The 133,775-nt window shown below is 42.3% G+C and overlaps 2 protein-coding genes and 1 pseudogene across 19 annotated transcripts; 1 reads left to right on the forward strand and 2 right to left on the reverse strand.

Annotated features, from left to right (window-relative positions):
* Nucleotides 1–325: 325 nt before the first annotated feature.
* On the reverse strand, nt 326–7,289 carry LOC106563323 (uncharacterized; annotated as a pseudogene).
* Nucleotides 7,290–7,389: 100 nt separating this feature from the next.
* Nucleotides 7,390–57,268, forward strand: LOC106564592 (lysine-specific demethylase 2B). Of its 13 annotated transcripts, XM_014130782.2 has the most exons (22): nt 8,631–8,702; nt 9,087–9,153; nt 9,817–9,961; nt 10,226–10,304; nt 10,724–10,770; nt 11,676–11,854; nt 11,949–12,055; nt 17,167–17,260; nt 17,640–17,793; nt 17,980–18,095; nt 26,225–26,351; nt 26,656–27,077; nt 27,188–27,274; nt 48,604–48,867; nt 48,981–49,124; nt 49,365–49,451; nt 49,607–49,954; nt 50,214–51,286; nt 51,534–51,697; nt 52,409–52,570; nt 53,028–53,246; nt 54,913–57,268. In XM_014130782.2, exons 2-22 carry the CDS (start codon nt 9,121–9,123, stop codon nt 55,092–55,094), a joined length of 4,233 nt encoding a protein of 1,410 aa, XP_013986257.2. In that variant the 5' UTR covers nt 8,631–8,702; nt 9,087–9,120; the 3' UTR covers nt 55,095–57,268. The 13 variants fall into 13 exon arrangements, with proteins under 13 accessions (XP_013986229.2, XP_013986216.2, XP_045545979.1 ...); XM_014130754.2 differs by lacking the exons at nt 8,631–8,702; nt 9,087–9,153 and adding an exon at nt 7,390–7,701 and having other exon boundaries at nt 49,616–49,954; XM_014130741.2 differs by lacking the exons at nt 8,631–8,702; nt 9,087–9,153 and adding an exon at nt 7,391–7,701.
* Nucleotides 57,269–57,436: 168 nt separating this feature from the next.
* LOC106564650 (E3 ubiquitin-protein ligase RNF34) lies at nt 57,437–82,644 on the reverse strand. 6 transcript variants are annotated; one of them, XM_014130830.2, is made up of 9 exons: nt 82,501–82,644; nt 82,262–82,297; nt 67,270–67,488; nt 63,361–63,804; nt 61,530–61,595; nt 61,134–61,335; nt 60,875–60,910; nt 60,632–60,673; nt 57,437–59,469 (listed from the first exon to the last, which is right to left on the reverse strand). In XM_014130830.2, exons 2-9 carry the CDS (start codon nt 82,268–82,270, stop codon nt 59,285–59,287), a joined length of 1,203 nt encoding a protein of 400 aa, XP_013986305.2. In that variant the 5' UTR covers nt 82,271–82,297; nt 82,501–82,644; the 3' UTR covers nt 57,437–59,284. The 6 variants fall into 6 exon arrangements, with proteins under 6 accessions (XP_013986305.2, XP_045545997.1, XP_045545991.1 ...); XM_045690041.1 differs by having other exon boundaries at nt 63,361–63,750; nt 82,496–82,622; XM_045690035.1 differs by having other exon boundaries at nt 61,530–61,592; nt 82,496–82,619.
* Between the last annotated feature and the right edge of the window lie 51,131 nt (nt 82,645–133,775).

Below are 133,775 nucleotides of genomic sequence, written 5' to 3' on the forward strand. Positions count from 1 at the left end.
GTGTTAATAGTGAAACACTCTCGAGTGTTAAGATATGGTGTTGCTGTTCAAATGACCCATCTGTGTTTTTTCAACACCCTCAGTATTAAGCAGCAACACCTTTCAGTGTTGAGGATCAGCTCTAGAGAATGCATCCTGTAGTTGAATTGACACAATGAAGTGCTAAATATTCACACTAGGAAATAACATTTTTTTTGTATGGTTCTCACTCACTCATAATCAAGCCTGCAAGTTGTAGGTGAGTTAAACAGAAGCAATAAAGGATTCGTTACAAGAGTAGTGACTCTGCTTTGTTTCATTTATTTAGGCCACAAAGAGAGGGTGCATCAGAATATAATCAGTGCATCACAGGCACATAAAAATGAAATCAGTGCATCACAGGGGCATCACAGTGAAAACAGTGCATCACAGGCACATCACAATGAAATCAGTGCATCACAGGGGCATCACAGTGAAATCAGTGCATCACAGGCACATAAAAATGAAATCAGTGCATCACAAGCGCATCAGTACATGTACTATATGAGAGCAAGAGTATTTGCAGAGTTGCTATTTAACACAAGTGGAAGTTCTCCTAAGACTAGGTATGCAATTTTCTTTACAAATTTACCAATAATCTGACTATTACTCAATCATGTCAAACAAAGGAACATAAAGGCTCTCATCAGCACTTTGAAGGACAAAAGGCTTATACAATTTCAGATCATCAACTTTGTCATCAAAACCATCAAACACAGTGAATGCATGGTAATGTTCACTGAAATTATCAGTATGCACCCTGTCCAGCAATAAGTGTACAATATTGTCAACAATAATGATCTTAGTTATTTTACACAAGACTGGCATTTCATGCTCCATCTTATTGCAAACTAACAGTCCCTCTCTGTACTCCATGCCATCCATCTTAACTCAGCTGGTAGAGTAAATGGCTTTCTGCATAGTGACCTGAAGTGACGCTGTCAACTCCTCACCACCAGTAAAATCCCTCAGGGAAAATGCTTTCATCGGTCCATTCTCCATATGTCGCAATGGTGATGTCTCCCAGTGATGACCTATAGCAAATTGGTTTTTTTGGCAAGGGACTTAGTAATGTTCTTGAAGTTTTTGAGGGTGTTCTAAAGAGTTTGTGCTTTGCCTCAAACCTCATATGTAATAAAGGACTGCTTTGTCTTATGCATGCTGGGTAATGTATCATAAAGTGATGTGTGGGTATTACGTTATGTGGGTACAACTGTTTGAAAAGTGTGTGATGTTCAGTTATCAAATGCTTCAAATACTGTCATGCCCTGGCTAAGAAAAGTAAAAAAAAAAAGATTATTGCAGTAAGATGAGCAGCAAATTCAAGTTCTAATTTCCTGGTGGAACAACATGTCCCAAAATCAAGGGAACGTTCCTCACAAGACAGAGTTTGAAAATAATTAAGTGCTATGCTATTTCCACTGTTCTCTAGGTTGACTTTAGTTGAATGGTTTTTGCGTTCCATGTACCCATAGTCAAATGAGTAGATTCTAGAGAGAAGTGCACGTTTCTAAAGAGCATTTTCAGAGACATATTCAAACAACAATTTTAACTCAAACTGAGCCACCCCTACAAGAATGTCATGCATTATGTCCAACGAAAAATGACTACAAACATGGAAGTGCTGCAAACTGTTCAGTTTAGGGTCTGACTGCAACTGATTCAAATGCATTTCAAATTGATCTTTACCACACAAAGGTCATCCTCACTGTAAACTGTCTGAGCATTAGACTTTTCTATGAAACAGAACCGGCAAGCATCCCCAAATTGTCTCCAGTTATTTGGCAGATAGAGTTTATGTCACTTATCAGTTGAAAGTCATTTACACCATCACTCCAATTTAACATCATTAACCAAGGGCTCTAGAATGGCATAAAATACATATATCTTTAGATCTTGATAATGAAATAATGAAAATAAATTAATATTCATCACAGCAGAGTTAAACTTGGGTGGCAGATTCCCGAGGACAAAATAAATGGCGCCTATCTTGTGAACACCACGCTTGGATCCAAGCAGGTTGGCAGTTTCAAAGTCATCATAGTACAAAATAATGTCAAGGTTTTGAGAACAAGGGATGAGTCTTAAAGTAACTTCCAACACAAAAGTCATATGTGTCTTCCACAGATCTATCCCTAGGTGCATTTTCCAATAACTTACAGATTTCAGAATTGTCGACACATGAACGGCAATATTTCCAGTATAGGAATACAAAAGTATCTTTCACTGGGACTTCATACATGCCTGTTTGTTTATTTCGCCTGCTATCATATCTAACTCCCAACACTACTTCTACTGGCTCCACAACATCTCTTGGTTTCTGTGTTAAAACTGGCAAATGGGTTTTGAAGTTCTCAAAACTATCCTTTACAGCAGATGAAGAGGGGTTATCCATAGGCATAACTGACAGAACATCTTGTTTAATTTGGGAGTGCAGCCCAGTAGTAAGCTCTTCTAAATCACAAACTACTGTTGACACAACACTATTTGCAACACCACTAGCTTGCAACTTGGCAATGAAGGAGGCACACATATCTTTATCAAGACTGTCCATTCTTCTCAAAACAATCACTGAGTGTTATCATGTGGGACACCAATGTTGCCACCCATTTGTGGAGCTTCTGACTGGACTGGAGAATCAGCAACATGAGAGGGCACTTTTAAGATGAATGCATCAACTACTTTACCAATATCCTTATGAATACTATTCAAATGTTTTCTGAAACCGGAGTATGTTGAAAACTGCCATCTACCACCATCTTGAGCACTGACCAATCTAAACTTGGTGGAGGGATAGAAACTATGCTCATTTCTCAAATTATATGTCAATGACTGGCTGTTTCTGTGCAACGCTTGACAACAACAGCACCTTAACATACATTTATCTAGTTAAGAAGTTTTGTCCTCAACTCTATCACGCTAGGGACCTCTCTTGTTTTGTCTACATCAATGTTGTAGATGGTTGTCTGCACAAATGTGTAGAAGTTGACAAGAGTATCGTCATACTTCAGGTTAAAGACAAAGTGGGCTTTGAACAGTTCATCAAACGCACACAGACCACTAGTTGCCTGGCAGGGAACAAGCCTCTTGTCCACCATGATGTAGTAGTTGTCAATCTTGCTCTGTCTTCTTCCAACGGCAAGGAGGTATGGCTGTCGACCATGGCTCCCATCAAGATGGTCTTCGATGCTGCAGCATGACTGTAACACACAAAGGGTCTTTTTAAGTCACTCTCCACGTGTTAAGACAATAAAGAGACAACTCAAAAAAAGAAATTACACAACAATTACTGTATCATCTTACCTTATGAAAGTGCACTAGTCTGCCCACAGCATCACTGGCACTAATCTTGGTCCTCTTCCATCCTGCTGGTGGTGGGAAGAGATGAAGCAGCAGCAGGGAGGACATATCATTGTCCCAGTCTGAGAGCAAGAAAAGGCAAACACCCGAAATCACATAAAACAATATCGCTGAGTTTGAAACATTGCACTACCCACGAGAGAATCCACTTACTGGTTTCGCTGTCATTTTCTGGCAGTTTTTCTGCAGACTTCAGGAGGCAACGTTAATTGGTGGTCGTAGTCAGGGATTTTGCCAGTTTGATGACTTTAGGCTTCAATACAGTGTCCCCCTTTTCAAGGAGCTTAGAGGATGTTTCATTGTCGAACATCAGCAAAAAAATCCTGATTCACCTAAAACAAAGTGGATCAACTCAACTTCATGACCAACACAAAATGATGTTCTCAATCAGACAACTAGCCTGTAGTTCTAATTCCAAGACATACTACATCACTCACCAATCCTTTGATGTCCAGAAACCTGGGAAAGACTGAGGACATCTGTGCTTCTGTCTGGACTATAAACTTGCTCCTGACGATACTGGAAGACCTCCGTCTTCTGATAGATTTGATTTTCATCGGCAGAGTGGACAAGGAATGATATATGAATATACAGTGCCTTGCGAAAGTATTCGGCCCCCTTGAACTTTTCGACCTTTTGCCACATTTCAGGCTTCAAACATAAAGATATAAAACTGTAATTTTTTGTGAAGAATCAACAACAAGTGGGACACAATCATGAAGTGGAACGAAATTTATTGGATATTTCAAACTTTTTTAACAAATAAAAAACTGAAAAATTGGGCGTGCAAAATTATTCAGCCCCTTTACTTTCAGTGCAGCAAACTCTCTCCAGAAGTTCAGTGAGGATCTCTGAATGATCCAATGTTGACCTAAATGACTAATGATGATAAATAGAATCCACCTGTGTGTAATAAAGTCTCCATATAAATGCACCTGCTCTGTGATAGTCTCAGAGGTCTGTTTAAAGCGCAGAGAGCATCATGAAGAACAAGGAACACACCAGGCAGGTCCGAGATACTGTTGTCGAGAAGTTTAATGCCGGATTTGGATACAAAAAGATTTCCCAAGCTTTAAACATCCAAAGGAGCACTGTGCAAGCGATAATATTGAAATGGAAGGAGTATCAGACCACTGCAAATCTATGAAGACCCGGCCGTCCCTCTAAACTTTCAGCTCATACAAGGAGAAGACTGATCAGAGATGCAGCCAAGAGGCCCATGATCACTCTGGATGAACTGCAGAGATCTACAGCTGAGGTGGGAGACTCTGTCCATAGGACAACAATCAGTCGTATACTGCACAAATCTGGCCTTTATGGAAGAGTGGCAAGAAGAAAGCCATTTCTTAAAGATATCCATAAAAAGTGTTGTTTAAAGTTTGCCACTAGCCACCTGGGAGACACACCAAACATGTGGAAGAAGGTGCTCTGGTCAGATGAAACCAAAATCGACCTTTTTGGCAACAATGCAAAACGTTATGTTTGGCGTGAAAGCAACACAGCTCATCACCCTGAACACACCATCCCCACTGTCAAACATGGTGGCAGCATCATGGTTTGGGCCTGCTTTTCTTCAGCAGGGGCAGGGAAGATGGTTAAAATTGATGGGAAGATGGATGGAGCCAAATACAGGACCATTCTGGAAGAAAACCTGATGGAGTCTGCAAAAGACCTGAGACTGTGACGGAGATTTGTCTTCCAACAAGACAATGATCCAAAACATAAAGCAAAATCTACAATGGAATGGTTCACAAATAAACATATCCAGGTGTTAGAATGGCCAAGTCAAAGTCCAGACCTGAATCCAATCCTAGAATCTGTGGAAAGAATTGAAAACTGCTGTTCACAAACGCTCTCCATCCAACCTCACTGTGCTCCAGCTGTTTTGCAAGGAGGAAAGGGCAAAAATTTCTCTCGAAGTGCAAAACTGATAGAGACATACCCCAAGCGACTTACAGCTGTAATCGCAGCAAAAGGTGGCGCTACAAAGTATTAACTTAAGGGGGCTGAATAATTTTGCACGGCCAATTTTTCCGTTTTTTTATTTGTTAAAAAATTTTGAAATATCCAATAAATTTCGTTACACTTCATGATTGTGTCCCACTTGTTGTTGATTCTTCACAAAAAAGTACAGTTTTATATCTTTATGTTTGAAGCCTGAAATGTGGCAAAAGGTCGAAAAGTTCAAGGGGGCCAAATACTTTCGCAAAGCACTGTATATGTGAACATCCTTATCTCAGCTCACCGGTCACCATAGCAGCACCCACCCGTAGCACACGCTCCAGCAGGTATATCTCACTAGTCACCCCAAAAGCCAATTCTTCCTTTGGCTGCCTTTCCTTCCAGTTCTCTGCTGCCAATGACTGGAACGAACTGCAAAAATCACTAAAGCTGGAGACTCATATTTCCCTCACTAGCTTTAAGCACCAGCTGTCAGAACAGATCACTGCACCTGTACATAGCCCATCTGTAAATAGCCCATCTGTAAATAGCCCATCCAACTACCTCATCCCCATACTGTTATTTATTTATCTTTCTCCTTTGCACCCCAGTATCTCTACTTGCACATTCATCTTGGGCACATCAATCACTCCAGTGTTTAATTGGTATATTGTAATTACTTTGCCACAATGGCCTATTTATTGCCTTATCTTACCTCATTTGCACACACTGTATATAGACTTTTCTACTGTATTATTGACTGTATGTTTGTTTATTCCATGTGTAACTCTGTGTTGTTGTATGTGTCGAACTGCTTTGCTTTATTCTTGGCCAGGTCGCAGTTGTAAATGAGAACTTGTTCTCAAGTAGCATACCTGGTTAAATAAAGGTGAAAAAAAATATTTAAAAAATAGCAAGCATCACCAACAAGCTGGTGGTCCAGGACAGTCTTCCGCCTATGGGTTGGGCCTCCCGACTGGGGTGAAATACTCTTCTTGATGGGTCGAAGTGAGATCTTCCTTGATACCGTCTTCAGCCGATAGGCAAAGGATATCTGAATTGTGTCAGGAACATAGAAGTGTTCCTTAGATGTGGGAAAAGGTGACCAACATGGTAGTCAAATTGTTATTTTTAGACTTGATTCTATGACTGTTTGATGCCCCTTTCAGTCCACAGAACATGTGTCAACATATTAAAGCAAGCATGCTCTACCTACCGGCACTTACATAGCCTTTGGGGAGAAAAGGATCTCTCAATGAAGGGAAAGGGGTCATAATTCCAAGAGCATAACGTTCTCTCTGTTGACGAGTGGGAAGCCTCCTTCTCAAAAACAGTAAAGCATACACACGCCAAATATGTTTAAGCAAAGTCTTGTTGATGAAGGTACTGTATCTTTCTAGTCTCATTATGAGGCCAAATAACATTAATTTATAATTTGATTGTTTTGATCCACTGTTTGTGTCTAGATTGGCTAATGAGAAGCTTACCCACGCATCTCTTTCATTAGAGTTTTATATTTTTAATTGAACCTTTATTTAACTTGGCAAGTCAGTTAAGAACAAATTCTTATTTACAATGACGGCCTACTCCGGTCAAACCCGGACGACACTGGGCCAATTGTGCGCCACCCTATGGGACTCCCAATCACGGCCGAATGTGATAAAGCCTGGATGTGGCTGACTAAAATGGCAATCATCTCTCCTGGTTCTGTGGTCCAATGTTTTGGTTGTCTGGTACTCTTCTAATACGTCTTGCCCACCAGGTCTACTACTCAGGGCATCTCGGACCATCTATTAAGACGAGATAAAAGTTTAACAATTTAGGGTTGTAGGCAGCTGTAGCGTCTGCTGCCTCAATATACCCGTGATATCAAATACATTTTTGATAAGGCGCGAGAATTAAATAAACGGTTTGGTATAATTGTTTATGTGGAAGATTGAGTAAGTGTGTGTCACACTGTTTGCTTGGAATGATTTCTAGCTATCCCTACCTGGGCATCCAACTCATTTTCCCTACCAGAAAACACGAACAAACGTAAATTGTGTTGTATTTGCGCACCCAAATTCAGGAGGACACGGACGTGGGGATGGCTTGACTTTTGTGAGTGTCGGCTCACTTAACGTCAGTCTGCGAGACCGTACGTACAGAAGCCGCTACATTGTTACAATTTAAAAAAAAGTTGTCACACGTTTGTCGAAGGAATAAATGTCGTAATTGAAGAGTCAGATGAAGCACGTTGCTGTAATTGTGATGCGTATGACGTTCCGGAGTTCCCGCAGTAGCTAGGATCAGGGCTATCCAGGCAGTGAACATAGCTGAATGAACGAGTGGAGACGAGATGGTAGTGGATGCCCCACAGGAGAAACACTAACAGTGAAGAAGGTGGACTTTGTTGCATTCATTGCGCACGAGATAAATTGCACAAGACAAACTTATAAAACATCTAAGATGCTAGACATAGTTGTATAGACGGCAAAAATACTTATGTATCTCCAGGACTTAAGTTGACATGTTAGTGGGAATACTTAATAAATAGGTTCACCCCTCCCAGGTTCATGAGCAGGGATTTGAATAGTCATTTGAATCCGACTGAAGGAGTACATGTTTTGGGGGGGTTTACTTTTGAATATAAGAAATATTGTTTCGCCCTTCCCTTCTCCCTATTACTTTGCGTTAAAGTGATCACTTTTCACCCCATCCACTAGGTAGCGGCACACACCACAAACGTTTACGGACCGCCATAATACCATAGATGGTTTCTTGTGAAATTTAGCGCCAACTACATCGATTCGCCAAAGATCAATACTTCTAAACATGTAAATTGTTAAAATCTTACCCCGTACCAATGTTTAACCTCTGTAGTTGTTTCCTCAAATCCATACTTTTTAACAAAACGTTCGTCAAATACAACCTCCGTTTCCTCGTTTCTGTTGCTCCAAAATGGCATATCAGGAATACGCTAATTCAATCGCAGATTACGTTAAGTAAAGTCATTTTAGAGCAACAGAAAATGAGTCAACGGTCGGTGGTTGTATTTGATTAACGTTTTGTTAAAAAGTTTGTATTTCAGCAAACAAATACAGACAATACAGAGGACAAACAGGTACAACGATTTTTTTGAACGAAAATCGTTTACCATTTTAAGAACAAAATGGAAGCAAATGAGTTTATATTAGACAAATTAAGGTAGGTTCATCCCGGTTTCGTTCCGTTTAAGAAACGTTTTGCAGCGGGATCGTTCTAGTGAATATGTCCCTGCTCTGCTCTGTTGCAGTTCATCAGAAACTTCCCTCACCATGTGGGGTTGAGTTTAGTTTGCTAATCTGAAACATATGCTGGAGAATGCGCACCAAGCCAATTGCAAACGATTTGAATGATAGCGGGTGATTATAACGAAGCCATTCGTGTCACACGTTGTAGTTACAAACGAACAAATTGTTATAATAGATTGTCTAAATAATTAAATGTCTCCGCTGCGGATATCGCGCATGTATGCCATGCCGTTCATGAAATTTCCGATCTGTGACGGACAGTGGAATAGTCGCAGAAAGAAATGGAAGTGTTTTTATAGACGTTTACAACTATTTGAGTTGACATGAATAAGTAGTGTTGGAAATCAGCCACTACGGATGACGTTGTCCAACAATGTTTTGATTCAATCGGTGACGTAATCCAGAACACAACAAATATGGTTCCCACTTAGTTTTGTGTCGAAACGTAAAGTGATAATTACTTTCAATGTGATTATTTGTTTTCTTAAAATTAAGGTTTAAACGGATATACTAGGCAAGGGCTCAGATCATGGAAGCGAGTGCAGAATCTGGACGCAAACTGGTGTGTAGCATTACCCTATTATAGCTAGCCTAGTTTGACTACTGTGTACGCGTTAGCTGAGCTATCAGTAGGCTACCATCAATAGCTAGCTAGCGTTCAGTGATCCTCATTAGTCAGAAGAAGTGCCGTGTCAATTTCGTTAAAATGTTTACAAAGTTCAGCTTTATGTCGTTACTTACATTTTACTTGTTTGGTAAATTATATAGCTAGGTAGTTGGCTACATTACATTATTCACAAGCCCACTCAGCGCAACGTTATGGCAAGTGCAGCAGTTCCAACGTTGTTATTGTTTTGTATCTATCTTAGCACGTTATGTCAATGTTGATCCGGGACATGATATCAGCGATTTGATGTTATTAACGAACACTGTTTAATCATCTGTAAAGGTGTTTGGAGCAGAAGGCCCATCTACAACCACACATTCAGAGGTTTAGCCTAGCCATGTGCACGTGCACCACTGTTTTATTGTGAATTATTTCGAGCCTCCACAACAATGCACTGACTGGCCTACTATTTTCTCATTTGAAACGACAGCTATTATTCAAAGATATGCGTACATGTTCATTATATGCATTAAAAAAAAAACACTGTTAGTGAGATGTGATAAATTAATATTTATATTGATATATATACTTTTATAACAGTTATTTTCATTCCTCTAGCGCTCCATCTGCCGGACAATGTATGACGAAAACGAGGACTTCTCTGACGTTGAAGAAATTGCAAATGTCAGGGGTTTCAATCTGGAGGAGAAACTTGTTAGCGACTCATACAACACACATTTCGTTCAGTTGATGGATGGCAAAGGTACACACCTGTTTCATTCATAAAATATTACCACACACTCACAGTCCCCCATGCAGACTCATAACTGGCTGGACATGCACAGTTTCTACCCTTTTATGGATTCACACATGATAAGGGAAAAGTTCCTGTTGGTTAATTCGTTTTTGTGCAGGATGTCCTTACAAATCCATGATATTCACACACATCACACATCACACATTGCTCTACCTGAATATATATGCAGAAGTTATGGGCCACTGACTACTTACACTTTTTTCTTCTCAGATTTCACTTATGAGTATGTTCAGAGAGAGGCACTTCAGACCCCTCTTATTTTCAAAGCCAAAGATGGACTGGGAATCAGGTGAGACATGAGTCAAATATGATGACCTGTGACCAATACAGTCAATTTGTTTTTACACTACTGCTACTCACTGTTTATTATCTATGCATAGTCACTTTACCCCTACCTACATGTACAAAATAACTTCACTAACCTGGACCTCCACACATTGCCTCTTACAGTTACTTTTTACTTTAGTTTATTAAGTAAATATTTTCTTAACTCCTTCTTGAACTGCATTGTTGGTTAAGGGCTTGTAAGTAAGCATTTCACTGTAAGGTCTACACCTGTTGTATTCGGAGCATGTGACAAATAACATTTGATTTGATCATGTTTAGCCTATTACATGCTCTTTTTCTGCCTTGGTTAAATAGTAGGCTTTATGGAATGGTTTGATGTTAATATGCTTATCTTGACTATATTCTTTAAAAACAAAACAGAATGCCAGACCCGGAGTTCACCGTCAGTGAGATTAAAGGTTTGGTTGGTAAGTCTATTTGTTTTTAAATAGCAGGCAAAAAAGTTGCTAAATGCTTCCTTTCCCTCCATCAATTCTTATCTTAGACAGCAGTGCTGACGTACTCCACAATACCCTGCATTTCTTGATGAATGAAAAACATGCTACTGGAAAAGGTGTTATGTCAAAAAGTATGTGGGTGTTAAAGTAAACTTCTATAAGCCTGTAATGCAAAAATGAGATGACTCACTGTCCCAAGACAATTTCTATACATTTGCATTGCAGACCCAATAGATATAGGCCTATTCATATAGATTCTATATTTTAATCAGACTGACATCAGTTAAATGGCACTTTTTACTTAGGTTAAATGACCATTTATTAGATCATGGCAGGGTTCTTCAGTGCGACCATTTTACTTGCATATGCGCTTAAATATTTTTCTGTGCGACCTAGAATTTTAATTAAGGATTACCAGTGCCTAGACAAATGTAGGATTCTAGCTTTACTACCTCAAAGATTTTTAATTGTGCTCCTACATTTCTTTGTAAGAGCCTACATTTTCAACTGAGTGCACATGTATTTTATTAAGATCCCCATTAGCTGTTTCAAAAGCAGCAGCTATTCCTCCTGGGGTCCACACAAAACACAAAACATAATACAGAATGACATAATACAGAACATCATTAGACAAGAACAGCTCAAGGACAGAGCTATATACATTTAGTTTATTTGCTCGGCGTAGGCTAGCCCTGCTCTCATGTCAGATGATGAAAGGGTTCAGGACAGAGTGTACTTTTTTTTATTATGGTACATAATGTATGTGCGCTGTGGTTCAGCATCTCCACCTGTTGGTAAAGGTTATGAACAACATGCATACAAATTGTACAGTTGTACCCAGGTTTACCGTAAGACTGCTGTGTTGGTGTTTGCAGGTAGCCGTCGTGCCGTTGATGTGATGGATGTGAGCACCCAGAAAGGCTCGGAGATGAGCATGGCCCAGTTTGTCCGCTACTATGAGACACCTGAGGAAGAGAGGGACAAACTCTTCAATGTTATCAGCCTGGAGTTCAGCCACACCAAACTGGAGAACCTCATCAAGAGGCCCACTGTGGTGAGATGACGCTGGCAGTTTTTATTTCATGTGTTCATTATGAACGAGGGCAGATTTGATAGTGAATGCCAGCCAACTGTCAACTCTCTTATAGGTGGATTTAGTGGACTGGGTGGACAACATGTGGCCCCTAAAACTGAAACGAAGACAAACCGAAGCCACTAATGTCATCTCAGAGATGAAGTACCCCAAAGTACAGAAGTAAGTATTTTAGAAATGTCCTTAGTTTTGCATAGTATTTCCCATGCAATGTCAGAAAGTTTATTTGGATGTTTTAACCTGTTTGCAAAACGTAGTGGATTGTACCTAACAGGAACATGCTCAAGCACAGGCCACATTTTATTTTAAAAAGCTGCTTTGCTGGGAGGAAATATTAGCCTACTCCTCCTCCTTTTTCCAAAGTCCCTCTGCCCGCTGCGTACTGCTGTTGTTCACTTCCTCTTATGGCTCTAGATGGTTGCTAGGCAGCGGGGCTCTTTCATGGTGGAGGGCGGTTCTTCACAGGGTGCAGAAGTGACTATGGATCCTCCTCAGCCAATCAGTTGCCAGCATTAGGGCATAACCCGCACTCCAGAGCCAATTGTGCCCTCCCTTTTATCCTCATTCTTCCCCTCTCTCACACTCTCTATCTTGCTCTCTCTCTTTCACTATAATATTCTCTCTCCTCACAGTTTCTCACTCTCTCTTTACTAAATGAAGCCCTCTGCAGATGGAGAGGCAGGGAAATAAAAGCCAGAAATAAAATCTATAGCAGTTCTCTCCTGTCCGGTCGGTGACCAGCGCATGGGGGGGGGGCTGGTCCTGAGCGAACCGGCTCAGAGAGAGAGGAGTAGCTATCGGGTACGTCTCTGTCTTTCATTGGGAAAAGCTGCTGGGGTTTAGAGATGTCGGGAGTACTCTACCATGTGATTTGACTTCGATTTATTTACCCCCTCTTTTATGGAGACGCTTATGGGCTGCTGAGATTGATTGTGAGTGGTGTTTGTAGTGGGATGTTGGGCTCTTAGCCCAGGGTCTGGTCACTCTCTGTCCATAGGGGAAACTGCTGTGCAGCCAATAGGATGGGGATCTATGTGTGCGATTATGTTGTGTCTCACAGGTTCAGCAGATGGGCCCTCAGTTTATGATAATTGCAACAGACGTGGGTGAAGATAGTTCTATCATAAACATCTGTGAATGTGTAGGAGGCCTATATGTGCCTTTGTTTGCAAGTATTGTATTCATAATGTAAAGAGAGTGAATGTGAAGTATGTAAGCCATACATTTTTATGCGTCTCTACATGTTCCGTTGAGTGTAGGTGATATTTGTGTCTATTTATACAACGGGTGGGTCTAATCCTGGACACTGATTGTTTAAAACCGCATTCCAATTGGTGTCTATTCAACAAGTTACCACCGGCTAAAGCTATGACGTTGAAATGCCTATTTACTCTGATCCATCTCACTGCGCAATTCACTGTCTCATCAACCCAGCCAGGCAATTTATAAACTTGATCTCCACTATAAAAAGCATCTAGACATTATATACCATTTCTTTTAGGCAAGCAATTGGTTTTCCACAGCTGAGATTTGTATAAACCTCGCTGTCTCTCTGACATTTGCAACATTATTTCAATATTGACATTCGTTCTCCAGCTGTCCCATAGTAATGAATGTGTCAGGGCGAGACAGACCACTTTTCTCAGCCAGTTAAATTCATGAATCAGCTGACATAATTTTTATGGATATATACAAAGAAATGTCAATAGAAAACAGGTAAAACAAAACAAAATGCAGCTTGTTTTCAATCTTTCCAGCTTCAGTTTGAAGTGATTGTGTTAGCTGTGCTGTTGGCTAGCTCCTCTGAACAACAGTGTCCTGATGAGAGAACACATTTTCTATGCCAGACGAACATCCGGCCCTTCATTAGCTCATTGTTATGGATGTATCCAAATAAATGTCACTAGAAAACAGCTTAAACAAACGCAAATGCAGCTACTTTGCTGTTATTCTTGCTGCACTGTTTGACGTGACTGTAATTTAGCCATAGCTGGCAAGCAAGCAAGGGATAAGAACGTTGCCAGCCAGTATGGTAATGGCACATTTACAATGAACGACTGGGTCGCATCCATAGATGGAGAACAAAAATAACGGATGGGTCACGTCTCTTGCAACCGAACCGATAGAACGAATGACCAGTCGGCTTGGCTAGCAACCTTAGATTTGTGTCAGGACTCTATCTCGTGGAAGGATGAAATGGTATGAATAAATTCATAAAAAATATTTTTTAGGAAAATATGTCAATTATTATTTGAATATGTTGGTAACCCGTTGTATAAAAATGACAATGGCCTCGGTTACCAGTGTTTGGAGGATATATTGGCACGGTTTGCCGGCCCTCTACGACACTCGTGGCAATATATCCTCCAAACACCGGCTTCTTGGGCATTATCACTTAAACTGATGAGGTGTCCTTCTCCCTCTGAGTATTTATCTGCTTAAACTGGCAGTTTAACCCATTACCTCAGTCAAGGTCATACTCCTGTAAACCCTTTCCTCAGGTCTCTCTGTGGGAGGGAGCAGATACACTGCTGTAGGATGGATGACAACCCTGTTTCTCTCTGACTAGCGTCATACAGTAGGAGCCAGTAGAGGCTGGAGAACTATATCTTAGCCCTCGACTTATGTAATAGACCAAATTAAATATGTATGGCTGAAATTAGCCGTGTTGACAGGATGGGAAGTGGTCTGTATTTTATGAGCTCTTGCAACTGACTGGATCAGAGGAGGCAAACAAGCTTGTATTGATCAGCTGGTGTTATGGAGGCTCCCTGGTGGACTTGTGCTGCCAAGAGAGGTTATTTGTCCTACAACAGGGACAGGGGTTGTGTCGATCAGAGTTTGGTATAGAATTGGTGTATTGTTTGTTCATCACTCATGATGGATGTCCCATGGCTTGAATAGTGGAATTACAACCCTGTGAAAGGCTTTGAATTAGAAATGTCACAACCTTTTTTATCAAACACTCAGTGTATGGATGGACCTGTAGTTAGCAAAAAATATTCCCTGATGCACTGTAGGGTATAGATCTACCAGGAGAATGGATGCACCATTTTGCAGTAGCCTACATAAAAATCAAACCATCTTACAACAATCATGACTGTGGCTTTAACCATAATGTGCATTGTTTCCCCTATATTAATTTAGCAGCTGCGGCCTGCTGCTGCTAAATAGTTTCCACCACTCCAAAATATAAGATTTTTTATTTAAGTACATTTTTATTTTGTTTTGAGAGAGGGAAGATATTGGGATTGTAAACGTATTCAGTGTAAACTTAAAGCTTCAATATGCAACTTTTTGGGTGACCCGACCAAATTCACATACAAGTGTGTGTTTTATAGATATGTCATTCTCATTGAAAGCATGTCTAAGAAGCGGTAGATCTGTTCTATGTGCACTATTTCTATGCTTCCCGTTCTTAAGTTTAGTTTTTGCGTCTTTTTCTTTCGATTTTGTACACCAGCATCAAACAGCTGAAAATACAAAGACTTGTTTTTGGTTATGGATAAGATATTTCACAGCAGTTTCGATAATACAATGATTCTCTATACTATATTTGCTTGTTTTGTCACAAACTGAAATTTGGGGAACTATTAGAATTGTAGCAATTTTAGGGATTTCTGCATAGTGCATCTTTAAATTACTAAAACCAGATATAAAGTATGTAGAAAAGATGGAGTTATATATTTGTTTAAGATCATCTTTGAGAACTGACAATCACAAAAAGAAAAACTAGACTGTGGAGAATATTTTGTTATAATGTTTGATTCACTCCGATACATAAGAACACGGCATAAGCCTCGTCAAAATGTGTAGAATTGCAAGAAATGAGCTTAAAACTTTAACATTTGCAGGAAATCTCTGCGGCCAAGAGGACGGCATTTAAAAATGTACCGTCAGAGACTGCGCCATTGGCCACGGCCACAGATTTCTAAGTAGATTTAAGTCAAAACTCCCAGTGTCTGGAGGAATGCGGACTTAACCAGGTTTTACTTTTGCCTGTGCTTAGCTCCATTTTATTTTTTTATCCTGAAAAACTCCCCAGTCCTTAATGATTACAAGCATACCCATAACATGATGCAGCCACTACTATGCTTGAAAATATGGAGAGTAGTACTCCATAATGTGTTGTGTTGGATCTGTCCCAAACATAAGACTTTATATTCAGGACAAAACTTTTGCATTTGTACTTTAGTGCCTTCTTGCAAACAGGATGCATGTTTTGGAATATTTTCATTCTGTACAGGCTTCCTTTTCACTCTGTCAATTAGTTTAGTATTGTGGAGTAACTACAATGTTGTTGATCCATCCTCAGTTTTCTCCTTTCACAGCCATTAAACTCTGTAACTGTTTTAAAGTCACCATTGTCCTCATGGTGAAACCCCTGAGCGGTTTCTTTCCTCTCCGGCAACTGAGTTAGGAAGGACACTTGTTTTCTTGTAGTGACTGGGTGTATTGATACACCATCCAAAGTATAATTAATAACTTCACCATGCTCAAAGGGATATTAAATGTCTGCTTTAAAAAAATATATATTTACCAATAGGCGCCCTTCTTTGCGAGGGCCCTTCTTTGTGAGGCATTGGAAACCCTCCCTGGTCTTTGTGGTTGAATCTGTGTTTGAAATTCACTGCTCAACTGAGGGACCTTACAGATAATTGTCCATTGCAACTTATATTACTTGCTAAGCAACATATTTACTCCTGAACTTTAGGCTTTCCATAAGTAAGGAGTTGAATACTTATTGACTCAAGACATTTCATATTTTCTTTCTTAATTAATAATAATTAGTAAAAATTGCAAATAACATTCCACTTTGACATTATGGTGTATTGTGTGTGTTCCCTGTAGCACATTTGTCGTTATTGATTTTTTTTTAATATGTTGGTTGGAATAGAGTATTGGTAGATGTAGAAGATTTCAACCAGGTATTGGGGCTGTTCCAAATTGGTTGAACTGCTTGTTTCGAAGGAATTAATAGACATTTTCGGCCAAATAGCTTCCATATTCAAGCTCCATTCCATGTACTGGAATGTTGCAATGCTACACTTTCTGTATAGTTTCTGGGGTAAGAACAGTGAACAAAAATTTGCTCACTGAATGCTTCTTTGACAAAGTTGGTGATCATACTGCACATGTTTTATTTACCCATTTCTGTTCTTGATGTTCATTCAGCTCAGCATCTAGCCCACGGTCTTTATACGATCCCTCAGGGTAATCATAACTGCAGATGCAGGGTCTCATCATCCATCCCTCTCGTCCCTCCTCTGTAGGTACTGTTTGATGAGCGTGAAGGGCTGCTATACTGACTTCCACATTGATTTCGGGGGCACGTCTGTGTGGTATCACGTTTTCAAAGGAGGGAAGGTAAGTTCATGTATTTTTATTATTATTTTTTAACAGTATGTGGATAACAGCAGTGCATCCACCTGAGGCTCTGATGTACCCTCCCCCAATGCTGGTACTGTATATGTATCAGATTTCTGCAGAGGCGCTACAAATTAACCTGTCACCTGTTTTTCTCAGCGACGGCTGCAGAAATCACAGGACTGTTGCTAGGTAGTCCGTTGAGGGATCTCATTATATAAACGTGCAAATTTCAAGCTAGAGGAAGAGAAATGTTGTGATAGGATAGTCAAATCTAAGAAATGTCCTGACTTCTCTAATATAAGATGTAACATTGAGTGCTGTTATCACCCTTGTTTTAGATGACTACCAAAGCTACATTCACCCTTTTCATACCCAGGTGTTCTGGCTGGTGCCTCCGACACCTCATAACCTTGCCCTGTATGAGGACTGGGTTCTGTCAGGCAAGCAGAGTGACATCTTCCTGGGAGACCGTGCAGATGGCTGCCAGAGGGTGGAGCTGAAACAGGGCTACACCTTCTTCATCCCCTCTGGTGAACTGCCTAGCATTTAATTTTTATGTATTCCTATCATATTAACGTTAATATTATTGTAACAAACCATACATTACATGCTCTGCTTTATTCAAGCATGTGTTTGAGGACATGTTTGGGCATGCTATGTCTGTTTTGAGTGGGTCAGCCGGTTCTCATGATGTTTGGCTGGCTGTCCTGTTTCAGGCTGGATTCATGCAGTCTACACACCTGAGGACACGCTGGTGTTCGGAGGCAACATTCTGCACAGCTTTAACATTCCCATGCAACTCTCCATCTATGAGATAGAGAATAGGACTAAGGTAGGCTGTCATACAGGTGTCCCACTACTGACGCTTCACTCCACCTATGACCATTAGTTAAACTAAACTGTGTCTCTACAATGAAGATGGATGGGGAAACAGCCTCACCTTATACAAACTTAGTTTGCTGCGTCAATGAGTGTGAGAACGTCAAACCAACCTTGTCACGTCATCAGAGTGCGCAGCTGAACACTGTATGCTGGAAACACTCGGTTTGTTATTTTATATTAAAACAACTAATATTCGTTAAATATAAATACCAAACTTGTTTTTGCGTCGATTCCGTGACGTGGTTAGCTTTTAATAGCTAGGACCGCTATTTCTTGAATGTTTACCTTTTCCATGCCAGTGGCTGGACGGCGTTCGCGCTTGTTGGATGCATCTCCGCCTTGTCTTTTGTCATTATGCGACTGGCCGGTGTTGCCTGGAGCTCCCCCATCTGATAGCAGAGTCGAAGGGGCACAGCAAGAGGAGCAAGGCAATCAACGATGGTCGCATGTCATGACAGCGGCCTCCCGCGAAGCAGTCTACACTCCCAAAGAGAGGCCCGGAGCAGATACAAACAACGAATAGTTTTGGCATCCTGGAGCCTGATCTTCCTGCACCTTCGTCGCAGGGGGTACCTATGTCTGCAGCCGCAGTGCCTACTCCTACGATTTCGAAGTCGACGTCGGGAACCTTCCGTCCCTGCTCTGGATCGAGCGGGGATTCTCCATCTGTCGGAGGCCTGCATCGAGAACAATGGGTTCAAGTTATCCTGCCTCTCGCCCGTCCATAAAGTGTTCTCCGAGGCATGGGAGTGGGTGTGTGTCCTCGTCCTTCTCGCCAGCTGTGATTTTGGGTTGCTCCATGGTATGAAATGTGACTGTTTTTGCATTAGGAACAATGTCCTATCCCAGAGCTCGAGTAAATGACATTACTAAACTGCTACCGAATGTACTACTTCAGGACATGGAAATCGATTCTACTGTAGTTCATGTGGGTTTTAATGACATTATGAAGGGCAACTCTGAACTGTTGAAACTGGATTTTAAAGAGCTCATTTACTCTCTGCTAGACGCTAATAAAATACCCATCATATCTGGCCCTGTGCCCTCTCTGAATCGTGGCATTGAACGCTTTAGCAGGATTCTTTCTCTTCACAACTGGCTACGTGATTATTGCAGCTCAATGGGTGTAACTTTTGTTCACAATTTCGATACCTTATTGGAAATGTTATAAGGAGGATGGGATCCACCCAAATCATTTGGGTTCCTGGATCCTTTCACAACACTGTAAGGCTGCGTTGAGACAATGACTTATCAATGACTCAAGCCCAGCTCAGCTAATCCCTACCATTGTGACGCTGAGTTGTCATAATTCTTCAGCAATTGTACGTTATACCAGGGGAGTTGGTAGACACAATGTAAGTAACCTGATGTTCTGAAAGAACTGCAAAATCTGGATCCCTACAAATCAGCTGGGCTAGACAATCTGGACCCTCTCTTTCTAAAATTATCCGCCAAAATTGTTGCAATCCCTATTACTAGCCTATTCAACCGCTGTTTCATATCGTCTGAGATCCCCAAAGATTGGAAAGCTGCCGCGGTCATCCCCCAAAACAGACCTCTCTGTATATATCAATGATGTCGCTCTTGCTGCTGGTGATTCTCTGATCCACTTCTACGCAGACGACACCATTCTGTATACTTCTGGCCCTTCTTTGGACACTGTGCTAACAAACCTCCAAACGAGCTTCAACGCCATACATCACTCCTTCCGTGGCCTCCAACTGCTTTTAAATGCTAGTAAAACTAAGTGCATGCTCTTCAACCGATTGCTGCCTGCACCCTCCCGCCCGACAAGCATCACTACTCTGGACGGTTCTGACCTAGAATATGTGGACAACTACAATTACCTAGGTGTCTGGTTAGACCGTAAACTCTCCTTCCAGACTCACATTAAGCATCTCCAATCCAAAATTAAATCTAGAATCGGCTTCCTATTTCGCAACAAAGCCGCCTCCACTCATGCCGCCAAACTTACCCTCAAAAAAAGGGACTATCCTACCGATCCTTGACTTTGGCGATGTCATTTACAAAATAGCCTCCAACACTCTACTCAGCAAACTGGATGTAGTCTATCACAGTGCCGTCCGTTTTATCACCAAAGCCCCATATACTACCCACCACTGTGACCTGTATGCTCTCGTTGGCTGGCCCTCACTACATATCCATCGCCAAACCCACTGGCTCCAGGTCATCTATAAGTCTTTGCTAGGTAAAGCCCTGCCTTATCTCAGCTCACTGGTCACCATAGCTACACCAACCCGTAGCACGCACTCCAGCAGGTATATTGCACTGGCCAATGACTGGAACGAATTGCAAAAATCTGAAGCTAGAGACTTATCTCCCTCACTAACTTTAAGTGTCAGCTGTCTGAGCAGCTTACCCATCACTGTACCTGTACACTTGTACACTTTGGGGATCCCAATCTGTAAATAGCACACCCGACTACCTCATCCCCATATTATTACTTACCCTCTTGCTCTTTTGCACCCTAGTATCTCTACTTGCACATCTATCACTCCAGTATTAATGTTAAATTGTAATTATTTTCACCTCTAGGGCTTATTTATTGCCTACCTCCCTACTCTTCTACATTTGCACACACTGTACATAAATAGCAAAATCTTTATTTTGTGTTATTATTTATTGTTTGTGTTATTGTTATTGTTACACATTGTTTATGTGTAACTCTGTGTTGTTGTTTTTGTCGCACTGTTTTGCTTTATCTTGGCCAGGTCGCAGTTGTAAATGAGAACTACCTGGTTAAATAAAGGTGAAATAATAAATAAAAAACGGCGTAATTTATGTCCCTCCAGCTGCCCTGAATGCCTCTGCTGATCCTTCAGCTATTGTATGCAGTAATCATGTGCATATGAACCAGATTTATACTGTTAGCACTGAGGCGGTATGCCCTAGTAGGAAGTCCACTGTGTGCAGCTCACCCTGCACTAACATAAATAACATGAGCATATCTACTTCTGCTATGCTTCACCGTAAAGCAATGAAAACAAGTAAGCATCCCAGAAGAAAAGTGCTCAAAATAGCCAACGTTAACATATTTTTCAACCTCTCCCTGTCCGAGTCTGTAATACCTTTTATTTTTTACCCCATTTTTCTCCACAATTTCGTGGTATCCAATTGGTAGTAGTTACAGTCTTGTCTCATCGCTGCAACTCCCGCACGGACTCGGGAGAGGCGAAGGTCGAGAGCACAACCCAACCTAGCCGACCAATCAGCCTGGTGCCAACCCTTAGTAAACTTATGGAAAGAATTGTGTTAGATCAGATACAATGCTATTTTACAGTAAACAAATTGACAACAGACTTTCAGCACGCTTATAGGGAAGGACATTCAACAAGCACAGCACTTACACAGCCAGAAGAGGACTGCCCACCCCTCGTAGCCTGGTTCCTTTCTACATTTCTTCCTAGGTTCTGGCCTTTCTAGGTAGTTTTTCCTAGCCACCTTGCTTCTACACCTGCATTGTTTGGTGTTTTAGGCTGGGTTTCTGTAGAGCACTTTGTGACACCAGCTCATGTAAGAATGGCTTTATAAATACATTTGATTGATTGATTACACAAATTACTTATGATTGGCTGAGAGAAATTGAGCATAAAAAAGATTGGGGGGGCTGTTTTGTTGAGACTTCAGTGCGGCTTTTGACATTATCGATCATATTCTTCTGCTGGAAAAACATGTGTAATGGCTTTACACCCACTGCTATATTGTGTATAGAGTTACCTGTCTAACAGAACTCGGGGTGTCCTTTAATGGAAGCCTTTCCAACATAATCTATGTAGAGTCAGGAATTCCCCAGGGCATCTGTCTAGGCCCCTTACTTATTTCAATCTTTACTAATGAATTGCCACTGGCTTTGAGTAAAGCCAGTGTGTCTATGTATGCGGATGACTTATCACTATACACGTCAGCTACTACAGTGACTGAAATGAATGCAACACTCAACAAAGAGCTGCAGTTAGTTTCAGAGTAGATGGCAAGGAATAACTTAGTACTAAATATTTCTAAAATTGAAAGCATTGTATTTGGGACAAATCATTCACTAAACCTCAACTAAATCTTGTAGTAAATAATGTGGAATTTGAGCAAGTTGACTAAACTGCTTGGAGTAACTCTGGATGTTAACTGTCATGGTCAAAACATATTGATACAACAGTAGCTAAGATGGGGAGAAGTCTGTCCATAATAAAGCGCTGCTCTACCTTCTTAACAGCACTATCAACAAGGCAGGTCCTACAGGCCCTAGTTGTTGCAACTGGGCTGCTGTTCAGTTGTGTGGTCAGGTGCCACAAAATAGCAATTGGCTCTGAACAGGGCAGCACAGCTGGCCCTTGGTTGTACACAGAGAGGTAACATTAATAATATATGTCAATCTTTCCTGGCTCAAAGTGGAGGAGAGATTGACTTCATCACTACTTGTATTTATGAGAGGTATTGACATGTTGAATGCACCGAGCTGTCTGTCTGAACTACTGGCGCACAACTCGGACACCCATGCATACCCCACAAGACATGCCACGAGGTCTCTTCACAGTCCCCAAACCCAGAACAGACTATGGGAGGCACACAGTACTACATAGAGCCATGACAACATGGAACTCTATTCCACATCAAGTAACTGATGCAAGCAGTAAAATTAGATTTAAAAACATAAAAATACACCTTATGGAACAGCGGGCACTGTTAAGAGACACAAACACATGCACACACACATACACACACACACACACAATAACATACTCACTATACACACACGTACACATGGATTTTATATTGTAGATGTGGGGGAGTAGGGGCCTGAGTGCACACAGTGTGTTGTGAAATCTGTCAATGTATTGTAAGGTTTTAAAAATTGTATAACTGCATTTAATTTTGCTGGACCCCAGGAAGAGTAGCTGCTGCCTTGTCAGCAGATAATGGGGATCCGTAATAAATAGAAATACAATTAATCAAATGTATTTATATAGCCCTTCTTACATCAGCTGATATCTCAAGTACTGTACAGAAACCCAGCCTAAAACCCCAAACAGCAAGCAATGCAGGTGTAGAAGCACGGTGGCTAGGAAAAACTCCCTAGAAAGGCCAAAACCTAGAGAGGAACCAGGCTATGAGGAGTGGCCAGTCCTCTTCTGGCTGTGCCAGGTGGAGATTATAACAGAACATGGCCAAGATGTTCAAATGTTCATAGATGACCAGCATGGTCAAATAATAGTAATCGCAGTGGTTGTCGAGGGTGCAACAGGTCAGCACGGCCAGATGGACTGGGGACAGCAAGGAGTCATCATGCCAGGTAGTCCTGAGGCATGGTCCTAGGGCTCAGGTCCTCCGAGAGAGAGAAAGTATAGAAAGAGAGAGAGTTAGAGGGAGCATACTTAAATTCACACAGGACACCGGATAAGACAGGAGAAATACTCCAGATATAGCAGACTAACCCTAGCCCCCCGACACATAAACTACTGCAGCATAAATACTGGAGGCTGAGACAGGAGGGGTCGGGAGACACTGTGGCCCCATCCAATGATACCCCTGGACAGGGCCAAACAAGCAGGATATAACCCCATCCACTTTTCCAAAGCATAGCCCCCACACCACTAGAGGGATATCTTCAACCACCAACTTAACATCCTGAAACAAGGCCGAGTATAGCCCACAAAGATCTCCGCCACGGCACAACCCAAGGGGGGGCGCCAACCCAAACAGGAAGACCACGTCAGTTACTCAACCCACTCAAGTGACGCACCCCTCCTAGGGACGGAATGGAAGAGCACCAGTAAGCCAGTGACTCAGCTCCTGTAATAGGGTTAGAGGCAGAGAATCCCAGTGGAGAGAGGAGAGCCGGCCAGGCAGAGACAGCAAGGGTGGTTTGTTGCTCCAATTAGGCCCTTCCTCAGCCAGGCCTCCTTGGTTTTCACAGATCTGAACAGGATAGGTTTAAGTAATATGAAATAAGCTGTTGGGAAGCTAGGGATTTGAATGGAACTGTGCAGGAATGTGACACCGTAAGGCACACAAGTGCTGAAAGTGCAGTAATTTCCATTACCGTCCAATTCAGAAGCAGACTGATACTAATGGTGGTGCAGATGAGGATGAGGGCTTTGCCCCCCTGCTTTTATAAAAAATGCCATCCATATTCATGTAGAAATGGAGTCTGTGACAGGAGTGCATGTTGAATCAGAATACAGCTTTACAAAGGCTGAAATTAATCATGGCGCTTGTTTCATATTAGCAGCCAGAGACGGACTTCTAGGAAAGAGGGTCAAGCCTGTAGGCCTATTTGTTTATCTCTTCTTTTCACACAAACTCCCAAGGGCTTCTTATGGTGATCAGATATTGTGTAAGATTGGTTTTGTGTGTATGTGTTTGTTTGTACCGTATGACCTATATAGAGGGATTCCTAGACAGATTTCACTCTTCTTATTCGGATATTCTTTACAATAATATGATCAGAGTAGTTATTGTAATGATATGGATGCAAGTCCTGCAGGCTTTGCGATTTATATGGATACGTGGCTAAATGTGGCTTTCTCAGAAATGATGGATAGATTGTAGGAAGAGTCAGCTTTGCAGGAAGTACAGTACTATTTTTGTTTCTGCTGGAAAAGAGGCATGAGCGTAACAACGGCGACAGTTTCATATGCTCCCCAGGGCTCGGCACGTTGTGCTCGCTCTATTTTTACACCTCGAGATAGAAATGTAGCTAAAGAAAGGAAAGGATCATCACTTTGACAAGTGTTGATCTGTGTGAAATTGTCTTTGGGAGATAAATATAGCTGTGTTTCTAAGAGGAGAGTGGGAATCAGATCATGCTGCTGTGTCTATGAGAGGGCAAGCTCTGTCTGGATAAGTGAATGAATGGAAGAGCTTGGGCTACAGAAGAGCCTCTGGCTTGCCAGTGTGTTACATTTGTGTCACTTAACTTAAAGGTCCTGAACAGTCATTTTGAAAAGTACTTTTTCTCAAATGGCTAACTACTGGGAAGTTTGAAAAGACTGGCTGAGTGGGCGGGGTGCTTATATTCAGGAGCTCGCCTTGACTGACCAGTCATTGAAACACCTATGTCAAAAGCAACTTGGATGCAGTGTCGCAGTAAAATCATCTCAAGCAAATTTGGTGATACACAAAGCAACTCAAACAGCATTGAAATTGCATCAATTATATAACATTTTTCATAACATCTCTAGGTTTGTATGTATCTTGTGATGTGGTTCACAGCAGCACTTACCGATGTGTTGACAGCTGCATCTTAGTTTAGGACCCCCCCCATTTGTTCCATGCTGGCTGAAGACCTAGCTAGCCAGTAACTAGCTAATACCAGACACAGATGAAAGGGGAAACATATAAGTATCTTTGCCATAGAGGAATAGGGTACACTTTTTTTATTATATTTGCTGACACCCTACAGTCACATTTTTGGCACCAGAAGAGTAGCTATATAAACTACGCGCCGCTGCAAACACTTCTTCTCCGATGTTGGTTACAAGACGGTACTTATTTAAATTAGTAAGAGAATATCATGCTGTATTAAAATGAGAGTTAAGGTGAAGTCACCTTGTCCCCTTTACAATGAATCCAAGTGGTTGACAAGGGGGAGGGGACCAGTAACTTTATGATCAAACTTTCAATCAATGTACAAGCAAGTCAGTTTTCATACTTGGGTCATACTTTGATCTGGTTTCCTTAAAATATCATCCAATTTCATGAAAAACATGATTTTTACTGTTCATAACCTTTAACCTTTGTCTTTTATCCATGTTGTTATTAAGTTGGATTTTTTAACTAGTTCTCATTTTCATAAAATACCCAGCCCCTGAAAATATCACTACTGTCTAAATGTATATATTTTTTTTTTATTTTTTTACAACACTTGACAGTCACAGTAGATCAACTGTCTGGGTATTAACACAGTTAATGCGTCACTAGACTCACAGTAAAGATGAGGTATCAACTCTTGTTAATCATTTAAAAAAAATGGTAGTAGGTTAAACATGGTAATGAAACCCCCATTGTCTTTTTTTAAGCTTTTTGGTCTCTCAGATTGTGAAAGTTTCTCCAAACTCGTTTCAGGTTAATTCCAAGTTCCGCTACCCATTCTACCATGAGATGTGCTGGTATGTCCTGGAGAGGTACGTGCACTGCCTGACCAAGCGCTCCCATCTCACTCTGGAGTTCCGCAGAGAGCCTCTGCTAATCGGTGAGTGAGCCCAGCTAATGCCGCTATTAAACCAATACCCAGAGTGTGTCTATGAATACTGGTTCTATCCCGAGAACTCTTATGCGGAGCCTTGCCTTGCACTCTTGTTGTAATTACCACTCACAAGTGGGTAATGCTTTGGAAAGAGCCAATGATATAACTAATCTGTTTAATCAGTTAGTTTGCCTTCTCACATAAATGATAGCATGATGAAACTGACTGTAATTATAATCTGACCGGAATGGTTACACATGGAGCACAGCAGATTGGTCCACTCGTCATCTCTCATCCTTGTCTTCCTCAGACTTGGAAACTAAGCTGAGCACAGAGAGCCCCTCCTCTGACTCCCGGAGTCAGGACATGGACGAGGAGGACTCCTGCGAGACGCAACAGGGACGAGATGAACAGGGTGACAGGTCAGCATTTGATGATCCCTGCTCTCCTGATAACAGGAAGGGTAAATCCAGCGGCCTTCGGCACCTCAAAGCTGCCTTGTCCAATGATTCTGAGGACAGCTGCATCCCCACCTCCACCCAGCCTCCAGAGTTCCCCAAAACCCCCTTTGGCTCGCCAGTCTCAGAGTCTCAGAGTAAATGGACTCATCTGACTGAGTTTGAACTGAAGGGCCTCAAGGCCCTTGTGGAGAAACTGGAAGCCCTCCCTGAAAATAAGAAGGGTGTTCCAGATGGCATCAAGGACCCCCAGGCCCTGCTGGAGGACATGAAGGTATGTGCCTCATCCTGCTTAGTTCTCATGCATTTTTTGTCTTGTGTATATATCTGGATGAACCATTACAAAACACAGGAACATACTTTACTCTTCTACCCTTTCCCCAGGTTGTCTTGAAGGAACATGAAGACGATGATCCCAAAATGGCTGCCACTGGAGTACCTGTGGTGTTCTGGCCCAAGAAGTCTGCCAAGGTGAGAATGCATGTTTGTTTCCTCAGTATTGTTATTCATTTTTCATTTTTCATCTGATATCCTGCCCATCCTCATTCTCTCTGTCTTGAACCAGTGAAGTAGGGAGCATGTCCTAGGGGAGAGTGGGGTGTCCTAGGGTCTCACTAAGCTTCAATATGAGGTCCTAAACCTAGCATGAAAGCGCATCCTTTTTTTTGCCTCGGGTTAAGTTGAGCCAATGGCAAGTTGAGCAAATTTGAATTTTCTTCTCAGGTATAATGCAAGGCATTATCGCTGGGATATGAGGTAACAGCAAGGCCTGGCCTATATTAAAGTACAAAGTGTTTGTTAGGTGTTAAGCGCTGTTAAAATATACTTACAATTATTAAAAGACATTGTGATTGTATGGAATTGTGTTTGGGAAATAAAGATGGTTTTGGAAAGGTAGTGGAAATATTTAGTGATGCACCGATATAAAATTTTTGGCCGATACCGATATCCAACATTTTCCTTGCCCCCAAAAAAACTAAACCGATATTTAACATTTTTGTGGCCTTTTAAGCATTGTAGTACAGTTAGAGTTAACACACACATGGACCAAGCGGTCGAAGGCACTGCATCTCAGTGCACGAGGCTTCACTAGAGACCCTGGTTCGAATCCAGGCTGTATCCCATCCGGCCGTGATTGGTAGTCCCATAGGGCGGTGCACAATTAGCCAAGCGTCGTCCGGGTTTGGCCGGGGTAGGCCGTCATTCTAAATAACAATTTGTTCTTAACCGACTTACCTAGTTAAATAAAGATTACACACACACTAGCTATATATAGCTAGGTGTCATCATCTAAAATAACCATATTTTATAAGACAGTTCTTATTTGATTAATAGTGGTTGGACCCATCTATGTGAAGCTAACCAGAATAAGGATTTGCCACAATAGTGGACTTTGCGTTTAGCCTTCAAAATAAAAGTATGTCATTAACAGTGATGTAAATGAATACAAATAGTACAATGCCATACTTTTATTTTGAAGGCTGTCCGCAAGGTCCACTATTGTGGCAAATCCGTATTGTGGCTAGCTTCACATAGATGGGTCCGACCACCATTAATGTGAAGCTAGCCACAATAAGGATTTGCCACAATAGTGGACTTTGCGGTTAGCCATCAAAACAAAAGTCCGCTCGAGCCTCACTAGCCAGATGATGCTATCCGGCTGCTTATAACGTTAGCTTTGGGCAACAGGGTTAAGTAGCTGGCTAGCTATTTATTTTCATGAACTGAAGTTCAATTTCAAGTGGCAACCTAGCTAATACACTCACAAGGATTCCTAAATCATTGCTAATAATAATGAAAATGACTGCCGTTTCTACTGGTCATTGTTTTCAGGCTGGTTGTATTGGTGCTAGCTAGGTACAAAGCTAAAGCTAGCTACCCCAGAAGTTGCGGTTGAAAGATTATGCTTTATTACCAACGCGGTATTGTAAACACATCATTTGTGGCCGGTGTTTGGTTGTTTGCAGACTTTTTTGTACAGCTTTGACAGTGCTACTGTATCTATTTTGACACGCATAGACCCAAACGGTGTTATGTATGTATGTATGTATTTATGTATGTATGTATGTCGTGAAGCTAATAGCAGTGTAGCTATTACTGTGCAACTTCGGTAGGGCAACATCTGAAAAATAGCACACTTGGTAGTGTGTACCGGTGCTCGACCAGTCGGCGAAAGCCAACATCACCCACGACAGAGAACGGTTGATTGTCAAGGGCAATGAATTCCATTATCTTGGCTTTAATGGATTTCGCCTTTGAGTTGTCTCACTGAAATGTTCTTACTCTTTCAAATAACTGCTCGATCCACACAGCTGACATTGTGTGCTAGGTTAGGAATGCTGTGTTGCAGGTGTAGCGCAACATTTTACGTGGCGTCATTATGTCATGTACCTGCCTTCTATAGGTATGCACGTCAGCTTTGACATCGGGACAGATTTTGGCATTTTTAGCTAATATCGTCCGATTCCGATATGTTCACCGATATATCGTGCATCCCTAGTAATATTTCATTCAGTACAGAAATTTGAAAGTGGCAAATTTACCCAGGGTAAGTTGTGCCAAGAGACCATTTTTTAGGACAAGCTATGTTTTCAAAACTAATGTTGACATGAATTCTGATTATTTCCAGGGATACACAACATCCTGAAACATATGCAGATATCTTTGTTAGAAAGAATACTATATTTCTTTGATGGAGTGATGCTGAATGTAAAAAATGGCTCAACTTACCCCTCTCCCCTATTTCTGGTGCTTGTGTATGTGTGTCACTCTCTCACTTCATTGTCTCCTTCCCTAGAGCAGAGGCTATACTTATTTCCATAATTTTGACTTAGCGAGCTGCAGGGTTGCCTAACGAGGAAGACAATGAGATTCTGTATTTGTTGCTCTTCATCTTCATGTCACAGCTGGGTGTCCTCATCAGTGTTTGTTGGATAATTAACACTGTTATGAAGTGTTCTTGTTTACCAAGCAAGAGCTTTGCGCTAAATGATAAATTGTTTTCTCTCAGTCGGTCACTCAGTATAACATACTATGGGGAGTCAACTATTTTTTGATAAAAAAAAATTCACCTTTATTTAACTAGGCTAGTCAGTTAAGAACAAATTCTTATTTACAAACCCGGACGACGCTGGGCCAATTGTGCTCCGCCATATGTGACAATCACGGCCGGATGTGATACAGCATGGATTCGAACCAGGGACTGTAGTGACACCTATTGCACTGAGATGCAGTGCCTTAGAAGTGGCGCAGCGGTCTATCAATCCTGCTCACCTGAAGCAAACTGAAATCACGCCCAACGGGCCAATGGATGGCGCATCCATTTCCTTAATTCTTCGCTCTTCAGGTCGCCTGAAGGAAGAACGTGTCACGCAATTTGCAAACTTTTAAAGCACGTGAAGGCTACGAGATTCGCTTCCGAATAAGGTGTCTGTTAGTGGGGAGAGAGTATTCGTCCCCCTAGATGTTGCAAGTTTTGGGCCTGGGGCCTTGGTATGGCTTTTGTGTTTGCTAAAAGCTAACTACTTTTCTGCTCTTCTTGTGTAGCCAGTGCTTCCTTGCTTGAGTAAGATGGCCAGTGGTGAGAGGAAGTTCAAAAAGGCTAACTAGTTGGGTTTGAACCTCCGACCGTGCTGAAGGGCATGTGGTTTCACAATGAAAATGAAAGATACTCATCACTGAACAATGATGTGATATCATTTAACTGAAGTTTTCTGACGGTTGCTTTTTTGCTTGTGTGCCATTATTGCTGGCTAGACTACCCTAGACCTTACTTAGATGGCAGATGTGTTATGATTAGTCTGTCAGTATTTGTTCAGGCTTGTGATTGCATTGCAGATGGAAACTTATAGCGCCCAGTTCAGATGGGTTTATGCAGATAGAACTTCACAGATATACTGTATGAAGAACCATCTGAAGCTCTGTTATATGTAACTAACTCATTTGACAATGTCAACCTTGTAGTCCCAAGGTTACGATTTGTAGTTGAACAAGTCATTGCATGTGTAGATTTCAAAAAAACAATTATTTTTACTTGAATTGAAAAAACTTGACATGCTCTTAGGATGCATGACTTGGACTGTGTCCATAGTATGACGTGATTGTGTGTGTTATACAGAGTCACCGACTGAAAGGTAACGTACAGTTATGATTATAATTACTGTTCCCTGAAAGAGGGAACAAGGTATATAACATGTTTGGCCCCACGCCGTCAGGGGTTTTGGGCTCGCTGAAGAGCGGTACTGAATTGAGAAAATGGATGCAAGCCCTGGTATTATAGCCAGGAAGGCTGTGTGTGATTTCAGCTTGATTCAGGTGAATAGAATCTTCATGGTATGTTGTACCTTATTCCCTCCTTTAGGGAACATTAGTTATATTCATAACTGTACATTATGGATGACCTAGGCATACTGACCAGCTTGACAAAAAGTCTGATTTATCCTTTTGTTGCAGGTCCAAAAATGCTAAATTGTGTCACTGCATCTGTGCCTTTTGTAAAAAAGAAATATATTCATGTAGTTCTGTCCTTGAGCTGTTCTGTATTATGTCATGTGGCCCAAGAAAGGTTTTTTAATGGATCCTAATAAAATACCAAATAACACATTTCCACTGCTGTGTTAAGACAGAATGGGGAAGGAATGGCAGTATAATAGAACATGGTCTGTGTGGAGCCCTTTGATCTTCTCTAACTTCCTGTATTGCATGTTAAGTTCCAAGCTACTGGAAATATAGTAGATGCCATAGCAGAGCCATCAAATCCAGATCCACTGATACAGCGGGCAGGCAGGAAAGCAACAGACTAGATCAATCACTCACAGAGCAGTGCGATTGAGACACAATAGCAGATCTCTGCATTGTGCTAGAATTTTGAGAATAGAAATCTGTGGTCTACTGCTCCTCCTGTCCGTCGGTCCCTTTAAATGCCAGCCGGTGATTCTGTGTGCACCTTCGGTGATTAAACCCCATCTGTCTCTCTATTGGCTGGACTGGTCTGGTTTTCCTTCCCAGTGATCCTGCTCATGAATATCCCCCAATTGTTTTTGCGTTCTCTCTCCTGACTGGAAGAAGTGGGGCTCCCTTGCACATATTCAAATACATTATCTGCATATGTTCTTCCAATTGGCTGCACTGTCTTCCTGTACTCCCTCCCAGATCTAGCTTTTCCTTACTCATGAGCTAGCCTGCTCTGTGGTGCGGTGCTGTGTGCCTTGCCTTTGCTGGTTATTGTGGAGCAGGAGGGAGGGCCGTGGGGTAGACAGAAGTAGGAGGAGGAGGCTTTAGGCTGGGGCTGCCTTCAGCCATGTCAGTTTGCTGTGAGCTGGTCGGGGTATGAAAACCGGCCATGGCCATGTCGCTGAGCGCTGACGATGAGGATTACGACTCAGAGGCTGAGCAGGTAGGTTAGCGCACTGAACCCAGCCCCTCGGGACAAAGTAAAGGAGAGGAATGTGTATGTGTGTGAGGCACGGTGAATTGAGCTGAGCATTGGTAGATGTTGTGTGGAACTGGAGCCAACTAAAGAGATGCTGGTTTCTCCTTTCTCTCGTTTCTTTTCTCCCCTGTACTTTTCATTGACAGGTTGTGTGCGTGTGTGTACCTGGTAAGTGCAGGAAGAAGGCACTGAGTGTTCAGACAGCAGTGTTAGTCCTCAGGGCAGCTACTGGTTGTTCCAGAACAGGGAAGAAAAACGAGATAAACAACAAGAATGTCGTGTGTGTGTGATCAGACAGAAAGATGCAGATTAGAGATTAATATTTAAATGGTTCGTATGAGCTTGTGTAAGCATGTATGAACAGGGAAGAATAAATCAGATGCATTTTAATAGATTTACTGTGCCTGCGATTGTGTATGGTAATAAGAGAAAATGAAGTTCATGTGTATCGTATGAATTGGGTTTGGCACAGCCTGCAAATTGTGCATGTAAACAGTGAGTGAGGTATTGTGTTTGTGTATAGGCTCTTCAGCCACACAGTCATATCCCTGACTGCATTCCACACCCCCTTCCAATTATACACAGACTGGGTTGTGATATCATTGGATACAGTTGAATTCTTTTCCATCCTTCCACAGATGAGATGGCGGAAGATATCCCCCCCCGTAATTGCTGTAGATATTAACACAACCAGTTTGTATGTGGTGTTCCTGTTCGACAGGGATTTGCAAGTTTGCAGATGTTCAATGTCAGATGAAAACACATCACCATTTCAAGGGTCTGCTTGCAGATGTTTTTACAGTGCTATGAGATATGGATAGATTGATTTGAGATAAATTACAAGAAGTTGTTCAGTCAGTCACTAGTGAATTCCTTGTCCTTTTTGAGTTTTTGTTGTATCAAGAGCAAGTTTCATAGGCTTGTAAATCCCCCAGAAGATTACAATAAAAGTGTCAGTGTAGTCAATGATTGGACAGCAGTTGGCAACAAGCCTTTTTGATCCCCGTTGACATGAATATTCATGAAGTAGCCTAAAATAAATATGGTGACGTGATAACGATTCATCTTTTTCTGACTGTACCCCTGGGCGATCACAGCGCCTCAGGTTCCGAGAGCTCTGCATCTATTAATCCTCGCTCGCGTTTCCTCTTGAGGTTTTCCAGCTGTATTTTATCTAAGATCCAGGCGTCTGTTTGTACTGTATGACTGTGAGTGCGTGGGTATGGCCAATGCACATTGAGTAGGTTCTCCTGTGCTTAGCTGTAGTGCAGTAGATTATTATGCTGTGGCATCTGCTTCTACTCCTCTGCTGAACCTCAGCTTTGCTGAGCTAAGGAATAAGCCTGCTTAGTAACGCTCATCTTCATACCTTACATAAGATACGTCTGTGGTCTGGGAATGCATTACATAGTTTACAGATAACAAGCCTGTTGTCAAACTACTAGGCATTAAAGGCTTTGTTGCTGATGAGATGGAGAGGCTACACTTCTGATGTCATTGCATGTCCTTGCAAGGAGATGGCATGCTCCCTATACAATCTCCATTGGAATATGATGAGGATCATCTGTCACTGAAAGGGATCCTAGCTTCCTGGGACCGTGACTATGGTAACTGAGACTTTCTTCCTCTATGTCGAGGGAGATCTAACCCCTTCTGTCACTGCTCTACAGGAATCACATTGTGCGTTTATCCCTTCAAGGGGTGTTGCATCCAGACATGGTGGGAGACCAAGGTGATTATGGAGACAGTGTGGAGGGCTGTCTGAAATATTTTCTCGTGTAAGGTCTGTGGTCCTTTGGCTTCCTGGCCTGAGGTATGATCTGACAGCGATAGAGCTACATTTTAAGGTTAACTTGAGCATTAATAGGGAGTTGGTCCCACCCTTTGCTGCTATAACAGACTCCACTCTTCTGAGCTTTCTACTAGATGTTTGAACACTTATGCGGGGACTTGCTTCCATTCAGCCACGAGCATTAGTGAGGTCGGGCACTGATGTTGGGCGATTAAACCCGGTTTGCAGCCTGCGTTCCAATTCACCCCAAAGGTGTTCGATGGGGTTGAGTTCAGGGCTCTGTGCAGGCCAGTCAAGTTCTTCAACACCGACCTCGCTTTGTGCACGGGGGCATTGTCATGCTGAAACAGGAAAGGGATTTCCCCAAACTGTTGCCACAAAGTTGGAAGCACAGAATCATCTAAAATGTCATTGTATGCTGTAGAGTTAAGATTTCCCTTCACTGAAACTAAGGGGCCTAGCCCGAACTGTGAAAAACAGCCCCAGACCATTATTCCTCCTCCACCAAACTTTACAGTTGGAACTGTACATTGGGGCAGGTAGTATTCTCCTGGCATCGGCCAAACCCAGATGGTGAATCGTGATTCATCACTCCAGAGAACGTGTTTTCCCACTGCTCCAGACTCCAATGGCGGCGAGCTTTACACCACTCCAGCCGACGCTTGGCATGGCACCTTGTGATCTTAGGCTTGTGTGCGACTGCTGGGCCATGGAAACCCATTTCATGAAGCTCCCGATGAACAGTTCTTGTGCTGATGTTTCTTCCAGAGGCAGTTTGGAACTCGGGAGTAAGTTTTGCAACCGAGGACAGACAATTTTTACGTGCTTCAGCACTCAACCGTCCTGTTCTGTGAGCTTGTGTGGCCTACCACTTCGCGGCTGAGATGTTGTTTCTCCAAGACATTTCCACCTCACAATAACAGTACTTACAGTATTGGGACAGCTATAGCAGGGCTGACAAACTGACTTGTTGGAAAGCTGGCATCGTATGACGGTGCCACGTTGAAAGTCACTGAGCTCTTCAGTCCATTCTACTGCCAATGTTTGTCTATGGAGATTGCATGTCAGCGTGCTTGATTTTTATACATCTGTCAGCAACGGGTGTGGCTGAAATAGGGGTGTCCACATACTTTTCTGTTTAAATGGTGTTTGCCAAGGAGGTGACCGGTGACACAGGACAGGTCATGGAGCACTGTACTGTATATGTCCATGCTTTGTTTAGTTTTAGCAGTTCCTTGGATCAGTCAGACCCCCAGTCTGTAGTCCTAACAGAGTCCCTCGGATTCCACCACTGATTTTCCCCCAATATCCAAAATAATCCTCTCTGGCTGTTTCCTGGATCTCTGATCACCCCAGCCTGGACACTCTGCTTAGTGTCCACTTGTTTGAGGAGTCTAGAACAAGGCAAGGATCTATCCTCAGACCCTGCTGTTCCTTTATGTGTGCTGATAAAATCGCTGATTGATTGTGTTTTCTCTGTGGTAACTGGGTTGGTTACTGAACTGATTTCTTTGTGTATGACAGTAAAACATTCTTCTGATGACTATAACATTTGTTGGCACCTTCAATTCTTGCACATTTTCTCGTAAAAAGTATATTTCAACACTGTTTGCTCAGGTAAATTTGCTGAACTGCTAAACTTGGACCCAATCAGAACTCCTGTACATACCCCTTGTGATGAAGGCAGCCAATGGCCTGCTTCTATGTAGGATGTAAACACACGCTCACGTGAAAACTGTGATAAAGAGGATGATCTAGCTAGCCCCCAAAGACTGAAATAAGATACATATCTGTTTTTGAATGTTTAGGATTTTTGACCTGAATTCATTTTTCACTTTTTCAGCATCTCCTTTCAGGAAAGCAAACTTCCTTTCATTGAGGCACATGTTCAAGTCATTAGACACCTTAACAGTTTTTGTGTTAATGACGGTATACTCACAAAACTGGATGTATGATGTGATGCTGTCTGTCAACTCATGGGGATCCTTGCACGAATCAAAGAACACCTCCCATTCTGTGACGTCAAAGCAGTCCTTGAGCTCCTCCCTGCCCCCTTCTGTCTATACCTGAATGGATTTCTCTACAGGTTTTTCGTGTTTCACCTGCTGCCTGTATCTCGGGTGCGCTGCACACTGCCTCCTATGCGTCATCTACATTGGCATAACAATGTAGTTGAGCGAGTTAAACAGGTGACGTACTGTTGCAGACTGGGGAGGTGTGCGGAGAGGGAGAGCGTATTAAAATCCTCAAGCACAGTCAGGTCAGCCGATGGTGAAAGAGCAGCATTGAAACAGTCTGTGGTCCTGGCAACAGCTTCCTTATTGTTAAGTCCAGGCACATAGACCAGAGTAATGGTAACCTGTCCAAACTCGCGGGGTAGATAGAATGGCCTGAATGATACAACGAGAATCTCAGTCTCTGGTAAACAATTGTTCAATGACATTACACTGCTCGGACAAGCATTTAGCTACACTCGCATTAACATCTGCTAACCATGTGTATGTGCCCAATAAAATGTGGTTTGTATTATCTACAAAGATACATAGTCCCCCGGGCTATTGATTTATGTGTTGTTTTGTCTCGATCTGTTCTAATAACATTGTATCCATCTATGTTCACATCAATATTGTCCTGCTTGAGCCACGTTTCTATAAAGCTGATTTTAGATATCTTCTCCTGAAGGATTTAGCCTCTAACTCATCCAGGTTATTATTTAGTGACTGCACGTTTGACAGGGTGATCACCGGGGAGCGGGTGATGGCTTCCCTGCCTCCGTAGTCTGTTGCTAATAATACCACCTCATGAGCCTCGCCGCTGCTTCTTCTTCTTTACTTTTTGACAAGGCAAGGCTGCTTTCGAGCTTTATCTCGTAAAGGGAGCAGGAACTCACAGGAATAGTTGATTTACTCACTGACTATAGTGGTTGCTCCACTAAAAGTTTTGTGATTATGCTGCGGGATTTAGAGGTAATTTGTTGTTTAGTACTGTACCCTGCGTCACCACTTCATGGCTCCAGACCAGCGCAAAGGAGAGTTAGAGCACCGATTATGCTTTTGGGTCCTGCTTTGTCTCTAACTGACAATGAATGGGTGACCATAAACCTAAATCGAAACGGCTAATTGTGCATGACTTCAGTATTACTTACTAAAACTGTTGTTATACTGAGGTTTTTATTATTTTATTTTGTTAGGATTATTTTGCTCTTACTGTAGTACTGTAGGCCACTCCTGACCGATCACATTGTACAGTGCCTGAGTGGCGCAGTGGTCTAAGACACTGCATAGCAGTGTTGTTACAGATGCTGGTTCAATACCTGTGCTGGCCTCGACCGGGAGACCAATGAGATGACTGTAGGTTTTTGGTTTCTCTCCCTGTAAAAACATAAATAAATAATTCTAAATAACGAACTGGCTTTATTTACAAATTAGTAACAATCTCTCACCCCATGGCCTCCAAAATAATGTTATTTTTTAAACAAAGTGATTATTATTAATTTAGAATTATATAAAAGCCCATTGGATATTCTCACAGATATATGATTAACCCTGTTGTTAGCAGGACAATATCTATTGGTCATATTGTTCATGGGAGTGGAGCAACATGGGATTGCCTTGCAGTTCTCCAGCTGTATCCACTGAAAGCGCATGAGGTTTAAGGCACAAGGGCAGGGGGCACGGGATGGGCCACAGAAGACAGACCTAAGCCCATGGGGAAGGGGGGGGTGGACCTCCACCCCGCCACACTGGGTAGCACAGAGCAACACTTTAAGGGGCATTGCGCTAATAATGGCACTGACTAGGGAAACATTCTCGCTGTTCTTAGTGCCAGTCTGCACGTTCAAACTAAAACAATATAACTAATAATGGCATCTTTATGCTTTCGCTAATAAAATGAATTATAAAAAATACTCTTTCAAAATGCCGATGTTTATTTAGTTATGGATCCATAACAAATTACTATGGGAATAAATATCACTGAATTACAGAAATATCCTCCAATCATCTATATGTAATTATTGGCGGAGAGTCATTTCATATTTTTTGATATACCGTAGCCCTACTGTAGGTGTAGGTCTTATTTATTTAAAGAGCATATTGAAGTTAGAAGCAATAGGATTTGAAGCATTAGCCTGCAACTATTTTAGCACTGTTTCATTCTGCTGTGAGACAAGCATGAGGACTGGTCTTCATAAATCAATGAGATTTTTATTTTCACTGAATCTCCATTTGAGTATTGGTTAGATTACAATTAGGGTGTAGAAATGTTATGCTCTTAGTGTAACCTTCATTTAAATAGACAAGTCAGTTAAGAACAAATTCTTATTTATAAGGACAGCCTACTCCTTCCTCCCGGTCGGGGAATTGAACCCCGGTCTCCCGCGTGCCCGCACAACACGGAGATTCTTTAGCTAAGTTGCCCAGTACTGTAGCCTACTCCCGACCGTCACATTGTACAGCGCCATATTTTCCGTTCCATCCTAATGGAAACCCCAAGTTTATTATAATTCTTTTCGGAATAGAAACACCATAATATGAATCATATTAATGAAGAAAAACTTCTTTAAATCAGTACCATATACTATGTTCTTACAAAAAAGGTTTTAAATTCTCTAGTACAGCCACTATTGAAGGCTGTCAAATGCTTCTCAAAGATGCCCTCTGGTGGTCAAACTATCACTAATTAGCATTAATGGTACCAGTAGTTGGCACTGAAATAACGTGCCATAGAATTCTGCGGCACCATGCAAGCTGTACCGCAGTACGCTGCAACTTTTAAAGGACGAACCACTGTACATACAACCTCCGGTAGTGATTGTAACGTTTTTTTCATATCACAGCAATTGAGATTAAGAGGGTCACACATGCCACGTACAATCCACTTTCAAACTTGCGATGCACTTGGACTTAGACAAAACAAAATTCAGCCATATCGCTATAAACAAACCAACAATTGACAGGTGAGCTCAGGGTCTGGCAGCAGTGCATATGCTACACGTATAGCTTACCTTGCCATACAATCTTCTCTAAATACAGCAGGGAGAAATGTTTACACTGTGCTCTGCAATAAGATGACCAGAGTTTGATTTCTAATCCAGTTGAGTTATCAAATGTCAGCAGCTGCCTAATTCCATTGTGGGCATACATCATGTTTGATGCATTGGTATATAGACTATGCTATGGAGAATGATAGTCTCCAGGATTATAGAAAAGGCAGTTGTGAAATTGTTTGAGTTTCAAATACTTAAATGTTGACAGTGCCAAATTCTTGCCGCCTATTATTCTACTAACTATTACTGAGTTTGAGGCATGTTTTCCATAATGTATGTTTCATGCATATACATTTTTCACTACGTGGCCTTTTGTGTGTATATTGTGGCTCCCCTCCCCCCTTTCTCACACATCATGTTTTACAACGGTCATAAATACCTGGTAGAAACTGCCATGCAGAATTGAGGGAGAGAGTCTATGGAGAACAAAGAGCTTCTCTTTAGAAAGTCCTAATCACCAAAATGGGAGAATCAAACAATATTGATATTTTTGAGAATGTGGGAATGGTCCGTAGACAGTTAATGGACAGTCATGTCGAGTGTGTTTCATTTGGTTATCTGATGAAGAACAGGAAACACACAACTATATCTCTTAATGTGTACATTTCCCAGCTGTCAGGTTTACATCTGAAGGTTGTATAAGATGAATAAGAATACTTTTGGAAAGATAACAATGTGATTTAGTCTTCTAAATAAGAATTGGTTGTTTTATGGTAACTTATGCACAGTCAGTAGCCACGCCCAGGTGGGCACAAACATGCCAAGATGGCCCTTTTCTACCCAAGTATAAAAGCCCCGTGACGCAATTCACACCAGACCACGCAAACCACGGTGTAAGCTAAGGTTGCAAATGGTTGAATTTCCAAGACTAGAAAACATGCAGCTGACGCTACATGTGAAATGGTTAAGAACTACAACTCTATAGGCCATCAGACTAGAAAACATGTGGCTGACCCTACATGTGAAATGGTTAAGAACTACAACTCTATAGGCCCCGGAGACCATACAGTGTGTAGCGTTGGCTACACGGCTGGAAATGGTTGAACTCTGAGACTGTCGATCACTACAGAATAAGAGCAAATCCTAGGCGTAGAATTACTAGTCTGCAGCTGGAAATTAAGTCTAGTACAACCGCGTAAGCATCTATTCTATGCAACGACCATCTGTACGCCTGACGTATCCATTACAACAGACACTATCCAGAGCCGCTGAGAAAGCGACAACTACGAAGACATTGTGACTTCTGGGGAAGTTAACCTGTTTAGGATAGGGGGCAGTATTTTCACAGCCGGATAAAAAACATACCCGATTTTAATCTGGTTATTACTCCTGCCCAGAAACTAGAATATGCATATAATTATTTTATTTGGATAGAAAACACCCTAAAGTTTCTAAAACTGTTTGAATGGTGTCTGTGAGTATAACAGAACTCATATGGCAGGCCAAAACCTGAGAAGCTTCCATGCAGGAAGAGCCCTCTCTGACCATTTCTTGGCCTTCTATAGCCTCTTTATGGAAAATAGAGGATCTCTGCTGTAACGTGACATTTTCTAAGGCTCCCATAGGCTCTCAGAAGGCGCCAGAACGGGGAATGATGACTCTGCAGTCCATGGGCGAAAAACAGTAGGGCTTTTGGAAAGTGGTCGTTCTGAGAACAATGACACGGGCGCACGCGTGCATGTGAAGACTCCATTTTCTATTTTCAGTCTCCCGGTCGGAATATTATCGCTATTTTACGAGAAAAACCGCATAAAAATTGATTTTAAACAGCATTTGACATGCTTCGAAGTACGGTAATAGAATATTTTGACATTTTTTGTCACGATACGCGCCGGCGCGTCACCCTTCGGATAGTGTCTTGAACGCAAGAACAAAACGCAGCTATTTGGATATAACTATGGATTATTTGGAACCAAAACAACATTGGGTGTTGAAGTAGAAGTCCTGGGAGTGCATTCTGACGAAGAACAGCAAAGGTAATCAAATTTTTCTTATAGTAAATTTGAGTTTGGTGAGTGCCAAACTTGGTGGGTGTCAAAATAGCTAGCCATGATGGCCGGGCTATCTACTCAGAATATTGCAAAATGTGCTTTCACCGAAAAGCTATTTTAAAATCGGACACCGCGATTGCATAAAGGAGTTCTGTATCTATAATTCTCAAAATAATTTATGTTTCTTGTGAACGTTTATCGTGAGTAATTTAGTAAATTCACCGGAAGTTTTTGGTGGGTATGCTTGTTCTGAACGTCACATGCTAATGTAAAAAGCTGGTTTTTGATATAAATATGAACTTGATTGAACAAAACATGCATGTATTGTATAAAATAATGTCCTAGGAGTGTCATCTGATGAAGATCATCAAAGGTTAGTGCTGCATTTAGCTGTGGTTTTGGTTTTTGTGACATTATATGCTAGCTTGAAAAATGGGTGTGTGATTATTTCTGGCTGGGTACTCTCCTGACATAATCTAATGTTTTGCTTTCGCTGTAAAGCCTTTTTGAAATCGGACAATGTGGTTAGATAAAGGAGAGTCTTGTCTTTAAAATGGTGTAAAATAGTCATATGTTTGAAAAATTGAAGTTTTGGGATTTCTGAGGTGTTTGTAATTCGCGCCACGCTCTATCATTGGATATTGGCGAGGCGTTCCGCTAGCGGCACATCTAGATGTAAGAAGTTAATCAGAGACTCTCTGATGAACTGACTCTCCAGCAGACAGACCGGCGATTCCAACAGAGAAGATAACGACATATGGATGTAAATATATACATACAAATTTTCTCGAATGAGCGGCCGTTCATGTGCAAAGGATTAGCATTTCAATTAATATAATTATCAACTGTATGTAGTGAATCCATTTTGTCTTTCCCGCGCTTTTATCTGTCCCCACCCCTTTCCATTGTCTACCATGCCGGTTTAGCCCACTAGAGACTTATCAATGCATTGTGTTAGTAACCAATATCAACTGTTTGTTTATGTATTTCTGTGATTATTTAGTTAGTAAGTAAATAATTAATCCAATTTGTATATTGCTGATTCATCATTTAGGCTAGGGTTCGTGCAGATATCCAAGGGTTTGCGACGTTCAGTAATGAGAACTCAGGTAATAATGATACATTAATAGAAGACTAATCGATAAGATATGAAAATATCTGAAGAGTCGATTCGGGAAAGAGAGACTCCATAAAAATGTTCCCGTGGTGCCTCGACCTCCTAGTTAATTAAAGTTTACATGATTAGTTTAATCACATAATAATAGTTATACAGAAAATGTATTTGATAATACAACAGTCTTCACATTCATGAATAGTCAGACACAACACATTTTAACAAAGAACACGATCAATTTGAGTGTTTCACCATGTATTACGTATGGACAGAAATTGCAAAGGTGTCTCGGGTAGGGCTGTTACGTTGACCGTATTACCGCCACACCAGCATTCACGAGTCATGACCGCAGTCAAATTCCACGTGACCGCTTAGTCACGGTAACTAGGCTTCGCCAAAACTGCTCTCTGATGCCGTTGACGGTCATTAGTAGCCTACCAAACTTGCTAATGGCCTGGTACTCTGCACTCTATTGTCCCTCAAATCACTCTGACATCAATGCAAATGCAATCGAAAATCTAATCAAACACTTCATTTTACATTTACATTTTACATTTTAGTCATTTAGCAGACGCTCTTATCCAGAGCGACTTACAGTAGTGAATGCATACATTTCATACATTTTTATTTATTTTTTCTGTGCTGGCCCCCCGTGGGAATCGAACCCACAACCCTGGTGTTGCAAACACCATGCTCTACCAACTGAGCTACAGGGAAGGCCACTTCATGTTATCCCATCCCATTTCTATAGGCTATGCAATTACGTGAGAAAAGCGTTTTGATGGCCTCTATTAAAAAGAGGATCCCATATGTGAATGTGAAAACAGATTTCTGACTGGCCACCATTCAAAAGAGGATCCCAGCTTTCTTGTGCTGCTATATTTAGTGCTACATTCTTAAAATGAAGCACGTTAATCTGCATTCCAACCGGTGTAGCCTACCAGTCATACATAGGCGCGGTGCATGAGTTTTAAGTTTGGGGGAAGCAAATTTTCACCATAAATGCACCTTTTATAATGAAGCATTCCATTCCATGTATCATCGCATTTGCAGACTTGTGTAAGATAGCCTACTATTTTGCAATGTGATGAGTAGATTGGATAGTCATAATTTAGGCTAATAATGTAACTCAATCACTGTTTGCAAAAAAGACCGTTCAATGCATGGCTGAGCGTGTAGAGTAGGCCCGGGCTATATCAGATATGTTTCTTCTTCCTGCTGGAGGAAGAAATGATTGTCCAAAAACAAACTTTTAAGTAGCACTGACCCAACATTGATAAATAGTGAATATGTGCAGTGTGCACTCACCAGGGATATTGCCTCCACTATTGGCTCAATTAAGTTGATAATTTTGATAACTAAAAGACCTCTTAGTCTTCTTTCTTCACAGCAATAACCATTTGCATTCCAAACTGTTTTCCTGCGGTTTATATTTTACATTTTTTAAATATGCCTGGTTTGGCCTCTAGCCTACTTTTCAGACAGTCGCAACACAACAATAATCCTTTCCTTACAACTGTAGGCAATGCGATTTTAAACAATACACAACTACATTTAAAAAAAAATATATAATGATCCTCTGTGGCCAAATCATGACTATAGTACCCTGTTTTGAATGATTTTATTCATTTATGGACAGGAGTAGGCTAATTCAGCTATTTAATTTTGGCAATTTAATTGTATTTACTTTAGGGAAAGCTTAGTTTCCCCTCACCTTATGGACTTGCCACCTATACTTGCATATTAAAAACGTAACCGCACGTAACCTACATTCGCAATTCGAGTGCAGGCTACAGATTTTTATATATTTTTTGTGGGCCATTATCAATCAAAAATAATTCCACACATACAGTACCAGTCAAAAGTTTGGACACACCTACTCATTCAAGGGTTTTTCTTTATTTTTTACTATTTGCTACATTGTAGAATAATAGTGAAGACATCAAAACTAAAGTAACCATATATTTTATATTTGAGATTCTTCAAAGTTGCCACCCTTTGCCTTGATGACAGCTTTGCACTCTCTTGGCATGAACTCAAGCAGCTTCATGATGTAGTCACCTGGAATGCATTTCAATTAACAGGTTGTTAAAAGTTAATTTGTAGAATTTCTTTCCTCCTTAATGCATTTGACGCAGTCAGTGACAAGGTAGGATTGGTATACACAATATAGCCCTATTTGGTAAAAGACCAAGTCCATATTATGGCAAAAGCAGCTCAAATGAGCAAAGAGAAATGACAGTCCATCATTACTTTAAGACATGAAGGTCAGTCAATCCGGAACATTTCAAGAACTTTGAAAGTTTCTTCAAGTGCAGTCACAAAAACCATCAAGCGCTATGATGAAACTGACTCTCATGAGGACCACCACAGGAAAGGAAGACCCAGAGTTAACTCTGATGCAGAGCATAAGTTCATTAGAGTTACCAGCCTCAGAAATTGCAGCCCAAATAAATGCATTCCAGAGATAAAGTAACAGAAACATCTCAACATCAACTGTTCAGAGGATACTGCGTGAATCAGGCCTTCATGGTCGAATTGCTGCAAAGAAACCAGTACTACAGGACACCAATAATAAGAAGAGACTTGCTTGGGCCAAGAAACATGAGCAATGTACATTAGACCGGTGGAAATCTGTTCTTTGTTCTGTTAAGTCCAAATGTGTTTTTTAAAATTCCAACTGCTGTCTTTGTGAGACTCAGGGTAGGTGAACGAAGGATCTCCGCATGTGAGGCTCCCACTGTGAAGCATGGAGGAGTAGGTGTAATGGTGTGGGGGTGCTTTTTCTGGTGACACTGTCACTGATTCATTTAGAATTCAAGGCACACTTAACCAGCATGGCTACCACCACATTCTGCAGCAATACGCCATCCCATCTAGTTTACGCTTAGCAGGACTATAATTTGTTTTTCAACAGGACAATGACCACAAACACACCTCCAGGCTGTGTAAGGGCTATTTGACCAAGAAGGAGAGTGATGGAGTGCTGCATCAGATGACCTACAATCACCCGACCTCAACCCAATTGAGATAGTTTGGGATGAGTTGGACTGCAGAGTGAAGGAAAAGCAGGCAACAAGTGTTCAGCATATGTGGGAACTCCTTCAAGACTGTTGGAAAAGCATTCTAGGTGAATTTGTTTGAGAGAATGCCAAGAGTGTACAAAGCTGTCAAGGCAAAGGGTGGCTACTTTGAAGAATCTCATATATATAAAATATATTTTGATTTGTTTTAACACTTTGGTTATTACATGATTCCATGTTTATTTCATAGTTTTGATGTCTTCACTATTATTCTACAATGTAAAAAATTAAAATTAAAACATGAATGTGTAGGTGTGTCCAAACTTTTGACTGATACTGTATATTAATAGGCTATACAGTGCATTCGGAAAGTATTCAGACCCCTTAACTTAAAAATAAATAAATTACGTTACAGCCTTACTCTAAAATGGATTAAATAAAAAAAATCCTCATCAATCTACACACAATACCCGATAATGACAAAGGGAAAACAGGTTTTTAGAAATGTTTGCAATTTATCAATAAACAGAAATACCTTATTTAAATAAGTATTCAGACCCTTTGCTATGAGAGTCGAAATTGAGCTCTGGTGCATCCTGTTTCCATTGATCATCCTTGAGATGTTTCTACAACTTGATTGGAGTCCACCTGTGGTAAATTCAATTGATTTAACTTGATTTGGAAAGAGACACACCTGTCTATTAAGGTCCCACAGTTGACAACACATGTCAGAGCAAAAACCAAGCCATGAGGTCGAAGGAGTTGTCCGTAGAGCTCCGCGACAGGATTGTGTCGAGGCACAGGTCTGAGGAAGGGTACCAAAAGATTTCTGCAGCATTGAAGGTTCCCAAGAACATAGTGGCCTCCATCATTTTTAAATGGAAGAAGTTTGGAACAACCAAGACTCTTCCTAGACTGTGCAATCGGGGGATTAGGGCCTTGGTCACGGAGGTGACCAAGAACCCGATGGCCACTCTGACAGAGCTCCAGAGTTCCTCTGTGGAGATGGGAGAACCTTCCAGAAGGGTAACCATCTCTGCAGCACTCCACCAATCAGGCCAGACGGAAGCCACTCCTCAGTAAAACTGTGCAATCGGGGGATTAGGGCCTTGGTCACGGAGGTGACCAAGAACCCGATGGCCACTCTGACAGAGCTCCAGAGTTCCTCTGTGGAGATGGGAGAACCTTCCAGAAGGGCAACCATCTCTGCAGCACTCCACCAATCAGGCCAGACGGAAGCCACTCCTCAGTAAAAGGCACATGACTAAAGGACTCTCAGACCATGAGAATGGCAGCATCATGCTGTGGGTATGTTTTCAGTGGCAGGGACTGGGAGACTAGTCAGGATTGAGGGAAAGATTAATGGAGCAAAGTACAGCGAGATCCTTGATGAAAACCTGCTCCAGAGCGCTCAGGACCTCAGACTGCGTCGAAGGTTCATCTTCCAACAGGACAACGACCCTAAGCACACAGCCAAGACAACGCAGGAGTGGCTTCGGGACAAGTCTCTGAATGTCCTTGAGTGGCCCAGCCAGAACCCAATCGAACATCTCTGGAGAGACCTGAAAATAGCTGTGCAGTGATGCTACCCATCCAACCTGACAGAGCTTGAGAGGATCTGCAGAGAAGATTGGGAGAAAGTCTGCAAATACAGGTGTGCCAAGCTTGTACTGTAGCGGCATACCCAAGAAGACTCGAGGCTGTAATTGCTGCCAAAGGTGCTTCCATAAGGTAAAGGGTCTGAATACTTACGTAAATGTGATATTTCAGTTTTTTTTATGTTGAATACATTAGCAAAAATGTTTTAACTATTTTTGCTTTGGCATTAGGGGGTATTGTATGTAACTTGATGAGAAGGGAAAAAAAAATGTAATCAATTTTAGAATAAGGCTGTAATGTAACACAATGTGGAAAGTCTAGCGGTATATATACTTTCAGAATGCACTGAGATAGAGACCAGATTCAATTTGAGAATAGTCTGATGGGTGAAACACGTGTTCTTCTGTGGGTTGCTGTGGAAACAAGTTTCTTCTTGTGTACAGCCCTCTTAAAGTGGGTATTGGTCTTGCCATAACCATACATCAGTATGTGCCATTTGGTACAGTACAAGTATAGTATGTCCCTGTGATCTATACTATGAGTAAAGGGTGGTTATGAGTGCAGCATATTTTTGATGTAGGAACAACCTCCAGTAGTCTGCCTATATAGATGAGATCACAAGTACCCTCAGTAGCTAATATCTTCTGGCCTGGCATAGCCTGTGTGTTCTTGTTTGCGTACAGTACATCTATATAACGTGTGTGTGTGTGTGTGTGTGTGTGTGTGTGTGTGCGCACATTTTTATGAGCAGCATGTACAGTATTGTCTCAGTGTTGGCTCAGCCAGGAATAACAGGAGAACATAAACTCAATAATGGAAAGTGCTTTACATCAAAGCAGTCCCCCTTCTCATCTCTCACTGCCTTCAATTTAATTTAAATTTATGCCCTCTCCCTGTTATATAACACTTTGTTAAAGTGGTCCATGTTATGGCATACCGTTTTTTTATTTTATTTTACCAGGTAAGTTGACTGAGAACACGTTATCATTTAAAGCAACAACCTGGGAAATAGTTACAGGGGACAGGAGGGGGGTGAAAGAGCCAATTGGAAGCTGGGGATGATTAGTTGACCGTGATGGTATGAGGGCCAGATTTGAAATTTAGCCAGGACACCGGGATTAACACCCCCTACTATTACAATAAGTGCCATGGGATCTTTAGTGACCACAGAGTCAGGACACCCGCTTAACCTCCCATCCGAAAGACTGCAACCTACACAGGGCAATGTCCCCAATCACTGCCCTGCGGCATTGGTCATTTAAAATATATTTCTTTACCTACTGGCCCTCCAATACCACTTCCTGCAGCATCTGGTCTCCCATCCAGGGACCGACCAGGACCAACCCTGCTTAACTTCAGAGGCAAGCCAGCAGTGAGATGCAGGGTGTTATGCTGCTGGCAAAATGTTGCTAGGTAAACAGAAGCACATTCAAACCAAGCTTTTAAGACGTTTGAGTGCAGATGATTTGAGTTCGAAAAATGTCATGTTCTCACTTGAGTGCGGTCAGATGATGGCTTCTTCCCTGTCCTGTGTTTTCCATAGAAAGTGGAAGTAGATAGTTAGACCAGACAACTGAGTACAACCGGTCATAATAAAGGCTCTGCTGCTTATGACTCAGCACTTAATTGGTCAGCCGTTAGCATTGATTAGATGAGCCAATTCACCTGGTTTCCCTAATCAGCTGCCAATTCAGGGGGTCAATATTACAGACACTGCAGCACACCGTAGACCTGATCCATCTGTCTCTGTACCTTTTTAGTGTTGGGCTATAAAGACACCTCTCCCTCGACTTCTACTTTCAGCAGCAGCGGCCTCCCAACAGACCCAAACCCAAAATGGCGGCCTCGTCTCCTGCGGCTGCGGTCAAGCTGTCGGCCAGCCGGAGCACGTCTGGCGCCCGGAGGAGGAGGACGCGTTGTCGGAAGTGCGAGGCGTGCCTGCGGACAGAGTGTGGAGAATGCCACTTCTGTAAAGACATGAAGAAGTTTGGAGGGCCAGGTCGCATGAAACAGTCCTGCATCATGAGGCAGTGTATAGCGGTAGGTCTCCGACTAATCTTAACTACAGTAAGTCTGTTTGGCTTTTCATTGTGATATGTTTTAAATGGTCAAACTAAAACTATCCTGCAAGGTGTGGACGTTTTAGAGTGAGTTTCTAATATGATGTTTGTGGTCTCCAGCCTGTCCTGCCCCACACAGCGGTGTGTCTGGTGTGTGGAGAGGCAGGGAAGGAGGACACAGTGGAGGAAGAGGAGGACAAGTTTAACCGCATGCTCATGGAGTGCTCCATCTGCAATGAGATAGTCCATCCTCTCTGCCTCAAGGTAAACGGCTCAATACAGTGTGTGGATGCTGTCACTGAGCCTCATATCTCTCTGTACGTGATCGATCGATTCAGTGTGAGCACTTACGTTACTGCAGTGTATTTGTTTATGGTTGCCCTTCATCCTATAGAGGACTTCTATGCTGCAAATGATATATGATAGCTTTGCTTCTTACTGTCTCACTTTTACTTGTGCTTTCTATCACCTTCACCCACTCAGTACTTGTGCTCTATTGTTCAGGTGAAAGATTCCGGTGGAGTTGTAAATGACGAGTTGCCAAACTGCTGGGAGTGTCCAAAATGCAACCATTCAGGGAAGACAGGGAAAGTAAGCATCTATGTGGGTGTGGAACCGGAATGTTCGGAATATCCAGCCTCTGTTCAAGACATCAAATGTATTGTAAAAATACTTTAGAATTAAAAGTGTCCGGAAACAAATAGGCAAAAGATATAAAGTAGTCTTCTCTTGTTTCTCACCTTTTGGCCGTCAAGCAAAAAAGAGGACCAGGGTTCAAGTACGCGTCCAACCTTCCCGGGTCGCTGCTGAAGGACTCACGATTGAACCGTGACATCAAGGAAGAGCCCGACCCGCCCAGTCTGCCAACATCACCCACTGGGACCACGGAGACCATGACCACAGTGAAGAGGAAGGCGGAGCGTGATGACACCCCCAAAACGAAAGCAGAGGAATCGCCTCCTCTGAAGAAACGTTCTCCCATGCTGTCTCTGGGCGGGCTGCCCCGACCCAGGCCTGAGGACAACCCTCTGAGGAAGAAGAGGATGCTGTTCGACATCAAAGATGAGGACGAGCCTCCTGTTGTCAAGAAAAAGGTAATTTATCCAACAGACTGATCAGACTGATCATGGATAATTACGTTTATAATGAAGGCCTTAAGTTTATTTTGTCAAGATTCAATTGCCAAACAGTAACCCTTGTCATTTGAGAATTGTAAACCCCTTCAACCCCTTGTGAAACACTACTTGGAGAAAAATGTAGAAGATTATATGTATAAGGCCACTTCAAACTGTAAAGTGGATTGTAAGAAATGCATGTCAGAGTAACTGATCTGCTCCCTATGTTCCTTAACAGAAGAAGCCCCCAAAATCTGATGACCTTTTGATCCCCAAGCTGTTAAAGACCATCAAGCAAGAGCAAGTAGATGAGGACGAAGAACACAAAGACCATGAAGATGAAGAGCAGGACAGATGCACAGGGGACAGGGTTGCAACTAAAGGGAAAAGAGAAGAGGGGGAAGAGGATGGAGATGAGGAGGAGGAGAAAGATGGTGGTGTAGCGGACAGTAAAGACGGTACAGTAAAGACTATGCTGAGTCCACTGCTACGGACGTCTACAGCCAGAGAGAGTGACCAGTCCTGCTCCAGCTCTCCCCGGGCAGGGCCCAGCAGTGAAGGGTGCGATGCCCCAGAGAAGACACCTGGCCAGCTGAAGGCACGCAAGCGCCGCCGCCTCCCCAACAAAGAGCTGAGCAAGGAGCTGAGCAAAGAGCTCAATCTGGAGATTCAGAAGACCGAGGACTGCCTGGCCAATCAGAACCGCAGACCACTGAAGAGGGAGGACAGCCCAGCCAATAACAGCCGTCGACCCTTGAAAACTGAGGACTCTTCGACCAATCCGAACCGCAGACCACTAAAAACAGAGGACTCCCCTGCCAATCATAACCGCAGGCCAATTAAGACTGAGGATGGCCTATCCAATCACAACCGCCGGCCATTGAAGACCGAGGACCGCTTAGTCAATCAGAACCACAGGCCAATGAAGACAGAGCCTGAGAGCGACGGGGAGGAGCCTAAGCCCAAGCGGCCACTCAACAACTGCACCAGTGACCTCGGAGACTGGCTTCACCCCAGGGGGCGGGAATTAAACGGGACGCCCCGCCAGATCTCGCCCCTGGGGTGGAACCGCAGCCCTCCGATCACACCCATTTGCCCACGCCCCCCTCCCTGCCGCTCACCACCCAAGTGTGTCCAGATGGAGCGTCACGTGATCCGACCGCCTCCCATCAGCCCCCCGCCAGACAGACTGCCCCTGGAAGACGGACAGACCCACATGATGCACAGGGAGGTGTGGATGGCCGTGTTCGGGCACCTCGCACACAGAGACCTTTGTGTCTGCATGCGCGTCTGCAAGACCTGGAACAGATGGTGAGTTTTCAGATGTGCTGTGGCTATCAGACAGAGCAAGGGGTCTGATACCAAGTTAAACCAGTCAGTCTTGTGAAGTAGCGGGTTGTGCTTCTCATAATGGACCTTGTTCATTGGAACTACAGTATGAACGCTAAGCCGTAAGGCTGATGGCTAGCCTAGAGCTCTCACCTCGGTGTAGTCGTTCCACAGCTGTAGCTATGGTGGCTGTGTGATCGTGTGCTAACCTTCGCCCCTGCCTCCCCAGGTGCTGTGATAAGAGGCTGTGGACGCGGATCGATCTAAACCGCTGTAAGTCCATCACTCCCCTCATGCTGAGTGGCATCATCCGCAGACAGCCTGTGGCTCTGGACCTCAGCTGGACCAACATCTCCAAGAAGCAGCTCAGCTGGCTCATCAACAGACTGCCAGGTAAACACCAGCCAGCAGTGTTGGAACTGAGGGAATGTGCAAATCCCTCCGTGCCTTTATAACAGAATGGTCTGAACTGTCGTATGTATGTAATGTAATGTAATGTATGTATGTATGTATGTATGTATAGAGCTGTTACACTGTATCTCTGTCCATGGTTCTGGGTACACACTACCAACCTGATGTCACCACTACAGTCTATTACAGTGCGTCTCTGTACTGAGGGAATTGACAGGAACATATTTAATGTGACTAGTTGTGATAGGTTTATGTTTGGCGATACTGTAATGCCGTCTTTGTTTCCATGGCTGGGTGAGCTACTCCGGCATGTCTGATGCTTGTATCCCCAGGGTTTCCTTAAGTGTTTCAGCCCATTTGCTTTGTTTCTTATTAATTTATGCGGCGACTATAATTACATTTGCATAGTGATTGTTTTTGTTTCCTTGTTTTTGCAGCCTCAGGTTAACGAACTGTTGGAGACTAATATGATTCCTTAATGGAAAATCACAATTAGTCCCCTCCCCTCCCCCTCAACGATTGAAAATAGCAGCAGAGAATGTTACACGTTAGTTGGGACTGGCCTAGTTGGAGGGAGGGGAGCCCTAATGATGTATTATTCAGGCTTCATTTTTGGCAGTGCTAGGGTGTTAGCAAGAGCGAGAGTGATGTTGAGTTTTGACCCCTGTTAACCCCTGACTGTTGTCCCTGCAGGTCTGCGGATGCTGCTGCTCTCAGGCTGCTCCTGGGTGGCTGTGTCTGCCCTCTGCACCGCCAGCTGCCCGCTGCTGAGGACCCTGGACGTCCAGTGGGTAGAGGGGCTCAAAGATGCCCAGATGAGGGACCTGCTCTCACCCCCCACAGACAACAGACCAGGTATATTCCCACCATCCTCCAGTGTGTTAGAATTGTTCATTCGAAATAACACAACGACAAGGTTTACTATACTGTATAAACACTCTACAAGGTAGCCATTCCACTCAAGGCTGGGTCCATCAACAACCAAACTTCCCGTGCAGGTGCACTCTTGACAGAGTGATAGCCCCGTAATAACAGAAATATAGGGATACTTAAAACATGAACTTAACAAGAATGACCATCTGGACACGTGGCGTGAAGTTCTGAACAGCATGTCCGTGTGTTTTGCGATCCAGTCAGGCTGCTGCAGCCCATCCATGTCAGGTCTTGCTGTGCTCTCTGGTGCCCCCTTGTGGCTGTCTTTACAGGCCACACAGCTGGAAACACTTGGACCTGATTGTGCTCCGAGTAAGGAAGCTTTAAAACAACTTGACACATTCAATCTCTCCGTCTCTTTCTGTCTCTCCCTCTCTAGGTCAGCTGGACAACAGGAGTAAGCTGCGGAACGTGGTGGACCTGCGTCTGGCCGGGCTGGACATCACAGACACCTCCCTGCGCCTCCTCATCTGCTACACGCCCCAGCTGACCAGACTGGACCTGAGCTACTGCAACCACGTCACTGACCAGTCAGTCAACATCCTGACCGCTGCAGGGACCACCACCAGAGACTCGCTCACTGACATCAACCTCTCTGGTAGGAGGATACAAGGCCGTGTCACAATGCCTACTATCACTACGGACAATGACTATGTCAGAATGTCCCTACAGCCTACTGTTTACTGAAAGTATTTACTACTAACAGTAACAGTACTAGTCACTAGTTAGAACATATTGGTTTAGAATCCAGACACAGCCATTGACTGTTCGTTGCAACGTTCATTTGTTGCTTCATGGCATGTTTCCTATTCATCGGTCATGGCATGTTTCCTACTGAGATGAATGCACCCCCCCATAAAGACATGTAAGGAGCCCATGGATGCCAATATAAATATAGGGCTGGGCGATAGGGCCTAAAAATCATGTCTTGATTTTTTTTCCTAACTTATGGGCGGTTCACAATATCTTTCTAGAATTTCTAGAACGTTTTCTCTCAATAAGCTTTGTTGCACAATTAACAGACAACACACCTCATTTCAAACCGTCAGGAATAATCGAATGAATTCAGGGCTTGTTAAGTTACACCTAGGCTAAATAGAAGCCTTCCACAACCATAAGACCCACTAATAATGTAATTATTTTATTAAAATAGTTTAACCTGCTTTTGTGGTGTTGCAATAATCATTGATCTGGCATTCAAGTCTGTGAATGACAATGCCCTTTTTGTTACAAAATTACCCAGAACCATGCGTAATGCAAATCCACTAATGATGACGAACTTCTTGAGGCGGACATTAAAGAAAATGAACAGAAGTCTCATAAACAATATCTCAAACACAAGCCCACGTGCTAGTGAGGAGCCAGCTAATATTCATATTTCAAGTCTAACCAACTTGGATCTATTTGTTTGCTAAAAAAGCAGAACAGTTGAACTGTTATGAACACACCCTCCTGTCCGTCTCTAACTGTGTGAACAACATAGTGATTCTGTTGGACCAAACCTCAAATGCAAATAGCTAGATGAAACTGATTGTTGTCAGAGAGGAAGAAGCTATTTTGTCATGACTGGCAAGGGGAGGGACTTGGGGTCTGTTTCCGAGTAGAAATGTGCACGCAGCACAGAAGGTGCGAAGGACACGAGTCCAAAAAGACAGACGCTCAAAAACATTTTTATTTTTTTATTATTGTGATAGACATTTGGAACACCGCGCTAAAACATACATTCAAATGAATTATATCGATTGCGCAGCCCTATATAAATACCTTTATTTCTGTCTATTTGTGATGCGCTATTGGAGCCAATGGGGCGGAGTAAAACTCGGGCTCACAGTCCCCCCTGAGTGAAGCGCCACTACAAACACCATAACTGAAACACCCCCCATGTTCCTCCACTCTGAGTGGACCCTTAAAGGTTAAAGGTTGGATCAATGAGAGACGGACATTCCCATTATGAGACAGTCAGGGGGAACCCTGTGGTAGTCAGACTAATGATGCCTCTGGCACCACTGATGTCTTCTCCACTGTCAGTCACTCACTGATGGAACCACTTGAACGCTTGTTAATGGAGGTAGCCATCACCCATTGACAGCACTTGAAATCCCCATGCACATGACTATGGTGAGGTTTTGGTTAGAATCTTATATCCTAGAAAACAAAACGACCGGTAGGTATATAGGAGGAGCCTATCTGTCTGTATACGTACTGAAGATGCTGAATGGTCTCCAATTACATCAACCTATCTTCCTCCTCCCTCCCCTCTGCAGTGTGCAACAGAGTCACGGACCAGTCGCTGACCTACTTCAAGCGCTGTGGAAGCATCTGTCATATTGACTTGCGCTACTGCAAGCAGGTGACCAAGGAGGGCTGTGAGCGGTTCGTTGCTGAGATGTCAGTGAGTGTACAGTTTGGACTTGTAGAGGAGAAACTACTGCAGAAACTCTGTTAGTGGTTGAGAGAGAGACTGCGCTGTGTGCACTCGCTAGTTAGGACACCCGTTAGAATAAGGAACCGTCAAAGGTGGCGTTATCGCCATGGAGAAAGTGTTGTATTTGATATAGGACATTTTCCAAGTGACTGTGGCTCTGCTACTCATTGAATGCCTCTTGTGCTGCTGAAACAGTGTTTTCCAAAACAGGAGTTTCAACATGTAAGGCCACCGAGCATTACTGGACATTTGACAAAGCATGTTTTCCCCCCCCGTTCTGTCTTTGCCAAGATATTGACGTTTTTTTCTTCTGCAAATGAACAGGCAGTGTACGTTCACAATGGTTAAGTTTTACTTCTTTTGTTTAGTATGTACTGTTGTTGCAGTGCACAGTTTATGCATTACACATCAATATTTTTGTATCAGAAAGTGTTTCATACTTTTATGTGCAGTGTTGAATGCACTGATTTACAGCACCATTTTTGATGGACAGTATTCAATCCGTCTCTTTTTTATTGTTTAGGCTGTAGATTTATGCCAAGAGCAGTAGCTTGTTTTCTGTACGGCTGTTTTATATTTAATTTATTTAAGTGCTGATGTTCAGTTTGATGCGTGTAATTGTCTGTACAGTCCACAGATACGTTCTTCTTTTCATGTTTTACTCAACTTAAATTTCTAAATATCTAGAAAGAAATCTATTTGTACTGTTTGACAAATAAATATGACTGTCCTTTCCAAGGTTTTATCAAGTCCGTATGAGTAGGCACCAGTGACTGTTTGCAAGAGGAAGCATCATAAGGCTGATTCAAAGTCTACTACTGCATACTGAGTATCTGTCCGTCTCCATATACTAGGCCGGTGTGACATTATCATGGTCTGTGTTGTTTATTTTTTTTTTACAAGGGATTCTCACACCTATGGATGCAAGTTTTAAGTAGACACTTGCTTTTGAATGAAACCAATACAGTATGTACACTGAGTGTACAAAACATTAGGAACAGCCTCAGTTTGTCAGGCCATGGACTCTACAAGCTGTCGAAGGCATTCCACAGGGAGGTTGGCCTGTGTTTTCTCTCCAATGCTTCCCACAGTTGTGTGAAGTTGGCTGGATGTTCTTTGGCTGGTGGACCATTCTTGATACACACTGGAAACTGTCGTGTGTGAAAAACCCAGCGCCGTTGCAGTTCTTGACACTCAAACCGGTGCGCCTGGCACCTACTACCATACCCTGTTCAAAGTATAGGTGGCTGGTGGCACTTTAATATGGGAGGACGGGGCTCATAGTAATGGCTGGAACGGAATACATGGAATGGTATCCAACATGATTCCCATTCCATTGACTCCTTTCCAGCCATTATTATGAGCCGTCCTCCCCGCCCAAGCCCCCTGTGGTTCAAAGCCACTACATCTTTTGTCTTGCCTATTCACCCTCTGAATGGCATACACACAATCCATGTGTCGATTGTTTCAATGCTTAAAAATCCTTCTTTAACCGGTCTCCTCCTTTCGTCTACACTAATTGAAGTGGATTTAATAAGTGACATCAATAAGGGATCATAGCTTTCACCTGTATTCACCCGGTCAGTCTGTCTTGGAAAGAGCAGGTGTTACTAATGTTTTGTACACTCAGTGTATATGATCTAATAATACGAACTGGGGTACTGTACGGTCAGTGTCTGACAGGTAACTAACTACTTTATATTATACCTTAATTACACTGGTCGTAAGTAGTGGCTTATTTTTGTGTATGCAGGCTATTATTAGACTATATACACTGAGTGTATAAAAAAAAGGGTATGTACAGGAAAAGACAAAAGTATGACTACTAGGGGCTCCTAATTTATGTTTTGATAAATCTCCTTTTTGTATGTGGACAGGCCTAACTACCAATCACCATGTCTTCCCTGTGTGGTTGGGAAATGTATTAGTATATAATTGGTTCAACTGTATATACTGTAAATCTTACGCTTAGAGAAACTAGTTTGTGACTTTTGAGTTATTAAAAACTCATCCTAAATACTGAGCTCTCTATTTTTGGTCACTTTTTTCCCCCACAATCGTCTTAATTTATCTTTTTGTTCATAACCAGTCTGTGCAATATGTAAACAAAATGTGTGAAATATGTTTAAAATGTCATACATTGGAATATCTATGAATGTTTTTTAGGTTCTGAAATAAATACCTTAAACATCAAATTTAGAGTATTATGCCATTCTGTCAACATTGAACCGGGAATAAACAATGAATTGGTAACCAGTCGGATACAGCGAGCAGCGTTACGGGATATCTGATTATTATTTTATGGTATAAATCTTGTAATGACCAAAATAAGAAGTTCAACATTCCAAAGATCCAGGATTCCATTGAATGCTCATATAACTCATACTTTAATATCATATAGCTGCCTACAAGTGACATCTTTTTGAGAAGTAGCAGGATTATAATAAACATGTAAACACAGTGAGAGTGTTCACTACCGTGCGTGATGTATAAATGGATCCCAGCAGGTAAGAACAAGAAATCCTCCAAAGGAAAAGAAGAGAACTTTAATTGTGAGCTGTCACATGATCAGTAAGCGCTCTGTTTTTGATTGGTGGAGCATCATATTCATCTGATCAAATTAAGTGCATTTACATTTTGAAAAAAATTGCAATTCAACCTCTCAAAAATATCAATAAATGCTAATAAATTATATAAGACTTCCAAAGCAAATGGAAAAATATATTTATCTATAGATTACATATCAGTGAACAACAATATTAGATATCATATGCAATACATTTTACAGCAATAAGCTTTTCTGCTATAACGTACCACAGGCATCAGTAGCTACTTTTTTAAAGTCATTCGAAAAATCTGAAAGAACAGAAGTTGTATTAACTGATTAATGTAGAATAGACAGGTTATGCTTCCTTTTTATTCTCTTAAAAAAATATTAGAGATATCACAAGACACACCCACAACATGATAAAAGATATGTTTAAGTATAAGCACCTATTACCTACTTCTCGAGTTGAACACGGCCAATGGACAACACAAGCGGACAAAACACCTATGGAAAAATAATGGCATGATATTTGCTTAATTAAATGAAATGGCAGAGACACATTGCCAGTCATGCCTGACTTCAACAAAAGCGACAGAGCACAGGAATATAAAGCATGGGATGACCCAGCTACAGTGTATGGCATGTTACCACAGTAGACGGCGTGCAGTAGACGGGAGCCTTATCCAAGCCAAACAAGATCATCAACATATTACATATTGATCATAATGTGATATCACTTGTGACTGACTAAACACATGCAAGAAGAGATGGGTGGAACAACTCTCAACTGAAGCCCCTTCGAACCCATAGCATGTGGCTCAAGTGTTTCCCTACAATCTAACCAATCACTGAGCTTGAACACATTTGATTCGTTTAAGTTTGGGTTGGATGCTGCTCCAATCTACAACGCATGGCCTGAAGTGAGGAGTGACACTTGGCATAGAAACCGCAATCAGACATCAGTAATGTACTGTAGTTGTGGTGTGAAGGTTGGCACCTAAAACACCCTACGGTGTGTGTGTAGAACAAAACAGCACAGAAACATAGACTGGTTTATAGACGGACAGTCCCTCACTCACACATAGAAGTCTCTTATTTTTTTATATTGCACATACTAAAGAACAGTGAAGGAGATACGTACAGTATAGTCTGGTTTGACAGGAGTGTGTAAACCATATCGACTCTAACCCTGGGATATCGTCATCATTTCCACCTTGATCACCTCAGCCACTCACCATGAACAATCACATCCAATTCAAGCATCCATGGGACTAACTCCACTCCATGGTTAATTATAAGTAAAAAAATAATAAAAAATGCTACAAACTGAAACGAAGCACTGTAAAATAATATATTGTAGAGTTATTTTTGGAACAGTTCAGTGTGTGTTACACTAAAGACTTGTAGGTCAGTCAGTGCAGCCAGTGGGGTCCAGACCATCACCGGGGAGGAGTGGGACTTGTAGTTCTAGTAATAGAAGTTAGGTTGTGTGAAGCTGTCTGCTCTGCATGTCATTTCAACTGGAGGATGTGCACGTCTGTTGCATCCTTGGAAACGTGCACAGCCCATTCACACTCCCTCAATACAGATTCAGATTTTCGAGCATGTGCACACTCTGCCGCAGGTTCAATGTCCTCGGCTGAAATGCACGCTCACGGCAGAGTTAAGACTTGAAGACGTGCACGGCCCGCACCACGTACTGCCTGCAGATGGGGCACTCGCTCATCCTCATCCCACATTTGGTACAGGTGACCATGTGGCCGCACTCCAGCAGCACACAGTCGATCACAGCGTCCATGCAGATGCGACACAGGTGATCATCAGAGGCCAGCTGAGCCTTCATACTGTCTGTGGAGAGAAACAAGGTATGAGGAAACAGCATTACCCTACGCAGTACGCAGCCTGAGGATGGCCGTCTCTGGTTCATTCACATACCCGACATCAGTAGCAGTGGAGGCTGGCGGGAGGAGCCCTCAGAAGACGGGCTCATTGTAATGGCTGGAATGGAATACTTGCAACAGAGTCACGTGGGTTCCATATATTTCATCTGTTTGATACCGTTCCATTCCAGCCATTACAATGAGCCCATCCTCCTATAGCTCCTCCCACCAGCCGCCTCTGATCAGTAGCTACATGATGTATGTAGTGCGTCAATAGCCAATTTAAACAGCAGGATTAACTGGTCTCTCTCCAGAACAACACTTAGCGTGTTAAACAGCAGGATTAACTGGTCTCTCTCCAGAACAACACTTAGTGTGTTAAACAGCAGGATTAACTGGTCTCTTTACAGAACAACACTTAGTGTGTTAAACAGCAGGATTAACTGGTCTCTCTCCAGAACAACACTTAGTGTGTTAAACAGCAGGATTAACTGGTCTCTTTACAGAACAACACTTAGTGTGTTAAACAGCAGGATTAACTGGTCTCTTTACAGAACAACACTTAGTGTGTTAAACAGCAGGATTAACTGGTCTCTTTACAGAACAACACTTAGCGTGTTAAACAGCAGGATTAACTGGTCTCTCTCCAGAACAACACTTAGTGTGTTAAACTGCAGGATTAACTGGTCTCTTTCCAGAACAACACTTAGTGTGTTAAACAGCAGGATTAACTGGTCTCTCTCCAGAACAACACTTAGCGTGTTAAACAGCAGGGTATAATGCAACCCTCAAGCCCTTTACATTATTAGGAAGCGAGTCTCAAAGACCTGCACTACAATGAAACCTGATGAAGATGGTGGGATTCAAATAATATGACGGGTCGTAACGAGGTAAGAGTTGTTAGGGACTGCGTTAATGACAGGATGAACAACAAGCCTTCAGTACTAATGAGATGACGGAAATGAGAACAACATGGGACCATGCCGGGAAATATGATCAGGATCCCACGGAAATTAGACTTCAGCATGCATCAATATGGAGAGTTGTATTTAAGACAGTGCTGAGCACTCTGTGGTTTTGCAGGTGGGATGATGGTGGAGTTAGACATGCTTTACACAATACTGCCTTACCTCCCACTGCACCATTGCATATAGGTGGAGGATATGCCACCACTTAGAATGAAAGCACATACCAAAAGAGCCATTAGTGATTCTAACAGGATACAAGCTCTTACTCCAATTCTTCCACCTCACGTAGTACTGAGAACAACTCCTGTACACAGTCATCTGATCCAGCAGTGAATGAGAAGTCACACTTCAACTCAAATATGTGCATGTTATATACAACCCAACGAAAGAGTATTGAATGCTCACCTGCGGTCATGCTGTTGATGTTACTGACATTTTCCACTAAAATAAAATCAAGAAATGCATCTTTAATACTGTGCTGTATCTGGAACTGTAAATAACACCAAAGAAAGATGTTTTAACTTGGACAGTTTCTATATTGTTCAAAATAGGGTTTAACTGGAGATTGATAAGCAACAATGGTCGTTATTAACAGGATCACTATGGGTTCTAGCTGAGGTTAGGTTGGTTGGTAAAGGAGGAAATGATTCAACATGGTACTTACTGGACTTCCTGTTCTGCTCGTTCTCCCTGTAGAGCCGATGTACCCGCTCTATCAGCTCCCACTTCTCACAGCAGCCAGAGTAGTTGACAAAGTTACGGGCCAGAATCTCTTTGAGCTGCCGAACAGACAGGCACTCAATGTCCCCTTCGTTGTCCAGGTCCGATAAAGAGGCCCGCATCCTCCTCTGCGTCACTGGACTGACCTACCAGAGAGAAAAGAGGAGGCCCTTCAGAAAACATGTTCAAGCCAACAAGTTCAACTACGACTAGGTTTTGTAGTGAACGCCATGGTCATTGAAGCAATAGCACAAAGTGAATCCTCTCACAAGAGTGGGCCAGTGAGTTCTCGTCAGTTAAATACATGCGTTAGAGACAGAGACAGAGCTGGCTGTCTCACCTCTATGGTAGGTTCCCTGGAAGGTTCCAGGTGCAGGAGGGGGATGGTTGGAGCTTCCCCATGCTGCTGGGGTTTCAACAGAAAACAAAACATAGAACAAAAAGATGGTCAGATTCAGTTTTTGAAATGGTATGAAAGCAGATAAGCAGCTTTGAAATACTTGTTTTTTCCCCTACAGGATGCTCCTCACTCTTTCTCCCACAAATCAGAATTTCTATAAAACACCACAGGGTGGGCTGTAATCACTAGACTTCCACTTGCAGTTAATCACATTGATATTTGATGGCTCTCTTAAAATGTCTGATAAGGAAATGAGGTATGGAGGCATATCCTCTAAAGGGTAGTCCGTGTTACACTTAGTATTCAGCATCATTTGCTTCTTCTAATCTTCAAATCAGTGGTTAATTATTCCCTTTTTGAAGGCGATGGCTTTATTAGGAGTTTGCCTGTGACCAGAATCCAATGATCTTGGCAGGGATGCAGCAAAAACGCAGAGTGAGTCTGGTGAGAATGTGTTTGGCTTGTGGCATATTGCCCTGCATTAACTCAGCCCTTTATGTGCAATGAAGAGAGAACATAAAGAGAGTGGCCTGGACTCCCCTCGTCTCTGTCTCCACCGGACCACAGCACAAAAAGCAATTAGCTAATGGTGCAGGCGCCGGGCATTCTTCTGGTGTGATATCACAACGAGGGATGGGTGTGTAGGGGTCGGGCGACGCTGACGTCCCTGGTTGTACATGCACACACACACGCTCCCTCCGTCACATTCCGCTGGACCAATAAGCCGCAGGCTCCCAGCATGCACCTGCGTTAATAATGCATCAGCAGTCCTGTTGGTGGCGTGCTAGCCTCCCCAGCCCAGATGTCACGCTCCAACGATCGGCAACGCCATAACCGAACCGCTGTGCGAGCACCGGGCACCAGCGATGCCCATAATCAGCCGAGGGCGTTGAAAGTTAGTGCGTTCATCTTAAGATAGTTGGTGAGACAACCACATATCACTGTCAGAGTACATATCTCCTCAATAGCAGCAAAGACAGTGCTAGTGGTATCACAATAGGAGGATGTTGATGTTTGGGATGCCGAAGATGACCCCAGGGATAGAGATGTGAGAAGCACTGTTGTCTTTCTCTTTCTCTCTGTCTTTTCAGTTACAGCTGTGCCGTTGAGAGGAATCAGAAGCCAGCCTGTGTGCGACTGAGCGTTACATAACCGACTCAGCATAACAGACTTACAAAAAAGGCAAAGGGTTTAAGCCCTTTGACTGTTGCTGACTGGCTCCAGCTCCCAGGGTGACACTGTAAACGCAGCTGTTTCCAGCAGTCAGTCAAGTGGACGTCAGCTCACTGCAGTGGCGCTGGGCTTTTCCCTGTGTGAGTGAAGCACCTCATTCATGTCAAACACACACAGCACCAGACTGTATCAAACAGTTTTTTTTCTGGCTGCAAAGAACAGGGCCTGACTGCAATACTATACTGCCTGGAAGCTTTTCATGCTCCTATATTTAGCCTATATGGTTATCCCAGGGGGCTACTTTCAGTAGGACTGGGGACAATCATAGCCCTACTAACCAGCACTAGAGATCTAGAACAGATTGCACGTTGCTGATTGTTATGCTTAGCTGTGACAACTTCACACTGACAAATATGTTTCCCACATCCGTGCCATGTGCTCTTCAAGCTTCACATTAATTAGCTTTGAAACAAGTAGGACAGATGTCAAAAGAGCAGGGAAGGCAGTAACGGAGGAGGGCAGACGTGAGGGAATGGGACCAAGTTGTGTGTGTGCGCATGTGTGTGAGTGTGTTGTGTGTGTGTGTGGCTAGTCACACCTGGCTCTGAGCGGTCCCTGAGCTGTCACTCCGGCTGAGAGGAGCGTCTCCCTGGGAGGCAGAGAGCGCCGACTGCTCCGAGGCGGAGCGTCGTGTGGCTGAGGGGGGCGAGGCGTGGAGGGAATGGGGGAGGGAGTGGGGGAGGGAGTGCAGGCTGTCTGTGTCCTCCTCCTCCTCCTCTACAGCTCCTTGTGTCGAGGTGTTTTCCCCTGCTTCCAGGTGGCAGAGCACCAGGTCCACCAGGTCCTCCTTCTCCCTGCAGGTGTCTGTGGGGATGTTGCGCAGCAGCAGGTACTGGCGCAGGTCTTTAACGCGCAGTGCCATGAGCTGTGGTCTCTGGAAGGCCGTGCCGCGCAGGAGGTGACAGGTGGTGCAGCAGCGGAGGTTCTCCTGCAGCACCGAGCACAGGGCACAGAAACTCTTCTTACAGTCCGAGCATATGTGCTGAGAAAGAGAGGAAGAGAGAGAGGGAGAGGGGGTAGAGAGAGGGAGAGAGAAAGTAGAGAGAGAGAGAGAGAAGGAGGGAATAGAGGGAATAGAAAGAGGGAGAGAGGGAATAGAGAGAGAGGGAGTAGAGAGAGAGAGGGAGTAGAGAGAGAGAGGGAGCAGATCGAGAGAGAGAGGAAGTAGAGCGAGAGAGAGAGGGAGTAGAGAGAGGGAGTAGAGAGAGGGAGAGAAAGGGATTAGAGAGAGGGAGAGTCACCACACACATTTAGAAGACAGGCGATCCCATCAGCCAGTCATGTCCATTCCTCCTGATCAATTAATTACTAGATTTAATTAATTATTTGGCATCATGGAGTCATTTGACTTTCCTGTTTTTGGAAATATATTAATTACAGCTAATGAGAGGGATCTGCCAAATTTGCTAGACAACAGCGTTCCAAAACAAGGACTCATTTGTAAAGGTGGTAAATGACCTTTTAATGGCGTCAGACCGAAGCTCTGCATCTGTCCTCGTGCTCCTAGACCTTAGTGCTGCTTTCGATACCATCGATCACCACATTCTTTTGGAGAGATTGGAAACCCAAATTGGTCTACATGGACAAGTTCTGGGCTGGTTTAAATCTTATCTGTTGGAAAGATATCAGTTTGTCTCTGTGGATGGTTTGTCCTCTGACAAATCAACTGTAAATTTCGGTGTTCCTCAAGGTTCCGTTTTGGGACCACTATTGTTTTCACTGTATATTTTACCTCTTGGTGATGTCATTCGAAAACATAATGTTAAATTTCACTGCTATGCGGATGACACACAGCTGTACATTTCAATGAAACATGGTGAAGCCCCAAAATTGCCCTCGCTGGAAGCCTGTGTTTCAGACATAAGGAAGTGGATGGCTGCAAATGTTCTACTTTTAACCTCGAACAAAATAGAGATGCTTGTTCTAGGTCCCAAGAAACAAAGAGATCTTCTGTTGAATCTGACAATTAATCTCGATGGTTGTACAGTCGTCTCAAATAAAAAACTGTGAAGGACCTCGGCGTTACTCTGGACACTGATCTCTCTTTTGACGAACATATCAAGACTGTTCCAAGGACAGCTTTTTTCCATCTACGTAACATTGCAAAAATCTGAAACATTCTGTCCAAAAATGATGCAGAAAAATTCATCCATGCTTTTGTCACTTCTAGGTTAGACTACTGCAATGCTCTACTTTCCGTCTACCCGGATAAAGCACTAAATAAACTTCAGTTAGTGCTAAACACGGCTGCTAGAATCTTGACTAGAACCCCAAAAATGTATCATATTACTCCAGTGCTAGCCTCCCTACACTGGTTTTCTGTCAAGGCAAGGGCTGATTTCAAGGTTTTACTGCTAACCTACAAAGCATTACATGGGCTTGCTTTCCGATTTGGTCCTGCCATACATACCTACACGTACACTACGGTCACAAGACGCAGGCCTCTTAACTGTCCCTAGAATTTCTAAGCAAGCAGCTGGAGGCAGGGCTTTCTCCTATAGAGCTCCATTTTTATGGAATGGTCTGCCTTCCCATGTGAGAGACGCAGACTCGGTCTCAACCTTTAAGTCTTTATTGAAGACTCATCTCTTCAGTAGGTCCTATGAATGAGTGTAGTCTGGCCCAGGAGTGTGAAGGTGAACGGAAAGGCACTGGAGCAACGAACCGCCCTTGCTATCTCTGCCTGGCCGGTTCCCCTCTCTCCACTGGGATTCTCTGCCTCTAACCCTATTACAGGGGCTGTGTCACTGGCTTACTGGTGCTCTTCCATTCCGTCCCTAGGAGGGGTGCGTCACTTGAGTGGGTTGAGTCACTGACGTGGTCTTCCTGTCTGGGTTGGCGCCCCCCCTTGGGTTGTGCCGTGGTGGAGATCTTTGTGGGCTATACTCGGCCTTGTTTTAGGATGGTAAGTTGGTGGTTGAAGATATCCCTCTAGTGGTGTGGGGGCTGTGCTTTGGCAAAGTGGGTGGGGTTATATCCTGCTTGTTTGGCCTGTCCGGGGGTATCGTCGGATGGGGCCACAGTGTCTCCCGACCCCTCCTGTCTCAGCCTCCAGTATTTATGCTGCAGTAGTTTATGTGTCGGGGGGCTAGGGTCAGTCTGTTATATCTGGAGTAGTTCTCCTGTCTTATCCGGTGTCCTGTGTGAATTTAAGTATGCTCTCTATAATTCTTTCTTTCATTCTCTCTCTCGGAGGATCTGAGCCCTAGGACCATGCCTCAGGACTACCTGGCCTGATGACTCCTTGCTGTCCCCAGTCCACCTGGCCGTGCTGCTGCTCCAGTTTCAACTGTTCTGCCTGTGGCTATGGAATCCTGACCTGTTCACCGGACGTGCTACCTGTCCCAGACCTGCTGTTTTCAACTCTCTAGAGACAGCAGGAGCTGTAGAGATACTCTGAATGATCGGCTATAAAAAGTCAACTGACATTTACTCCTGAGGTGCTGACCTGTTGCACCCTCGACATCCACTGTGATTATTATTATTTGACACTGCTGGTCATCTATGAACATTTGAACATCTTGGCCATGTTCTGTTATAATCTCCACCTGGCACAGCCAGAAGAGGACTGGCCACCCCTGAGAGCCTGGTTCCTCTCTAGGTTTCTTCCTAGGTTCTGGCCTTTCTAGGGAGTTTTCCTAGCCACCGTGCTTCTACACCTGCATTGCTTGCTGTTTGGGGTTTTAGGCTGGGTTTCTGTACAGTACTTTGAGATATCAGCTGATGTAAGAAGGGCTTTATAAATACATTTGATTTGATTTGATTTCCTATGACGTCACCATGTTCTAGGACAGAGGAGGACTTTATCTCATTTCTTGGCACAGAAAATGTAAATAATACTATATGGCAAATTGCCCAGATATTCCTGACATTCACAAGCTTATCTCGGTTTACTGAGGCAATTCAGATGAATCGACTGACAGACAGGCAGTTTGAATGGAGATTTTTCCATGTCATTGGTGTGTAAATGAGCTGCGGACCACTCTGACAGATCTATTCTTCAATCATCAGTGTTAATCCCCCTGAACCTCTGCTTTCATGACACAAATATCAAGCTGAGCCACACACACACACACGTGTGGTTATAATATATCCAGAGACTGAACCTGCCATCGGCATAGCAACAGGTGTGAGCGGGCTGATAGAGCAGTCTGAGCCTGGAAGCTCGGAGAACGCTCCAGGGGCTTCCATCACTGTCCCGGCATGCCACACTGTCAGACAACGCCTAGAGACACTCTGCCATTTACCTGTCTGCAGTCTAAGCTGGTGCCCTGGTGTGGCCATTATGGAAGCTAGTTTTATTTGTTTATTTTTAAGGGGCGCATTCTTCCTCTTCCTCCTCCTCATCATCGTCTTACACACTGTCCTCATCAGCTTCCTCATCATAAACAACATCATCATTGTCATTGTTTTACACACTAGAAACATCATCCTCCTCACCACTTACCTTGCGCCTGAAGACAGAGAAGGCCAGTCCACAGGCCTTGCAGAGCTGACCTGCGCTCCCTGAGCTGGTGGGGGGGTAGGTGGAGTACCCGGCGCTGGGGGCAAAGCGGAAGGGCCCGGCCCCGGCCCCGAACCCTGGCTGCTGCCCGCGCACCGTCCCTGTGCCCATCACCTCGTTCAGCAGCCCGCAGCATGATGCCCACATGGACGATGCCCCTGCCTACGACACAAACAGCATGCAAGTCTGTTCTCCAAGTTTGAATGCCTAGTTTAGAGTCCTATTATCCATCCCAGTAGGTTCATAAACAATATGCCTTTGGCAGTACTGAAATCATAGTAGCCTGCAATGCAATCAATACAGTGCCCCAATTTCATCCCTTTTTTACAACTTTTGTTGCAGGTTGCATCACTAAGGGAAAGGATCTCAGACTTCACACTTTATTCGTCATTTGTCCCTGAATCCCACAATGCCTCAGTGTGATCTTCCGCTGCTCAACAACCTTTCCCCTCAATGAACTACATGCCTTTGTGGCTCCTGAGTTCCTCTACAAAAAGGCATTGAAGTATTGTAATACAGTCTCCGGGATCCTAGCACATTGAAAATTGTGTAGCAGAGCATGGCGGAAGCCGGCGTATTCAGAACAGAGGCCTGTGAACAGTGGTGTAGCAGAGGCGGATGTTACGGTTTATAGAGCTTCAGAGGAAAGACGCAATAGTCTCTCAGACTGGAACGAACAGGGTGAAAGACACAAAAAAAGACAGTGGATGCGGGCTGCAGATACATTATTATGAGAACTCTGTGGGTCTGTTGGAGGTTGAAAATGACTGAGTCAAGCACCAGAGCCCAAACAGCCTGTCCTAATGAGCTAGTCCGAAGGGGATGTTGCAATTAATCAGTACATTTCTGTCCATTATCTAATGAATAACAACATTGCAGCAGGAAAGTGACCACAACGCTTACAGACAAAAAACCTGATGAGAGGAAGGTGAAAACATCTTCTCTATGTAAAGACTTATATGGTTACAGTGGAGGCAGTGGGGTCATTTCTCAGTTATGACAGCCTTATGACCTGGTAGAGTAGGTGCACTTAGGGATATTAGTGTGGTCAAGGACCATAAGAGGACCGTACAGTGCATGTGACATGTTTGCCTGGTCAATGTTTTACTGACAGCAAGACTGTCCACTCCAGAGCCTGAGACCCAAGATGGTGTGATCTCAGGCGCAGCTCCTTGGAGCATACTGATGAGAGGATGAGGGAGGGGCAGGGAGAGAGAGAATATGTCTTCTGTTCCACGGTCTGGGGAATCAAGAGCTGACATGAGCATACAGTATGTGGCTCTGTCTGAGTTCAGAAGAGAAGACAGTGTATATTTTACGAGCAGGGGTCGCCGCTGTCCACAAATAAAGCTCTGCTCAGCCATGACCTGCCACAATACTCAGGCCTGCCCTGTGCTCTGTGATCTCACCTCACTCGCCTGCCTACTTAACCAGCTTGCAGTTACACAATACAGGAGCTAGATGGAATATGTGGAACTGTCTGCATTGAGAAAGAGAAAGTCTTCTCGGGAAATACATTACAGCAATAAGCTTGATGTGAAACTGAACAGAAAGGACCACAGCAGCTCACTTTTTAGTTCCAGTTTTCCTGATAATATTTTGCTTTGTTGCCTTCAGAAAGTATTCATACACCTTGACTTATTGCAAAATGTGTTGTGTTACAGGCAGAATTCACAATGGATTCAATATTAGTTTTTCTTCACCCATCTACACACAATACCCCATAATGACAAAGTGAAAACATGTTTTTAGAAATGTTAGCAAATTTATTGAAAATGAAATAAAGAAATATCTCATTAACATAAGTATTCACACCCCTAGTCAACACATGTTAGGATCACCTATGACAGCGATTACAGCTGTGAGTCTTTCTGGGTAAGTCCCTAATAAGAATTTGTTCTTAACTGACTTGCCTAGTTAAATAAAGGTAAAAAAAAGAAAGTGCTTTACACACCTGGATTATACAATATTTGCACATTATTTAAGTGAAAACTGTAACTAGGCCACTCAGGAACATTAAAATGTTGGCTTAGTAAGCAACTCAAGTGTATATTTGGCCTTGTGTTTTAGGTTATTGTACTGCTGAAAGGTGAATTAGTCTCCCGGTGTCTATTGGAAAAAATTCTCTAGGATTTTGCCTGCGCTTGTTCTATTCAGTTTCTTTTATCCTAAAAAAACTCTAGTCCTTGCCGATGACATGATGCTTGACACCATGCTTGAAAATATGAAGAGAGGTACTTAGTGATGTGTTCGATTTGCCCCAAACATAACACTTAGTTTTCTCTTATCACAGCCGTTAAACTCTGTAACAATTTTTTATTATACATTTTATTTTATTTACTTTTTTCCCCCCAATTGGTAGTCTTGGCCCATCACTGCCACTCCCGTACAGACTCGGGAGAGGCGAAGGTCGATGAGCCATGAGTCCTCCAAAATACAACCCTGCCAAGCCGTACTGCTTGCTTAACCCAGAATCCAGCCGCACCAATGTGTCAGAGTCACCATACAACTGGCAACCAGAGCCACCATACAACTGGCAACCAGAGTCAGCTTGCAGGTGCCCAGCCTGCCACAAGGAGTCGTTAGAACCCAGATGATGCTGGGCCAATTGTGTGCCGCCTCATGGGTCTCCTGGTCATGGCCGGCTGTAACACAGCCTGGGATCGAACCCGGGGCTGTAGTGATGCCTCAAGCACTGTGATGCAGTGCTTGAGACCACTGCGCCACACGGGAGGCCCTACTCTGTAACTGTTTTAAAGTCACCATTGGCCTCATGGTGAAATCCCTGAGCGGTTTCCTTCCTCTTTGGCAACTGAGTTAGGAAGGACGCCTGTATCTTTGTAGTGACTGGGTGTATTGATACACCATTCAAAGTATAATTAATAACTTCACCATGCTCAAAGGAATATTCAATGTCTGTTTTTTATTTTAACCCATCTACCAATAGATGCCCTTCTTTGCGAGGAGTTGGAAAACCTCCCTGGTCTTTGTGGTAAAATCTGTGTTTGAAATTCACTGCTAGACTGATATTCACTTTCAGATAATTTTATGTGTGGGATACAGAAATGACGTAGTCATAACAAAATCATGTTAAAGACTATTAATTGCTCACAGAGTGAGTCCATGCCACTTATGTGACTTGTTAAGCACATTTGTATTGCCATAACAAAGGGGTTGAATACTTAATCACTCAAGACATTTCAGCTTTCATTTTTAATTAATTTGTTCAAATTTTAAAAAACATCATTCCACTTTGACATTGTGTGTAGGGGGTATTGTGCGAAGGCCAGTGACAAAAACATCACAATTGAATACATTTTAAATTCAGGCTATAATACAACAAAAATGTGGAAGAAGTCAGGGGGTATTCAGACCCCTTGACTTTTTCCACATTTTGTTACGTTACAGCCTTATTCTAAAATGGATATACACACAATACCCCATAATGACAAAGTAAAAACAGGTTTATACATTTTTGCAAATGTATAAAAAATAAAAACTGAAATATCACATTTACACATGTATTCAGACCCTTTACTCAGTACTTTGTTGAAGCACCTTTGGCAGCGATTACAGCCTCAAGTCTTCTGGGGTATGACGCAACAAGCGTGGCATACCTGTATTTGGTGAGTTTCTCCCATTATTCTCTGCAGATCCTCTCAAGCTCTGTCAGGTTGGATGGGGAGCGTCGCTGCACAGCTATTTTCAGATCTCTCCAGAGATGTTCGATTGGGTTCAAGTCCGGGCTCTGGCTGGGCCACTCATGGACATTCGGAGACTTGTCCCGAAGCCACTCCTGGGTTGTCTTGGCTGTGTGCTTAGGGTTGTTGTCCTGTTGGAAGGTAAACCTTCGCCCCTGTCTGAGGTCCTGATCGCTCTGGAGAAGGTTTTTTATCAAGGATCTCTCTGTATGTTGCTCTGTTCATCTTTCTCTCGATCCTGACTAGTCTCCCAGTCCCTGCCATTGAAAAACACCCCACAGCATGATGCTGCCACCACCATTCTTCACCGTAGGGATGGTGCCAGGTTTCCTCCAGACGTGACGATTGGCCTTCAGGCCAAATAGTTCAATCTTGGCATTCATCAGACCAGATAATCTTGTTTCTCATGGTCTGAGAGTCTTTAGATGCCTTTTGGCAAACTACAAGCAGGCTGTCATGTGCCTTTTACTGAGGAATGGCTTCCGTCTGGCCAATCTACCATAAAGGCCTGATTGGAGTGATGCAGAGATGGTTGTCCTTCTGGAAGGTTCTCCCATCTCCACAGAGGAACTCTGGAGCTCTGTCAGAGTGACCATTGGGTTCTTGGTCACCTCTCTGACCAAGGCCCTTCTCCCCGATTGATCAGTTTGGCCGGGCGGCCAGCTCTAGGAATTGTCTTGGTGGTTCCGTCTTCCATTTAAGAAGGATTGCGGCCACTGTATTCTAGGGGACCATTCAATGCAGCAGACATTTTTTGGTACCCTTCCCCAGATCTGTGCCTCGACACAATCCTCTCAGAGCTCTATTCCTTCAACCTCATGGCATGGTTTTTGCTCTGACATGCACTGTCAACTCTGGGACCTTATATAGACAAGTGTTTGCCTTTCCAAATCATGTCCAATCAATTACATTTACTACATGTGGACTCCAATCAAGTCATTGAAACCTCTCAGGGATGATCAATAGAAACAGGAAGCACCTGAGCTCAATTTCAACTCATAGCAAAGGGTCTGAATAGTTATGTAAATAAGGTGTTTCTGTTTTTTTTCCCCAACATTTCTAAAAACCTGTTTTCCCTTTGTCATTGACGAGGGAATTTTTTTTGAATTTAATACATTTTAGAATAAGGCTGTAACGTAACAAAATGTGGAAAAAGTCAAGGGGTCTGAATACTTTCCGAATGCACCGTATGTCAATGCTACAGTATTCACACCCCCTGACTTTAAAATGCAAATGAGCCACCATGACTCAGATGCGCCCCTTCCCTTTGGACAGTCACTCAGTGGACCCTTCCTCCTCTTTTCTGCTAGATTTACCAGGATGAGGCACAGCAGTCTGGCCATGAAATCACTCATATCTGGCACAGTGCCAGCGGCAGAGCTTTCCCCTGTCACCTCAATTAGCACCCAGTAAGCTCTGCAGGGAGGGACTGCCAAAGCATACAAGAGTTAACTGCAAACAAGAGTTACAGTACAGTGCACTACTCTGTTACCAATATCTACACTTTCTTTGCGCTTATTAATATCTCATCTACTGTACATGAAGATGAAATATTAATTACTATAACATGCCTGGTTGTGGGCAGTTTTATCTGATGGGGGGGGGTGTTTAGGGCCCTTAACCCCACCTGTCATGTTAGACATTTTAACAGTGTAGAAAACAGTCAGTCTCATGATGCGCTGGACCTGCTGTTGAGCATTGTGATACTTAAATGCTTCTGACCTTTGACTTCTATCATCCTTTTTTTGCAGACTATATGACAGTGTAAGACATTCCCTAAAGAACAAAGACCAGACAAGGTTGACAAACTGTGCAAATAATTAACGTTTTTTTCCGAAACGCTATATCCACCAATTCTTCACATTTGTGTTTTTTCACTAGAAATGATTGCTTATGGGTACCTTAATGCGTGTGTAAAATACTACTGTTCTCATCTACTGTTTTTTATTCATAGATTTTAGATGCGTATTAAAAAATAACGCTATATATCCATTGTTTAGCTGGAATGGAATGTTCGTATCCTATATATTTGACTGTGACATGCCGTTGTCTCACCAAGCGATCTTAAGACCAACGGACTAACTGTAAGTCAATATGGATAAGAGCATCTACTAAATTACAAAAATGTCTAATGGAAATGTTTTACCTACAGATCTCATTTTACTGTATTGTTACATTTATTTTTATATTGATGTCACAAATGTACAGTTCTTTATTCAAAATGTAGTTTTTGTTACATTTGACTGTGTATAACCTATCAGTACTACTTATTTCTCAGAGTGAGGCAGATATTGTTCAGCAAAATAAAATGATTATTTATCTCTGAAATGAAACCATCAAGTGATAGATTTCAAACAAATGCATGTCTGTCATTGAAGAACACCATGCCATGATTAGATAGTGAAAAAACACACCAATCTCTTTCATAAGTTCTTCATACAATAAAAGTTAATTTATCAACATTTCAAAGAATTTATTATATAGCGTTTTGCAGTGGTGGAAAAAGTACCCAAATGTCATACTTGAGTAAAAGTAAAGATGCCTTAATAGAAAATGAGTTAAGTAAAAGTGAAAGTCCACCAGTAAAATACTACTTGAGTTAAAAGTCTAAAAGTATTTGGTTTTAAATATACTTAAGTATCAAAAGTAAATGTAATTGCTAAAATATACTTAAGTAAAAGTATAAATAATTTTCTAAATCCTTATACATATACAGTACCAGTCAACAGTTTGGACACACCTACTCATTGAAGGGTTTTTCTTTATTTTTTACTATTTTATATGGAATCATGTAGTAACCAAAAAAAGTGTAAAACAAATCAAATACATTTGAGATTCTTCAAAGTAGCCACCCTTCGCCTTGATGACAGCTTTGCGCACTCTTGGCATTTTCTCAACCAGCTTCATGAGGTAGTCACCTGGAATGCATTTCAATTAACAGGTGTGCCTTGTTAAAAGTTAATTTGTGGAATGTCTTTCCTTCTTAATGTGTTTGAGCCAATCAGTTGTGTTGTGACAAGGTAGGATTGGTATACAGAAGATAGCCCTATTTTTTAAAAGACAAAGTCCATATTATGGCAAGAACCGCTCAAATAAGCAAAGAGAAATGACAGTCCATCATTACTTCAAGACATGAAGGTCAGTCAATTCGGAAAATTTCAAGAACTTTGAAAGTATCTTCAAGTGCATTTGCAAAAACCATCAAGCACTATGACGAAACTGGCTCTCATGAGGACCGCCACAGGAAAGGAAGACCCAGAGTTACCTCTGCTGCAGAAGATAAGTTCATTGGAGTTACCAGCCTCAGAAATTGCAGCCCAAATAAATGCTTCACAGAGTTCAAGTAACAGACACATCTTAACATCAACTGTTCAGAGGAGACTGCGTGAATCAGGCCTTCATGGTCGAATTGATGCAAAGAAACCAGTAGTAAAGGACACCAATAAAATTAAGAAACTTGCTTGGGCCAAGAAACATGAGCAATGGACATTAGACCAGTGGAAATTTGTTCTTTGGTCTGATGAGTCCAAATTAGAGATTTTTGGTTCCAACCGCCGTGTCTTTGTGAGATGCAGAGTGGGTGAACGGATGATCTCTGCATGTGTGGTTCCCACCGTAAACCATGGAGGAGGAGGTGTGATGGTGCTTTGCTGGTGACACTGTCTATGATTTATTTAGAATTCAAGGTACACTTTACCAGCATGGCTACCACAGTATTCTGCAGCAATACGCCATCCCATCTGGTTTGTGCTTAGTGGGACTATCATTTGTTTTTCAACAGGACAATGACCCAAAACACCTCCAGGCTGTGTCAGCGCTATTTGACCAAGAAGGAGAGTGATGGAGTGCTGCATCAGATGACCTGGCCTCCACAATCACTTGACCTCAATCCAATTGAGATGGTTTGGGATGAGTTGGGCCGCAGTATGAAGGAAAAGCAGATAACAAGTGCTCAGCATATGTGGGAACTCCTTCAAGACTGTTGGAAAAGCATTCCAGGTGAAGCTGGTTGAGAGAATGCCAAGAGTGTGCAAAGCTGTCATCAAGGCAAATGGTGGTTACTTTGAAGACTCTAAAATCTACAATATATTTTGATTTGTTTAACACTGTTTTGGTTACTACATGATTCGATGTGTTATTTCATAGATTTTGATGTCTTCAATATTACTCTACAATGTAGAAAACAGCAAAAATAAAGAAAACCCCTTGAATGAGTAGGTGTCCAAACTTTTGACTGGTACTGTATAAAAACTCAGACAAACAGAGGGACAGACAAAGAGAGAGAGACATACATATCTACTCACAGACAGACAGAGAGAGAGCGAGAGAGAAAGTCAAAAGAGACAGGCAAACATATAAACTCACAGACAGACAGGCAGGCAGGCAGGCAGGCAGGCAGGCAGGCAGGCAGGAAGGAAGGAAGGAAGGAAGGAAGGAAGGAAGGAAGGAAGGAAGGAAGGAAGGAAGGAAGGAAGGAAGGAAGGAAGGAAGGAAGGAAGGAAGGAAGGAAGGAAGGAAGGAAGGCAGGCAGGCAGGCAGGCAGGCAGGCAGACATACAGACAAACTCAAACCTAAACCTAGCTTCATGTCCACATCCCGGCTCAACCCTAACCCTGATATGAAGCTATGGTTAGGGTTAATCTGGGAGTGGACATGAAGATAGGGTTAGGGCCTCAACCCTAGACATACTCTAACCCCCATACTCAAATTACATTCCCACTCTCCCCACTACATATGGCAGAAAGGTAGGCCTCACTTGAGGCTAGGTTTAGGATTGAGCCGGGAGTTGATATGAAGTTAGGGTTGAGGCTAGGTTTAGGATTGAGCTGGGAGTTGATATGAAGTTAGGGTTAGAGTTGAGGTTTAGGGTTGAGCCGGGAGTTGATATGAAGTTAGGGTTAGGGTTGAGGCTAGGTTTAGGGTTGAGCCGGGAGTTGATATGAAGTTAGGGTTAGGGTTGAGGCTAGGTTTAGGCGTGAGCTGCAATGTGGACATGAAGCTAGGGTTAAGGCCTCAACCCTAGACACACTGGCCACACCTCAGAGTCTGGTTCCTCTCTAGGTTTCTTCCTAGGCTCCTGCATTTCTAGGGAGTTTTTCCTAGCCACCGTGCTTCTACATCTGCATTGCATGCTCTTCAGGGTTTTAGGCTGGGTTTCCGTACAAACATCTGCTGATGTAAAAATGGCTTTATAAATAAAATGTGATAGATTGACATAACCCTAACCTTAATCCAATTAACAATGAATTAATTTGCCCCTCTCTCCACTACAAGGCAGAAAGTTAGGCCTCGCTTGAAGTTAATGTACTTTTGAGTGACATCGGCAGAATGGTTGAGGCTAGAAACAAAATTCATGCATGGGACCGTTCAACAGACACTACTGATGAGCCCAAGCCTACATCTGACCATGTGAAATGAACTCTTCACATTGAATACTTGGTCCTACAGAGAACAAGGCATTTCTTCCATAGAAAAGCATTACCTACATCGCTTACATAATCATAAAGCCCCGATAACTGCGATTGAGAAAGCTAACCGTCCTTGCACACAACCAATCGTGACCTTATAGGGAAGCCCTGTGTTGTGGTTCAGCTTCCTGTGGCAAAAGGAAGTGTCTTAATTCATCCTCAACATGGTCCTTCATTCTCTCCCTGCAGTTACACAAAAACACTGTCTTCCATCCTCTGTAGAACAGTCAATTCTTAACGTAAAGACTTGAAACTCAGGGCATCATTAAAGAGTGTCCCCAGGAGAATGTACGCATGTTCGTATGATTACAGAAAGTGACTTAATAGGGGGTCATAGGGGCAGTTTCAAAGGGTTAAAAAGGTTGAATCTTCCCAAATGGTACATATTTGTGACCGGGGGACCTGGCATATGAAAGTCAAATCGACACAAAATAATGTTTCACCACCATTGGACACAATGGCCTTGCAGGTCTAGAAACTAAGAGCCTTGTTATGAATTCCTGAATGAATTCGGAAGAGGATATTGGTCTTTTCTTTTTTTTTTGACTTGAAACTGTCTGTCTGCCTCTGTCTGTCTGTCTGTCTGTCTGTCTGTCTGTCTGTCTGTCTGTCTGTCTGTCTGTCTGTCTGTCTGTCTGTCTGCCTGTCTGCCTGTCTGTCTGCCTGCCTGCCTGCCTGCCTGCCTGTCTAACTGCTTGCCTGCCTGTCGGCCTGCCTGTCTGTCTGTCAGTCTGCCTGCCTGTCTGTCTGTAGGAGTGTGGAGGGAGAGGGAGAGATAAGAGGAGGGAGAGGCAGGAAAAGAAGGAGGGAGAGAGAATGAAGGGGGGAGGAGAGAGAGAAAAAGTGAGGGAGGGGGAGAGAGGGGAGAGAGAGGGAGAGGGTGAAGGAGGGATGGGGATAGAGGAGGGGGATGGAGGGAGGGAGGGAGGGAAAGAAGGAGGGAGATCAAATGGAGGGGTAGGAGGGAGGGAGAGAGAGAGAGAAAGAGAATGGGGGAGAGAGGGGAGAGAGGGTGAAGGAGGGAGAGGGGAGAGAGAGGAGGGAGGGAAGAGAGTGTCAACAGACAGACAGAGGTGAAGAGAGGAGGGAGCAAGAGGAGGGGGAGGCAGTGAAAGAAGGAGGGAGAGAGAATGAAAGGTGGAGGAGGGAGAGAGAAGGTAGATGGAGGGAAAGGGAGAAAAAACGGGAAAGGGTGAAGGAGGAACGGGAAGAGAGAGGGATAGAGATGAGAGGAGGTGGACGGAGGGAAATGAGGGAAAGAGAATGGAGGGGAGCAGAGGGAGAGAGAAGGGGGAGAGAGAGGGAGGGGGAGAGAGACAGAGAGGGTGAGGAGTTTTAAAGAAGGGGGAGGGAGTGAGAAGAGAATGAGGGGGTGATAAAGAGGAGGTAAATAAATGAGAAAAACATTAACCTTGTTACATTCATCTTTTCCCATTGACTACAATGTATTGAGAAAAACATTAGCTAATTCGACATTTTACCTTTTTGCAAAAAATGTGCCTGGATGACGTTTTCCTATGATATCATGTTGTAAAGCCTGAATACTCATAAACTGTAAACCAGGTCTTCCCCTGCACCTCAGTTACAAGTACAAACCAGGTCTACACCTTTGACTGAGTCCCAATACTAATATAACCCAGATCTACACCTGTACATCTCAGTCCAAATACCCATACGAACCAAGATAATTGGCTATGTCCCAATTATCTGATAAACCAGGTCTACCATTGTGCAACAGACACTAAAGACACCTTTTGACATTAAATATTTGTTACGTTATTACACTAATTCAGTTTATGGGTCTATACATGGCCAATTCCCCCTGATTTAAACATTTCTTTTTTTTTTACCTTTATTTAACCAGGTAGGCCAGTTGAGAACAAGTTCTCATTTACAACTACGACCTGGCCAAGATAAAGCAAAGCAGTGCGACAGAAACAACAACACAGAGTTACACATGGAATAAACATGTGTACAGTCAATAACACAATAGAAAAAAAGAAAGTCTATATACAGTGTGTGCAAATGGCATGAGGAGGTAAGGCAATAAATAGGCCATAATAGCAAAGTAATTACAATTTAGCAGATTAACACTGGAGTGATAGATGAGCAGATGATGATGAGCAGATGATGGTGTGTACGTAGTGATACTGGTGTGCAAAAGAGCAGCAAAGTATATAAAAACAATATGGGGATGAGGTAGGTAGATTGGGTAGGCTATTTACAGATGGACTATGTACAGCTGCAGCGATCGGTTAGCTGCTCAGATAGCTGATGTTTAAAGTTAGTGAGGGAAATGTAAGTCTCCAGCTTCAGTGATTTTTACAATTCGTTCCAGTCACTGGCAGCAGAGAACTGGAAGGAAAGGCAGCCAAATTACATGTTGTCTTTGGGGATGACCAGTGAGATATACCTGCTGGAGCGCGTGCTACGGGTGGGTGTTGTTATCGTGACCAGTGAGCTGAGAAAAGGCGGAGCTTTACCTAGCATAGACTTATAGATGACCTGGAGCCAGCGGGTCTGGCGACGAATATGTAGCGAAGGCCAGCCGACTAGAGCATACAGGTCGCAGTGGTGGGTGGTATAAGGCGCTTTGGTAATAAAACGGATGGCACTGTGATAGACTGCATCCAATTTGCTGAGTAGAGTACTGGAAGCTATTTTGTAGATGACATCGCCGAAGTCGAGGATCGGTAGGATAGTCAGTTTTACTAGGGTAAGTTTGGCGGTGTGAGTGAAGAAGGCTTTGTTGCGAAATAGAACACCGATTCTAGATTTGATTTTGGATTGGAGATGTTTGATATGAGTCTGGAAGGAGAGTTTACAGTCTAACCAGACACCTAGGTATTTGTAGTTGTCCACGTATTCTAGGTCAGAACCGTCCAGTGTAGTGATGCTAGTCAGGCGGGCGGGTGCGGGCAGCGAACAGTTGAAAAGCATGCATTTGGTTTTGCTAGCATTTAAGAGCAGTTGGAGGCCACAGCAGGAGTGTTGTATGGCATTGAAACATATGTTAACGCTAATGGAAAAACCATCTGTAAAATAATCTTGATCAAGTATATCCATTACCCAACTCAACTTCAATCTACTGAAAAAAAGCAATCATCTGCTATGATTAAATATATATAATAAATTAGATCACAAATGTGACCACTAAGATATGTATATACCACAAGCATCATGGATTCAATGTATTGAAAATGAAGGCACATATGTAAAACGAGACCCATTAAACATTAGATTTACAAAAGACAATATTTTAAAAATAAAAAAAATGTATTTGAAGAGTTTATTCCCAAAACGCTGTACTCACCAATTTTTCAAATGTGTGTTTTTACATCAGCAATTATTGCTTATGGGTCCCTTCATGTGTGTTAAAATATTAATGTTCTCAGACGTAGTTGTAATTTTTTGTGTGCAAAATACTATATATTCTTTGTTTAGCTGGAATGGAATGTTCGTATCCTGTATATTTCACTGTGACAGGTGGTTGTCTCACCTACCTCTATCTTCAGATGAATGCACTTACTGTAAGTCACTCTGGATAAGAGCATCTGCTAAATTACTAAAATGTCCAATGTATAGATCTCATATTACTGTATTGAATTATTATTTTGTTAAAAAAATAAATATATAATATTGATATCACTAATGTATAATTTGTACATTTCTTTTTAGAAATGTAGTTATTTGTTACATTTTACTGTGTAAAACCTAGTAGTACTACTTCTTCCTCTCAGAGTGAGGCGGAGATTTAAAAAAAAAAACATGATTATTTGTCTCTCTGAAATTAAACCTTCAAGTGATAGATTTTAAACATACTGATTAGATTGTGAAAAAAAACACACCAATCTATTTCAGAATTTCTTTAAACAATAAAAGCAAATTTTACAGACAAATTTGGAATGAAACTCTCTTCGTTTTTAAACTGTTGAATACAGACTTCTGGTGCCAAATTCGTCAGTAAAGGACACCTTGGAGATTTATGCTTGTGGTCTTGTGACCATTTTGAGAAATCATATGAAACGTCTGAATCATACTAGACACAATAATAATTTGCTTATTTGTTGATAAGTACAACTTTAACTTCTCTAAAGCCTGTAAAGTACCAAACTATTTCTCTCACTATTGTGACCGATGAGATTAAATGGGCTAAAGGCTGTTGGCATATCTAGAAATAAGACCTTACGCGGTCAGGAAAAAAAGTGAAGAACAACCGCTTTAAACACTTACTCTTGGGGTGGAAGAGGACAGCTCCTACTAATAAAAAAATAGTGATTTGGATCAGGGAATATTTTGGTTGCAGGAAATAAAAAACAAAGTGGTGTATCTGCTCCTGTGATATTAAATACAGTATGACTGTTGTATTTAATAAACTGTTACCTTTCTGAGTGTGTATCACATTTCATTCCAACAGACCATAGCTCATCTCACAGCTCCAAATCCATTTTGGACTTCAGAACTGTGTCATGGCAGTCAACCAATCCTGAGTGAATTCTCTCGCACAATAAAACAATATGCCCCAATGAGCAACAGACCTGTCTAACAATTCCCCATGACAATTCAATGGAACTCAAGAGAAGTCATGTTGAATAACAGAATCCTTTTGACAATGCAGTATCAATTCATTAGTTGAAAAACACATGATACACTGACTGCAACAACAACAAAAAACGGTTCATGTGTGTTTCTGCACGTACTGTATTTCAGCTATCATCCTCCATTTCTCATGAGCTGAAAATCTCATTTTCAATATAAACCAGATTAGTCAATAACACATCCCAGCCTTCTTTCTGGGACAGATTATGGTTTGTCATGATCAGACAGAAGACCAGGTGACCTTTCACCTGCACTGAGACAACAAGGACAATATGGAATAGTTGAAGATGTAGATGTTACACAAACATGCAATAATACACATATGTTTATCATAGGCCTTTGAACAATCATAGCCCACATTTTGTATTGACACTTGTCTAATATCAATGTGTTCCTTCATTGCATATACAAGGAAGATACAGTATGTCTTCACTGCAAAGTATTCAACTCTCTACAATGGGTGGGGATAAACTCCTTATGTTAACTTTGCAAAGCGCCTTGTGATACTATTGTAATTTCAAAGACAACTGCCTGCTGCATAACATAACACTGATATGCTGGATCGGAGCCAAACATTACCATTGGAAATAATTGCTCAATTTAGAAAATCTTTACTCTAAATTCTATACTCTGATACTCATTAGTGTTGCAAGAAGCAGGACTTTTAAAAAGGGGGTAGAGATGGTTCATTAAAATGAGGTAAATAACTTTCCCGCTAGTTGGATACCCTCACTGAAAAAGTGCAAGGGGGTTATGTTTCATAATCATCCATCCTCCATCTCACCATCACCACTGTCACTGTTCTCGCCTGTTGTAGCACTACCGGTCAGTGAGTTGTGGAGATTACTGAGTCCAAAGGCTAACTAACTACGGGTATTTATCAACAGACCAGAAATCTCTAAAATATTCCCTCACTTCATTGACTGCAGTATACTGATCTCATTATAGCAGATTAACGCTGGGAAATGGAATAGACATCGCACTGTGGTCCCAGTCTGACACTGGTGCACTGTGGTACAGTCCACTGGTATCAGACTGAGGGTCAGAAAGCGCTCATGACCATCATCATATTATATCATGTATGGATACCATTATAAATAGAACGCAATATAAATATTTCAACCCTGAGAAAATATTCCAACCGGTAAAAACATGACTGTTACTCACCTTATACATGTATCCGTATAATCAGAGTTTGCAACCCTTTAAAGCAAACGACAAACAACACAATTAATGTATTGTAATTTTATAACATTGCATGGGTTTGACTGCATATGAAATTGACATTTTGTTTAAATATTTGTCGACGCACCGTAATTGAAAGTTGTAAAATAGATAGAATGCAAGCCGGTTGTGCAAAAATATAATAACACAGATACTTTGACATTGCAATAGGCTTACCATACCTTCATTCCGACTCCCGGTTCTGGAATGTGTCGAGCAATATTAGAATGATGACCATTGCAAGGGCACAAGGAATCACACCATTACGTCTTCCCTCTCAGAAGCTCTCTGTGTATTTGCAGAATGAGCATAACGCAACGTACAAGTCATCCTGGACCAATCAGCAAATAACCTGAGGTACGGTTATCTTTAGCAGCCAATCGCCTTTTCAATTGCCGCATTGTAGGCGTTCTAAACTATCCTTAGACACGCGCATGTCTTGATACGGGCAACCCGCCGTGCACTATCGATATTTCATTTAGATATTGGGAATTTATGAAACGCTGTTTCAGCATTTTTATTAAGATGTTAACTTGATTATGTTGCGACATGTTTAGGGGTGAACATGAAACTAGTGCACAGGTGAGTCATATCCCAGTAGGCTATGATTTAATTTGATCCAAACACAGAGCCATCGACGACACCTGTGGCTTCATATCTGCCGATCACTTCACTGCACTAGAAGTCTAAAACAAATTTTAGAGCCTAGTTTACATGTGAATGGTCATTTGATTAGCCTATGATTATCAGTAATGCATACACAAAACATACTTCTTTGGGAAACAAATACAGTATCTACTATATTTTGCATGATTTTCATCTGATGTTTTGAATAAGTATTATTTCACAAAACACTTAATCAGATCACCTAACCTCTAAAACCAATATCAAATAAATTTGAGGCTATGCATCTGGCTCTACAAACTTCAAAGTTGGAGGGGAAACAAGTGTGTGTTTGTGTGTGTGTGTCAGGGTGATCAGAAATGCAAATAGAACCTAGGCTTGCAGATGCTGAGCGGGAGAGAGAGAGAGAGATGCTGCAGTGGAGAGATTACAGCACAGCAAAACATTTAGATAGGCCTACACAAAATGGAACATGTAAATTAACAAACCTATGCAGACAGCACTAACCATACAAAGAATACTCCATGCACAGAAGGGTGCATATGTACACTATAACCCACAACCTGCAAAAATCACATACTTCAGAAGTTGTTTTTAAAAAATTCTTAAGGGTAAACAGTAAGCCTGTCCAAAATAAATTTAGCCTGTTCCAAATATTAGGGACATTTGTACCATAAATGTTCCCTACAACAAAAAGCTATTTATACAGTGCCTTCAGAAAGTATTAATTCAGTATCTCTTGACGTATTCTACATTTAGTTGTGTTACAGCCTGAATTCAAAATGGATTAAATAGATGTTTTTCTCTTATCCATCTAAACACAATACCCCATGAAAAAAGTGAAAAGATGTTTTGAGAAATCTTACCAAATTTATTGAAAATGAAATAGATAAATATCTCATTTACAAACACATTCACACCCCTGAGTCAATACTTTGTAGACACACCTTTGGCAGCGATTACAGCTGTGAATCTTTCTGGGTAAGTCTCTAAGAGCTTTCCGCACCTGCATTGTGCAACATTTGCCCATTATTCTTAAAAAGATTATTCAAGCTCTGTCAAATTGGTTGTTGATCATCACTAGACAACCATTTTGAGGCCTTGTCATGGAATTTAAAGTAGATTTAAGTCAAAACTATAACTAGGCCACTCAGGAACATTCAATGTGGTTTTGGTAAGCAACAAGTATATACTTGGCCTTGTGTTCATTTCTTTGCCACATTTTTTGCAGTTTTACGTTAGTGCCTTATTGCAAACATGCTGCATATTTTGGAATATTTGTATTCTGTACAGGCTTCCTTCTTTTCACTCTGTCAATTATGTTAGTATTGTGGAGTATCTACAATGTTGTTAAACTATCCTCAGTTTTCTCCTATTGCAGCCATTAAACTCTGTAACTGTTTTAAAGTCACCATTGGCCTCATGATAAAATCCCTGAGTGGTTTCCTTCCTCTATGGCAACTGAGTTTGGAAGGACGCTTGTATCTTTGTACAGCTGTGGCCAAAAGTTTTGAGAATGACACAAATATTAATTGTCACAAAGTTTGCTGCTTCAATGTCTTTAGATATTTTTGTCAGATGTTACTATGGAATACTGAAGTATAATTACAAGCATTTCATACGTGTCAAAGGCTTTTATTGACAATTACATGAAGTTGATGCAAAGAGTTAGTATTTGCAGTGTTGACCCTTCTTTTTCAAGACCTCTGTAATCCGCCCTGGCATGCTGTCAATTAACTTCTGGGCCACATCCTGACTGATGGCAGCCCATTCTTGCATAATCAATGCTTGGAGTTTGTCAGAATTTGTGGGTTTTTGTTTGTCCACTCACCTCTTGAGGATTGACCACAAGTTCTCAATGGGATTAAGGTCTGGGGAGTTTCCTGGCCATGGACCCAAAATATTAATGTTTTGTTCCCCGAGCCACTTAGTTATCACTTTTGCCTTATGGCAAGGTGCTCCATCATGCTGGAAAAGGCATTGTTTGTCACCAAACTGTTCCTGGATGGTTGGGAGAAGTTGCTCTTGGAGGATGTGTTGGTACCATTCTTTATTCATGGCTGTGTTCTTAGGCAAAATTGTGAGTGAGCCCACTCCCTTGGCTGAGAAGCAACCCCACACATGAATGGTCTCAGGATGCTTTACTGTTGGCATGACACAGGACTGATGGTAGCGCTCACCTTGTCTTCTCCGGACAAGCTTTTTTCCAGATGCCCCAAGCAATTGGAAAGGGGATTCATCAGAGGAAATAACTTTACCCCAGTCCTCAGCAGTCCAATCCCTATACCTTTTGCAGAATATCTGTCTGTCCCTGATGTTTTTTCTGGAGAGAAGTGGCTTCTTTGCTGTCTTTCTTGACACCGGGCCATCCTCCAAAAGTCTTCGTCTCACTGTGCGTGCAGATGCACTCACACCTGCAAGCTCTGTACTGGTGGTGCCCCGATCCCGCAGCTGAATCAACTTTAGGAGACGGTCCTGGCGCTTGCTGGACTTTCTTGTGCGCCCTGAAGCCTTCTTCACAACAATTGAACCGCACTTGAAGTTCTTGATGATCCGATAAATGGTTGATTTAGGTGCAATCTTACTGGCAGCAATATCCTTACCTGTGAAGCCTTTTTTATGCAAAGCAATGATGACGGCACGTGTTTCCTTGCAGGTAACCATGATTGACAGAGGAAGAACAATGATTCCATGCACCACCCTCCTTTTGAAGCTTCCAGTCTGTTATTCGAACTCAATCAGCATGACAGAGTGATCTCCAGCCTTGTCCTCGTCAACACTCACACCTGTGTTAACGAGAGAATCACTGACATGATGTCAGCTGGTCCTTTTGTGGCAGGGCTGAAATGCAGTGGAAATGTTTTTTGGGATTCAGTTCATTTGCATGGAAAATAGGGACTTTGCAATTAATTGCAATTCATCTGATCACTCTTCATAACATTCTGGAGTATATGCAAATTGCCATCATACAAACTGAGGCAGCAGACTTTGTGAAAATTAATATTTGTGTCCTTCTCAAAACTTTTGGCCACGACTGTAGTGACTGGGTGTATTGATACACTATCTAAAGTGTAATTAATAACTTCACCATGCTCAAAGGGATATCCATCTTCTAATCGAGAGCCATGCATCCTCTGAAACACGACCCTTCTTGACACACTGCTCGCTTCACCTGGAAGCAAGCCACACCAATGTGTCGGAGGAAACACGGTACAACTGGTGACTGAAGTCAGCGGGCATGTGCCCGGCCCACCACAAGGAGTCGCTAGAGCGCAATGGAAGAAGGACATCCTGGCCGGCAAACCCTCTCCTAACCCGGACAATGCTGGGCCAATTGTGCATCACCTCATGGGTCTCCCGGTCGTGGCCATAGACCGCTGCACCACTTGGTAGGCCATATATTTATTTTTTCATCCAGTCGGATAAACACTCCAAACAGCCTACCCGACCGCTCGGAGGCGTCCACATGGTCCTAAAGCACACTGTTGCCTGGTTTTGAATCACATTCCAATGATAAAACTGGGGGGCACAAAAATGCTATTTCAGAATGTGGGGGGGACGGGGACTTGTTAAGCAAATTATTACTCTTGAACGTATTTAGGCTTGCCATAACAAAGGGGTTAAAAAAATTCAGCTTATCATTTTTTATTAATTTGAAAACTTAAAAAAAAAACATCATTCCACTTTGACATCAGGCACTGTAGTGTGCTTATGTGTGCACATTACCAATAGGCCTCCAACATAAAACTGCACAATTTTCCTCAGTCTTATGGCAAAATGTGAAGAATAGTATGAGATAAGCTATAAAACCGCACATTTTTCTCTCTGTCCCAGGGCAAAACTTGTAAAATTGCAGGAAATATGCTTAAAAAATCTAAAATTATCTCCAGCGTCATGACAAAATGTAATTTAATTATAAAACTGCACATTGTCTCTCGGCCCCGTGGCAAAATGTGTTGAAATGCAAGTTAGCTGTTTTCCTTTAAAAAAATCTGTTTTCCTAAAATGTATTTATTTTTGGGGTTGGGGGGCCCACTGGAGGTTGGGGGCCCCCAGATAGCATATGAAGACGTCATAAGCAATAGCAAAATATGAAAAATAGCATGAGAGGAGCTATACAACAGCACATTTTTCTTTCCATCCAATGGCAAAATGTGTAGAATTGCAAGAAATGTGTTTTATAACTGCAAGATTTTCTCTCAGCCTCATGACAAATGTGTAGAATAGAATTATAAAATTGCAAATTGGCAATTTGGCAAATATGTTGAAATGCAGGAAGCTATTCCCCCCCCCCAAAAAAAGAATCTGTTTTCGTAAAATTTATTTATTTATTTTTCTGGTCCCCAAATGTCCGGCTCTGTCCGGCTCTGCATGGGAGATTTGTTTGTGTCTTGGTGAAAATCATAGATGTGTTAGATGAGGTGGCATCAGTGAGAATAACAAGAAGTGGGCTTATTATTATTTTTTTGTGTCCGTGGAGCAGAAGGAGTATGTTTTGATCCTCAAAATGATGTATGTTGGAATGTGTTGTGCGTGGATCTTCTAAGCAGGTAGGCTACCAAGGGTGTTATCCCTGGGGTGGAGGTAAAAGTAAATACAAAGGATACAACTGAAGAAACAGAGTGATTGGTGCATGCCAACTGACCCATATGGGTCAACTGACCCTATTGTTCTTTGAAGAAAACTCTTTCCCTTCTCCCTTAGACTATTTTGGGGTAATGCAAGATACCCTGTAAGAGCCTTCGTTCCTAAAGTCATCCAGTGTGAGAAATGCTAAAATATTTGGACATGTGTCAAGTGTATGTAGAATGAGGACTTGTGTACCAGTTGAGGTTCAAATAGGATGCATCAAATGACATGGCAACAGAAGTACTGAAAAAGACAGAATTGGGAAAGGAAAATCTTACCCTAACCCTAACCTTAACCCTACCTTCATGTTCACATTCCGATTCAACACCAACCCCAACCCCAGCCTCAACCTTAACCCCTAGCCCTGGCCCTATCCCTAACCCTAAACCTAGCTTCATATCCACATCCTGGTTTAACTGTAACCCTAAATCTAGCCTTAACCTTAACCTAACCTTATTAGTGAATGTGAATGCTGAGGAAAAGACCCATGTAAGTTATGGCTCACAATACAGTACAGTCTAACGGCCATACGGTGGCACTGTATGCATGGTAAATGTTGTGAGAATGCCTTTGGCACTGATAAAGTATACCGAAAACATAGCAGTTTGTTGAGTGTTTGTTGAGTGTAGGTCTCAATGAGGCTGTTTTAGACCAAGACTTTCAAATCTCAGCCAAAGATCTAACCTTTGGCAATTGTGGCAAATAAATAATCAACTACTCCCCCTCACTGCCTCCCAAGTGGATCCCTCTGACCTCCTGAGGGGTATGTAAAGAGTACAGCAACACTGTAGTAGGCCAAAAAGTCGGCTAGCAAACACAAATCAAAAGTGAGAGTAGGATTTTTTTGTTCCTGGCCCTCATAGAGGTTTACTGTGAAGTGAGAAACAACTCCAACTAGATAGAGCTTACTGTAAAGCTGATCTTGTTATTCTGCTGAGTAGAAATAACTATTCAGGAGACTTTAAGATGCCATTGGCATGTCTCTGTGTTATTACTGGCCCCAATGTGGAAAACGTTTTGATTTGAACATGGGACAGAGTTATGCTAAGTGGGATCACCACCTCAAGTCTAAACCAGAAACCCCCAAACACATATCAAGGGCATGACACCATGGTTATTATAGTTCAGTGTTTTTACATTTGTTTTTATTTCTATCAGTTTAAAGATTCATTTTAGTTTCAGTTTACTGTAATAACGCAACTTGACGCAACCATCTCGCAGAGTTTACTGGAAGCAGAACACTCTGCTAACAGGAAAGGACACATGGGTTATTGTAAAAAAACTCCAAAGCTTTGACATCCTTTTATTTATTTATTTATTTATTTTTTAGGGGGTAGATCAGCTTTAATATTGCAGATAGATTGTGGCTTCCATCATTGTAATTGTCTGCATAATTTCCAATCCCCCATATATTTTTTGGGGAAATACATATATATATATACACATTTATATACAGTACCAGTCAAAAGTTTGGACACACCTACTTATTTCAGGGTTTTTCTTTATTTTTACTATTGTTTACATTGTAGAATAATAGTGAAGTCACCAAAAAAGTGTTCAAGCAATCAAAATATATTTTATATTTGAAATTCTTCAAAGTAGCCACCCTTTGCCATCATGACAGCTTTGCACACTCTTGGCATTCTCTCATCCATCTTCATGTGGAATGCTTTTCCAAAAGTCTTGAAGGAATTGCTACATGTGCTGAGCACTTGTTGGATGGGTTTCCTTCACTCTGTGGTCCAACTCATCCCAAACCATCTCAATCAGGTTGAGGTTGGGTGATTGTGGAGGCCAGGTCATCTGATGCAGCACTCCATCACTCTCCTTGGTCAAATAGCCCTTACACAGCCTGGAGGTGTGTTTTGGGTCATTGTCCTGTTGAAAAACAAATGATAGTCCCACTAAGCGCAAACCAGATGGGATGGCGTATTGCTGCAGAATGCTGTGGTAGCCATGCTGGTTAAGTGTGCTTTGAATTCAAAATAAATCACTGACAGTGTCACCAGCAAAGCACCCCCACACCATCACAACTCCTCCTCCATGCTTCATGGTGGGAACCTCATATGCGGAGATCATCCGTTCACCTACTCTGCATCTCATAAAGACACTGCGGTTGGAACCAAAAGTCTCATATTTGGACTCATCAGACCAAAGGACAGATTTCCACCGGTCTAATGTCCATTACTAGTGTTTCTTGGCCCAAGCAAGTCTCTTCTTATTTATTGGTGTCCTTTAGTAGTGTTTTTTTGCAGCAATTCGACCATGAAGGCCTGATTCACACATTCTCCTCTGAACAGTTGATGTTGAGACGTGTCTGTTACCTGAACTCTGTGAAGCATTTATTTGGGCTGCTTTTTCTAAGGCTGGTAACTCCAATGAACTTATCCTCTGCAGCAGAGGACTCTACAACTTGATTGGAGTCCACCTGTGATAAATTCAATTGATTGGACATGATTTGGAAAGGTAAACACCTGTCTCTATAAGGTCCCAGAGTTGACAGTGCATGTCAGAGCAAAAACCAAGCCATGAGGTTAAAGGAATTGTACGTAGAGCTCCAAGACAGGATTGTGTCGAGGCACAGATCTTGGGAAGGGTACCAAAAAATGTCTGCAGCATTGAAGGTCCCCAAGAACACAGTGGCCTCCACCATTCTTAAATGGAAGAAGTTTGGAACCACCAAAACCTTTACTATAGCTGGCCGCCCGGCCAAACTGATCAATCGGGGAGAAGTCCCGTGGTCAGGAAAGTTAACAAGAACCCGATGGTCACTCTGACAGAGCTCCAGAGTTCCTCTGTGGGGAAGGGATAACTTTCCAGAAGGACAACCATCTTTGCATCACTCCACCAATCAGGCCTTTATGATAGAGTGTCCAGATGGAAGCCACTCCTCAGTAAAAGGAACATGACAGCCCGCTTGGAGTTTGCCAAAGGCACCTTCCCTACGGTGAAGCGTGGTGGTGGCAGCATCATGCTGTGGGGATGTTTTTCAGTGGCAGGGACTGGAAGACTAGTCAGGATCGAGGAAAAGATGAATGAAGCAAAGTACAGAGAGAGCCTTGATGATAACCTGCTCCAGAGCGCTCAGGACCTCATACTTGGGCGAAGGTTTACCGTCCAACAGGACGGCGGCCCTAAACACACAGTCAAGACATTGCAGGAGTGGCTTCGGATCTCTGAATGTCCTTGAGTGGCCCAGCCAGAGCCCGGACTTAAACACGATCAAACATCTCTGGAGACCTGAAAATAACTGTGCAGCGACGCTCCCCATCCAACCTGACAGAGCTTGAGAGGATCTACAGAGAAGAATGGGAGAAACTCCCCAAATACAGGTGTGCCAAGCTTGTAGCGTCATACCCCAGAAGCCTCGAGGCTGTAATCGCTGCTAAAGGTGCTTCAACAAAGTACTGAGTAAAGGGTCTGAATACTTATTTAAATGTGATATTTCATTTTTGTTTTGTGCAAATATAAAACATTAAAATGTCGTGCTTCGTCATTATGGGGTATTGTGTGTAGATTGCTGAGGAAAAAAACGATTTAATACATTTTAGAATAAGGCTGTTACGTGACAAAATGTAACCTAACAAAATGTTGGAAACGTCAAAGGGTCTGAATACTTTCCGAATGCACTGTGTATATTTTAAAAGAAGCGTGGATCATCATTATTTGGACCGTATAGATTCATCAGCCAAATCTGTTTATGGTCCAATAACATATTTAAAATCTACCTTTGCAGATCTGTTTGAGCAATTTGCACAGTCGGATCAAAATGATTGTTAATTAATCATCACCCCTTTTGAGTTTCTTTGCCCATCCGAGAAGTACATTTCGTCCCCCCCAGTCCTTTCTCCACACAACTTCATCTACAATATTAGAATGAGTTCCCTGAAAAAAATAGATATTATATTCCTTCTCTTTTAACCAGGTAAATACTGATCGTCTTTTCTTATTATCTGCTAGGCCATTACAATTTTATCTGGCTATACTTATTTCACCATTTACCATAATGAGATACAAGTTTCAATTATATTTATCATAAGATATGTTTGTAAACTTACCATTAAAAAGTACCATAATGATTGACTGTCCATGTAGCTATACCATGGTATTTGCACTGCTACTGAGTAAACCTCCAATTGTTCTTCACCATTCCACCTGCTAAAACCTCCCTCCATCCCAGGTTGGATTGTTGTCCCAGAGACTGGCAGACCACCCCTGTTCACCTGTATTCTAGGGCCTTTGAGAGATTGGGACCCATCATTTAAAAAGAGCATACAGTGCCACCCACAGAACAGAAACAGATTATTAACTGCCAAAATAATTTCCTACGCACTCACCTCGATTGTACTGTATACAGCTATTAAAAAATATACTTGCTGTATATAAAAAAATCTTGCATATCTTAATTTATTTCCACAATTAACGAATAATATGCATAACAATGTTGGCAGTTCATACGAAGGATTGTTACCTTTAACCAGGATTGGCATTACAAAAATTACATTTTTGGCAAGCAATTACTTTTTTGGCAAAGAATTATTGTGGTTCATCCTGTATTATCCCTAACATCACAACCCCATTAGAACAGATGTGGGATACACAAACACACACAGACACACACAGACACACACACACACACACACACACACTCCCCACCCTTCCCCCCATAAACAACCACAAGCTCAGATGTTCAACAGTTGTTCCATCCCCGAGCCCAACTCAAGAGAAGACTTGATGTGCGAATGCATACAGTTGTAGCTGTTTGAGAAGGCATGCACAATTGAGCAAGAATGGGGAGATTTGATGAACCAATGTCAAGTCTTAGCTGATGGTGCTCAGATACACCCCCCTACCCTGAAACACACACACACACTGGTCCTCCGTTGTGACCATTTTCCTAAGCATCTCTGTGCACTTTTGATTATTTTGTGCCACCAGCAATAATTTGCCCCCTCTCTGATTGTCCAAGTGTGACCCCCTCCCCATGGTTTACTGCAGCTAGTGTTGCCTGCACTGCCACTACCTGGGTGGGGGCACCCCACTGGAATCCCCACCGGTTAGGTACAAGGTCGTCAAGGTTCTCATTAGCAGCTTTGGAAATTCCTTGTATATTATTCTCACCCATCCGGGTGCTTTGGTTTTGTTGGACCAACCCTACCAGGCAGGCTCAGACTCTTGAGGGGGCTGTGCTGCTTTAGTGGGTCACTGACCACCTTTATCTTTCTGTCTTGGCTGTATATAGGCTACTTGCAGTAGGACTATAGATAAACAGATAAGGATTTCTCCTTAGTGTGTGGGTCCCTCAAGTGGGTGTCTAGGGTACAGGGTTGGGGACTGCTCCATCATGATAAGACAATAAATAAATAAACTGTATTTCTAATTTATTTTAAAATGTATATCCCATATCAAATCAAATCAAAGTTTATTTGTCACGTGCGCTGAATACAACGCTGAATACAACAGGTATTCACCTTACAGTGAAATGCTTACTTACAGGCTCTATCCAATAGTGCAAAAAAGGTATTAGGTGAACAATAGGTAGGTAAAGAAATAAAACAACAGTAAAAAGACAGGCTATATACAGTAGCGAGGCTATAGAAGTAGTGAGGCTACATACAGACACCGGTTAGTCGGGCTGATTGAGGTAGTATGTACATGTAGATATGGTTAAAGTGACTATGCATATATGATGAACAGAGAGTAGCAGTAGCGTAAAAGAGGGGTTGGCGGGTGGTGGGTCGGACACAATGCAGATAGCCAGGTTAGCCAATGTGCGGGAGCACTGGTTGGTTGGCCTAATTGAGGTAGAATGTACATGAATGTATAGTTAAAGTGACTATGCATATAAGATAAACAGAGAGTAGCAGCAGCGTAAAAGAGGGGTTGGGGGGGGGGCACACAATGCAAATAGTCCAGGTAGCCATTTGATTACCTGTTCAGGAGTCTTATGGCTTGGGGGTAAAAACTGTTGAGAAGCCTTTTTGTCCTAGACATGGCACTCCAGTACCGCTTGCCATGCGGTAGTAGAGAGAACAGTCTATGACTGGGGTGGCTGGGGTCATTGACAATTTTTAGGGCCTTCCTCTGACACCGGCTGGTGTAGAGGTCCTGGATGGCAGGCAGCTTAGCCCCAGTGATGTACTGGGCCGTACACACTACCCTCTATAGTGCCTTGCGGTCAGAGGCCGAGCAATTGCCGTACCAGGCAGTGAAATTGAAAGCTCTCTCTGTCACAACTCCTGGTCGCAGACACACATAGGCTCTGGCATTTGCAACCATTTTCCGTTTTGACTCACTTAACTCCAGATTTTCCAAACACAAAAACACACACCGCACCATCCATCACAATACACCCCCACCTACCCACATACTGTGCCTTCTATATCCTCTGTTCGCAGTGCTTTTATCCCAACCATGTTGATTCATACCTAAATTCGGCCCTCTAGGTAAATTTGTGTTCCAGATGTATTATTTCAATAATTATCCTTTCTTCTGAGGCTGTCTTTTATCTATTTCTAAATATTATGAATAGAAAGTCGAATATTCATTGTTTTACAACATTCCCCATCTTGAATGGTGTAGTGTATTTTTAGTTTATTTCTTTATCAATTGTTGTATTTGATTGTTTTCATTTTAATTATTACAATCCCTACCATGGTTAGTATTGGGTGTTCCATTATTCGACTCCTCTATGGGAAGTTTGTATTATTTAGAATACCCATAGAGTTGTCTTAGAGTCTCGGAACAGTTGGTTCCCAGCTAGCACAGTGGATCTGGGCCACTTCCGGCTGATAGTCGGGGCACTCGGTTGAGAGTCAGACTTGGCCGACGTCGTATGGCCCTAGTCTGGGCCGCCTTCGGCAGTATTACTTATGGCTAGGATGCGGGGATTGAGCTCAGGCCGATTCCCGTGTGAGTTATCTGGCCCAAAAGTATTACTTGGGGCTCGGGACGATTCCGGTGAGAGTTATCTGGCCCAAATGTATTACTTGGGGCTCGGGCCAATTCCGGGGAGAGTTATCTGGCCCAAAAGTATTACTTGGGGCTCGGGACGATTCCGGTGAGAGTTATCTGGCCCAAATGTATTACCTGGGGCTCGGGCCGATTCCGGTGGGAGTTATCTGGCCCAAATGTATTACTTGGGGCTCGATCCGATTCCGGTGGGAGTTATCTGGCCCAAATGTATTACTTGAGTCTCGGGGTGATTGGGGCTACTCTCTGGCAGATGATTACACGGGCTGCTTTACATAACATTTCATTATTTATTTATTTTTCCGTATTTTCTCATTGTTTCTGTGATTAAAAAATACAATTAACATTTAAATTAAATTCTTTAAGAGTCCTGTTTAAGTAGTATATGAGTATTTTGATACTTTGTGCAAGGCAATTGATAAGCTTTAAAAACTTTGTGGCTGGAGCCTCGGTCTAAGACACTGCACCGCAATACAAACTGCGTTGCTACAGATGCTAGTTCGATACTCATGCCGGCCGCGTCCGGGAGACCCATGAGGCGATGCACAATTGGAGTTAGGGGGGGTTTGGCAGGCCGGGATGGCCTTGTCCCATCGCGCTGTAGCGACTCCTGTGGTGGGCCAGGTGCATGCACGCTGACAAGGTCACCAGGTGTACAGTGTTTCCTCCAACATAATTTTTTTGGGGGTGGATGGGAAAAATTTGTATGCATGAAATGTATAATAGTAATATTTAAAATTACTAAATTGAGTAATTTTGCATACATTTATTTAAATTTGCATCGGGCCGCTTCTGGGGGGATTCTGGTAAGATGCCGGCAAAGTTCGGCTGAATTCCAGTAGACGGAAACGGCCCGATGTACTTGGGCCGATTCTGGGCAGTGATTCATTTTGATTCCGGGCCGATTCAATCAGTTCCTGCCCCCCGGAAGACGGCCGCTTCAGGGACGATTCCTCATTGCTAGCTGGGTTATCAATAAAAAGTTTATCGACTACGAGAGCTACACGTTTTCCTTTAAGTCTATTCACCTTGAAGAGTGGTTACAGAAATTTGCACCGTTCTGCAATTTACTTGGGGAACTGATCATTCATTCCTATTTTCATGCAAGAATAGAATAGGATTTTATCAGGTCTTGGAATTTCAGTCTTTTTCTGGCTTTGTTTAATGCCCTGTTGGTTTAACATGCTGTTAAACCCCTCGATAACCCCATCATCCATCTCTCTTGTTCCTGTCAGAATTGGGAAACTGGGGCCATGGGAAACTGAGATGGAGTAATTAGGTGCAACTAACAAAACTTTCTCACATACACAGACATAAACACACTCAAAAACACGGCACTCACAAGCTGTGTTTATAATGAATACATTTTTTTTTAACTGTTTGTCTCTAACTTAGATTTACTGGTAATGTTTATCTTGTTACAGTGTCATGTGTTTATGAGATTGAATAAACAGCTTGCGTTGCACCAGGGTAAATCAACAGACTTTTCCTGTCTCGTTAATAGTGAACCAGTCCTGCCTCTCTGGATTTTAGGTCAGTGAGGGGTTACATTGCAGCAATGGTTTCTGACCATCCATATTTTTTATTTTATTTTACTAGGCAAGTCAGTTAAGAACAAATTCTTATTTACAATGACAGCCTAGGAACGGTGGGTTAACTGCCTTGTTCAGGGGCAAAATGACAGATTTTCACCTTTGGGATTCGATCTAGCAACCTTTGGGTTACTAGTCCAATGCGCTAACCACTAGGCTACCTGTTGCCCCCCCATCTGAGCTCCCATGGGACCAATATCACCACTAGATGGAGAATGGACTCTGAAAAAGATACTTGAACGTCTGGAAGACATTAGAACCGTCAAACTCAACTCTAGACCTTGAAGCTAGTTCCACTGCCTTTTTTCATTGTTCCCCTCTAATCAGGCCCTGATTTAGTGGGTGTAATTATCAGTTAGACCAGAAAACCAACAGGCTCCTGAGCTAGTAGATTAAGCGTTGAACACCCCTGCATTAGAATATAGAATAAGAAACAGAAAACAAAACAAGAGTCAATGTTGACACCATTACATTGCAACATTAGAGCAAAGATAACACATAAACATAAAAGACAAATGTGAAACAATACAATGTTTTATTTATACCACCAGACATTAATACATGTGAATATGTTCATATACCCAAAGACAGTGTGAAGTATAAAGTGCTTTTCACATTGTGATTACTCCTTGACATTACAAGTTATTTCCCTTTGCTTATCTACAGTCAAAGATGAGTGCAATTGCATTAAACAGATTTTTAGACTGCAGGGATAGAATTCCATGATCTGCTTCCTCCAGTAACTCTTCCTTGACAGGGAGAGTAACCCTGTCATACTATGTCCACTGGTAAATGAGGAAGTATGGGTACAATTAGTGTGAGGTTGACCTGTCAAACCCTGGTGCAAAGCCCATTCTGTTCACTGACCTCTGGCCCCTAACTGTACACATCCAAGGGCTGGAGAATAATACGTCTGCGGGGGCTTGACTGACCATAAACAACAAGTGGTGTGTTGTGTCGTCTCAGAATAATTATAAAGGCTCACATAGGACACTTTAAAACGGACATTGTGCTGAATTATGTGACAAATGAAAACATCTTACGAATGGGCAGAGGTGACCTAAAATAACACTAATGTCATATTGTGTGTTATTTTGTGACGCCATTAAAAATGTTATAAAGGAAATACTGTAACTTGAAAAGTATACACACTATATGTGTGAAGTGTTCATCCGATGAAATATGAAAAATGATGAGTGTTTGTTTTAAGAGAGGGACATAATTTGAGGAGCCATAAGAGATAATAGATAATAGATAAAAGCCACGCCCCTGAGTGATGTCAGAGAGCATGTCAGCCTGATGGAACCGCCCTTTTGAATGAATTGTATAAAATTATGGGTTAAGAATTAACATATCAGACCACGTTTAAAGTGGTTTGAATTCTGAAATCTCAACACGAGGTAGAGACGATAACGTCCCCTCCCGGACAATCACTAGTACGGCTGATTAGCTGTCCTAAGTAAAGTATCTAGAATTTAAGTGCGACCATTCTACTACTCTTCTCAAATCACAGTAGTACGCTACTCTCATAACCCCACTGAGAACCATCGATACGGCTGGCTAACCTATCTTCAAATAAGCATCTGCCAGAGCTAATGGAAGTAGAATAAACTCTGTAGTTCTGTTCAGGACTACACGACAAGTTACCGGATACTGGACGACTGCAGAGGAGAACAACAGTAGAAGACGGATGGGGACAATCCTTTTGCACAATCAGGGCCTTACAAGCGTGCTGCAGAAAAAGGCCCTCTACCAACCCCATTTCCAAGAAGGCCAGGTTCCGAAAGAGATACACGGTGAACCAAGGCATTTCCACGTAAATACATTCATGATTTCTTACTCCAAGCGGGCGGTGGATAGTGTGCAAAGTATAAGTGAGAGTAGTTTCAAAATGTACCAAAGTTAACCTGTTAGGGCTACGGGGCAGTATTGACACGGCCGGATAAAAAACGTACCCGATTTAATCTGGTTACTACTCCTGCCTAGAATATGCATATAATTATTGGCTTTGGATAGAAAACACCCTAAAGTTTCTAAAACTGTTTGAATGGTGTCTGTGAGTATAACAGAACTCAAATGGCAGGCCAAAACCTGAGAAGATTCCATGCAGGAAGTGGCCTGTCTGACAAGTTGTGTTTCATCTTGGCTCTTTTTATTGAAGACTGAGGATCTTTGCTCTAACGTGACACTTCCGAAGGCTCCCATAGGCTCTCAGAGCCCGGGAAAAAGCTGAACGATATCGAGGCAGCCTCTGGCTGAAACACATTATCGCTTTTGGCAAGTGGCCGATCAGAGTACTATGGGCTTAGGCGCGTGCCTGAGTCGACCGAATGCTTTATTTTATTTCGTCTGTTTACCTAAACGCAGATTCCCGGTCGGAATATTATCGCTTTTTTATGAGAAAAATGGCATAAAAATTGATTTTAAACAGCGGTTGACATGCTTCGAAGTACGGTAATGGAATATTTAGAATTTTTTTGTCACGAATTGCGCCATGCTCGTCACCCTTATTTACCCTTTCGGATAGTGTCTTGAACGCACGAACAAAACGCCGCTGTTTGGATATAACTATGGATTCTTTTGAACCAAACCAACATTTGTTATTGAAGTAGAAGTCCTGGGAGTGCATTCTGACGAAGACAGCAAAGGTAATAATATTTTTCTTATAGTAAATCTGACTTTGGTGAGTGCTAAACTTGCTGGGTGTCTAAATAGCTAGCCCTGTGATGCCGGGCTATCTACTGAGAATATTGCAAAATGTGCTTTCACCGAAAAGCTATTTTAAAATCGGACATATCGAGTGCATAGAGGAGTTCTGTATCTATAATTCTTAAAATAATTGTTATGCTTTTTGTGAACGTTTATCGTGAGTAATTTAGTAAATTCACCAGCAGAGTTCGGTGGGAATGCTAGTCACATGCTAGTCACATGCTAATGTAAAAAGCTGGTTTTTGATATAAATATGAACTTGATTGAACAAAACATGCATGTATTGTATAACATAATGTCCTAGGGTTGTCATCTGATGAAGATCATCAAAGGTTAGTGCTGCATTTAGCTGTGGTTTGGGTTTATGTGACATTATATGCTAGCTTGAAAAATGGGTGTCTGATTATTTCTGGCTGGGTACTCTGCTGACATAATCTAATGTTTTGCTTTCGTTGTAAAGCCTTTTTGAAATCGGACAGTGTGGTTAGATTAACGAGAGTCTTGTCTTTAAAATGGTGTAAAATAGTCATATGTTTGAAAAATGGAAGTTTTTGCATTTTTGAGGTTTTGAATAACGCGCCACGGGATTACACTGGCTGTTACGTAGGTGGGACGATTTGGTGCCACCTACCCTAGAGAGGTTAAGTGTCTCTGTCTCTCTCTCTCTCTCTCGCCCTCTCCATGTCTTTTCTAACAAGCTGCCATATTGTTGTCAGTCCGCTAGGGACCTGTTTCTAATGTACTAAGTGTGTATGTTTCTCCTGTGTTACCATTTAGTTAACTAGTAAATAAATAATTAAACCAATTTGTGTAGTACTGAATCATAAGTAAGGCCCGGGGTTTTGCAGATGCAAGGAGGTTATGATCGTTCAGAATATGATATGATATGAGGTTATGATTAACAAGTTGACTGTTTATAGATGTGACAGGTAAAGAACTTTAAAGTTTAATTTGGGAGATGGTAAATCTTCAAAGAATCGTTCTCGTGGTGCCCCAAATCCTAATGAATTAATTGTTACATGATTAACTGAATTGGTGTAGTGACTTTACTTTCATTAATCTGATGACTGTTATTTATTTAATCCACCAACTATGTTTAATTGTTACCCGATTAAATGAATCATGTAACAATTAACTCATAAGGATTTGGGGCACCATGGAAGAGCTTGTTTAACTTCTATGGGCTAGGTGGGACGCAAGCGTCCCTGCGGGACACAGCCAGTGAAATATCAGGGCGGCAAATTCAAAAACAACAAAATGTCATAATTCAACTTTCTCAAACATACAACTATTTTACACCATTTTAAATAGACACTTCTCCTTGATGTAACCACGTTGTCCGATTTCATAAAGGCTTTACAGCGAAAGCAAAACATTAGATTATGTTAGAAGAGTACATAGACAAAAATAATCATACAGCCATTTTCCAAGCAAGGACATGTGTCAATAAAACCCAAAACACAGCTAAATGAAGCACTAACCTTTGACGATCTTCATCAGATGACACTCCTAGGACATTATGTTACACAATACATGTATGTTTTGTTCAATCAAGTTCATATTTATATCCAAAAACAGCATTTTACATTGGCGCGTGATGTTCAGAAAATGTATTCCCACCAAAAACTTCCGGTGAATTTACAAAAATACTCATCATAAACGTTGACAAAATACATAACAATTATTTTAAGAATTATAGATAGACTACCCCTGGATGCAACTGCTGTCAGATTTTAAAATAGCACATTTTTCAATATTCTGAGTACATAGCTCAGCCATCACGGTGTGCTATTCAGACACCCGCCAAGTTCGGGGCAACCTAAACTCAGAATTAGTATTAGAAATATTCTCTTACCTTTGCTGATCTTCGTCAGAATGCACTCCCCGGACTGCTACTTCCACAAGAAATGTTGTTTTTGTTCGAAATAATCCATATTTATGTACAAATACCTCCGTTTTGTTCGTGCGTACAGATCACTTATCCAAAGGCATAACGCACGAGCGCGGAACGAGAGACGAAAAGTCAAAATGTTCCATTACTGTACTTAGAAGCATGTCAAACGCTGTTTAAAACCAATCTTTATGGTATTTTTTACGTAAAATTGCGATAATATTCCAACCGTACAATAGCATATTCATTCAAGAAGAAAAAGAAGGAACGGCGTGCTCGCGTGACCGCGCATATCCAATCCCTTTGTTGCCAGGCAGACCACTCAGTAACTGAACTCCTATTATCTGCCCAGTGACAGGAAAATGCTCAAACCACTTTCTGAAGGCTTTAGACAGCCAATGGAAGCCTTAGGAAGTGTAATGTCCCCCACAGACACTGTAGCTTCGATATAGAATCAAAAGAAGAACTACAATTCTCAGACTTTCCACTTCCTGCTTGGAATTTTCTCAGGTTTTTGCCTGCTGTATGAGTTCTGTTATACTCACAGACACCATTCAAACAGTTTTAGAAACCTCAGAGTGTTTTCTATCCAAATCTACTAATAATATGCATATTCTAGTTTCTAGCCCAGAGTAGTAACCTGTTTAAATTGGGTACGTTTTTCATCCGGCCGTGAAAATACAGCCCCCTTGCCCAGACAGGTTAAAGAGTTACCATCTCCTGAATTAAACTCTATAAGGTCTTTACCAATTACAACGATAAACAGTCATCTTATTAATCATTACCTCTTATGATTTCATCATTCTGAACAATTGTAACCTTCTTGGATCTGCAAAACCCCCAGCCTTACTCATTATTCAGTACTACACATATTGGTTTAATTATTTATTGACTAGCTAACTAAATAATAACCCAGAATACACACTCACTACATGAGACAAAGGTCCCTAGCGGACTGACACAATATGGCATTTTACCCAACGAGAGAGAGAGAGAGAGAGAGAGAGAGAGAGAGAGAGAGAGAGAGAGAGAGAGAGACTTATCATGGACACATTCTATTACTATTCTCACGATCATATAGTTTGGACACGAACTGCTGCCCGTTTGGAATGAGAAATCATGAATGTATTTACTTTTGAGTGCCCTTGTTTGCCTGTTGGAACCAAGCCTTCTTAGGAAGGAAGGATGAAGTTTGGCCTTTCAACGGCACGCTTGTAAGGGTCAGGACGTATCTCTTCTACTGTTGTTCACTTTGGAAGACAGCCAGCCGTGTCGACGATTCCCCTTGGTGAAGATAGTCAGAGAATATGGGGATTTGAGACTCGTAGTAGCACAGTCTCACTAAGATTCGCTTTTCTAGTTATTTGACTCAAGACAGCTGTCTCAGTGATTGTCTGAGAGGTGAGCTTCTTCCCTCTTCCTCCTCGTGTTGGTATTCAGTATTCGGACCACGATGGACATGAGTTGCAGCTCTCTGTCTCTCTGGTCTAAAGGTAGGTGAGGTTATTGCTTTACTTCGTGTTGAGGTTCAACGTTTCAACCATTTCAAACATGTAGCTACCGCTCCACACTTTTTCTGGTCTAATGTTAATTTCGTTACCAAGGCTTTTTATGCACTCTGGCCAAAGGGGTCGGCTTCGTCCGTCTGACACGCTCTCCAACCTCACTCGGGGCATGGCTACTTACTTATGCACAGTTTATAGGAGATAGATTCAATTCAACTCAATTAAAGGGGCATTATTGGCAATGGAAACATATGTTAACATTGCAAAAGCAAGTGAAGTAGATAATATACAATTGTGAAATAACCAATAAAATTGAACAGTAAACATTACACTCACAGAAGTTCCAAAAGCATAAAGATATTACAAATGTTAGATTATCTATATATACAGTTTTGTAACAATGTGCAAATGGTTAAAGTACAAAGGGAAAAATAAATAAACATAAATATGGGTTGTATTTAAAATGGTGTTTGTTCTTCACTGGTTGCACTTTTCTTGTGGCAACAGGTCATAAATATTGCTGCTGTGGTGGCACACTGTGATATTTCACCCAGTAGATATGGGAGTTTACCAAAATCGGGTTTGTTTTCAAATTCTTTTATTTACCTCTTAATCTTTTTATTTTTTATATATATATTTTTTTATATTATTTATTACAAAAAAACACAAGGAAAGGGTAACATTAAAGTATTAGAACATGAAGGACAAACAATACAGCATCAAGACACCATCAAACATGTATCAGTCTTTCTGCAACAGAGCCTTATGTGTGAGGGTGCGTGTGCATGATAGTGATATAAAATATATGTCATAGTTTCCTTTTTCATGATCACAATCTTGTGAAACCCGAACCCTTCAAGATCCCCCCACAGTACCCCAATTGCTGTCCCTCAACCATTCGAGACCCCTCCCACAGTCCCCCCCGAAGAAAATAAATAAATAAAATTAATTCCATTCCCCACCCCCAAGAACCCCCCTAATGCACCAACAACCAAGAGAATGAACTAAAGAGAAAAAAGGAAAAGACAGAAGAAAACAGCAAACAACAATGCAAAAAAATAAATAATAATACATTTAAAACAAAGGACATCGGGGGAGGGATCACGTGACCCTTGAACAAGATGGGTGCATGAACTAAGAGCTCCGCACAAGTAGTTTCCAATTCCTAATCTTACATCCACTTCGAGTTTAAACTCCTTTAGCTTTAGTCAAAAAGTAATGGCGGCTACAAAAGGCAGGTGACATTTTTACCCGGACTCGAGCATGAGATCCCAACGTACAGAACTCAACATTCAATTAGATGCCATTAACTCTCAGCTCTGTGCGATAGGGGGCAAGGTGCCAATCCTGGAAAATGCTTTGCCTGACATCAACAACAAGATAACCATCAACGCGGGGCGCCTGGACGAGGCAGAGGGGCGAATCCTATCCATGGAAAACTTACTGACAGACGCCATGGAAACAATAGCATTTGCTAAAAAGAAAATAGAGCATCTGGAAGAGAAAACACAGGGCCTGGAAAACAGGGGGCGAAGGAATAATTGTGTTCTATTAAACCAGGCCGAAAAAGAAGAGGGAAACATGCCACTGATCCGCTACCTGCAAGACAAACTTCCCGAGTGGCTCCACCTGTCCACCGACAAGCCTATAGAACTCGAGAGAGCCCACTGAGCACTGAGGCCCCCACCAGCAGCCAGACAACCACCACGCCCAATCACCATACATTTCCTGAGATTCACCGACAAGGAATTAGTCCTACAGGCGGCGAAAATCAACACCATTACAGTGGGAAACGCCAAACTCACTTTACACCAGGACCTGTCAGCTGGAATACGCCGAAAGCGCCGAGAGTTTGACGAGGTGAAGAAATACTCCATTGACCGAGGCATCTTTAGGGGATTCAAATACCCAAACGAGCTCAGGATTCTTCACCAAGGAGCCCTGCGACACTTCAAAACTCCCGAAGAGGCAAAACGTTTTTTGAAAGACAATCCTGGTCAATGAGAAATGGACCAATGACTAAATGCGATTACTGTTATTACTAAAGGAGGTAAGACAACATATAGCCGACATCCAAAGACCCACGCGCCCCGCTAAATGTCATAATAGCCGTCTAATCTATATTTATTTTAGAGAGGGATAGGCTCTATAGCCTAACCTAGGCCTACTAACGTTTCAGCCTACTTTTATTTCCCTTATTTGTGCTATTATTACTTGTGGTTCCCTATGTCCCTTGGGGGAGGTATATGTTGGCTGGGCTATTGATTTTATTTTCTCCCTCTTTTAATGTGGTCTGGACGGGGGCTACGTTGTCATTTACTCAATGCGGGGCGGAGAGGAGAGGATGAGGCATTTCTTTGGTGGGGAGGGGGAGACGTTGTGCGTTGCTAACTGTTCCCGTTTTTTTGTTTTTTTTTCAGGACACAGATTTGAGACTGAGCGAGAGGGTAATAGATCCAACGGGATGTGTCGAGTTGTTTGGGAACTCGGCTGGGGTATTCAGAGATTGTTATTTTATGTAACCATTTATTTTCCTTTTATGTGAACGCAGCTGTAACTATTATCCACCTTTACCCAGAGATGACTTGCACTAAAGTTCGATTACTGTTTGATGATGATGACTAGTACCTTAAATCTACTGACATGGAACTTCCATGGTCTAGGTCATGCAATAAAACGGAAAAAGATACTATGTGCTCTAAAAAAGGAAAAAGCAGACATTGCACTATTACTAGAGACACACCTCTGTGATGCCGAACATGCCAAACTCCGCAGAGCTTGGGTGGGACAGGTGTATTTCTCATCTTTCAAATCAAACAGTAGAGGTACAGCCATACTTATCCATAAGAATGTTCCATTCATAATTGACAAAAACATATCTGATCCGGAGGGGAGATTTATTTTAATAACTGGATCACTGTATGGACAACCAATTACTATCTTAAACATACGCCCCTAACACAGATACTCCTGCTTTCATGTCAAAAATGATAACCCTGTTCAATGAGCATTGTGTTTCCTTTGGAGTGGTGGCAGGAGATTTTAATTGTACCCTCACCCCAACCCTAGACAAATCATCTCAAGTCCCCACCACAAATCCTAGCTCTGCAAAGATGTTGAACTCTCTTAATAAAGAGATGGGACTGATAGATATCTGGAGAGAGACTAATAGCTCAACTATGGACTATACATACTACTCTAATGTCCATAACACCTACTCCCGTATAGATTACATTTTTATCCCAAAGAGTTTCATAAATTCAGCCACGTGTACAATCGGACCCATAGCACTTTCAGATCATGCCTTTGTCCCCCTCCGCTTTGGCCTCTACAAAAACATTCCGAGGTCAAAGAGCTGGAAATTCAACACCTCCATGTTATCAAATGAAGCGTTCCATACATTGGTAACTACATGGATAGACAACTACACACAAGACAACAAAGATTCTCCTGTTTCTCCGGCCACATGGTGGGACGCTGCCAAAGCCACACTAAGAGGTCATCTAATTGCATATGCTTCCTCGAAGAAAAAAGCAATGGAAGCACACAGGCTAGATCTTAAGAGGGAGCTGGAACGCTGTGAAAAAGTACATAAACAATACCCAGACAGCACCTCCTGGAGTCAACTTAAAGCAGGCAAACCCAAACTGAACTTGGACTCTACTCGGGAGATAAAAAAACTTTTCTTTACTAAACAGAAATACCATGAGTATATCAATAGGCCGAGTAGATTGCTTGCTTACCAATTAAAAAAATAGCAGTCAGAGTGTACAATCATGGCTATCTGAACAGCAGAGGACGAGGTCACATATGACCCAAAAAAGATAAATTTAACGTTTCATGATTTTTACTGCAAACTATATATCTCTAAGAGAAAACATACGGAGGCAGAACTCCACTCCTTCCTAGAGGGATTCTCGCTACCTAAACTATCAGAGACCGACCGAGAATATCTCAACTTCCCCTTCACTCCTGAGGAGATCCTGGAGGCAATTATCTCCATGCCACCTAATAAGTCCCCAGGCCCAGATGGATTCCGCAGAGAGTTCTACAAAGCTTTTTGGCCCCAGCTTAGCCCTATTTTCATGCCAATGCTGGATGATTTTTACAAAAACAGTTCTCCCAGACTCAATGCACACAGCTCACATTACAGTGTTGCTCAAAAAAGACAAGGACCCTCTATCCTGCTCGTCCTTCCGGCCCATAAGCTTGTTGGATTTCGACTACAAAATAATTACCAAATTGCTCGCCAAAAGACTAAACACTCTTTTTCTCAAAATAATAAAAGCGGACCAAACTGGATTTATTAGAGACAGATACTCTTCTGATAACATTCGCCGTCTTTTTGATATTATTGATGAAGTAAACGCACAGAAGACCCCTGCCCTGCTGGCTTCACTGGATGCTGAGAAGGCGTTCGACAGGATGGAGTGGAGCTTTCTGTTCTCAGTCTTAGAAAAGTTCAATATGGGCCCAAACTTTATTAAATGGATTAAGTCCCTATACTCTCATCCAAATGCAATGGTGACTACTAACAGACTAAACTCTGACAGATTTCCTTTGGGACGGGGCACAAGACAAGGGTGCTCGCTGTCCCCCCTGCTCTACTTGTTGGGAGCGGAGCCTCTGGCAGAGTTGATAAGGAGCAATCCAAGTATTATGGGTGCCTCTGCAGGCGGCCTGCAGCACAAGATTTCGCTTTACGCGGATGATGTCTTGCTCTACATATCCAACCCTGAGAAATCCCTCCCATTTTAGACACAATTGCTCAGTATGGCAAGTTTTCAGGATATAAGATAAACTTTAACAAATCCACTGTCTGCCCTCTCAATCTTACACTCACCAGCTCTATGAAGACACTATGTCCATTTCAATGGAAGACACAAGGGTTTCAATACCTTGGGATCTTCATAACACCAGACCTGAATAGCCTTTTCAAGGAAAATGATCTTCCACTCCTGGATCGAATCAAGAACGATCTCCAAACCTGGATCTCCCTCCCAGTTAGCCTAGTAGGAAGAATGAATGTCATCCGTATGAACATCCTCCCTAGACTGAACTATTTATTTACATTTACATTTAAGTCATTTATCAGATGCACCCATGCTATCTCCAAATTTCCTTTTTCAAAAACAACTAACCAAAGCTTCACCAAATTTATATGGGGCAATAAAAAACCTAGGATCAAGTTCTCCACTCTATTGAAACCTGAATCTAAGGGTGGTCTTGCCCTTCCCTCCCTTCAATTGTACTACTGGTATGCCCAAATCCGCAACATGCTAACATGGATCACAAACAGACAAGAGTCAATGTGGATTCAGATAGAAGCCCAATCCTGTGGTTCATTGCCCCTAAGCTCAATTATATTGATTAATAACTTTAGTGAAGTGGGTAACATAGCCAAAACCTTTGTGATTTACAGCACCTTACTAGCGTGGAGGGACTGTAAGAAATACCTGGGCATTTCCTCCCAAATATGTTCTCACTCGCCTATAGAAGGCAACCCAGACTTGCCAAAAGCCCTGAGTGATGCCAGCTTTAATCTTTGGCATACTCTAGGAATCAGGACCTTTTCAGACCTATTTCATCAGAAAACCACTACACTGAAATCCTTTCAAGAGCTCTGCAGTGAATTCAATGTGCCAAGATCCCTTTTCTTTAAATAAATATCTTCAAATTAGACATGTCATTCACTCATTTACTTCCAAGAGGAGGTTTAGAGCTCAGCTGAATGAAGTTGAAACCCTTCTTGTCACAGTACAATCCATTAACCTGTTTAGGATAGGGGGCAGTATTTTCACGGCCGGATAAAAAACGTACCCGATTTAATCTGGTTATTACTCCTGCCCAGAAACTATAATATGCATATAATTATTTGATTTGGATAGAAAACACCCTAAAGTTTCTAAAACTGTTTGAATGGTGTCTGTGAGTATAACAGAACTCATATGGCAGGCCAAAACCTGAGAAGATTCCATACAGGAAGTGCCCTGTCTGACTATTTCTTGTCCTTCTATAGCCTCTTTATCAAAAATAGAGGATCTCTGCTGTAACGTGATATTTTCTACGGCTCCCATAGGCTCTCAGAAGGCGCCAGAACGGGGAATGATGACTCTGCAGTCCCTGGGCGAAAAACAGTAGGGGTTTTGGAAAGTGGTCGTTCTGAGAACAATGACACGGGCGCGCGCGAGCATGTGAAGACTCCATTTTCTATTTTCAGTGTTTGAACGAAAACAAGGTCTCCCGGTCGGAATATTATCGCTATTTTACGAGAAAAATCGCATAAAATTGATTTTAAACAGCGTTTGACATGCTTCGAAGTACGGTAATGGAATATTTTGACATCTTTTGTCACAATACGCGCCGGCGTGTCTCCCTTCGGATAGTGTAAGGTGCTGCAAGAACAAAACACAGCTATTTGGATATAACTATGGATTATTTGGAACCAAAACAACATTGGGTGTTGAAGTAGAAGTCCTGGGAGTGCATTCTGACGAAGAACAGCAAAGGTAATCCAATTTTTCTTATAGTAAATCTGAGTTTGGTGAGTGCCAAACTTGGTGGGTGTCAAAATAGCTAGCCATGATGGCCGGGCTATCTACTCAGAATATTGCAAAATGTGCTTTCACCGAAAAGCTATTTTAAAATCGGACACCGCGATTGCATAAAGGAGTTCTGTATCTATAATTCTTAATTGTTTTGTTTTTTGTGAACGTTTATCGTGAGTAATTTAGTAAATTCACCGGAAGTTTCGGTGGGTATGCTAGTTCTGAACGTCACATGCTAATGTAAAAAGCTGGTTTTTGATATAAATATGAACTTGATTGAACAAAACATGCATGTATTGTATAAAATAATGTCCTAGGAATGTCATCTGATGAAGATCATCAAAGGTTAGTGCTGCATTTAGCTGTGGTTTTGGTTTTTGTGACATTATATGCTAGCTTGAAAAATGGGTGTGTGATTATTTCTGGCTGGGTACTCTCCTGACATAATCTAATGTTTTGCTTTCGTTGTAAAGCCTTTTTGAAATCGGACAATGTGGTTAGGTAAAGGAGAGTCTTGTCTTTAAAATGGTGTAAAATAGTTATATGTTTGAAAAATTGAAGTTTTTGGATTTTTGAGGTGTTTGTAATTCGTGCCATCATTGGATATTGACGAGGCGTTCCGCTAGCGGAACATCTAGATGTAAGAGGTTTTAAAGGCAAAATATCTTATATCTATAGACTCCTTTCTGAGAAAGGAGGCTCCTCCTTTACTCCTTTGAAAATAATCTGGGAAAAGGACCTTGGTCTGACTATCAGTGATGAGTTATGGGCGGTGGTTTGCGACAGGTTATACTGCTCCTCTACTAATGTAAAAATGAATGAATCTAATTACACATTTTTGTACAAATTTTATTACACTCCAATGAGACTCCACAGAATGAAAACAGACATTTCTCATAACTGTAAAAGATGTACCTCTGAAAGTGGAACCTATATGCATGTATTTTGGAGCTGCAGAGAGATAGCCAGATTTTGGCAATCTGTACATACTGCTGCACAGAAAATACTAGATGTACAGTTTGATATGACCCCGTGTATCCATCTTCTTAATCCCCAGCAGGACTTTGTTCTTGATCCTGACAGAGAAAATTTGCTTATGACTATTACATACTTTTCTAATAAATGTATTATTCTATTGTGGGCCTCTAATACCTCTCCTACATTTAAAATGTGGATTGACCAGATTGTTGACTTTCTCCCTCTTGAAAAGCTCACTTATGACCTCAGCAAGAGACAGCCCAAGTTTGATAGACTCTGGTCTCCACTACTCAACTATATTTCAAATTAGGCAAAGTGAATGGGGTGATTAGGGAAATGAGCAGATACATGTTGTGTAAGGTGCTGTAAAAACTAAAAACGAATTATTTGCTCGTCGTCTCTGCTAAGGCTGGAAATAGCTAATAAGAATAAGGCTGGAAATAGCTAATAAGAATCTTGATAGTGCTGCTGCAAGTTTTTTATATATAAATGTATTATTTTTTTAAAAATAATTATTCTTTATTTATTTTTGATATGGTTTATAAAAAATTTAAAAAAATCATTGTTATTATTATTGTTAGTTTTTGTTATTTAAATTGTTTTATTATTATTTTTTAAACATTTTTTATTATTATTATTTTTTATTATTTTTTATTGTCACATCTGGGAATGTGGAATGTGTTTTGTTGGTTGATTGAAAAACAAGAAAACTTAATAAAACTTTAAATAAAAAATTAAAAAAACGAAGGACATCAAGGACAACTGAAATCATAACAGCAATGCCAACTGTATATGTGTGTGTGCATGTCTGGCACTATTACATGTATGTGTGTGTTCTTGTATGTGTTTATTTGAATGACAGTGTGTGAATATGCATGTGTACAAACACCTGCACGGCATCAGCCTCAGGCAAACACTGCCACTTAGTGTCATTCAAATGTACTTTTATTATGTTTTATTTAGACTTTTTTTTAACCTTTATCTTTTGACCATCATTCTCTCTCTCACACAGCAACTCCACTCCCACTTGTCTCCAATTCCACATACCAACCCTCAGCTTCCCTCAACCCATCCCATCTATCTCTGCTGGCCACCCACTTTCTGTTTCTACCCAACACATATCTTTTGTTTTCAAATTCTTTGTGGATCTGTGTAATCTGAGGGAAATATCTGTCTCTAATATGGTCATACATTTGGCAGTAGGTTAGGAAGTGTAGCTCAGTTTCCACCTCATTTTGTGGGCAGTGTGCACATAGCCTGTCTTCTCTTGAGAGCCAGGTCTGCCTTTCTCAATAGCAAGGCTATGCTCACTGAGTCTGTACATAGTCAAAGCTTTCCTTAAGTTTGGGTCAGTCACAGTGGTCAGGTATTCTGCCACGGTGTACTCTCTGCTTAGGGCCAAATAGCATTCTAGTTTGCTCAGTTTTTTTGTTAATTCTTTCCAGTGTCAAGTAATTATCTTTTTCTTTTCTCATGATTTGGTTGGATCTAATTGTGTTGCTGTCCTTGGGCTCTGTGGGGTCTGTTTGTGTTTGTGAACAGAGCCCCAGGACCAGCTTGCTTAGGGGCCTCTTCTCCAGGTTCATCTATCTGTAGGTGATGGCTTTGTTGTGGAAGGTTTGGGAATCACTTCCTTTTAGGTGGTTGTAGAATTTAAGGGCTCTTTTCTGGATTTTAATAATTAGCGGTATTGGTCTAATTCTGGTCTGCATGCATTATTTGGTGTTTTACATTGTACACGTGGGATATTTTTGCAGAATTCTGCATGCAGTGCCTCAATTTGGTGTTTGTCCCATTTTGTGAATTCTTGGTTGGTGAGCGGACCTCAGACCTCACAACCATAAAGGGCAATGGGTTCTATAACTGATTCAAGTATTTTTAGCCAGATCCTAATTGGTATGTCGAATTTTATGTTCCTTTTGATGGCATAGAATGCCTTGTCTCTCAGATCGTTCACAGCTTTGTGGAAGTTACCTGTGGCGCTGATGTTTAGGCCAAGGTATGTACTGTATAGTGTTTTGTGTGCTCTTGGGCAACGGTGTCTAGATGGAATTTGTATTTGTGGTCCTGGCGACTGGACCTATTTTGGAACACCATTATTTTGGTCTTACTGAGATTTACTGTCAGGGCCCAGATCTGGCAGAATCTGTGCATAAGATCTAGGTGCTGCTGTAGGCCCTCCTTGGTTGCTGACAGAAGCACCAGATCATCAGCAAACAGTCGACATTTGACTTCAGATTCTAGTAGCGTGAGGCCGGGTGCTGCAGATTGTTCTAGTGCCCTCGCCAATTCGTTGATATATATGTTGAATAGGGTGGGGCTTAAGCTGCATCCCTGTCTCACCCCACAGCCCTGTGGGAAGAAATGTGTGTGTTTTTTGCCTATTTTAACCGCACACTTGTTGTTTGTGTACATGTATATTACAATGTCACCCAACACCACTTTCCATCAATTTGTATAGCAGAGCCTCATGCCAAGTTGAGTCGAAGCCTTTTTTGAAATCACCAAAGCATGAGAAGACTTTGCCTTTGTTTGTTTGTTTGTCAATTAGGGTGTGCAGGGTGAATACGTGGTGTGTCGTACAATAATTTGGTGAAAAGCCAATTTGACATTTGCTCAGTACATTGTTTTCACTGAGGAAATGTACGAGTCTGCTGTTAATGATAATGCAGAGGATTTTCCCAAGGTTGCTGTTAACATATATCCTGCAGTAGTTATTGGGGTCAAATTTGTCTCCACTTTTGTGGATTGGGGTGATCAGTCCTTGGTTCCAAATATTGGGGAAGATGCCAGAGCTAAGGATAATGTTAAAGAGTTTTAGTATAGCCAATTGGAATTTGTTGTCTGTATATTTTATCATTTCATTGAGGATACCATCAACACCACAGGCCTTTTTGGGTTGGTGGGATTTTATTTTGTCCTTTTAGTTCATTCAAGGTAATTGGAGAATGCAGTGTGTTCTGGTAGTCTTTAATAGTTGATTGTAAGATTTGTATTTGATCATGTATATGTTTTTGCTGTTTGTTCTTTTTTATAGAGCCAAAAAGATTGGAGAAGTGGTTTACCCATACATCTCCATTTTGGATAGATAATTATTTGTGTTGTTGTTTGTTTAGTGTTTTTCAATTTTCCCAGAAGTGGTTAGAGTCTATGGATTCTTCAATTACATTGAGCTGATTTCTGACGTGCTGTCCTTTATTTTTCCGTAGTGTATTTCTGTATTGTTTTAGGTGTAGACTTAGGTTTTCTGGGTCTCTATGTTTTTGGTTGGACAGGTTTCTCAATTTCTTTCTTAGGATTTTGCATTCCATTTTGCATTCCATTTTGCAACCATTTGTCATTGTTGTTCATTTTCTTCGGTTTTCTGTTTGAAATGTTTAGATTTGATAGGGAAGCTGAGAGGTCAAATATACTGTTAAGATTTTCTACTGCCAAGTTTACATCTTCACTATTACAGTGGAACATTTTGTCCAGGAAGTTGTCTAAAAGGCATTTAATTTGTTGTTGCCTTTTTTGGTAGGATTCCACACTACATTACTTCCATCTATAGCATTTCTTAATATTACTTAGTTCCTTTGGCTTTGATGCATCTTGATTGAGTATTACTCTGTTCAAGTAGACTGGGATTTTGCTGTGATCTGATAGGGGTGTCAGTGGGCTGACTGTGAACACTCTGAGAGACTCTGGGTTGAGGTCAGTGATAAAGTAGTCTACGGTACTACTGCCAAGAGATGAGCTATGGGTGTACCTACCATAGGAGACCCCTCGAAGTCTACCATTGACTATATACAGACCCAGCATGCGACAGAGCTACAGGAGTTGTGACCCATTTTTATTGGTTATGTTGTCATAGTTGTGTTTAGGAGGGCATATGGGGGAGGGAATGCTGTCACCTCCAGGCAGGTATTTGTCCCCCTGTGTGCTGAGGGTGTCAGGTTCTTGTCCGGTTCTGGCCGGTTCTGTCGCCACAGACTAGTACATGTCCCTGGGTCTGGAAATGATTGATTTCCCCCTCCAGGATGGCGACGCTGTCTACATTAAAGTATTGGGATTCTTGTGGGGGGATTTAGGTAGCACACAGGAGGACATTTTCCTTTGTTAAGATCATTTCCTTTTGAATTTGTGGCCAAATGTAAAATGTTCCTGTTTTGATTAATTTAATGGAGTGAGTTAGGTCTGCTCTATACCAAATTGCATACCCCCCGAGTCCCTTCCCTGTTTCACACCTGGTAGTTTGGTGGATGGGACTACCAGATTTCACACCTGGTAGTTTGGTGGATGGGACTACCAGATTATTTTATACCTCCTAAAATCACATCACTATTTTAACAAAAAAATAATCATTATTTTTCATATTATATGCACAATGTATTGAATGGAAACTTGACAGATAAAGGGGGTATACTTTCTAAGTTACAGTATTTCATCCATACTGTTTTTAATGACATCACAAAATGAAAACCAATATTACATTTGTTTTCCATAGTTCCCCACTGACCATTCCCCACATTGTTATGTTAGAAATATTGTTCCGGTATTCACTTTTTGGACGTTAGAGTTTTGGGCGAGCGAAAGTTTCTGGAGACAAAGGTATTCCTTTGGTTGATACTAAAGAGCATGAGAGTCCACTCCTGCTTAATTTACAACCCACCTTCTTTACACCTCACAATTCTCCACACACACACACCACTAAAACACAACTCCTGAATACTCCAAACACACACACCACTAAAACACAACCTTACCCCCAGCCCTGTCCCCTGCACTCTCTCACCCAAACTCAGCCCCTAACTCTACTCCCCAGCCAGACTACAGTTTATGAGTATTCAGGCTTCAACACATTTAGACCTGGCTTTGTTGATTAATTGGGTTCAAGCACATGTGTAGAATTTGTAGGTATGTAAATTGGATCTGAAGTACAGGTGTAGACCTGGTTTGTATGAATATTGGGGCTGAAATGCAGAAGTGCATCTATTTTATGACAACTGGGGCTGACATGTAGCAGTAGACCTCTATATTGGGTTAGATGTGCAGGTGTACACCTGGTCTGTAAGAATATTGGGGCTGAAGTACAAGTGTGGACCTGGTTTGTATGAATGTTGAGGCTTGGGTACTGGGGTTGACCTGTTTTATATGAGTATGCCCATGGATTTACCTGGTTTAAATGAGTAATGGGGTGTAGGGATACACAAAGCTAGCCTAGTGGTTAGAGCGTTAGACTAGTAACCGAAAGGTTGCAAGATTGAATCCCCGAGCTGACAAGGTACAAATCTGTCGTTCTGCTCCTGAACAAGGCAGTCAACCCACTGTTCCTAGGCCATCATTGTAAATAAGAATTTGTTTTTAACTGACTTGCCTAGTCCATCCAGTGCCATTACCTGTATTTAACATCTATTGCCCATTCAAATCCTTTTTGGCAACAACTTTTGTGGTAGGAAAACAAAGTGAATGGGGCTGGGGCACGTGTTATACCACTGTACTATGAGCTCATCTATGAAATGATTTTTGTATACAGGTCACAAGACTAAGATATGCAAATAACAGTGTTGGGGTGTACATCGAATAGATGAAAATAGGTTACTGTTAGTGACTTAGGAAATACGGGCCTAAGGAAAGTGGCTAACAGGGCTGAGATAGGCAAGTAACAGGGATGAGGTGAATTGACAAAGGAACTGGGGTCTTAAGTAGTATAAGGCATTTAGCATAAGGCATTTAGGGCTAAGATATGGGTGTAACGGTACTTGATTGTATACATGTGGGTGTTAGGGTTAGGGCATGGGGGTATCAGGGCTGGGGTGTGTGGGTAATTGGGTGTACTGTAGGTGTGTGGGTAAGTGGGCTGAGGTACTGTATATAGATATTGAGGCTGAGGTATAGGGGTAAATGTATTTTCATCTTACTATAAGCAGCATGTCACAATTGTGACCGAGAATAAAACATACTTTTTTACCTACTTTTCAATAAATATAAAAAGAAGCGAAATGGATTACATGTTAAGGTTACTGTTGGCATAAGATGTGCATAGTGGCATGTCTGGGAAAGATTTGTGAACAAATGGGATAATATCCCTCTAGATAGTAGTATTCACATTCTTCTAAGACATATACATGTATATATATATAAGTAGAACCCTGCCTCCTGCCACAATATACAGTATATAGCATAGAACCCTGCCTCCTGCCACAATATACAGTATATACCATAGAACCCTGCCTCCTGCCACAATATACAGTATATACCATAGAACCCTGCCTCCTGCCACAATATACAGTATCTGCCATCGAGCCCAATGCTGGTCATCACAAAAAATGAAAATAATTAATTAAGAAATAGGCCAATAAAAAAAAAAACATTATTAATGAAATGAACCAGATCTCATTGGTGCCCACAGTCCCTTCACGAGGGAGGGTTGAGTGACAGGAGAAATCTGATTGGTCCTGTTTGTTCTGTATATAGTGATGTAGTCTACCACACAGAACTCAACTCTCTGTTTTACACCATAGACTCAGGTACAGTGTATTTACAACGGGAGACCCAGGAGTGCAAGTTAAAGAGGGAGGGACCAGCTGGTGATCGTGGTAAGTATGAGAGAGTCTGGAAGAGGAAGGATTGGTTCAGGGAACATGAGGGATGTCATTTAGATTTTCAGACTTATTCATTTGGAAATGTATCACATATTCAATAGATCAGCTGATGATTGGTTCAACTCAGATAACGGTTGACTGTAGAACAAAATAATTGTACCACTTCCATCAAATGATAATGTGTCTTTATAGGCATTCTATTGAATGAATGAATTGATTAATCAAACAACCAATCCAATATGTTAATTGCTCTCTCTGAGTTGAAGATGGAAAAATAATTAAAAGAGATATTAAGATAGGAGATGACGAAACAACTAGAGGAGAAAGACACACAACTGGATGATATGATGCAGGAAGTGGGAGAGACAGAGAGACTACTGGAGGAGAAGAACCAGATAATGGGACAGAGAGATAAACCATTAGAAGAGAAAGAAAAGCAACTGTAAGAGGAAGAGAAGCAACTAAATGATAGAGAGATTCAACTAGAGGCAGTTAGAAAGAACCTGCAGAACAAGAACAGCCAAGTAGAGCCATTTAGAGTACTATTGCAGGAACCACAGACTGGGAGAGAAGGACAGACTACTGGAAGAGAGAGACAAACTACTACAGGAGAGACAGAAGCAGTTAAAGGAAAGAGACAAACAAGTGGAGGATGACAGGAACCACAGACTGGGAGAGAAGGACAGACTACTGGAAGAGAGAGACAAACTACTACAGGAGAGACAGAAGCAGTTAAAGGAAAGAGACAAACAAGTGGAGGATGACAGGAACCACAGACTGGGAGAGAAGGACAGACTACTGGAAGAGAGAGACAAACTACTACAGGAGAGACAGAAGCAGTTAAAGGAAAGAGACAAACAAGTGGAGGATGACAGGAACCACAGACTGGGAGAGAAGGACAGACTACTGGAAGAGAGAGACAAACTACTACAGGAGAGACAGAAGCAGTTAAAGGAAAGAGACAAACAAGTGGAGGATGACAGGAACCACAGACTGGGAGAGAAGGACAGACTACTGGAAGAGAGAGACAAACTACTACAGGAGAGACAGAAGCAGTTAAAGGAAAGAGACAAACAAGTGGAGGATGACAGGAACCACAGACTGGGAGAGAAGGACAGACTACTGGAAGAGAGAGACAAACTACTACAGGAGAGACAGAAGCCGTTAAAGGAAAGAGACAAACAAGTGGAGGATGACAGGAACCACAGACTGGGAGAGAAGGACAGACTACTGGAAGAGAGAGACAAACTACTACAGGAGAGACAGAAGCAGTTAAAGGAAAGAGACAAACAAGTGGAGGATGTCAACAATGAAAATGCTGAACTGGGTAAGATTATTACAGCCATTAATACATTTAGCCAACTGCAATTTCCTCAATTCTCAGGTTATTGTAGACTCTCCTCTGTCTAAAGTCCTTAACATAGAATTCAGATCTTAGTCCTCCTTTGTTATTTCAGCTCAACAGATATGTGATGTGAAGACTGAGGTAGAGAGACTGAGAAGACACACCTCGGCCCAGATAACTGGTGAGTAAGATACACAATATGTGATACTTAGCATTAACATTTCACAAGAAAGCCAGAACTACCCTTAAGTAGGTCTATGTGCCTTCATGTGTCACTGAGGTAAATGTTCCCATTCTAAATGGTTGTTATTTGATTTTTTACAACATGGAGACACCTCAGATACAGGTTCCATACTCCCAACCAGGAAGAGACAGGATTGTCCTCCACTCAGTGAGTTATCAATGTTGTCCTGCTTTCTCCTACTGTTTCCAGTCTATAGTAGACTATCCTTCACTTAGTGAGTTATCAATGTTGTCTCAAATTGTCATCAATCTTGATTTTTACTACATTCTCCAATAATTTGTATTTCACTATGATGTGTAATGTATTTGTAACTGTTCTGTCCTATGTTTTTTAATGTGTCTCTGATGAGTCAGTATGTTTCCCAGTTCTCTATTTTGTGTTACAGTGGGCTGGAGAGAACTCAGGTTAAAAAAAAACACACTTCCACTGAGGAGGAAAAACAACATGGTTTTTATTCATCCACTTAGTGAGTTATTGATGTAGCTATTATATAGTATGTTAAGCAGTGCTGTGTGTTGTGTTGCAGTGGGAGGAGAAAGCAGCAGTCCAGACCCTCCAGTGTCTCCCAGTGTGTCTGAGCTGAGACTGGTGCTGCTGGGGAGGACTGGGGCTGGGAGGAGTGCATCAGCAAACACAATCCTGGGCAGAGAGGAGTTTGGGGCCCAGGCCAGCCCCTCTGCAGTGACCCAGAGGAGTAAGAGGAGATAGGGGGATGTGTGTGGGAGACTGCTGGTGCTGGTGGACACTCCAGACTGGTTCTGTCCTGGACTCACTCTGGAGGAGCTGAGACAGGATGTAGGGCTCTGTGTCCGTCTGTCTGCCCCGGGACCCCACGCTTTCCTCCTGGTCATACCTATGGAGCCCTCCAAGAGGGAGGAGAGTGGGGTGCTGGAGAGAATAGAGGAGGGTTGGGGAGGGTTGTTGGGGACACACTGTTATTCTATTCACCCATGCTGATGGCCTGAAAGAGCAGAGCATTGAGGAGTTTCTCCAAGCAGGGAGCCAGGACCTCCAGCAGCTTGTAGAGAAATGTGGGAGCAGGTACCACGTTCTCAACATTTAGGACAGGGCCCATGGCACTCAGGTCCCAGACCTGCTGGAGCAGGTAGAGGAGATGGTGGAAGGAAATAGAGATAGATTCTACAACAGTCAGACCTACCAGGAGGCAGAGACCCAGGTTAGAGAGATGGAGGGAAAACTCCAGAGAGACAGAGAGGAGAGGAAACCGAGGGAGGAGAGAGACTTGAGAGAGAGGCTTGAGAGAGAGGCTTCAGAAGGAGTTACAGGACTCTATGATAAAACACTAAGCGAAAGAACCACTGAATTGGAGAGACAGGTGAAAGAAGAGGGGGACGGGGAGAAGAAAAGAGAACTGGAGAGGGAGTTGAAGAGGGAGTCTGATAGGAGGGAGGAGATGGAGAGAGAGAAGAAAGAGAATGAGAGGAGGGAGAGGGAGGAAAGACACAGACAGGAGATAGATGTGATGAGGGGAAACTATGAAGGAGAGGCCAGAGTTGAAGCAGAGAGAAACCTGATGAAGATAGTCCTACCTGAGTTACAGAGGAACATCACGATCTCACAGACAAAGATGCAGAGGGAGTTCAGCAGACAGATGGAGAAGGATGGAGAAATGGAGAGATTGAGACAGAACTTGAAAGAGGTCAGTGAAGCTCACTCAGTGTTGCAGAAAAGACTGGTACGAGAGAGGAGAGGTCAGAGGGCACTGCTAGGAGTGTTGAGGTGGGTCAGGAGAAACTCATCAAGTTGGCTTCTCCACAATCTGATATGATTCACCATCACAGTCCATGTGTAGAACCAGATCAGATCTACTGTGGTGAGTGTCATGGTGACCATGGGGAAGACAGGTCAAAATAATGTCTGGTCCTGTCTACTGTGTCAAGAGAAGGAGGGGAGCGAGGTCTGTGAAGATCTTGATGAGACTTGTGCCAGAATCCATAACCAATGTAGATTATTGAACGTGATTTTTAGAATGGAGATGGATGTGGGGGGTCAGGGGGTCGTTGGGCGGAGTCAGAGCCTGAGAACTCTAAAGATCTGAGTGAGACTTTTACTCAGTTTTGGAGGTCTACTATTGAACAGAGAAAACCATACTGTATTTACCACACAATAGTTCCTGTTCTTAATCAATCAAATTTCACAATGAAATGTTATGTTTTGTGTTAAAACTTATAAAAAAAAACACTGAGTGCACAAAACATTAAGAACACCTTCCTAATATTGAGTTGCACCCAGAACAGCTTCAATTCGTCAGGGCGTGGACTACATGGTATGTTGACATAGACTCCAATGCTTCCCACAGTTGTGTCAAGTTGGCTGGATGTCCTTTCGGTGGTGGACCATTCTTGAAACTGTTGAGCATTAAAAACCCAGCAGCGTTGCAGTTCTTTACACAAACCAGTGCGCCTTACACCTACTACCATACCCCGTTCAAAGGCACTTAAATATTTGATCTTGCCCATTCACAATCCATGTCTCATATCTCAATACTTTAAAATACTTCTTTAACCTGTCTCCTTCCCTTCATCTACACTGATTGAAGTGAATTTCACAAGTGACATTAATAAGGGATCATAGCTTTCACCTGGATTCACCTGGTCAGTCTATGTCATGGAAAGAGCAGGTGTTCTTAATGTTTTGTACACCCAGTGTGTGTCTAGAGTCAATTGATGAGTAATGCATTAGATCAGTGGTTCCCAATTTTTTTATAGTCCCTTACCCCTTCAAACATTCAACATCCAGCTGCGTATCCCCTCTAGCACCAGGGTCAGCGCGCTCTCAAATGTTGTTTTTTTACCATCATTGTAAGCCTGCCACTCACACACTATACGATACATTTATTAAACATAAGAATGAGTGTGAGTTTTTGTCACAGCCTGGCTCATGGGAAGTGACAAAGAGCTCTTATAGGACCAGGGCACAAATAATAATATAATAATAATCAATAATTTAGCTATTTATTTAGCCATCTTACATATAAAACCTTATTTGTTCATCAAAAATTGTGAATAACTCACCACAGGTTAATGAGAAGGGTCTGCTTGAAAGGATGCACATAACTCTGCAATGTTGGGTTTTATTGGAGAGAGACTCAGTCTTAAATCATTTTCCACACACAGTCTTTGTCTGTATTTAGCCCATACAACTACCTCTTCCCCTACTGTATTTATTTATTTATTTTGCTCATTTGCACCCCATTATTTCTATTTCTACTTTTCACTTTCTTCCACTGCAAATCTACCATTCCAGTGTTTTACTTGCTATATTGTATTTACTTTGCCACCATGGCCTTTTTTGCCTTTACCTCCCTTATCTCATCTCATTTGCTCACATTGTATATAGAAACTCAAAAAGGAAGTACCCATGCTAAGGACTATTCAACGCTGGTCTGACCAATCGGAATCCACGCTTCATTATTGTTTTGATCACGTGGACCGGGATATGTTCCGGGTAGATTCCGAGAATAATATGGACGACTATACTGATACGGTGACTGAGTTTATCAGTGTATAGGAGATACAAAACCTACCCTAACCAGAAACCAACTGTGACTATTAAAACCTACCCTAACCAGAAACCGTGGATAGATGGCAGCATTCGCTCAAAACTGAAAGCGCGAACCACAGCATTTAACCATGACAAGGTGACTAGGAATATGATAGAATACAAACAGTGTAGTTATTCAAACAGTCAAAACGTCAGAATAGAGACAATCTGGAGTCACAATTAAACGGCTCAGACACGAGATGTATGTGGCAGGGTCTAAATGGTCCACCCACACAGACAGTGTGTTGAAGAAGGCGCAACAGCGTCTCTTCAATCTCAGGAGGTGGAAGAAATTTGGCTTGGCACCAAAACAACATTTTACAGATGCACAATTGAGAGCATCCTGTCGGGCTGTATCACCGCCTGGTACGGCAACTGCACTGCCCGCAACCGCAGGGCTCTCCAGAGGGTGGTGCGTTCTGCCCAATGCATCACTGGGGGCAAACTACCTGCCCTCCAGGACACCTACAGCACCCGATGTCACAGGAAGGCCAAAAAGATCATCAAGGACAACAACCACCCGAGCCACTGCCTGAGAGACTGAAAAACAGCTTCTATCTCAAGTCCATCAGACTGTTAAATTGCCATCACTAGCACATTAGAGGCTGCTGCCTATATACTTAGACTTGAAATCACTGGCCACTTTAATAAATGGAACGCTAGTCACTTTAATAATGTTTACATATCTGGCTTTACTCATCTCATATGTATATACTGTATTCTATACTATTCTACTGTATCTTAATCTATGCCGCTCTGACATTGCTCATCCATATATTTATATATTCTTAATTCCATTCCTTTAATTAGATTTGTGTGTATTGTGTATATGTTGTGAAATTGTTAGATGTTACTTGTTATTACTGCACTGTCTGAGCTATAAACACAAGCATCTCGCTACACACGCAATAACATCTGCTAAACACGTGCATGTGACCAATAAGATTTGATTTGAACAGTGAGCTGGTCTCTCTCTTTACCTGACACACACGCGCACACACACACACACACACACACACACACACACACACACACACACACACACACACACACACACACACACACACACACACACACACACACACACACACACACACACACACACACACACACACACACACACACACACACCTACTACTAATACTCTAGGACAGCAGTTTGAGAAGACCAGAGGAAGTGATGGAGCCTCAATCTGAACGGAGATGTCCAAATGACTGACAGGTGAGGATTTAAAGAGACATGCAGTAACCTTCCCTGACCAGATGATGTCTCTGTTACACCACCAGAGGGGCAGGAGGGACCAGAAGGAGCATAAGAGTAGCATTAGTCCATTCAACACCTGATTCCAACCCCTTTTGATTTGGTACCCAAACAGACACAGAGAGAAATACAAGTATTATGTTGCTTGTTTTACTGTATAGAAAGTATATATGTTACTTCAGTCAATATTTTATTAAATCAGTATCAATAAATTCCATGTCACTGGTTATGTTGTATAGATGTTGTATAGTAAGTGTATAGTGTAGTAAGCACACTTTGGATTACTTTTTCTGTCTGAAAAAAATACCTTGATTCTCACAATAATGCATGAATAATGTTGTAACTTTTCATTTACAATGTATGGAGGATGTCCCCTTTCAAATGTTATGGATATTTAGTGGAGCTTTGTGCTTTGAGAGGGCTGTTCTTCCGTCAGGAACTGTGGCCCTTAGCAGTCAGGGAGGGAACAGTCGAAGGTTGGCTATGGAAAAGTTAACCCTGTATTGTTTTGGCACTACACTAGTTTACAACAGTTGGAAATGGTATCACACAGGAGGATGATGTAGTTAAAAACATTTAAGAGCAGATGTCGGGTACTTTACAATCCAATAAATCAATAACACACTGTAAACCAATCAAATCAAAATCACTTATTGTGACCTTTACATCCAAATATCATTTTCCAGTGTTTCTAATGACCAGTGTCCACACCACTTTCAGAGAGAGAGAGAGAGAGAGAGAGAGAGAGTGGTCAGTTGTCCTCTGTGCAGCCCAGTAGCTCCATCCTGAGTGTGATACGTCCGTACCAGAACCAGGGATGAGGCGGAGGAAGAGACCATATATGGGCAACTGGATGAAGTTCTTCCTGTGGGTGTTGGTGTTAATGTTACCCTGGAACACCTGTCACCAAGACAACCACAAATACAGTCAGACACACGGCCACTAAAGCCTTGTTTATACCTGGTGCTAACATGCGTCCTTGGTCCTGATCTTATCTGATCTTATTCTGATTGTGCCACATTTTCTGATATGTCTCTACACATGGTATTAAAATGTGTCTCATATCCGTCCACCGCATTGTGACCAGATTTCCAGGTCCTTCCCTATTCTTCAAAAAAGTATTTGTATTTATTTATTTAAGACACGTAAGTCAATGGTGCCACCTGACAATGATATTAAAAGGTGGGATAATAATGATTTAAATTGTTTCACTTTCCAGATCTGTCTATACTTTTAAGATATCCAGACACGGGAGGCGATCAGGAAGATCACAATCAGATAGTAATGTGTCTTTTAATCATCTACACCTATCCAAAAATGTGTGTGGTTCAGTCAGTAGAGCATAGTGCTTGCTCTACCAAGGGTTGTGGGTGTGATTCCTGCTGGAGCCATCCACAAGTATGACTGTAAGTCATTCAGAAAAAAAGGCAAATATTATTATATCAGGACAAAGGACACATGTTAGAACCAGGTATAAATTGGTCTCTGTCTCTCATGTCTGAGATCTCTTTTCTGTTTATGTGTCTTAATCAATCAACCAACCAATCCATATGATCATGTGTTTATACCTTGAGAAAGAGAGAGAGAGAGAGGTCCAGAGGAAAACTACAAACAATGCATGCAGGGCAGAATTAGGCCAATATCCACTAATAATAAAAACTCAAAAGAGCAATTAAGTTTTGGAAACATCTAAAATACAGTGACCCCCTCTCATATCATTACCAAGCCCTGCAATGCCAAGAGCTGAGCAAAGAAAAGAGTCCCCTCATCCAGCTGGTCCTGGGGCTGAGTTCACAAACCTGTTCTACTAACACACTGAAGCCTCAGGACCAGAACATCCAATCAATCAGAATAAACCAAATTACAACACAGTCAAAACCAAACTACATTGCTTATTGGGAAACACAAGCACAAACACAAAGCAAAATGCAGTGCTATCTGGCCCTAAATCGACAGTACACCGTGGCTAAATATTTGACCATGGTTACTGATCAAAACCTTAGAAAAACCTTGACAAAGTACAGGCTCAGTGAGCACAGCCTTGCCATTGAGAAGGGTAGACACAGGAAAACCTGGCTCCCTGTAGAGGAAAGGCTGTGCAACCACTGCACAACAGCAGAACCTGAGACGGAGCTGCATTTCCTGACAAAATGTAAAAAATAAAGAATTGAATTGAATTGATAGAGAGAGAGAGAGAGAGAGAGAGAGAGAGAGAGAGAGAGAGAGAGAGAAGGAGGAGAGATATTTCATTAATTCAAATACAATCTCTCCTTCCTCCTTCACCCCCTACCTCTCCCCTTCACCCCCATACCTGAATCCACAGGTTGTGGTCGTTGGTGGTTGCGGTCCATGCGGTGACCTTGGCCTGGTGGTCCAGTCTGGCTCTGTTAGGGGTCCAGGCCAACGGGCCCAGACACAGGGTCCAGTACACAGAGGATGAGGTCAGCTAGGAGACCTGCACCTGACCCCCTTCAGACCCAGAGGCTCAGAACAGCCTGGGTGAACAGAATCACAGAACAATAGACAGACACCGAGACATAAAGAAGTAGGAGAAGGAGGAAGTGGACCCACTAAAACAGATCACTAATTTAGACATAGCAGTACATCTGAATATCAGAAACTTTAACTTTTGTGTCAAAACAGTCATTACATACTTATTATCGTATTACAATAAATGACTGTTTTGGTCGTATGAGTAGCATGTCAAATAAGGTTGGATCATGGTCTGATGACGCATATGTGAACAGGTGTCTTTAGGTGATGATGTCACTGACCTTTGAGCTCACAGTCCATAAGCTCTATCAAATTTGATTGGTCACATACACGTGTTTAGCAGATGTTATTGCGGGTGTAGTGAAATGCTTGTGCTTCTTGTTCTGACAGTGCAGCAATATCTAACAAGTAATTTCTAACAATTTCACAACAACTACCTAATACACACACATCTAAGTAAAGGAATGGAATTAAGAATATATACGAGCAATGTCAGAGCGGCATAGACTAAGATACAGTAGATAGTATAGAATACAGTATATATATATATATATACAGTTGAAGTCAAAAGTAGCCTTAGCCAAATACATTTCAAATAAGTTTTTCACAATTCCTGACATTTCATCCTAGTAAACATTCCCTGTCTTAGGTCAGTTAGGATCACCACTTTACTTTAAGAATGTGAAATGTCAGAATAATAGTGGAGAGAAGGATTTATTTCAGCTTTTATTTCTTTCATCACATTCCCGGTGGGCCAGAAGTTTGCATACACTCAATTTGTATTTGGTAGCATTGCCTTTAAATTGTTTAACTTGGGTCAAATGTTTCAGGTAGCCTTCTACAAGCTCACACAATAAGTTGGGTTAATTTTGGCCCATTCCTCCTGACAGAGCTGGTGTAACTGAGTCAGGTTTGTAGGCCTCATTGCTCGCACACGCTTTTTCAGTTCTGCCCACAGATTTTCTACAGGCTTGAGGTCAGGGCTTTGTGATGGCCACTCCCAACACCTTGACTTTGTTGTCCTTAAGCCATTTTGCCACAACTTTAGAAGTATGCTTGGGGTCATTGTCCATTTGGAAGACCCATTAGTGACCAAGCTTTAACTTCCTGACTGATGTCTTGAGATGTTGCTTCAATATATCCACATCATTTTCCTCCCTCATGATCCCATCTATTTTGTGAGGTGCACCAGTCTCTCCTGCAGCAAAGCACTCCACAATATGATGCTGCCACCCACGTTCTTCACGGTTGGGATGGTGTTCTTCGGCTTGCAAGCCTCCCCCTTTTGGCCATAATGCAAATAAATTCATAAAAAATCCTGCAATGTGATTTTCTGGATTTTTTTTTCTCATTTTGTCTGTCATAGTTGAAGTGTACCTATGATGAAAATTACAGGCCTCTCATCTTTTTAAGTGGGAGAACTTGCACAATTGGTGGCTGACTAAATACTTTTTTGCCCCACTGTATGTCATGCACAAAGTAGATGTCCTAACCAACTTGCCAAAAGTATAGTTTGTTAACAAGAAGTGGTTGAAAAACGAGTTTTAATGACTCCAACCTAAGTGTATGTAAATTTCCGACTTCAACTCTCTATATATGAGATGAGTAATGCAAGATATGTAAACATTATTAAAGTGACATTATTAAAGTGACCAGTGATCCATTTATTAAAGTGGCCCATGATTTCAAGTCTTTGTATGTAGGCAGCAGCCTCTCTGTGCTAGTGATGGCTATTTAACAGTCTGATGGCCTTGAGATAGAAGCTGTTTTTCAGTCTCTCGGTCCCAGCTTTTATGCACCTGTACTGACCTCACCTTCTGGATGATTGCGGGGTGAACAGGCAGTGGCTCGGGTGGTTGTTGTCTTTGATGATCTTTTTGGCCTTCCTTTGACATTGGGTGCTGTAGGTGTCCTGGAGGGTAAGTAGTTTGCCCCGGTGATGTGTTGTGGGTGGTGCAGTTGCCATACCAGGTGGTGATTGTCTGTGTGGGTGGACCATTTCAGTTTATCAGTGATGTGTATGCCAAGGAACTTGAAGCTTTCCACCTTCCCCACTGCGGTCCCGTCTATGTGGATAGGGGGGTGCTCCCTCTGCTGTTTCCTGAAGTCCACAATCATCTCCTTTGTTTTGTTGACGTTGAGTGAGAGGTTATTTTCCTGGCACCACAGTCCCAGAGCACTCACCTCCTCCCTGTAGGCTGTCTCGTCATTGTTGGTAATCAAGTGTCATCAGCAAACTTGATGATTGAGTTGGAGGCGTGCTTGGCCACGCAGTCATGGGTGAACAGGGAGTACAGGAGGGGGCTGAGCACACACCCTTGTGGGGCCCCAGTGTTGAGGATCAGCGAAGTGGAGGTGTTGTTTCCTACCTTCACCACCTGGGAGCGGCCCTTCAGGAAGTCCAGGACCCAGATGCACAGGGCGGGTCCAGACCCAGGGCCTCGAGCTTAACCTCTTTGAGAAAGGCGTACCGCTAGCGCCCGGCCTCGTCAACATCCGGTGAAATTGCAGAGCGCAAAATTGGTAATATTAAACATTCATGAAAATACAAGTGTTATACATCGGTTAAAAGCTTAACTTCTTGTTAATCCAGCCGCTTTGTCAGATTTCAAAAATACTTTACGGCGAAAGCATACCATGCGCTTATCTGAGGACAGTGCCCCGCGTACAAAAGCATTAAAAACATTTTCCAACCAAGCAGAGGCATCACGAAAGTCAGAAATAGCGCTAAAATAAATCAATTACCTTTGAAGATCTTCCTCTGTTTGCAATCCCAAGGGTCCCAGCTACATCACAAGTGGTCATTTTGACCTGTTCATATAGAGTAGTAATATTAGACCTGTTAATATAGAGTAGTAATATTAGACCTGTTAAAATAGAGTAGTAATATTAGACCTGTTAATATAGAGTAGTAAAATTAGACCTGTTAATATAGGTCAGAGTAGTAATATGGTGGGGTCTGCACCTTTTTGGGGGGGGGGGGGGGGGGTGGGTACTGTCACGTCCTGACCAGTAAAAGGGGTTATTTGTTATTGTAGTTTGGTTAGGGCGTGGCAGGGGGTGTTTGTTTTGTGTGGTTTTGGTTTTTTGGTTTATGTTCTACATTTTCTATTTCTATATGTTTATCTAGTTTTTCTACTTCTATGTTGGGTTTTGGTAGGACCTCCAATTAGAGTCAGCTGGTTGTCGTTGCCTCTAATTGGAGGCCATATTTAGTTGGGGTTTGTTTCACTTGTGTTTTGTGGGTGGTTGTTTCCAGTATAGTCTGTGCACCTTATTGGACTGTTTTCGTCGTTTGTTTTGTTTAAGTGTCTTTCTCTTTAATAAAATAAGAAGATGAGCACTTTACCCGCTGCATTTTGGTCCACTCCTTACAACGACCGTGACAGAACCACCCACCAAAGAAGACCAAGCAGTGGAGGAAGGAGCAGAAGGAGAGCTACTTGGAGTCATGGACATGGGAGGAGATCCTAGATGGAAAGGGACCTTGGAGGCAGGCTGGGGAGTACCGGCGACCGAAGGAAGAATTGGAGGCAGCAAAGGCAGAACGACAGAGGTATGAGGCATTATATCCTCCATTTCAGGAGGAGAGGATGCAGCCCCAAAAAATATTTTGGGTGGGGCACACGGGTAGTTTGGCTGGGCCAGGGGTGAGCCCTAAGCCAACTCCCCGTGCTTATTATGGTGAGCGTTTGGTGTGGAGAGCACCGTGCTATGCAGAAGTGCGCACGGTCTCGCCCATCCGCAAGCACAGTCCGGTGCGGTCGATACCAGCCCCCCGCAAGTGCCGTGCTAGAGTAGGCATCCAGCCAGGAAGGAGTATGCCTGCGCAGCACATCTGGCCACCAGTGCGTCTCGTAGGCCCAGGCTACCCTGTGCCTGCTCTATGCACGACAGCCATCATTCCTCAGCACAGCCCAGTTCGCCCTGTGCCAGCACTCCGCCTGTGCCGGTCTACAGTAACAACTCAGCCAGGACGGGTTGTGCAGGCCGTGCGCTCCAGACCTCCAGTGCGTCTTCAAGACCCAGTGTATCCTGTTCCTGCTCCTCGCACTAGCCCTGTGGTGCGTGTTACTGTTCTGGCGCCTCCAAAGCCAGCCCCACGCATCAGGCCTCTAGTGCGCCTGCCCAGTCCAGTACGTCCTGTTCCTGCTCCTCGCACAAGCCCTGAGGTGCGTGTCAATAGTCTGGCGCCCCAAAGCCAGCCCCACGCATCAGGCCTCCAGTGTGCCTGCCCAGCCCAGTACGTCCTGTTCCTGCTCCTCGCACTAACCCTGAGGTGCGTGTCAATAGTCTGGCGCCTCCAAAGCCATCCCCATGCATCAGGCCTCTAATGCGCCTGCCCAGTCCAGTACTTCCTGTTCCTGCTCCTCGCACTAGCCCTGTGGTGCGGGTTACTAGTCTGGTGCCTCCTAAGCCAGCCCCACGCATCAGGCCTTCAGTGCGCGGTCCCAGTCCAGAGCTTCCGGCAACAGTTCCCCTTCCAGAGCTTCCGGCGACAGTTCCTCGTCCAGAGCTTCCGGCGACAGTTCCCCGTTCAGAGCTTCCGGCGACAGTTCCCCGTTCAGAGCTTCCGGCGACAGTTCCCCGTCCAGAGCTTCCGCGACAGTTCCCCGTCCAGAGCTTCCGGCGACGTCCCACAGTCCGGAACCGGAAGAGACGGCCCACAGTCCGGAACCGGCAGAGACGGCCCACAGTCCGGAACCGGCAGAGACGGCCCACAGTCCGGAGCCGGCAGAGAGACGGCCCACAGTCCGGAGCCTGCAGAGAGAAGGGCCACAGTCCGGAGTCTGCAGAGAGACGGCCCACAGTCAAAAACAAATAATTCCGGGTTGGTTTTTATTTAGATTTTCTCCTAACATATCTATTGTATTATATTATCCTACATTACTTTAGCATTTCTACAAACTTCAAAGTGTCTTCTTTCCAATGGTACCAATTATGTGCATATCCTGGCTTCAGGGCCTGAGCAACAGGCACTTTACTTTGAGCACATCAGTCATGCGGAAATTGAGAAAAAAGGACCCTAGCCCTAACAAGATTTAACAAGCTACCAGAGATGATGTCCCGTATAGCTCAGTTTGTAGAGCATGGCGCTTGCAACGCCAGGGTTGAGGATTCGTTTCCCACGGGGAACCAGTATGAAAATGTATGGTAAGTTGCTCTAGATAAGAGTGTCTGCTAAAATGTAAATGACTATCTGATATAATTGTATATTCAGCCAGAGAGCAATGTTCACATACCTATAACAGACATACACTGTGTACAAAACATTTAGAACACCTCCTCTTTCCATGACATAGACTGACCAGGTTAAAGCTATGATCCCTTATTGATGTCACTTGTTAAATCCTCTTCAATCGTTGAAGGGCAGGAGACAGGTTAAAGAAGGATTTTAAAGTTTTGAGACAATTGAGACATGGATTGTCTCTGTGTACCATTCTGAGGGTGAAGGAGCAAGACAAAAGTTTGTAGTGCCATTGAACGAGATATGGTAGAAGGTGCCAGGCGCAGAGTGGCTGCTTTCGACACCTTGTAGACTCCATACCCCGACAAATTGAGGCTGTTCTGAGGGCAAAAGGGAGTGAAACTCAATATTAGGAAGGTGTTCTTAATGTGTTGTACACTCAGTGTATATCATTCTAACCCAAATTTCAATCAAAAGATTACTGAAGATGTGATGTCAGAGAAACAATTACTACTGATTATTGATTACAGTAGTTTAAGCCTCAGCTGCGTTACTTGAAATCGATAGATGATAGTATTATGATTAGGTTGTTATAATAATGTTATAATATTTAATAATGTATTAATCAGGAACAATAGTCAACTACTAAAACCACATGTTGAAGCTGTGGAAACTGAACAACTCAAGGTCCTTGATTCCTGTTCTTGATTCTCTACCAAGGAAGAGTTGGACAAGCTGTTATTAAAACATATCCTGGGGAACACACACACACACACACACACACACACACACACACACACACACACACACACACACACACACACACACACACACACACACACACACACACACACACACACACACACACACACACTCCAATATTTGTTTAACCACCTGTTTCCTCCATGTCGATGCTTTTAACTACATAAAAGTGGGCCCCGTGTGTGTGTGTGTGTGTGTGTGTGTGTGTGTGTGTGTGTGTGTGTGTGTGTGTGTGTGTGTATTCTGTCACTACAGCGGGTCGACAGGCAGCCTTTTCAGCAGGGGCCAGTGGGGGCTACAGACCCTGGGCATAGTGGAGCCACTCAGTCTCACATCAGAGAAACACACACTGAGAGAGTCTGTTGGGCTAACAGCTATACACACACACACTCTCTCGTTTCCTCCCCTTATTCACTGGACCCCTCAGCCACTCTGCTGGTTGAACACAAATATGATAAGCTGTTCCAGGATCAACCAGCTACAGATAGAGAGACAGTGATTGAGCAACTCCATATGGAGAAACAGAAACATGCATTCAGTCACACAACCTCAGTGTATAACCCACACAACAAGCCTTTATCTGATATCCACTCACACTAATGTGAGACACTGGTTGTTGTTTTGATACTGTCTCATTCCATCTCACTACACATCATGGTGATTGAAGCCAAAATGCAGGAATCTATATTTCTTTAAATTCTAATAACCATCTCTCAAGTAGTCTATCCCTGCATTTAATTGGTTCGTCAACCATCCTTCCCTCCACCATCTCCCATTCCTCTCAGCCTCAGAGAGAGACATTGGGAAAGAACAGTCCCATTCCTCTCAGCCTCAGAGAGAGACACGGGGAAAGAACAGTCCCATTCCTCTCAGCCTCAGAGAGGGACACGGGGAAAGAACAGTCCCATTCCTCTCAGCCTAAGAGAGAGACATTGGGAAAGAACAGTCCCATTCCTCTCAGCCTCAGAGAGAGACACGGGGAAAGAACAGTCCCATTCCTCTCAGCCTCAGAGAGAGACACGGGGAAAGAACAGTCCCATTCCTCTCAGCCTAAGAGAGAGACATTGGGAAAGAACAGTCCCATTCCTCTCAGCCTCAGAGAGAGACACGGGGAAAGAACAGTCCCATTCCTCTCAGCCTCAGAGAGAGACACGGGGAAAGAACAGTCCCATTCCTCTCAGCCTCAGAGAGGGACACGGGGAAAGAACAGTCCCATTCCTCTCAGCCTAAGAGAGAGACATTGGGAAAGAACAGTCCCATTCCTCTCAGCCTCAGAGAGAGACACGGGGAAAGAACAGTCCCATTCCTCTCAGCCTCAGAGAGAGACATTGGGAAAGAACAGTCCCATTCCTCTCAGCCTCAGAGAGAGAGACAACAAAGACAGAGACAGTCATTTCCAACAAACTCAAACTGTTTGAAAGTTTTCTAATCAAGGTGGATGGAAATGTTCTTCTTTTCTTAGTAGTCTTTATGGCGCCAAGGAGGTGCAAGTGTCAAAGGCACATAAGCAACCATACAGTTGACAGGGGCCTAGTATTTTGTATAGACGTACATATGTTATGCGTAAAGAAATGTAGGCCTACGTGTGCACACAGTGTCATGGAACGAGAAATGGAATTTATGATATTTAGCTTCTGACCCCATCCTAATTAGAAATATTGTTGTTTAGATTAAAAACCAAGCATAGCCTCCCCTCCCTCAATAAAGGCAGTTTTTTTGTTCTTCCCAATGTAATCGCCAAATAGCAGTCTCTCAATAAAGGGGTTTGCTCGTGAGACTGCTTTGAAATGAATATGAATGACCAAAGCTTACTAAAAGATCAGGTTTGGGAGCAGCAACACAGTGAGCTGACATCCTCTTTTCATCAGTATTCTAGCCAGCTCACCTTATTATTTTGGATGTGCGTAAACGCCTCCATAGTCTACCTTAATATTATATGCCCACAGGGAGCAATTATGGTGTTTGACCAGGGGTGCAACTTTCAATGACGATGGGGGGACATGTCCCCCCACATTCTGAAATTGCATTTTTGTCCCCCCCCCCCAGTTTTATCATTGGAATGTGATACAAAACGAGGCAACAGTGTGCTTTAGGACCATATGGAAGCCTCAGAGTGGTCGGGTAGGTTGTTTGGAGTATTTATCTGATAGGATAAAATAAATAAATAATAATAATTATGTCCCCCCCACTTCTAAAACCAAACTTGCGCCCCTGTGATTATTCACTCTCCCCACTGGGCACAGACGTCAATTCAACTTCCATTCCACTTTGGTTCAACGTAATTTGATTGAAATTATGTGGAAATAATGTTGATTCAACCAGTGTGTGCCTAGTGGGTCTTTTTAAGCCTTATCAATAGTAAATTGAATCCTGCTTATTGACAACCTTTGGCATGTCCATTGCTTAGACATGGCAGACATAATGCAATTTAAATTAGGCCTAGCCCCTTTAACAGTTGGAATGCTATGTTTAACAAAACATTTCCATATTGAAGCCATGCAATTAGGTTTCTTATAATTTTGACTGCAAACATGTGAAACATATTTAGCAAAAATGGGATATGCCTACA

Source organism: Salmo salar, chromosome ssa01 (genome assembly GCF_905237065.1).
Source record: "Salmo salar chromosome ssa01, Ssal_v3.1, whole genome shotgun sequence".
Taxonomy (NCBI): domain Eukaryota; kingdom Metazoa; phylum Chordata; class Actinopteri; order Salmoniformes; family Salmonidae; genus Salmo; species Salmo salar.

Bases quoted from the DNA above. Each gene is read 5' to 3' on its own strand.
- LOC106564592 (XM_014130741.2), top strand. From the start codon at position 7,639: ATGAACGAGTGGAGACGAGATGGTAGTGGATGCCCCACAGGAGAAACA. The intron at 17,261-17,639 runs GTAAGTTCATGT...TTTCATACCCAG, and splicing joins ACGTTTTCAAAGGAGGGAAG to GTGTTCTGGCTGGTGCCTCC. The intron at 49,125-49,364 runs GTAAACGGCTCA...TCTATTGTTCAG, and splicing joins TCCATCCTCTCTGCCTCAAG to GTGAAAGATTCCGGTGGAGT.
- LOC106564650 (XM_014130830.2), bottom strand. The intron at 61,596-63,360 runs GTGTGACTAGCC...TTGAAACCCCAG, and splicing joins CAGGGACCGCTCAGAGCCAG to CAGCATGGGGAAGCTCCAAC. The intron at 59,470-60,631 runs GTAAGGCAGTAT...TTCTCTCCACAG, and splicing joins ATGCAATGGTGCAGTGGGAG to ACAGTATGAAGGCTCAGCTG.